This window comes from Artemia sp. Qi Xiang Cuo, chromosome 13 (assembly GCF_049724085.1).
Source record: "Artemia sp. Qi Xiang Cuo chromosome 13, ASM4972408v1, whole genome shotgun sequence".
Classification (NCBI taxonomy): Eukaryota; Metazoa; Arthropoda; class Branchiopoda; order Anostraca; family Artemiidae; genus Artemia; species Artemia sp. Qi Xiang Cuo.
In genome coordinates, this window is record NC_142806.1 from 58254316 (window position 1) to 58376544 (window position 122229).

A 122229-nucleotide genomic window follows, 5' to 3' on the forward strand; every position below is an offset into this window, starting at 1 on the left:
GGGTTCTCTTATACGCTGAATCCCAAGGTGCTATTTTTATTAAGATTCCTCGACCTTTGGGGGTGTTTCCCCCTTGCTGAAAATATTGTCAGGCTCGTAGATTGTGATAGGTAGTATTATGCTTAATGAGTTTTATATATTTGAAATCAGCATTCAAAGCTAATCCTTTTTATGTATATATTGTTATCAAAAAGAGCTTTGGTTGTTATTTTGCCGACTAGCTCCTTACTTACAGTTTGTTACCATTAACCATTTGATATTAATTCCTATAAGTAAGAATTTCGAATACCTAATCTAGAGCTTAAACTTAAGGAAACGGCCGTATCATGAAACGGTCATGGGACAATACGAGGAACAAGAAAACGGGTTGTACGTTCAGAATAACGATCTATCTTTACAATGGGTGATATTATCATAGGCAGCGCAATCGCACTGCCTAAGTAAAGAACGATGTTGGCACAATGTATTATTTATATTTTTTTTTTTTGTTTTTTTCCATACCAGGGCACTTCGTATCGAAGGAGTTGTCGTAGAAACTTCGAAAAGGGTTCATTCGATTATCAGAGGCAGCGCAATCGCGCTGCCTAAGTAAAGAACAATGTTGGCACAATGTATTATTTTTTTCCATACCAGGACACTTCGTATCGAAGGAGTTGTCGTGGAAACTTCGAAAAGAGCTCATTCGATTGGAAATTGGAGTGCCCTTTGCCCTTTTTAATAGTTGAAAGTGATTGGAAAGCAACTAGCACCCCTTCCACGCCCACCATTTCCCCAAACCCATCCAATCAAAATTTTGAGATAGATTAACGTAGTTAAAAGTTTTGGAAATTAGGTCTTAGAGGATGACAACTACCCTAACAGACTTTAGGGTAAGGGTTGTAATTTATGCCCTGGGGGCATATAAGGTGTCTTTAGAAAGCGTTTTCGTAGAAACTGAAAAAAGGGCTCATTCGATTGGAAATTGAAAGGCCTGGTGCCCTTTTTAATAGTCAAAAGGGATTGGAAGGCTTGACATTTTTATAGTAAAGATCGATGTATGTATAATGTATCTTTTTTTGTTGTTGTTGTTGTTTAGACCAGGGCACTTCGTAACGAAGGAGTTGTCGTAGGAATTTCGAAAAGGGCTCATTCGATTGATAATAGAAAGGGCTGATGCCCATTTTAATAGTCGAAAGTGATTGGAGGGCAACTAATCCCCCTCCCATGCCCACCTTTCCATTTGCACATTATGTTTAAAAACTAAATGTTGCCTTAAGATTAAATCAAAATGCATTGTGTTAATGTAAATTCCCAATAAGGTATCTCAGCAGTATCCCAAGAACGACTGAGAGTATTATGTTCAAACTTTCGGGGCTACTTCTGCTCTTAAAATTTAACCAAATCAAAATAGCGTAAGTGTATCTAAGCTATCACAGAAAGTTAACAGATTTTTTAGCGAATGGTATCAAGTTTTCCATTTCAGGTCAACTAGAGGAGGTATGAAGCTAAATTAAACACTACTATTTGTGTCCATATTTTTAAATGGTGTATATTGTTAAAAATTCCTGAAAATTTTTCTCCAGCATACAAATAGCAGGCCAAACTGTAAAGTCTTAAAAAAACGAAAAGATTTAAAGTATTATTTTCTTTTTCCCTGAAAAGACTATGTCAATATAAAACGAACAGAAATTAATTTAAAAAAAACTTTTTCCACAAAATAATTTTTTCAAAGAAAAGTAGAGAACTGCATTAAACAAAAAATGAGCAAAAATAAAATCAAATAATCTACCAAGCGTAAAACTACCACTAATCCGCATCGATAAATAAATGAAACCCAAAACGAACAGAAATTACAATAAATAACCGAGTCAAACTCAAAACGAGTGGAAATTAACAAAAGTTGGGCTCAAAGCCCAATTTTTGTTCGTTTTGGGTTTCATTTATTTATCGATGCTGATTTCTGGTAGTTTCACGCTTGGTAGATTATTTGATTTTATTTTTGCTCATTTTTTTCAATGCAGCTCTTTACTTTTCTTTGAAAAACGTATTTTGTGTAAAAAGTTTTTTTTTAATTAATTATTCTAAAAAACCTAAGGTTTTTGTAAAAGTTTCTAGTTCTAAGGTTTTAAGAAAAGTAGTACAAGTTTTCGTTGTTTTTTTTTCTGTGTGAGACAATGATGAACATGATAATGATGAAAATAGACATCGGAATTCCAATAATTTTCAATTTTAACCGAAAAAAAAGTAGCTCATGGAATTTTTTGTTTAAATAATGACGATGAAAGTGATAATTATGAATTGAAACTTTGGATTAATATATATTGCTAGATTACAATATACAAATTAATGTATTCCAACTCTGGGCGAAATTACAGTGAGAAACACGAAAAAAAGTGAAAATTTTGAGTGAGTATTTGGACTTTTTGTGGGGAAATTATTTCTAGAATTGCAATTTATTGTTTACAATAGAGGATGTGGTTATTCTATCGCTCTTATTTTATTCTAATGAGATTTATTCTTCTCCCAAAGAAAAGACGCATGGAGATCTCTGGAAATACTATTACTTGGGATCGATATTAAAATATTTGTTTGTAGCTATGAATATTGGATAATATAAGAAAACTAAAAACAATCCTTGGAAGAGCATCATCCAAAGCGAATAAGGCTATTTTATTGTATATTTTAACATTAAACCAAAATGTCAGCGAAAAATCGTGAAAATTTTGAGCTGAACTAAGCTTTTTCGTAAATATAGCCTTCAAAAATAGTTATTCTTTCTTTGACTGAATTATCATCAGCAATATAACTGACAAAGTAAAGAGGGTAGTGCCCTTTCAAAGAGCCAAAAGTGATTGGAGGGAGTCTACCCCCCTCCGACACTCATCAATTCCCCAAACACATACATTCAAAATTTAAGATAGCCATTTTGTTCAGTATAGTCAATAGGTCCATTAACTATTTTGGGGGGGATTTCAACCCCCCCCCTCCCACAGCCCTCGGGTCAAGGACTGAAGGTTACGCAATTCCTCCATTGCTTACATATAGTATTTGTTATTGCGAAAGGTGGGCGTGTTTGATCTTTATAGTGCACAAAAAGATGAAGGGCATCCAGGTGAACCTTTCAGAGAATGTTAAAGGGAATGCTGAACTAAGCAAAACACATTATGTGCATACAGGTTGTCAAAAGAACTTAACTTAAAAATGACTGAGTGTATTAATTTCAAACTAGCAGAAAATGATGAGCGGGATGATCCATTTACCAAAAAAACAATATTTACACGCTACTACTGCTACTACTACTACTTCCACTATTACTACTGCTAAAACTATCGCTACCACTCCTACTACTACTAGTACCACCACTACTACTACTACTATTACTTCAACTACAACTTCTGCTTCTGTATGGAGTGCTACCAAGGCTGAGGTTGTTGAGGCGAAAATTTTAAAATGTTGAGGGGAAAGTTGAGTTAATTAAAACACAATATGTGCATACATATTTTCAAAAGAGCGTATCAGCAATATCTATGGACTGGCTTACCGTTCCATATCAAGCTGAAACTTTCGGTCGATTAAGTTAAGGTTAAGACTAGATAAGGCTATAGTAAGGCTAAAATATTGGGGAATGTTAAGAATGGGTTAAACTAAACCGAAACTAACTATGCACATACGGAATGTCAAGAAGCGTATCAGCAATGCTTCAGGAATGATTTATGGTATTAAGTTGAAACTTTCAGGTTGTGTTGAGGAAGATCTTAAGCAGCGAAACAGTGCTGCTTATATAAAATGCAATAGCGCTGCATAAGTAGAGAGAAAAGAGAACAACGTATCATTTATTTTCTTCTTTTTTTACCAAGGCACTTCTCATAGAAGGAGTTGTCGTAGAAACTTCAGAAGGACGCCATTTGACTGCAAATCGAAAGCTCTAGTGCTGTTTTTTTTAAGTCAAAACTGATTAAAGGGCAATAAGCCTGATCATGAAAATGGCATTTCTTGACTGTGTAAAACCCTTCAGCAGAAAAAAAAAATTTAAATTGATTTTAGCTGTATCATTTCGTGATGAATGAAAGTGGCGCATAAATCTGTTTCATTTGTAATTGAACGATAGCTTTCAAGATTAAAACCAGGATTAAAAGAAGCAGAAACTTAAAAATGGTAATTTTTCCAAAGGCACATAAAAATTGACATTTGTACCAAAACAGCCAGAAATGGTGGTAGGCATTCCCAACCCACCTGAATATTCCTCCCCCATTGAAAAATTTCCCCCGTGGAAATTTACCTCCAAAAATACCCCTGGGGAAACCCCCACCCCCACATTATCCCCCCATATACCTCCTGAATAATTTCAGATGTTTATTAGAAACGGAACTGAAATTTCTACTCACCTGTGTAAGTCAGAGGCATGGACGTACGGAAGAAAGGCAGGGGAGAAGATGCCCCCCCCTCAGAACTTCAAATTTACACTAGATATGGCTGAAAAAGCAAATGGTTGAAAAAGCAGTTGAAAAAAGATAGATGGCTAAAAAAAAAGCTGTTGATAAAAGGTAGATGGTTGAAAAGGCTGGAAATAAACAGCTGGAATGACAGAATAAAAGTCAAACAAGAAGCAATTATCCATAATGTCTTAAAAAGATTTAGTTCTAATCCAAGAAGATTAATGCTGAAGTTCGTTCATGATTTATGATTTTTGGTGATTACTTATTAATAAAGATTTCATAGGTATGATAGAACTTGCTGGCAATGTAAGGTTTTGTAAACTGCCCCCTGCTTCAGCCCCCTGCTCTTCATCACATAATCGGCTGCCCCCTCCCCTAGAGAAGGAGCTACGTACGCCCATGTTCAGAGGCAATACTATAGGGTTGATAATAGTAAACAGCCATAAGGGTTCAATTTATTTAAATTCGTTTATATATTTTTTCTCAGAGGCACTTCATAAAAAGTAAATTGTAGGGATTCCACCCTGTCCCTCGCCGTTTTTTCCAAATACATCTGATCAAAATTTTGAAATACCCATTTTGTTCAAAATTGTTTAAAGGTCAAATGACTATGCCTGTGGGGATAGCATAACACTCCACAGCTTTGGAGAGGAATCTAAACACGATCAAAATATATTATGTGCATGCTAACTATCGAAAGGGTGAACCAGTAATATCTAACGAACAGGTGAGGATATTATGTTGAAACTTACAGGGTATGTTGAAAAGCGATTGGAGGGCTACAAGGCCCCCTTTACCTTTTAGATGCCCTTTCGCTCAACACCAATCAAAACTTTGAAAACTCATTTTATTCAAAACAGGCAAAAGGTCTAGTAGCCACGCCTCCGGGGACGCAATGCTCACCTAAGGCCCCAGAGCAGGAGTTGTAAATTATACAATATATCCTTTTTTTAATCACAGGATTTATCGTTAGGAAAAAGGAGAGTGTTTGATTAAGAGTATATTTGAACAGGCTATGTGTATTGAGGTGAAACTTGACAAATGTTGAGGGGTATATTTAACTAAATCAAAAGATGCTAAGCGCATCCTGTTTTTTTTCAAAAATGTGTATCTGCAATGTCTTAAAAAATCTGAGGGAATTAATTTTAAACTTTCACGGAATGTTGAAGGGATATTGAAAAATGCTCGGAGGACAACCAGTCCCCCTCCCATCTTCAATCTTCCCAAAGACGTTTGATCAAACTCTAGAATAGCCATCTTGTTGAATTCACTGGAAAAGCCAAATAACTGTGCCTCAAGGGATGACAAAACCCCCACAACTCCTGGGGCAAGTATTGAGCGTTGTATAAGATTCCCATTGTTTACATATAAGGTTGATTATTTGTAAAAGAGGCCATATTTAAACCTGAGTCTTAAAAATACTAAGGGTATGAAGATAAAACCTTTAGAAAATGTTGGGGGGAAGGTCAAAAAAATCAAAACACACTATATGGAGAAGGGCTGTCAAAAGGGTACGATTGCAATGTCTAAGGAATAGAACTTCAAAATCATGTTGAGAGTGAAGTTGAAAAAAGAACGGAAAGATTCACCCCCCCCCTCCCTTCTCAGTTCAACCCCCCTTCTCTTACCCTTTTTAGATGGTAACCCCTCTCAGTTCATTTTAGATGTCCTTATACTGATAAATATTTTTAAAAGCCATTTATTCAAAATATTTCCAAGGTCTAAAAGCCATTTCTCCGGAGAGGCCATGCCCCTACAGCCCCCGAGGAAGGATTGTAAATTATCCAATTTGTCCATTTTATCTAGCAAGATTTATCATTGGGTAAGGGTGATCATTTGACCCTCAGTATGTCCGAAAAGACTAATAGTATTGAGATGAATTGTCAGGGAATGCTGAGGGATATGTTGAACTAAATCGAAAGACGCTACCTGCATCTAAGCTATCAAAAAAGGCGTATCAGCAATTTCTTAGGAACGTTTAAGGGTCCAATTATTCAATCAAAAGATACTATGTACACCTTGGCTGTCAGTATGGTGTATTTGGCAGATAAATACCCCAGAAGCTGGTATTGACATTTTGTTAAAACTTTCAAGGATCAAAAATCACATCAAAAGCTGCTAATTAAAAGTATTAAATTAGAATCTGATATTTTATTTTTTACCCCAGGGACATGAAAAATGGAGAAATATTCATTATATGACAAACAAGCAAACAAAAATTGGCAAACGCTTTACTGAAAACGAAATATGTTACAAATATTTCCTTTTGTATTTGCAGCATTGAAAAATAAAAATAGATATTACAGTTAAATAAAATACATTAAATTGATTAGTGCTATGGTTAGCGACAGGAAATGAGGTTAGCATTTGGTTTTGTATTAAATCAGAAGTTAGTCAGGGTTCTGTTCTGTCCCCCTTTAGATGGATCATTTTGATGGACTTTGTCTTAAGGAGCACAGGAAAGGCAATGGGAGACCACGGAATCAAATGGGGAGGAAAAAGTCTCCTGGACTTGGATTATGCTAAAGATTTAAGCATCCTAGATGAAAGTGTGAGCAAAATAAATGAACTTTTAGAGGTTTTGCGAGTTCACGGTGCTAGAATAGGTTGGAAAATTAATGTTAAGAAGACTAAATCACTAAGGCTAGGAATAAGTGAAGATGAAAAGGTGACGTAGGGTAATAAAAACATTGATCAGGTGGGCAGCTTCACTTACCTTGGTAGTATTATCAGTAAAGATGATGGGAGCAGTGAAGATGTTAAAAGTAGAATAGCCAAGACTCAGGGTGTTTTTTCACAGTTAAAAAAAGCTTGGAAGAATAGGAAGATAAGTCTGCAAACCAAGATTAGAATATTAGAAGCTACAGTGGTGACAATAGTCAAATATGGCCCTGAAGCATGGGCATTCCGAAAAGCGGATGAAAATTTGCTAGATTTTTTCCGAAGAAATTGCTTAAGGATTGCTTTGGGTACCCCACTGACTGACCGTATTTCAAACAATAGGCTGTACGAAAAAAATGCTTCAATACCGCTCTCTAGGGCTTTAGTCAAAGAAAGATTGAGGTGGCTAGGGCATATTGTGTGGATGAAGGATGACAGATTGCTGAAGATTGTTCTTTCCGGCCAACCATCTTGGGCTAAACGGAAAGCAGGTCGTCCTCGTCTGGGGTGGGAAGACGTCATAAATAAATAGTTAAAGGAAATGGGAACTTCGTGGGAGGGTGTAAAAAGGGAGGCTTTGAATAGATTGGGATGGAGGAAGAGCGTGCGTGGTTTTGTTGGACTCAGGTGGCTTGGTGCTGCGGTGAGTTGTTAGTAGTAGTAGTAGTAGTAGTAGTAAAAATTTTGCATTTTTGAGTTTCTAGGAATATTCAATTTGCTGTTTGTCAAGAATACATAATTATATATTGAGCATTCAGTTTATTTTTATTTATTCTTTCTTTTGAAATATATTTTTGTTGGTATCTTACTCCCTCCCCCCTCCACACAAAGACCTACCACACTTCCCTGTTTAAATTGACAACTGAAAAGGCCCTTTTGGCACAAACAGAAGAATGTGGTAGGATAAGCATTTTTATCATGAAATTGACCCAAGAATGGGAAAATTTTGAGCTGAGTACTATTACATCGTTCTAGTAATTTAAACCAGAAATAAACCAGGTCAAAATCTGCATATTTCTTGAAGAAAAAATTGGTACAATTTTTTCGTTTTTGGTACATTTTCCGTGCAATTTGTGGTACATTTTGTTTCAAAGTTACGGCAACATTGTCAATTAGGCAAATTCTGATTTGGCAACTGTGCTTGACTGCAAATTATATTTTTAAAGCCTGAAAATGCTTACGAATTCCATAAGACTTATTGTGATTTCATCTATGAGAATTACTGGACAAAGATGTAAATCTACAGGTGGTACTCCATCAATTTCGAAAAAATTTTTCAAAAAATTAGGCTTCCTAACAGGGAAAACAGCAGTAAGTTGACTTTCATGGCTTAATTAAGAAAAATGAAATTACATAATGTGAAAACATTTGGCCTAATTAGCTCTGTTGGTAAGGCTCTCTTACTTGAATCATCTATATGATTTAAAGTAAAAATTTAATGCATAAGTATCACAAAAAAATGGATTTATAGTGGTGTTAAGATTGTGAACACTTTAAGGTAGCCTATTTTTTAGTTAAGGTCTAGTATAGGACAAAAAAAAAACAACAAAAACTTGAAGTAAATTTTGCTAATTGCATCTTGAGCCCTTAAAGGGGCCCTGAAGATATTTATGTGAATTATGAAAGAGCATAAAAAAGCATCAAATGATGTTTTCACTTTCAACATAGCTAAATTATATGAACACTGCAAACTCACCATGAACCTTACCCCCCCCCCTCTTAACCCCCCCTAATGTGCATATATATATATATATATATATATATATATATATATATATATATATATATATATATCCTGAATTGGAATGATTTGGATTATACCCTGAATTGTCAACAGCCAAGTTTTGAATTAGGCCTATAAAATTCATTGCTAATTTTGTTGACAGCATTTGAAAACTTAAAATGGTAGGAAAATTGTTTAAATTGGAGAGCTTACACTGCCTGAGACACCCACCCTTTTAGCCCTCAAAAACGCCCTGTTGGCAATACATCTAGTGACACCGAACATTGAAACCAAACTGTCTTGCATATATGTAAATAGTGATAATCCACTCATGAACTGTGACATGAATATTGAGTCAATGTTACCTGGCAACATCTACAGGTTCTTCAACCTTAGTCACTAGAAGATGCAATTTAGGGTATGTCAACAATATGGTGAAAAGAATAAAAAAACAGCATCACTATGCTGATGACTCTAAGCTGTCAGACTAATCAACAAAGCCTGCAGTGTGGCCTTCTTAAAATCCAGACATTGGCTGCCACCTAAGTTCCACATATCGAAATACAGTGTCCTTCACTTTGATAGCAATAACCCTCTTTGTCAGTACAACATGTCTGATCCCAATCCAATGTCAAACTCAGTGCTTAAGACAAGTCCCAAAGAAAGAGATCTTGGTGTACTAATAGAGGAACAACTAAAGTTCCATGGCCACCAGCAACTAGCAGTCTCAAGAGCAAATTCAAGCCTTGGTCTCCTCAAGTGCACTATTACTAGCTGCTCCTGCAAAGTCTTTCTAAGGCTGTAGTCTGGCCTGTATTGTATTTTGGTGCATGTCTCATATCCCTTTCCTATAAGAATGATGCTAGCCTAATTGAAGGAGTTCAGAGGCATGACACAAAGTATATAGCTGGCCTACACAATCTCCTAACAAAAAGAGACTAGAGCAACCTGCAGTTGCCAACACTCATTTTCAGACACCATTATGGTGGCATGATGCTGGCATACAAGTATAATGCTCAACCAAATAACCCCCTCTTTGCCAAACATTCAAGCCAGCAAAATACAAGAGGCCAATAATATGAGCTGTCAAAACATCAGATTAATATACAAATGCAGTAAGATTTCTTCTCTGACTATGCTGTCAATGATTAAAATTGTCTTCAAGCTGAAACAATGATTGCACCCACAGCTGTGTCCTTTAAGTCCAGGCTTGACAAGGAATGGAATCACAAGTCATGGAAATATGTGTAGGACTTCCCATCCCATTCAATTACCCGCTGATGCCAACCTCATCACAAGGGTACCTTGTTGGGCAACTGACGCTGCTTGTCATACCCAACCATCTTGCATACTCTATCTGAAGCTGATGCTATGTGATGTTGTCTACTTTAAACCACTGAAGAATGTTCATCACAGGCCATACCTACCCTGTGGTCACCATTACTGAGTGGCAGAGGTGGACTGGGCGTGAAAAACTAAGCAATCATTTGGGTTAGGTGGCTCTACCTATGGCCCTCCTTATAGAAGGAATTTGTTTTGTTTTTTTGTGTTTAATCAGACAGGGCCTTGAACAATGAGTGGAAATTCCACTCCATGTCATTTGCGCTGAAATTTGTATTGCCAAGCAAATTAGTACTACCCGCTAAGAAAGAAATAGGCTTACAGTAAGAAAAGGACAGATACTGCTAATCCTTTCTTGTGCAAGATCTCCCTGATGCTTGGTTGGACTTGGTGTTACTCAGGTTTTCACACAAAAGGAGATCAGCATCATATTTTCAGATGCATAAAATTTTCAGGTTTTGTCCTACATCATGGAAATCTGGGCCAGACATTTACTGTATTTGTCCTCTTCAGAAGGATTTTTAACACCACTGAGAGTTTTTTGACAACAAAACTTGAACACAAAATATACATTTTGAACAGATACAAAACAAAATAACCAGACTAAAAGAGGACAAAACTACTGCACTGACAAAAGTGAAGTTGAATCTCTTTTCACATCTTCTAAAGCATCTTCAAACTGCACTGAATCAAGCAGCTCCATCACGTGACATCAACATGAATGCTTTCCAAGAGATCATCTGATATTATAGCTTTTAATCTTGTGTTAATGAGCTTCAGTTTGCTGATCATTCACAGCTGACTTGAGAAAACGAAAGCGTCAGCAGATATTCATAGGCCAGAAAAACTGAAGTGTGTAAGCTTATGTGCATAGATTGAGCCTTAATAGCCGCCGATACGGACAAATTATGCAGTTGTTTCACAAACTGCAGGAACTTGAATATTGCACATCAGTCCCTCCTCATTCAGCTCCAAGTTTCAGTCCACCCTCACAGTCTGCACCAGGCATATCCTGGCTATTTTTATGATCCGTACTAACAATTTCAATGTTAACTGAGGCAAAGCTTTTCAGCTCTGACCTCAGCTCATCATGAGAAACTTTTGTCATCTCTGCAACGTTTTGAAGGGCTTACTCTAAAATTTCACCTTGACACACAAGGCTGAACACGGTGGGCTGCAAGAATTTTTACATCAGAGATAAGCTGTTTGTTGTCTGAAAATCTTTCTTTTAGGCTGGTTATTATTTGGTCAATTACTAACCTGAACACTTTGATTCGAATTTGCTGTTCTGGATATTCAGGACGAGAATCTTCTGCCGTGTCTCCTGGCATGCACCTTTTCTTGCCAACGCGACAAGCTTGTAGCTCTGAGCTAATTTCAAGGTCCCATGAAGTGGTCTCTAGAAGGCCCTGGATCTTTGCCGCGAAGTTGGAGGCGTTTTCTTTGATGCTTTTGAAGGAAATGCTCTCTAGATCCTTTCTTGCTTTATCAGTCATGTTTCAGGCCGTCAATCCTTTTGTCTGGAGATACCTTGAAATAGGGCCAATGACTTCAAATACAGCAAGAAAAAATTGAATGGTTAGTGTTTTTTTTACTCTGTAAGCCTACTCAGCAGTGAGTCAACTTCAGATGAAGTTTTTGAGTCGAAAGAACTGCTGTTTTCCACTGAGGAAAAAATATGCACTGCATCTAAGTACAGGCAATCATCATTGGAAAGCATCCAAACAAGTGACTTCTCTTTTGCCCACCAAGAAGTTTCACTGATTTTCTGTAACCTTTTCGACTTTGACTGTACTTCTTTTGTGTTCTCTACTTGTTGTTGCCACAGACTTATTTGTTCGTGCAACTCAGCAAAGAAACATAAAATTCTATTCATGGTGCCAAAGAGATTTCTCGCCTCTATTGCAGTGCAACAATCAACAATGCACATGTTTAGAATGTGACTGTAGCACTACCGATAAACTGAATCTGCAACGCGGTTTATATTATGAGAATAAAGTCCGTTAAATTCGCCCCTCATGTTAGAAACACCGTCAAACGATTCCCCAGCTGTCTTTTTGTACTGAAGTCCATGCTCTTTGATCTTGGCTTGTAGAAATTCGCTCATACCCTTGCCACTGGAATCTTGGACAGGTACGACAGCAAATAATCGTTTGTGAATTTCTTCATCTTTCACATATCTCAACACAATAGAAGCATGTCTACAACCCCACCGTCCTGAGTTGTGTTCATTTGGATGCTGTACCTTTTTTTACCGATTTCGTTCATTATAGCTCTCCACATGTGTTTCAAAATGCTCCTTATCCGTCGTCCTAGAAATAAAAGTGACGAGTGAGCCATGGCCCTTAGCTGCATCTCCAGATTTCCCACCCGCATCCATGTTCGATTTCCTTTTTCTAGTATCCTCTATTACTATTTCCAGATGTTCCTTAAGAGGTACGTCATATTTCGAGAGCAAAAGTATGACCTCCGGGAAGTTTCTGTGGTTTATGTCCGGCTTTTTTTGAAGCTCAAGCATCTCCTGGTTGTCATGTGCTCTAAAAGATAATCCTTGTCTCCCAAACAGCTTCACGACTTCGAAAACGGTGTTCAGTACTCTAATATTTTGCGACGTCTGTTCTTTCCGTTTACTGGCCAAAGCGTTGTTTATGTACCATCCAATGTCTCGGCAGTTTTCAGCTTAAGTGTATTCTTGAGCTGCAGCGATATGACCTTTCGACTTTTCATGTGCCTGGATTTGAACGTGGGAATGCCTAAAATTGATGAACCCAGGAACAAACTGCGGCTTTTCGTCGGAAATTGCGATGTATATGCTGCACGAATTGATCTTACTGTCATTTCTCTAGTTTAAAGAGTAACCCAGGATCATGAGACGGAACAAGTAATAAGTTTCCGGTAATAAATTGAAGCCAAGTTAAAACTAGGCTTTTCTATTTTAAGTGGTGTTGGCTGGAAAGGATTTGACCTCATGAAATGTAATTTCTGAGCTAGTGTCAAATTCGGCAGTACAGGGTAGAAAATAGACATACTTAATAGCAAAGGTGGTTCACCATCAGCTAGCTTTGTGGCCAAGTCACCACTTCCAGTTTGGCTCAGATATGGTGTAGATTCCTCTGCTACTGGCACCACTGGCCTGGAAATTGTCACAGTATTTGACGATTTTGTCTCACCCTCTGTTGAAACTGGGTTGATATTGTGTACTTCTTCAATGTGATTCTAAAAAATCCAACATAAGCATAAGAACACCTAGGCACACAAGCAGCCAAGGTGGAGTGACTTCTGTAAAATGTCGCAGGTATTGAAGCCAGGACACTCAATCTTGGTTCAAATTCACTTTTTGACCATCTGCAAACAAAACCAGGTTTTATAAAGTTTCAATGATTGGATATGATTTTCCTACAGTCCAAGGACTGTGAAAAAATCCGATGTGATCACTGAACTTTGGTTTTTTGAAACCAAAGCCTGAAAAAATGGCCAAAGAAAAAAAAGCTGTCGTTGTGTTGTATTTTAGGCGTTGTGTCACCAGACCTAATCTCCTGAGACTGGAAAAAAACAACTTCATAAAAACACAAAAGTTAAACCGAGGCAACAATAATTCATAGGATCGACTCAACGGATCTCGAATGGTTGGGGCTCTGTTCGAGCTGTGGTTGCCCTAACACCTAATTTGATCAATAATCGTGCCGATAGAAATGGTAAAATGGACGCAGCCTCAATAGACTGACAAGCTTTTCGATATCAAGATCTGCCCCTAAGTAATCACCAGTGACAGTCATGCAAAAAAATTAAACTTAGAATCCAAGACCAACTTAGAAAAAACTTCAAATCCTAGCCCATAAGTTGAGGAAAAGCAGTAAAAAGTTTTACTGACTGATCTTATTTCTCCATATAAATGATAACTTTCTCTGTTTTGGGTCTTTTTCATCCTTGGAAAGTTCTTTTTTTTTCGCTTCAGAGTCAGTTTTTTTGCACCTCCCTTAACTGTTCCATCAGTCACCTTGTCCATCTTCTCCCAAGTTTAAAACTGATGAATGCGATAGCCAAAATCTTACACTTTTTTAAGGCTAAAATCCTTTTACTGTGGAAAATGAGACAAATTTATCATTTAGCACTTCCAACAGAGCACCTTGACGCTCCAGTATGTACTCTACTGAATCACCTACTAGCTTGTAACAGAATCTGGCACACAATGACACACTAAAATCCAACCCCGGAGTCAAGTGGCAACCTCCGGGTGATATTTATCAAATTTCAAAGATTTTGCCCATAAAAGAACATGTTTGACTGCAGCATCCATCCCTTCCTAGGGCAGGATGCTGGTATCTATGCTAAATCTATACATAGGCCTAGAATAACACAGCCAAAAAATTGTCAAGCGTAATTTTTGTTGAACATTATGTCAACTGCACTTTTTTTACATAGAAAAAAAAATAAACAACTGGTCTGAACCAGCCCAGGGGGCAATTGCCCCCTGGCCCAATCTGCCTTTGCTGAGGGGGCTTAAATTGCAACCTCCAGCAGACCTCTCTTACCACATTTCATTGGGCCTTAAAACAGTGACAAAGTTTCACCATCCTCAACACGGAGCACAACAGGTCCAGTATAGGCCTTAATTTTTATCCAGAATTCAAGTTGAGGTAATCTTTCCAAACATGGACTTTCTAGAATCTAATTGAAATTAGTCATATAATTTTCTGATTACAGTGTGTCTTCCTAACAATATTGGCAATGGTATTTGGTTTGATGCCCAACCAAACCCTATGGTTTGATGCCCAACGAAACATTATTGGTATTTGGTTTGATGCCCTCAGTGATTAAAACCAGATCATCAAAAGTATTGCTTTATCAATTGAAAAGTCTGTTGGTGACTAAAATATTCTTTTCTAGTAACTCCTTTTGCTGAGTCCAAGAACATATAGAAAGCAGAGCAACCCTTTATTCATACTCTAAACAGTGATTGAATTCTTGACATGAGAAAAACCTTTTGGAGTCTACCATGTCATATATTATAAACTAAGTTTTGTTGCTCAGTGTTATCATGAATTGTTGGTAAAATCTAAAATCAGGCAGCAGCATGCATCACAAGTAATCCATTTCTGTTGCCACTCATGGAGTTTGTAATTTTTTTTTCTTTTATCCATTAAGGTAAACTATCAAATTTAGTTTTGTATGGTTCAGTCACTTAGTGTGATTTTGACTTAAAGCTCCACTTGCTATGAGGTATTTACCTGAGCTCAAACTCACTCAGAAAAGAAGATCTTGAGTTAGAGTGGCTGATGGTTAGTTGAGTGATTATGAAACTAATCACTTAAGTTCTTGATGGGCTTAATGAGTAGCAAGCTAGGTTAGGAATTGTAGCTGAGGGTAAAGGCTTATGGGATCGATTTTTTGTCATTTTTATATTGCTTGGTTGTGATAGGAAAAAATCGCTTCAGCATCATATGAGCTGTAGAATCTGAAGATTACTTCAAAGCTGCTTAATTGAGATAATTTTGCAGGACTGCAAAGTTGAAAAATTTGGGCTGATGTTTATCAGCCCAAAATGATGTTTATCAGCGTATTTAATAGGAATGCCATCCAAAGAAAACACCTCTGAGTTACCAAGGTGAGACAGGGCTTATCAAAGCCTTTATGGATTGATTTCTTCCATAGTAAGAAGAGGTATTGATGTTGGTATGTATATAATCAGTGAGACAAAGCTAATCTCTATTCTTCAGCTGTGGAGAATGTTTGGTCAGAAGAAAAATCTTAAAGTGACCGTTCTCCAAAACGAAAAGATATCTATGGTGATTGGCAATTTAACTTGGCAATTGAAGGAGTAATTTCAAATTGTTACAGTAATATATTTTGAATTAGACATTTAGCCTATTTATAACAAGGAACGTAAATATGATGCTACTAATCAAAGAGGAATAGCTATAATATTTTGGTTTGATGTTATAAAGTTTTTTTTCTGCATATTTTGACCCTTCTCTTAGAGAAGAAATTCTAAGGGCTTGAAGAGTTTGCTGCTATATCAAATGCTTGCGTGATTTTAATAGCAAATATTCCAAATTTTAGGCAGTCCGATTAAATGGCTTTGTCCTGTATGAATCAGTTGCAGACAAAGTTAATTATGCACCATTTCTAAAAGGTAGGTCTTTGATTTTACTTTTAGCTGGTTCTATCCTAACATGTAAGGTTTTTTTCCGTAAGATTTGGAACAAAAGAATATTGCTTTCTTATCATAAGCAATGATTATATACCTGTTTTTTTTTACTTCCAAGACCTTTTTTTGGCAAAAATTTAGGCTCCTGTCCCACATAAAAAAAAAAGAAAGCTATAACAAATTTCCATAGAAATTAGTAATAACTTCACATTTTGCAATAACAGCAGTAATGGTAATACTGGTTTTATCGTTTTAAAATCTGTATCAAATCACATCAATCATATCACATCTATAACCCATCTGAATGGGTCTAAGTAACCGGTATTGAAGGTACTAAATGAAGTATATTGCGTTTCATACAAAGTCTTCATGCAAGAATTATGCTATATATATATATATATATATATATATATATATATATATATATATATATATATATATATATATATATATATGTATATGTATATATATATATATATATATATATATATATATATATATATATATATATATATATATATATATATATATATATATATATATATATATATATATATATATATATATATATATATATATATATATATATATATATATATATATATATATATATATATATATATATCTTTAGCTGATATATAGACTAGACAAATATCCAACTAAAATTTATCGTAAATAAAATTTAGCTCAGCAAATATTAGTCTTACTTGAAAGTCTATCTGGTTTTTACTTACCTTTAAGGCTATTGTTTTCCTAAGAATTCTGCCGAATGTTTCTTTTTGTTGTTTCTTTTTGTTGTTTGTTGTTTTCTTTTTGTTGTTTCTTTTTGTTTGTTTTTTTCAGTTTCTTTTTGTTGTTTGTTTTTGTACTATTAAGAAAAAATGATGGACAAATACAGATGAGAAGTCCATTTATTTACCACAGTTCTCAATAATGAATCTCAAAAATTTAAATGTAGGCCTACTCTTTGCTACATGCTGCGTCAACAAAATTACATGGACTATACAGAATTATTGGACATACCCCCAACCTTGTCTCAATTCTACTGTGCTACAACTGAGCCAAACTTAGTCCATTTATAATTTAATTTCCTACCACACAGCTTTCCATCGAGTAATCTCAGTTTGTACGCCTTTCAGTTTGCTGAATATCAAAGCAACTAATTGACCTTGTTTTTCTGCAAAATTGTTGCAGTAATATATTTTAAATTAGATATTTAGCCTATTTATAACAAGCAACATAAATATGATGTTACTAATCAAAGAGGAATAACTGTAATATTTTGGCTTGATGGTATAAAAATTTTTTTTCTGCATATTTTGACCTCCCTTTTTAGAGAAGAAATTCTAAGGGCTTGAAGAGTTTGTTACATATTTATACAAAACGAAATAATTAACTTCTGGTTCATTCACTAGTTTTTTTTTTTCTTAGAGAGTTGGCAAAGTAGCATCGTAAGGCACACGCACTGGGGTGAGGGAGCTCCCATGCACAATCCCTTGAAAGCCTTACAAATTTGATGATTTTGTCCTAATTTTCTAATTGTCTTGATGAAGCTGGGTACCAGAGAATTGTTATATAGGCCGATGGGTAAGATACACCCAATACAATTTAAGATATCAGTTTTTCCTATTTTCTTGAAAGATCTAAGTAGGGAGGGGCCTCAAACGTGTGCAGGAGCCAGTGGCATAATTTTGTTAAAATCTGGGGGAGGGGCAAAATTGTTGCCAGCTTTCCTAAGTCAAGTGAAAATGACAGTGAAAAATGGAAAATGAGGCATATAGTGCCATAAAAGAAAGCTGATCTGTTCTTGTGGATGCTTGAATCTTATAGGCTTATCTTAGTTTTGGCAAGATTTTCAGAGACGCTAGATTTCAACTTAGGGAAATACTGGGATCTGGGGGGGGGGGGCATTTGCCCCCTGTCCTATAGCAAATTATATGTTCTCAAAACTAAACTTGAAGATAAAGTAATTTTCCTTTACTATTACTACTATCAACTCACTGCAGCCCCACCTGAGACCATCACAGCTGTGTATGCTTCTCCTCCATCCCAATCTATTAAAATGCTCCCTCTTTACACCATCCGAAGAAGTTCCCATTTCCCTTAAAACTTTTCTTACAGCATCCTCTCACCCCATGTTGGGACGACCTGCTTTTCGTTTGGCCCTAAACGGTCGACCGACAAGGACACTCTTTGGCAATAAGTCATCGCTAATCCATAGAACGTGCCCTAGCCATCTCATCCTTTCTCGCGTTATAGTCTTAAAAGCAGGGTTGAACTACATTTTTGGCACAACTGACTGCTTGAGATATAGTGAGTCAGTTGGGTACCCAAAACAATCTGTTGGTAATTTCTCTGGAAAACATCTAGCCAATCTTCCTCTGTTTTTGGGAGCACCCATTCTTCAGAACAATGCTTGGCTAATGTCATCACTGTAGCTTACAATGTTCTAATCTTGGTCTGTAGACTTATCTTCCTATTCTACTTTTAACAACTTTATTGCACCCTCTGCCTTTATTAATTATACTAGCTAGGTAAGTGAAGCTGTTCACTTGATTGATCAAATTTAGAATAAAATTCAAAATCCCTTCTTTCTGTTAAACAAAGAATAACTATCTATGTGTCCACAGTGTCAAGGCATTTATCTCAGAACATGTACTCAGGCACAAAGTATCAAGATTTTTTCATTTTGTCATGTATTTAAGACTTACTCCTTGAACAATAATTCATTTTTGGAGTAAAAGGTTTACTTTTTTTTTTTTTTTTAGTTAACAAGAAAATTTAGCGTCATCTGCCCAGACATTTATGTGGGGGCGATCCCTAGAAAAATCTCAAGATTGTTGCAATTTTACCTATGTTTTTTTTTATGTGATACATTTATTTTTGCCTTGGCCTACCCCAAATGAATATCAGTATACGTGTCTATATATGTTAGTCATGAAGGTTTTTTCTGCGTAAGGTCACTCTTTTGCTTTTGTTATTCTGTCAAAGGTAGTAACATTGGTAGAAATTTGAAATGCAAACTTACTTTTTTAAGTAAGTAAAAACAGAACACGTCAGGAGTAGAAAAACAAGAATGGTATCTTATTCAAGCAATGAAGTAAAACTATGCTATCTGAAAGGTGTTTAGCAAAAATCTAATTCTATTTTTCCTGCTCCGGGGATATGAATTTCTGAAATTCCTACCAAGTCCAGTTCAAATTCCTAACAAGTTTGTCTGAATTCGTCAGTAAAAATGTTAATATGATAGTTGTTTTTTAACCTTGTAAGGTTCCAAGTTGTACTTCCAAAGTTTTCTAGAAATACTGGGACTGAGATGCAATTTCAAAAGTGAGGTTGGGTGCTGGAGGTGCAAGGGCACAATAAAATAATCAATATTTAAGAAGCTAATGATACTGTTAAATTTGCATGCCAGGCTTTCTAGTGAAGTTATATGTTTTCATTTTTGAAGGATTTTAAATTTTTGTGAAAGAATTTTCATTCATTTTTAAGCAGAATCCAAACAAAAGAACTCTTTGGGGCAGATTTTTTATGTCATACCCCTCTGTTCCTGATGCAACCGTATGGTCACAGTTTCCCTACACTTGCTGTTCCACCTTTTATTTGAGATTTACTTTCTTATCGTTTCACGCTAGATGTCAGCTAAATAACATGCGCGCAGTCTGACGCCGTGCAGTTTTATTTAGTACTGACGCCGCGCAGCCATTTAGTACGACTGCGCAGGCGCGCAGTCGGATGCACGCCTCTGGGAAACACAACCACAAAGACCAAACGTAACCCTTTGGCTACGGTTTGAAAAATAGCCTTACTCTATATGGTTTTTTGAAATTCTTGGAGAAAACTTTTCTAAAACGCTAACTCAGTGTCACAAAAACACAGAGACAAAAATCTGTATTTTAAATATCACTCACCTGCTGCTATTCCACCCAGAATAGAGGACCTTTGCTTGACTTTTGGCATGTGGACTTTCACTTTGACAACCTCTTAGCATTTGACCACCAGTGACATCTACCGAACAGACAAAGATTTTATCAATTAGCCTGATCAGTGAGCTACGAGATGGTGTGCTTTACATACTGCTAAGAACAATCAAAGGGGTGAAAAAAAAAAATTCAGAACGAACCGTAACCATATGGTTACGTACGTTCTGAAATGGTTGAGCATCCAGGTCAAGATTTTTAATGTTTGTTTACTCTCGCAGAACTCCATAACTTTTTCCAAATTCATGAACTCCATATTTACTTTGCTGTTAAACGTCCATCATTTTGTGCTATAGGTTGCCAAATGCCAGATACCTTTTACTCTTGGTTCACTGTCACAGAGCTCCATGTCTGGATGCTACTAGTCAGAGCTATGGATATACCAGATGACGGCAGGTTCCTCAGAAATATGATTGTTGAGGCAATGTGGAATGATGTCCAAACGCGGAGTAAAAAACTGGTAAGTATTGAGCCAAAAAAGAGCCATAGAGCCAAAACTATTTTCAGCAAAAAAAACAACTTCATTGCTCAAACTATTATCACACTTAAAAAGGTCAAAAGAACTTTTTCAAATTATTGATTTTCTTTAAAGTTTCTGTTGTGGGATGAATTTTAGTGTTTAACTTTTGTTTTTCTAAGTTAAGTTTGCTGAGTTAAGCTAAGTTTCAGTTTTATTCGTTATCAAGTTCGAGTTTATATTCAGCTTTGATTAATCGGAGCCGGGAAGGCTAACTGTCCAATTCCATTTGGAACACCGTTTTTAGCTCAATAAAGTTAAAAACTACAGAATGCTTAAAATAACTTTTTCCATGAGGAGAATATCTTGTTTCTGTTTTTCCCCAAATTCTCATGATTTCATGGTTTTCTCCATATCTGCAGCAGTAATTCAAGTTTTGGGACGTGTTTTTTTTTCTTTTCTTTTTTTTGAAATTAGATTTTTGAATTCCAATTTCCCGAAATTCCTCTTGAAAAAGTTGACTTTTGAACTTCTGATTGATAGAATCCCTTTGACTACTTGAATTCTTTCAACTAGTTCAATTTATTTTCGCTGATCTTATTTGGTTTTTTAAGTATATAGAAGTTACATTTTATTCATTGCTTAGTCCCCTTTTCTTGTTTACAGAAATTCTTAGAAATGAACATTTTTTATAACAAAATTATTTTTATCTTGGGTGCCTAAAAAAAAAAACAATTTTTACACCGTTCTTAAATAAAAGCCAAAAAATTGAAACATAATTTTTCAGATTTTCTGCTTCTCTCTAAAAATTATGTTTAGTGACAAACTGTCTTTCAAATTACCACGCTCGATGTGTTTCGCTCAATTTACGTTTTCTAACTCAACAACCGGTAAGATTATTGTTGTATTACGCACCGTCCTTTGAGATATCACAGTGGACATGTTCGGGCAATTTGCGTTCCCTAACAACAACCTGTAAAACTTATGTTGTGCGACATATCGCCTTTTAAATTACCAAAACTGAATATATCTGCACAATTTGCGTTTTCTAACTCAACAACCTGTAAGATTTATGTTGTTTTATATACCGTCCTTTGAGATATCACAGTGGATATGTTCGTGCAATTGGCGTTCCCTAACAACAACCTGTAAAACTCATGTTGTGCAACATCGCCTTTTAAATTACCAAAACCGAATGTATTTGCACAATTTGTGTTTTCTAACTCAACAACCTGTAAGATTTGTGTTGTCTTATATACTACCATCCTTTGCGATATCACAGTGGATATGTTCGGCCAATTGGTGTTCCCTAACAAAACCTGTAAAACTTATGTTGTGCGACATATCGCCTTTTAAATTACCAAAACCGAACATATCTGCACAATTTGTGTTTTTTAAATCAACAACCTGTAAGATTTATGTTGTGTTATATACCTTCCTTTGAGATATCAAAGTGGATATGTTCGGGCAATCAGCGTTCCCTAATAACAACCTGTAAAACTTATGTTGTGCGACATATCACCTTTTAAATTACCAAAACCGAATATATCTGCACAATTTGCGTTTTCTATCTTAACAACCTGGATTTATGTTGTGTTATATATCTGTTCTTTGAGATATCACGGTGGATATTTTCGGGAAATCGGCGTTCCCTGACAACAACCTGTAAAACTTATGTTATGCGACATATCGCCTTTTAAATGTCCAAAACCGAATATGTCTGCACAATTTGTGTTTTCTAACTCAGTTAATTTACTGTCTAGAAAAATATTAACTCTTTTTAGAATTTATGTTAGGTAACATATCGCCTTTTGAGCCGTCCTAGTTGAGTGGTTCGCTCACTGGATTTGAAGTCCTTAGAACAGGGACTCGAGACTTAAAGTCGCTGGTTATATGGCTTGTAACAAGAGTCTGGTGTGACTCTCTAAGCTCAGTCAGAGTCGACCCAGCTCTAAATGGGTACCTGAAGAAATCTAAATGAAAACACGGGAAGCGTCGGATGATTTGCCCCCAACCACTCATTGCACTCCCGGCCGAAGGCATTGAATCAGGATATCGGTACCTGCACAACGCAGACAATTGGTCAGCATGTGAAAAAGTGTTTTTTATATGTTCTTGTACAATTACGACTTTTTGGTCAAGAAACTTACTATCAGAGACAATATTAACCTAACGTAATAAATTATCTGAATTTGGGCAGTGTAAAATATTTTTGGCGATTTTTGATCCATCAATATATTGGAAATGATACCGACGAATATTGGAAATTAAAAAGCTCTAAATAAATTTTTGCTTCTGGCACTAGTCGACGTAGCTATTTTTACTGCTAGGCAAGCAGGATCTCATTAAATCTATAATATGGACGAGTATATAGACGTTAATATGTAACATATAGACGGTTATTGACATAACCTGAAAAATATAAGCAAAATATATACATTTGATTATGCTCTTTAGGCTAATGTGTATTAAGTAAAGTGTTATATATTATGTGTTATAGTGAAGTAAAGTAATTTTGGGTGCTGTTACCGGAGCTCATAGCTCATAGCCAAAATCATGGTAACTAATCTAAAATCAATTGCTCTTGTTGAGTCATGGCACAGTGACGATATAGGGCCTTACTTTGAAGGATGTAAGTAAGTAAGTATGACGGCACTAGACCCTTAAGGTCCAAACCGGCGGTGCTGATCTCCGTTTCGTGGTCCTTCATCCAGCAAGTGCAAGGTGGGGCTGGGGTCCAGCCATCCTGTGGTTTCGCACACCCTTCCTGATTACCTTCCCCAGATTTCTCCAGGTACCCATTTAGAGCTGGATCGACTCTGGCTAAGCTTACAGAGTCACACCAGTGACCCGCGTCCCAAACCAAATAACTGGCCACGCCAGGGATCGAACCCGTGCCCCTTGGACAAGGAATTCTCAACCCAGTATGTAGACGGTTATTGACATAATAACCGTCGTATAGACGGTTACCCACATATAGACGGTTATTGACATAATAGACACGGGGCAAATATGTAGACATGGTACATAGAAGAGTTTACTGAGTCAACGGTTGCTGAGTATTACAAGAAAGAAATGAAGAAACTTTACGCACCATAAATAAAGTGAAATTCTCAAATTGAAATTCATAAACACGGTCAATGTTGACCAGAAAACATTATTTTTAGAGAAAAAATCCAACAAATGTTTTCTAGCATGACAATTATGTGAGCTCCTTTTTTCGTCTTTCATCAAAATACTAATGCTTAAAAAAAACACATTACTTTCTTATTTGGCTTTTGATTGTGTTTTTCTCTTCTTAGTGCTTTCTTATTTTCTCTTTTTGTTTACTAGAAATTCACTTCTCTGGATAGATCTGAGAATCAGAAGTTCTGTAAAAATGCCACCTGAAATATTTTTGGCTATAGGGTAATGAAACCTAATTTCTTATATGAATGATCTTCTAGGAATATTATATAATTTTTGCACCTTTTGTATTTCAGACAGTTCGTTACCACGAACTGTAAGTAAGGAACGATTCGGCTCAATAGTAACCGAAACTCTAAGAAACGGAAGTTTGATACCAGTAGATACATCAAAAGAATCGCATTTTTATGCTTATTTCAAATATTTAGATTTCATCAAGTTTAGTCTTACCCATCAAAACTGAAGGGCCTGAAAAAATTTGCGTTGTTTTAGAAAAAAGGGGAAAGCACCCCCTAAATGTAATAGAAACTTAATGAAAATCACACCCTCAGATTCAGTATCACAGAAAACCCATCAGTGGAAGTTTCAAGCTCCTATGTACAAAATTGCGGAATTTTGCATTTTTTGCCTGAAGAAAGATAGCGGATGCGTGTTTGTTTATTTATTGATTTTTTTTTATTTTCCAAGGGGTGATCGTATCGATCCAATAGTCCTAGAATATCATGAGAGGGCTCATTCGAACGAAAATTAAAGGTTCTAGTGCCCTTTTAAAGTGACTAAAAAACATTTGACGGCAACTTGGCTCCCTCCCACGCTCATTTTTTTCCCGAAGTCACCCGATCAAAATTTTGAGATAGCCATTTTCGGGGGAAGGGCTGCAAGTTATGAACTTTGCCCATCGTTTACATATAGTATTGGTTATTGGGAAGTATACAGACGTTTTCAGGAGGGATTTTTTTTCAGATTTCCCAGCATTATTTTAAAAACGATCAGAAATTAAATAAAAAAAAAAGTTTGCTCAACTGAAAGTAAGGAGCAACATTAAAACTTAAAACGAACAAAAACTATTAGGCTACGTATATGAGGGGGTTTGCCTCCTAGTGAATACCTCGCTCTTTACGCTAAAGCTTTTTTAGTACTTTCAATAGAGCTATCTATTCTAATTAAACGGCCTTTGTGATTCGAACAAAATTCGAACTTTAGCGTAAAGAGCCAAGTATTGACAAGGGGGTGAACCCCCTCATGTACATAATAATTTCTGTTCGTTTTGAGTTTTAATGTTGCTCCTTACTTTCAGTTGAAAAAACTTGCTTTTTTTTATTTAATATGCCAAAGAAATAAGTCCCGAATGCAAACAGAAGAAAATCGCCTTGTTTTCTAGTTACGGGGTCTTTACTCAAACAGCTCAGTTTTCATCCGGTGTTCGGCGTACAACTTGGAGAACAACTCAATTAATGGAAATTGGTTATCAGCTGATTTTAGGAGAATTTGTTTCCCATTGGCCAATTCATTTACCATTTTGTCAGTAATTTGCCAGATGAAATACGTTTTTTTTGTTTTTCTTATCAGAATTGTCTCATTCTCACCTTGGCTCGTGTCCAAGTTGCGGTTAAACCCGCAAAAAAAAGGAAAACGCGATTTTGCTGGCTTCAGTTTAATTGGTTTCTACATTGATTTCAGTTTCAAGGGCTATACTGACTGAAAGTTTAAGATTGCTAGGCCATGTTTCATAGATGAAGGAGGATAGATTGGCAAAGATTGTGCAGTTTGGTCTTTCAAGTGAGGCCAAGCCAAGCGGATGCAAGATTTTTTAGGGGAAGGGGTGCAAAATAGGTTGATCTGATAAACCTGCGTTAGGAGCAAATTTAGTTAATGCAAATTTGCGTTAATTAAGTAAATTACACTACTTTAGACTACGTTAGGGGGGCGCCCCTGGATCCACCACTGGGTCAAGCAAAAAGCAGGTTGTCTCCGAATGTGGTAGCAAGATCTTATAAGAAAGGACTAAGAGGAAAAAGAAACTTGATGGTGAGAGTAAAGAGTGAAGCTTTTAATAGATTAAGGTGGAGGAGAAGTGTACACAGCTATATTTTTCTCAGGTAGTTTGTTGATGCAGTGATGTATTAGTACTAGTACTAGTTCATATGAGACTCGAAAATCATTTTGACTTGTAAAATTGACCGCTTTGCCTCTTACAGCTAATTTATCCTCGATTTCTCAAATGGTATGAGCTATACCCTTTTGTGTCGTACATAGCTACAAGTGGAGGTAAGGATAGATATAAGTGGAGGTAAGGATTCCCTTTGCTAAGCCTGCTAAATCAGGGCTTTTATCAAGAAAATGTTGCAACCTGGGCATTACACTTTTTAAGGTTTGTTTTTCTTTATTCCCTTTCTACTTCTTTACTTTCTACTACTCTTACTCTCTACTTCCAAGGCTTCTTTGTGCTAATCTAAAATATGGTTCTACTCCTGTTGCAACTAATTAACTGTAAAATAAATTACCTTGCCTTTGTCAATGAACATAATTTAGAATGAGCCTAAATTTGATCGAATGTAGTCTGTTTTTTTTTTTATTCTCTTTGTTTATACGGTGACTTGTTGCAGGAAGGAACAGGCTCTGCCAGAAGAGAGCAAGTCAGCGAGCTTGGTGATCAATTTACCTCGGCATTGCTATCCTATGATGAAGGTCTTTTAGGAAGTGATATTGACCTAGCAAATGCTCTGTGGAGAACCCTTTTCCAGAAGAATGATGTGCATCCTCAAGCGCTAGAGGCTGCCGTGCACCTTGTTAGAAAACAGGTTAGATATTAGACAGTAATAGCTAGGATTTTTTTTTTAGCAAAAACAATTAAAGAGGCAAAAAAGATGCAAAGAAAAAAACGATGAATGGATAAATTAAAGTATAGCAGTCCAAAGACTCTCTTCTGAAATGTTGACAGTATTTTGAAAAATAAAGTGGCAGAAATAAAGAGTTTATAAGTTTGTCGGAGAACCCTATTTGAGATAGGGCAGCATATAATGGATGAAATCCGAATACAGTCGCGAAAACACAAACTACGATTAGCTCCGGAAAATACAAAAATAATACTTTTTACCAGAAAGAGAAAATGCCAAGTTCCTTTTGCTCTAAAAACACTTGGCCCTCCGAAAAAGACAGGTTTGGGATCATATCAGTTAAGCTGGAAAAATCACTGCAAAGGAAAGGGTCAGATGCCTCCCTAAACCACTGCCAACAGATGGTGTTTACGAAATGGGGCCTAGCTCCAAATAAGATTATGTGTCTATATGAGACTGTAATCAGACCGATTCTATCATATGGAGCAGTAGCATGGGTTGATTCGACTGAGATCAAAAGCCAAGTCTTCTAATAGAATTTCAAAGGCTAGCGTACCTAATGATCTCCTCAGAACACCATTGAACGGAGCAACCATGGAGCTAACACTAGGACTTCAACCCATAAAAAATTTGGAGCAACCATGGAGCTAACACTAGGACTTCGACCCATAAAAAATTTGGAGCTAACACTAGGACTTCAACCCATAAAAAATTTTCTACATGAAGAAGCAGTAAAAAGTACTTTCAGACTGTAAATTAATGGCAAATAGGCAGCAGATACGAAATGGGAAAGTTCAAAGCCACGTTAATATATAGAGGTCAATGGTATTTGAATGTGAGGAGTTGCAGATGTCTAAGGATGACAACATCGATCGAGTAATAAAAGCCAAAAGACAATTGCAGATTGCCATAAAGAATGGGAGAGAAAAGGAGCAGGAAATGGAGCAGGAAATGGAGCTGCTTTTCAAAAGTAACGAGACTATTTGTTTTATGAATGGTTCACGACGAAAGGAAATCGGGAAGTTGCGTTGTAATATACCAAAACACATCCGAAGTGGATAAAGAGATAATTAGTTATCACCAGGGTAGTTTTGCTTCGATGTTCCAAGCTGAAATGTTTAAAATAGAACAGGCAGCAAGAACACTGACGCAAAAGGACTGCATAAGCAGAAAAGGATGTATTTTAGCAGACAACTAAGCATGTCCTAAGGATATTCAGAATATATAGAGTTAGCAAAGAAGTAAATTGAATTGCTATGAAGCAATGAACAATCTAGCAACCAAAGGATACCAAATTAATCTGGTGTGGGTCCGAGGACATTCTGGGACTGAGGGTAAGGAGATAGCAGGTGAGGCAGCCAAGGCTGAGACATCACTGATAGAATATACTAGTACCTTTTGTTCCCATTTCTGAGGGCTACTGGAAAGCGGTGGCTAAGAGATGGAGCAATGGAAGTATGGAACAAAACTGGAATATTAAAGTAAGATTCAAAACAAAGGAAGTACTCCCAAAGTTTAATTCCATGCTGACTAAATATATACTACAGTTAAGAATGTTGGAGATAAGAGTAGTAACTACAGCCATAACAGGAATTGAGAATTTCGGGAAGTACTGTACCCGAATTAGGAGGGTTGGCTTGCCTTCATGCAAAAATTGCCAGATGGCCGTTGAAACAAGGAGACATCTGGTTGAAGATTGTCTGGATAGGAATAGACACTGGTTGGAGTTTGTCTATCTTTTGAACTTCAAGCTGGAGTATATGGGGAAAGGAAGGGTATGTCTGGGGGAATTGCCCCCAACCAATTTTTTAGGGGTGTGTAGTCAATGGACCGTTGAGGGGTGAGCCTTGACACCACATGGGTCCACTCAACAAAATATAAAATCAGTGTTTCTTCGTAAAACAACTTGAATCCTATTTTAAATTATGTTTATTCTAGTTAAAAGTGATAAAAGCCCAATGTTTTTTAGTCTACTGTCAAAACTTTAATTTTTCTTTCGCAATTAACGCGTTTTGAGTAATTGCAGCTTAGAATTTTGAGGTTGAATGTCATCAACGAAGCTGCAAGAGCAGCATTAAACTCAAAATATGTTTCTTTTTTTTAGGGTGTATACTTTGATTTTAAATGCCAAATTATGTTTAAAATAAAAATATGCTTGTATTTAAATCGTTGAGTTTACATTTGTAATCTTTCCAAGATGACGAAACAAAACAAACAACATCGTTAGTAATGGTTGGATTTAAGATATCCAACCATTTTTTACTTTTCCTCTAGGGTGTGGACTACACACAAAAATGCCCATGGCTGTATCCAAAAATTTTTTCTGCGGAAGAGGTGGAATTACCAAAATAATTTATTTCGGGTGGTCTACCTAAAGAATATTTGTTCGGATTTTTAAGATCTAAGGTTCTTTACCTGCCTTTTTAATAACGATTTACGGGTCTGAGAAATTTTGTTTGGTATCTTAGGAGAAAAGTATTTTTACTTGCATTCTTACGCCCAGTTTACCAGTCGAAGAACTATTTCAAAGGGGCTCAATCCCTGTACCCCTCGCCCTTGATACGGCCCTGAAAATTCCCTAATTTTAGTTCGCTTTCCAACCCACTGAGATAAAAATGTGGAAATTTTATTCCCAAACATATGTTGTATGAAACATGCATTTTTATAAAAAAGAAAGTTCCTATGGTGACATGAAGGATGTTTAGTCCGCATTTGATTGGTAACCGAAGTTAGAAATTAGAAACCCATTGTTAGGAATTCGCATTTGATTTCCGACCAACGCTCGGCTGTCCTCTGCCAAAACCAAGTATCTATATTTTTCAAGTTTCCGAGAAAATCGTAAAATAGTGATTTTTTTCATTTTCTAAGCTGGAATAGCTGATGACGATACACAACTTCGTCAATAGGTATTCCGGAGTCGGCTTAGTAGGGAGAAGCATTTTTTTCACATTATTTTTTTTTAACTTCAGTAAATGTAGATACTGGGTTTTGGCAGAGGTTTTCTTTGCTAATAAACTTAGTATTCCACCGCCAAAACCTAGTATCTACAACAAATTTTATTTTAAAAAAGATCTTCAAGTAACAATGAAGATAAACTGCTACTTCGAATAAAAATAAAGGAGAACTGAATCCATAGCTTATCAGAGAGGTTTATTCTTCGTATGGGTCGTCTTCATCCTTGATGAGATCTAGGCTTTCATCGGAAACCGGAAGATCCTTCCAAAATTTCCTTCAATTTGCCGGCATCATCAGACACAGTTTGTTAACAATCAAAACTTTTTTCTGGCTTTGAACACCCCTCGGAACAGAGTTGGGCTCGGGAAGCTGCTTGATATTGAATTTTTTCTGAAGAAACAAGCATTGCTTTTCCTCTCCGTCGAAATCTTGGAGGAATTTCATGCCGTCGATCCCCTTTTGAAAGGTAGTTGCAATAATTGACTTTAACTTTGGTAGGGGTGAATCCTTTTTACCAGGGGTTCTTTTCTTGGATTCCCAATCCCTAAAATCCATCAATTCTTTTGCAGAAACTTCCTTCCTGCAGTTTGCAACACGCTCAACAAAGTCATAAAAGTCATAGCATTTCCCCTTTTTTCTCATTTTTGTTTCAATGTTGCCGTGTATGCCGTCTGCTGCATTGTGCGTGTGCCCTTTTGTCACCTTCAACGTTATCCTCTTGGGCCCTTCTTCTCTGTTGACCATCATCACAAGAGAAGTATAAAGCACCCTGTTCTTGTTCTGACTGGAACAATTGTCCATCCAGAATATGAATTCATGGACATCCCTCTCTGCCGTAACTACAGTATAAACAGAATCCACTATGTTTTTGGTACCCCTGCCCCTCAAAGCTTCGTACCACAGCACAAAAAAAAAGAACGGCCTTTTCCTACAGACGCTGCATCATACTGGTCGACACGGTTGAATGTTTCATTGAAGACAACAAGACGACTAAGGAATATTGCTTCTTTGTTCCCTGACAAGTCGGAATAACAGAATCACTTTTTGCAAGTCAACTGCGAATACACATATTCCAGTTTCTCCACTTTTAGTTGCGTCACGTTGATAGGCATGTGTAGCCTTCCTTGCCTGTTCAATGTGTTCTTGCCAGTGTCGCCTGGAAACATCAACATCGTGAGTCTTATTTGCTGCAGCAGAAAAAGGTTCAAACTCTCCATTAACACCTTCATCGCTGCTGTTTTCTTTGCTGCTATCATCGGTCTCCATGAGATTGTACTTTTCACACTCTGGCATCTTTAGCGAAATGTTCATTTCTTTCAAATGACGTCTGTAAGTCTCGTGCGACACAACTGGTACTGGATTCTTAGTAACAAAGTCCTGATGCATCAGATCAACTGTCAAAGAAGATGGTAGTTATCTGATGTTTGGTGCATTTTTGCGACGATAATGTGGCATAGAGGGTCCAAAAGAAATGATATGATTTTTCACATTCTTAACTAATTCTGGTGTTAGCTTGTTGTGAGGACTCTGCCTACTCCTGAGATCCCTTTTGCGTTGGCCAACTAGCCCAGTTTCCATCTTCTTGCTCAATTCAGTTAGGTAAGAATCTGATATAAACCCAAAAGTATTCATGAACAGTTCCTTGTAAATCTCCATCTTCACTACCACATTGTTATCTTTCATCTGAAGATAGTAGTGTCTACTTTCATTTTTTTGGTAGATTTTAACCGATTGAGGGTCACTTTCTACCGTCCGTCTTCTTATGAACTCCAGCTTCACACACCCGGCCAGAGATTTGGTTCTTCATGCATAGCCTTCTTTCCAAAAACTTTCCCATATTTCTTTTCTGGTCCCAATGTCAAGCTTCTTACATTTCTTTTTACATGTAATATCACAGTAGTTTTCAATAAAAAGATGCTTGCACTTAGCATTTTTTTTTTTGCTTCTTCACTTCTCTTTCTTTTTCTTCTAGGGTGCTCCGTATTCGCATTTTCTTGTTTTTCAGTATCACTTATTTCATGATTTATTTTACCATTTACTGACACAATTCTTGCTTCCGTATTTCTTTGCTCCCGTATGTCTTGACTGTTTCCTTGCAGATGATCTCTACCAGTATAATAATCGGCTCTGTTTTCCTCAGAATAACTGGCGTTCCTCAAAACTTCACTATCACTGATCTGTCTATTAGCTACAAGAGTTTCAGTCACTGTACTGCAAGGTATGTCAAATGGCACAAATGGCTCTAGTTCAAAGACATCATCAGTGAATAATGGTTGCAATTCATGAAACCCTGGAAGTTCAGATTTTAACAGAAGGGTCTTTGTAAATCTGTGTATATTCGTAAGCTATCTTCAGCTCAGCTAAGCTTCTTACAGCAATAGGTTGTCCAACGACTGCATCACTGCCTGCAGCTGCTTGGCAAAACCTGAAATAGGAAATACATAATTTGTCTTTTCTAATGCAGATTTTTTTTTTGTTCTGAATTCTTAATTTTTTGCGAAAATTCCTATAGGCTGTAGTGAGTCAGCACCTCCAATTGTAAAAACTCAACATCATTGTTTTCTTGAGTTCTTAGCCTTTCCGAAACTGCCAAAAAACTTCGCCGACATGATTCAATCCTTTGCGGCTTGGGATACAAATTTTGCGCAGGAGGGCAAATATTGTGACAGATGGCGAGATTTATCAGAAATTCTTCAGCTAATGAAAAGAGTAAGACCTGACTGGAGCATAATACAGATGGAATATAAGATGATTTCAGCTTAGCGCAACAGCAACCCCGAATCGCTTAAACCAAAAAACGGAAGAAATCTCTGAGTAAAGCACAAAATTATAACAGAGAAACTGAATCTAGAGATGGACTGTGAACTAGTCGCTGTGTAGGATAAACTCGACAAAGTAGTTTTTACGGCTTAGGGATGAGATTGCAGTACCCACGACCCCACGAGATACCCAAGACCAAAAGTCTTTGTAACACTCCTCTTCCTATGTCTGAGCTGATGCAAGTTAGCAGAGTCTTTTTACCAAGGTCTGGTCTACTACAGGAGGGCTATGATGGCTCAATGTGCTTCACAGGTTCAATATCTTGAAATATCTCAAGAAATACTGGATGGAAGAAAGCCGTTTGGGTCTAGGGTTGTAGAGTAGATAATGATCTATAAGCCTGGTCCTCTACTTGAAATCTGCATTTCATTCTAACAGAGACTGTGTGTTATAAAAGTGGAACCTTTCAAAATAGATCTTCTGGTTAAATGAAGTGCAACAAAATTATTTTTAGCTTCACAACTTTGCTCAATCCCAATTTATAAGGTTTTAAGAATATACCACTACATTACCTAAGATTTTGAAAAAAAAACATCGATATGGCTTAAAATTCCACTGAAATAACAGGAATTGTATTTTCAGAATTCAAGCCAGAGAAAAAGAAACTGAGAACTGAAAATTAAGGTAAATATTGTTCTGTCAAAAATTCAATGGGTATAGACCTTTCATGTAGGTAAATTTCAGGACCCTCCAAAGAGAGAAGGAGTGGAGGTAGGTACTTCAAAATACCTTCCCGGGAAATACTTTAGCCTGCAGACCCATCTCTGAAAGTTTCATTTTCCTAACCTAACCCCTTTCCGGAGAAGGAGTGCAGGTAGGTACTTCAAAATACCTTCTTGAGAAATACTTTAGCCTGTAGACCCATCTCTGAAAGTTTCATTTTCCTAACCTAACCCCTTTCCAAGATAGCCAAAAAAAGCTAAAGTATAATTTTACCCAGACACAAAAATTCAAGTTCTACTTACTCTGCATTTCTGTTTTCAGCTCTTTGCTTTGCTATTTGCACCGCGAGTCTTGCAAGTAATTCTCCTCTACTATTAGTGAAACCCATCATTATTCTTCAGACTTCGTTGTTGTTCTTTCCAAAAATTAAAGAGAAGAAAGTGATGATAATGATGAAATTTTGCTGTTGATTCGTGAAATCCGTAGATGCTTGGTTTCGTCTGCTCGGTTTTCGCCACAGATACTAGGTTTTGCCACCCATTTTCCTGCTGGATGTAGATACTAGGTTTTAAAATTCTAGTATGTGCATAGTAGGTTTTGGCTGTGGAAAACCGGTAAAATACGTTTCTATCACTTTAGATACTAGGTGGTATCTCAGCAACTATAGCAGATAGAAAAATTCGGACTTCACCAGTGGATTCGCCGTGTTAAGATTAGGGGAGATCCATCCTTAACTCGAAATCGATTTTTTTTTTTTTTTAGATACTTGGTTTTGGCAGAGTACATCCGCGCTGCTCCGGCATGTCTCGAGGGATGCCACCAATGGCATTCAAAGTCTTAAAATAGAGTATGTCGCAAATGTAAAGTTGGAATATTTGGTATGTTCATGCTTCATATTTTCCAAAATACTTCCAAAGAGAGGAGCTGATTTGGTTAAAGATTAAAATTTTTCTTTTTCTAGGTACAACTGCTGGACGAGATAGACGATGAAACTTTTTTACTAAAAGGAGGAAAGTCAATAGCTTGGTGCGAACTGCCTTTGCCAAAAACACTTAGTTAATTCTTTTAATTTTAGCGCTTTAATTTTCGTTTTTTTAATTAAAGAACTTCCTTACATAATGCCTTCGATTTCTCTATGTATTTTTTTAGGGGAAGTGGGCCAGCGGCGCCAATTCAAAAATGTTTGGGGGAGGAGTAAAATGTATTTTTCAGTGAAAATACAGAAAAAGAATTTTTCGAAACCTAAGGGGTGTGCAGATGCCCCTCCAACCCTCCCAGTTGCTGCCATTGGGGGTAAGTCGTCACTAAAGATTGGTAACAGTAGTTGTTGTTCAACCTTGGATAAAGATTAGTAAAAAAAAAAAGTAAAAAGAAATGTGTATAGAGGATTGAAACGTTTTATTACTACTACTACTACTAACAACTCACCGCAGCCCCAAGCCGCATGAAGCCAACACAGCTACGCACGCTCCTCCTCCACCCCAGTCTATTCAAAGCCTCCCTTTTTACACCCGCCCACGAAGTCATCAAATTGTTCAAAGTCATCCAATACTTAATGATAAGTTGCGTTCGGAAGCGAATGAAATACCATTCAAAAGCCATTCCAGCTATTTATTCAATTTATATCTGATGGAAATTTTTTAAGGCTGAAATCCACCATATATCAGGCACAAGCCACATAAATCGCGTGGCTTTCAAAAACAGAAGGCAAAGAACAGTTTCGCTTATACGTGATAATGCGAAGCTCAATTCTGAAAAAAAAAATCAAAATTGCCTGCTTTTCTTCGGTGGAAGATTTGTGGTTTCTTATGTTTTTTTTACCTAGCCAAAAGTAGTTTTTATTTTTCACCCGCTTCAAAATCTCTTTAGGGAACGTTTTTCAAATGATGAAGTTACGGAAAACTTGAAAAGTAAACATTATATCGAATAAAATGCACAAACGTCCATGTCTTAATGTTAGAAAATATACCACCAGCGGTCCAGTCGAATTTTCAGAACTATTTTGGAAATCTTGTCTTAAAAAAATTGATAATAACAAAATAATTACATTTTGTAGTAATTGCAAAATAATATAAGACAATAATTACAAGTTAATCAAAAAATTAATAAGATAATAATAACTACTTTGCTGTGAGAAATGTGTAAAAATTAATGAAATGTGTATAGAGGATTGAAAAGTTTTATTACTACTACTACTACTAACAACTCACCGCAGCACCAAGCCGCATGAAGCCAACACAGCTACGCACGCTCCTCCTCCACCCCAGTCTATTCAAAGCCTCCCTTTTTACACCCGCCCACGAAGTTCCAATTTCCTTTAAATCTTTCTTTATGATGTCCTCTCACCCCAGACGAGGACGGCCGGTTTTCCGTTTAGCCCTAGAGGGTTGGCCGAAACGAACAATCTTCGGCAATCGTCATCCTTCATCCGCACAACGTGCCCTAGCCACCTCAACCTTTCTTTCATTATATCCCTAGAGAGCGTTATTGAACCACATTTTTCGTATAGCCTATTGTTTGAAATACAGTCAGTCAGCGGGGTACCCAGAACAATCCTTAAGCAATCTCTCTGGAAAACATCCAGCAAATCTTCATCCGCTTTTCGGGGCGTCCATGCTTCAGAGCCATATTTGACCACTGTCATCACTGTAGCTTCTAATATTCTAATCTTGGTTTGTAGAATTATCTTCCTATTCTTCCAAACTTTCTTTAACTGTGAAAAAACACTCTGAGCCTTGGCTGTTCTACTTTTAACATCTTCACTGCTCCCACCATCTTTACTAATAATACTACCAAGGTAAGTGAAGCTGCCCACCCGATCAATCTTTTCATTACCCAACGTCACCTTTTTCTCTTCGCTTATTCCTAGCCTTAGTGACTTAGTCTTCCTAACATTAATTTTCAAACCAATTCTAGCACCCCGAGTTCGCAAAACCTCTAAAACGTCATTCGTTTTGCTCACACTTTCATCTAGGATGCTTAAATCATCAGCAAAATCCAAGTCCAGGAGACTTCTTCCTCCCCATTTGATTCCGTGGTCTCCCATTGCCCTTCCTGTGCTCCTTAAAACAAAGTCCATCAAAATAATCCATATAAAGGGGGATAGAACACAACCCTGCTTAACTCCTGATTTAATACAAAACCAACTGCTAACCTCATTTCCTACCTTAACTGCTGCGGTGCTATTCTCGTACATAGCACTAATCACTTTAATGTATTTGTCTGGTATACCATACAAGGATAAAACCTTTAAACAAAGCTCTTCTATCAACAGAATCGAGCGCTTGCTCATAATCTATGAAACTGAGGACCAACGGTGTTTGAAAACTCAGGCACTTCTCAATTATTAGCCTAAGAGTGAAAATTTGGTCAACACATCTTCTACCTTTTCTAAAACCGCACTGTTCTTCTCTTAAAACTTGGTCTACGGCATCTCTCAGTCTAAAAAGTATCATATTACTAAGTAATTTACTACCTACAGAGACCAGACTAATGCCTCGATAATTAAGACACTCACTTTTATCACCTTTCTTATAAAGTGGCTGAATGAAAGTTTTCCTAAAATCGTTGGGTACTTCCCCTTTTTCAAAAATCATATTCATAATCTTCAGTAACTTATTTCTAACCTCAGAGTCACCATATTTCAGAAACTCATTTACCAGCCTATCAGTACCTGGAGCCTTATTAATTTTTAATCCTTTAGTACTGTTGCTAATTCCTCCTCACAAAACAAATCCTCTTTCACATACAAGGTATCACAAACTTTTTCATTTTCCTCTATATCTTTTCCTGCAATTCTATCTCGGTTAAGCAAATTCTCAAAATCTTCGGCCCATCTCTCTTTAGTGTTTTCCTTATCGCTAATTGTGGCCCCAATCCTATCTTTAACTGGGCCAAGTCCAGATTGACTATTCTCTCTCAATTTGTTAACATACCAGTACAATATTTTACTATTATGCCGTCTAACTGCATCTTCCAGATCCTCGGCAATTTTATCCATGGCCTCCACTTCACATCTCCTTAGTTAGACATTTGAGGATCGAAAAACTGGATCGCATTGCCAATTGCCCGAAGAAGTCTGGTGTGAAAGGAGCTACATCAGATTCAAACAGCAAGATTGCAAGCCACGACCAGACACACAACCGCAAGTCCGAGCTGGCAAAAGGATTCAGCGATCTAGCCCGAAGTCCGGAGAAGCAAAGTCCTCACAGTAAAGAAAACCGTAAAGTCAGAGGCAGACTGAGTGGTTATCCTGTCGAAATGATCATTGATTCTAGCAGCAAAGTAACCTTGGTTCGAGCCCATCAGCTTCCCACAGAAGCTTGTGCCCTCAGGAGTAGATGTCGTTTCGACCGTGCGTTTGGTGACAAGCATCAAGCCCCGACTGCATCTGTGGAAATCGAGCTCAAAGCTTAGGATGGTTCTACTATCACTCAAGTAATGGTTGCTGGTGTCGTGGAAAATATGCCAGTAGATGTCTTTCTTGGGTATGATTTCGAGGAGTTCGCCAAACTCATCCAGTTTAAAACAACCCAGAAAACATCTGATCCAGCATCCATGGCAGTTACTAGGTCTAAAGCCAAAGAGTCTGATGAGGAGAATACTTTAGTCAAGACTACAGCTCCAATTTCAGCGAGTGATGAGTCTTCAGTCCAAACTGATTATTCCGAACCTCACTTCGGAAACTTCGAAGACAGCCTCTTCCCTGTAGCTGATGTTCCGTCCCTTCAATCAAAATGAAAACTGAAACCTTTTGTGCGGCGTTTTGATGATTCAGCTACCGGTGACGATAAGTTTGAAAAATTTATGTGAAGTTTATCGATAAAATTGACGATAAACTTCACAAGCCCGCACAAACGGGGCCTCCAGCAGGAGTTTAGAAGAGTCAGCTGTAAATTATGATGCCTCCAGTATTTTTGGTGTCAAGTGTGAGGAGTTTTCTAAGCTACAGCAAGCCGATATGCCGCTTCGTCGGCTAATTGAAGATGAAGAAGAAGCACATGAAGTCAGCAAACCGCAGCAGATCTTACAACGAGATGGTTTATACTACAGGGCACGCAACTTGAAAGAACCTGTCTTCCAGCTCATGGTACCCCAGCAGTTTCGCTCATTGATCCTCGAGTTAGGGCAGTCCTCTCCATTGAGTGACCATCTGGGAGTGAATCGTGCTCGTGGCCGCATATCCCGGCGCTTCTTCGGTCCGCATAGCAATTCAGACATTGTTCAATTCTACAGATCATGTGAAGCTTGCCAACTTACCTCCAAACGCCGCACTTCCGACAAAGTCCCCACAATCAATATGCCAGTCATCAAGCAACCGTTCGAGCGCATCGCCATGGACGTAGTAGGGCCACTTGAAAAGTCTGATGCGGGACATTGTTTCATCTTCGTGATCGTTGACCACATTACACGTTACCCTGAGGCCAATCCCCTCCGTACCGTTATTACCAGAAATATTTCTGATGAATTGGTCAAGTATGTCAGCAGATATGTTTTGCCTCATGAGATCCTCACAGATTTGGGACAGAAGTTGAAGGAATTCGAATCTGAGCGGATAGCAGAGAACTTAACTCAATAACCAAAGATGAGGTTTATCCAATACCAAGAGCCAACAAGTTGACATAGAAGGTTGCAGGTTATTGCTACATTACGATATTCGACTGTAGGTGCGGATATTGACAAATCAAGTTAACTAAACAAGCAAGAGCGAATGATGCATTCATTACACCCTTTGGATTGTTTGAATGGACAGTCTTACCATTTGGGCTCAAAAATGCTCCGTTTTCGTTTAAAAAAAAACATGGATGAAATGTTCAAGGATATGTCCAAATTCGTGAGAGCGATTTCGACGATATTTGCATTTTCTCAATGTCACTTGAAGAGAATATGCATACTATATGAACTCTGAACACATGCATAATATGTTATATGCATATATGAACATATGCATAATAAACACAAGATAGAGCATCACCATTTATTCCCTGTTCAACAACACTTTCCTATGTATGATAGGTAGGCTACCACCATGAAAAATGCATCCCAGTCACCCCCTCCACCCGTTTTTTATTCCATGAAAGTTCCAACATTCCTATCACATTAGTTTAACATTCCCTGAAAGTTTCAACTTCAACTTGTAGTCATTCCTGAGATATTGCAGGTACATCATTTTCACAACCTGGATGCACATCATTTTTTTTTTATTTGGTGCAGCACATCCGTCATCATTCCCTGGAATATGGTTTAACATTGTTTTAACTTGGTATTGTCTCTTGACTTTTGCTGTCTGCGCTCTTTTTGTAAAGCAGATTCTGGCATTTTTCTGGAAAAAAATAATGTACCAAATAAATTTACTCACAAAATAGCTTCGAAAGGATTATTTAAAGTAATTAACGTCCAAAATTGTATATTTTATCATTTAAAATACTTAACTATAATATCAGTTAACTATAATTAATCTACTTAATTTCAGTTAAAACTATTTAATATTCAATTTTCATTAAAGTTATATTTATACTGTTTTCTACTCACAAAATTCATTAAATCAATTAATTTAAAAGTTTTCCTTCTATTCTTCAAAATACCTCTTAATTGAAACAGTTTATTATCTTTTATCTATTTATTAACCTTTGCACCACAATATTCACATACAAAAGAAATTTAATCACCAAATAGCTTCGAAAGAATGATTTAAAGCAATTAATGTCCAAAAAAATTACTTTTTTTCTCAAACCTCGCTTCCTGTTATGGAATTTCGTAGTTACATCCAGTGGCGAGATATAGAAATTTCATCGGTTTTATGATGAAATCTCGGTTTTCTCTGTCGTCTCTGCTGCTACGTGAAAAAAGCTTAAGTGCAAGAATGCTTGTCCAATGAATGCTGACAGTGTTGTCTATTAGAAACGCCCATATCCGCAGTGGCAAAGGTACGCTTGGGGTACATGAATGCTGACAGTGTTGTCTATTAGAAACGCCCATATCCGCAGTGGCAAAGGTACGCTTGGGGTACAATTTTCACAAATTTTGGAATTTTCAAATTGTAGGAAAATTAAGTATTTTTGAGATTCAAGTATATCAGAATATTACAATGATAGGTAAAGCCAAGACCGTATCCAGAGGAGGGGGGGTTGAACTCCCCCCCCTCTGAAATGTTTGTTTACTCGTAAAAACGTAACAAAAATGGAACTAAACAAATTTTGTATGCGTTTTTTGAGGGTTTTTTGTGTACCCCCCCCCCCCGAAAAAAATCTGAGTAAAACCCCCTCCGAAAAAAATCCTGGGCACGGCCTTGGGTAAAGCAAAGCGGCAGACAAATTATGAACCAAATCGGATGAAAGGAAGAGGTCGAAATAAGCATTTTAAATTTTGAATGAATGGCGACAGAGTCAGTAAGTTAAGTAAATGTGGAACATTTTTTGCTTTCTAATTCATATTTGAAAAAAAGTGCACGCAAGATAAACCCTTTCGTGTATGGGCGCAACGATATGATGCATAATATATTTGACTTGTGGCACTTGTAAGAAGAAAATTTATATAGTAAAAACAAATATATTTAGTTACAAAAATATATACTACGTAGACTCTTTCTTTTCATTTTTTCCTTCTTCAGTTTCAAAGTCAAAGGGGACATCTAACCTCATTATTCTTAAATATTGCTTCTTGGAATAAAATCCGTCTGGGGTAAGGAGAAGCGGTTTTTGGTTAACTTTGATTGTTGTAAACATACCAGGAACGTCCGGAACTTCTATGTCTTTTACAGTGAAAGTAACCTGAAACAAAAACGGAGAAAATTGTATCAGATGTCCGAAAGAAAGAATCTGATAGCTGTCATGGCAAGGGTGGGGCATTTACCATTGCCCACCCAGCCAATAATAATTTGTTTTGGAGGGGAGGGGGAGGTGGAGTGAAGGCAACGAGCCTCTAAGGATTGGATCTTGACCCAGAGTGTCTGGGCCCACTTGTTTAATTACTTACTTTTTCGTATGTTGACCAGTGGTCTGCGTTGCGTAGGTACCGATCTCCTGATTCACTGCCTCCAGACAGGAGTGCAACGCGTAGTTGGGGGCAAATCATCCGACGCTTCCCCTGTTTTCCCCCCAGATTTCTATTTTGAAAACCATGAAAGGTAAACGATCTCAAAACTTTTTCTTTAGACAAAAAATGCTTTTACATCCTCTCCTTGACTGGAGTAATTTTTTCGATATTAGCAGCGAAGTCCCCGTGTATGAAGGCTAACACATACTCGCATCAATTTCTTTAATAAAAAAAAAATAGTCAAGTACAAAAAGGAGATGAAAAAATATGAAGAAAGTGACAGACAGCGAAAAGTAGAGAAAAGAAAATATCTAGCTAAATTAACAATAAAAACAGTCTGAATAAAATAAATAAAAATCGATGTATAAATCGAATAATAAATGAATAATAAAAAAAATCGAAAGTAAAAAATCACTTTCCAGTACGTTTTCTACGTTTTCTTTTTGTAATACCAAGGTTTGTGGTATCAGCGAAAACTCATAGGTCCTAGTAAATTACCATATTAGTTTCAATCTACAATAAAGTCAGTTGAAACCCTCACAAAAATAGTTAAAGAGGGCTTTCTGACGATTTCTCATCCTAAGAGCTTGTTTCAGGCGATAGCTGATCGCCGGATAAAGCTCTCTGAGTATTCCGACATATTTTTTACCTGCAAGTTTCCTGAAATAGATTGTCACAGCGAGCGAGGTAACGATGGGTTACTCCCGCTACCTCAAAACTAGTAAAGGTTATATTGGGATCTCTTCAAAAGAAGCGTAAAAAATATAACGTAGTAAATTTCCATTAGTGAACCAAAACGAACACGAAAAGGAACGTTTCAGATCAAACATAGATAAGACAATGTCAAAAGATAAAAACAAAAATTCATTCGAAATATAAATAGGAAAAAAGTTGAAAAGCAAAAAACAAGGTAAAAAAGAAAAAAAACGGAACAATCACATTTAAAAAATACACAATAAAAACACAATAAACGAGGGATCTCGGAGGAAAAAACAAAAATAAAAAGACTATTGTAACGGGTTGTTAACATTTCAATTGTACAGAGGACCCGTTAATACCCCTCGGAAAATCCCCCCCCCGAAATATACCCCCCAGAAAAAACCGCGGAAAATACACTCCCGGTAAATACCCCCCCCCCCGTGGAAGGCTTTCCAAATTTGAAAATTTTATTTGAGTTTTATTTTTTCTATTTGCTTAGGGAGAAGGAATTTTGGTACTTGTGTATTATACGCCACTCACTCAAGTTTACACTGTGTAAAACTCGAGAACAAACCAGTTTCTTCGTTAGTTTCTTTCATCTTTTTCATCTTAGCATGAGACAAGACAAAGACAAGTGACAGAATACATGAGAAATACATAATTTGGGCTATATATTTGCACATAAGGAGGAAGGGGTAAAGTATTTGGACAGTTTGAAGTCAGAAAACAATTCCTTCTAGGCATGGCCACTAAACAACTACAGAAGATTAGCAAGGTATAAAGAAATTTTGTTAACTAAAAAAAAAAAAAAAAAAAAAAAAAAAAAAAAAAAAAATACCAGTAAAAAAGTAAATATAATGTTTCATTTAAGCGTTTTTTCCAAGTGTTAAGTGTTTTTATTTGCAATGACAGATTTTGCAAGCATTAAGTACTATTATTAGGTTAACGTAGTGTTTCATTTAAGTGTTTTATGATGATCGCTGATCAAAGTTTATGCTATTTGTGCCTTTCATTTATGTTATTTTACTATGTTCATGGCCGTATATTTGGCTTTAAAATACACTTCTCTATCTATCTATCTATCTAATATGCAGAACAATTGTACCAAACACATTTTGCATGAAGACCCGCTATACTTTACCCCGCCCCCCTAATATGCAAATCTATAACCCAAATCTATTTCTAAAGTAACGAAAAAACTGGCGTAGTCTCGAATTTTACACAGCATAAACTTGAGTGACTGGTGCATAATACACAAGTACCAAAATTTGTTCCCCCTACGGAAATAAAAAAAGAAAACTCACATAAATTCTCAAATTTGGAAAGCCTTAATTTCCACGGGGGGGGATATTTTCCGGGGGGGGGGGTATTTTCCGCGGGGGTATCTTCCGCGGGTAGTATTTTCCGGGGATATTTTCTGGGGGGTGTTTTCCGCGGGGGATATTTTTTTTGGGAGGGGGGGGGGTATTTTCCGGGGGGGGGGGGTAAACGCCTAGAACCCGTTTTTTCATACCTTTGGGTAACGAAACAGATAACATAGGTATGGGCTGAGGAACACTACAGGACGGCATGAGGAACAACTTGGAGGGAGGGGGGAGTCTTTTGAGGAAAACATTTTTGGTGCAAGGGTTGCGTACTGCGCTTTTCGCAAACGTGTTAACTTTTTCATTGTTGCTCTTTACTTTCACGACCTGTCTTTTTCTTTATGAATTTTAGTCAACCCTACTTTTAATTAATTTAAAAAAAAAACAAAATTTTTCGAAGGGAAGTAAGGAGCAAAGTTGAAACTTAAAATAAACAAAAATTATTACGTCACAGTCTATCTAACATATATGAATAAAACTAATGCAAATAAATCAACTGGTGATGTTTCCCTATGTTTGTAGGATTACAGAAAACTATTGCTTTACTGAAAACACAACAACAAACTAATTCATAACGCTTTTCATAATCCTACAGGAGCTGTGATATCAGTAACTTTCAGTATACAATTAAAATTATCTTAAAAACTTAGGTATGAAAATAATAAGTTTTAAGTCATTATATAGCATATAAAATAATGGATTGATTTGTCAGGTAATATCTTTGCCTCACCTAGTATTACTCGAAATGAAGAACATAACAACCATAACATGAACTCTGGAAATCCAGTTATTTCTCTCTATAAATTGGAGAATTTTAAGTTCTGATCAAACAGTTCGTGGTAACGAGCTGTAAGTAAGGAGCGACCCGGCTCAATAGAAACCGAAACTCTAGAAAACGGGATCTTGATACCAATAGATATATCAAAAGAATTAGATTTTAATGCTGATTTCAAAAATATAAGTTTAGTCCTCAAGTTTAGTCCTATCCATCAAAAGTTACGCGCCTGAGAAAATTTGGCTGTTTTTCGAAAAGGGCTGTTTTTCGAAAGACCCCCTAAAAGTTATAGAACCTTAATGAAAATCACACCATCAGATTCAGGGTATCAGAGAACCCTACTGTAGAGGTTTCAAGCTCCTATCTACAAAAATGTGGAATTTTGCATTTTTTGGCAGAAGAAAGAACACAGATGCGTGTTTTTTTTTCCAGGGGTGATAGTATCGACCCAGTGGTCCTAGAATATCGTGGGAGGGCTCATTGGAACGGAAATTAAAAGTTCTAGTGCCTTTTTAAGTGACCAAAAAATGGAGGGCAACTAGGCCCACTCCCACGTTTTTTTCCCAAAGTCACCCAATCAAAATTTTGAGATAGCTGTTTTGTTCAGCATGGTCGAAAATATGATAACTATGTCTTTCAGGATGACTTAGTCTCCCGAAGTCCCCGGCGGGAGGGCTGAAAGTTGTGAACTTTACCCAATGTTAACATTTAGTATTGGTTATTGGGAAGTATACAGACGTTTTCAGGGGGGATTTTTTCTGGTAGTGGGGGGGGGGGGGTACGGTGGTTATGTGGGAGGATCTTTCCATGAAGGAAGTTTTCATGGGGGAAGGGACATTGCTATGAAGGGGGCAACGGATTTCCCAGCATTATTTTAAAAAGAAAGATCAGAAATTAAATAAAAAAAAAGTTTCTCAACTGAAAGTAAGGAGCAACATCAAAACTTAAAACGCACAGAAAATATTACGTATATGATTGGGTTCACCCTCTAGTCAATACCTCGCTCTTTAAACCAAAGATTTTTAGTACTTTCATAATGGCTGTTTATACTAATTAAACAGCCTTTGGGATTAAGGGGTCATTTTTAAAGAATTGGAACAAAATTCGAACTTTAGCGTAAAGAGCGAGGTATTGACTAGGTAGTGAACCCCCTAATATACTCATTAAAAATAAATGAATAAAGAATTTCGTTACGTAAGTTAATTGATAAGTTACGTATATTTATTACTAATAAAAACATTCGTAAATAAAATTAAACAAGTTTCGAGAAAACCATTTAACCAAATAAAAGTAAAATTAATATGCAAATTTTGTTTTAATTATCCATGTACGGTGAGCCAAAATCAACAACTGCATTAATTCAAAAACGTTCAAAAATTAAACAAAAAAACAAGTATTTTTAACTGAAAGTAAGGAGCGACGTTAAAACTTGAAACGAACAGAAATTATTCCGTATGTGTATTTGACTTTCTCACAACTCTATTTTTTCAAACAATAAAAAACTTTAGCGTAAAGAGTGAGGCGTTGAGGAGGGGACAGCTCCTTTCATATACGGAATAATTTCTATTCGTTTTAAGTTTTAACGTCGCTCCTTACTTTCGGTTAAAAAAACTTGTTTTTTTTTTATTTAATACAAATTTTAAAGAGAGTCTGTAGTCCTAATACTAATAAGATTCCTTCACTTCGAACTTGTCTACAAAACAATCATGAAATGTCCTTTTCATATCCAAAACGACAGTCAATCATTGATCTGAGCTTATTACGCGGAAGTGATGTCAAATTAAACGGAAAAAAAAATAATAAAGCAACAATCGAAATATGCTTTACTTTTATGCTGTTAAAAGTGTGCTTCAAAGGTTTATTTTTACCGCACCAGAACTCCTATTTTGTTTTGTGTTTTCAGTAAAGCGCTAGTTTTCTGTAATCCTACAAACGTAGGGAAATATCACCAGTTGAGTTATTTGCATTAGTTTTATTGATATATGTTAGATAGGCTGTGAAGTAATAATTTTTGTTAGTTTTAAGTTTCAGCTTCGCTCTTTACTTCCCTCGGAATAACTTTGTTTTTTTTATTTTAATTTGTTTCCTGGTATTTTTTAATTAATCTATGCTCTTTTTTTTATTAAAATTTAATTTAGAAACAACAGTGCTATGACCTTTTTTATTTATCCGTATAAATTCTGTTCGTTCTAAGTTTTAAAGTTGTTCCTTAGTTTCAGTTGAAAACTTATTTTTTTGTATAATTTCTAATCATCTCCAATCTAGGGGAGATAAGAAACCTCAACTTTTATTAAGGATCTGAATTAAAAAGCCGTACCAGGATTGAATAAAAAAAAAAGTTTAGAGTGAAAAAAAAATCAAAACAGTGTCGTTTCTTTTTGTAAAAAAAAATTAAAAAAGAAAAAGATCTTTAATTCTATGTTTAAAAAAAATAAATTTAGTCACACTTAAGGTTATCTGAGCGGACAGGTTTGTATATCGAAATACTTGCGGAAAATTTTGCTAGCTCAACAGAAATGTGCCTTTACTCTTAGGGATTTATTTGAGCTGTCCCCAAATAAAAAGCCATTCATTACTCTGAAATGAATGGAAATTAAAAAAAAAATCATTTCTTGTGGAGATACGATAAATGGTATTACAAACTAAGTTTGTTTTCATTTCAAAAATTTTGGGAAGAATTAACTGAATTTTCCTACAGAACTGTTTTCATTTGTCTTTCTTCCTCTTTGGATGTACAATCTTACGTATGGAGAGAATATTACGGTGGACTTGTCAACTAAATAATTTGAGTAAGTAAGTATAACAAAAAGTAATTCTACTTTTAATATACAACTTTGAGTGGTTCCAGAACCACATGCCTACACTTCTCCAACCATTTAGTGGCAAGGGATTGGGATCAGGGGCGCAATTTGCTATGGGGAAGAGGGGGCAACTTCCCCTCCCAGACCTCAGTTTTCCTCCAGACCCCAGTTTACACCCTTCCCGTCCATCTGAAATTTAGTTTCTCCAAAAATGTTGTCAAAACTAAGATAAGTCTGCATAATTCAAGCATCCACTGAAACAGGTCAGTTTTCTGTAGTACATCTTTAGCTTTCTTGTTACTATACGACTAGTTACTCAGTTGTTTTTTTTCACTTGATTTGGGAAAATTCGCTTGAATTTCGTCATTTTCACTTGATTTGGGAAACTTGGCTCCAACTTCGACCCCCTTCTACAGGATTTTGACAAAATTACGGCATACGTTGGGGTATGGATTTAAAAATCTACTCAGAATGTCGTTGCGAACCATGAACTGGATGACCTCTATTCCCTTTTGAATCAAAATGTATGACCAAATACCTTCCTGGGACATGCTTTAAAAAATGAGTGCATCACATTACAAAAACAGTGAAATTATCTGAGAATGATCTTATAGAAGGGAGAAAACCACAATTGGAAAAAAAAAACATCATAACAGGAATCGAACGCAAGACATTCTATTTCAAAGTCGAATGCTTTACCAACAGAACCATGCCTCTAATAATGTGATTTGATATATTAGTGCTTGTACCTTAATTGCGTAGCTTATTAAGGGGGGCTTGGAGGAGGAACATACGAGAGGTGTTCTTGGAAACCTCCAGTTATGGGTTTTGGACCATAATTATTAAAATGATGATTTCGTTTTATACTTCCAATATTTTCTACTTAAGAAGTGACATGAAAAATATTGTTTTTAGTGCTAAATCACACTTATGGATGATAGAATTGATAAACATCACGTAGATATGTTTCTCAATTAAACATATTTATCAATATCAAAAAAACATATTTATCAATTAAACAATTAAACATATGATATGATATGTTTATCAATTAAATATGATATGTTTAATTATAATATGATATGTTATGTTTAAATATAATATGTTATGTTTGTATAATAATTTGTATATAATTTGTTATATAATTTGTATATAATTTATAGTTATGTTTGTATAATATGTAAATATAATAAATATAATAAATGTTATGTTTAAATATGATATGTTTAAATATAAATATCAATTTAAACATATGATATATTTATCAATTAAACAAAAGCTTAATGATCCATTAAACGTCACTCTAAAAAGTACTGGCAGCCGACTAACTCCAGATTTTCCACTTGAGACATGGCGCCAAAAGTGCCGTTTTCAGTGCTATTTGGCTCTTACGGATGGCAAAACTGATTAAAAGCACGTAAATATGAGCAATAGCTTTCAAATCAGCCGTTAAACTATTAAACATTAACTATTAAACAAAACTATTAAACATTCAACTCTAAGAAGTTCTGGCAGCCCATTAGCCCCTAGGTTTTCCACTTGAGACACGACATCAATAGTGTTATTTTTAATGCCATTTGGCACTTGCAGGTGGTGGAATTTATAAATAAAACGTAGATATGAGAAATAGCTTTTATGTGAGCTATTAAACATCTGTCTACGATGTTTTTGTAGCCCGCTAGCCCCACCCCGTAGAAATGGCACAAAAGAGCCATTTTTAGTGCCATATGGCACTTGTAGATGATGGAGTTTATAAAAAGCACTTAGATATGAAAAATAGCTTTTAAATGAGCCATTAAACATCTCTCTATGATTTTCTGGTAAACCGATAGCCCAGGAGAAAAAAAGGAAAAAAAAACGGGAGACAGATCAGTGCTAGTGGGGACTGTAATTTCCCTGTATAAGGTCTACGACTATGCTGATTCCAATGCTACACTTTTCATTTTAATCTGACGCCATTTTTGAGAAATTACCATAAATTTCTTATCGCAATAAACTTTTGTCTTTAATACAAACGGAAATAATAGTTACCATTACTGCACCAGTGTCAGATGGCAATTTTTTTCTAAACGTGTTTTTTTACTTTTGGTTACTATGGGCTGTTGTTCACTCTTTACTAGGTTGCAGCTACCGATGCAACCGTGATTAGAAATTTTTAGAGTTAAACCAGAAGTTGACGCGCATCTCAAGAGTCAACGGAACAGCACCAAAGCGTTGGAACAGCGTAAATCCCGATACTCAGGAATAGCAATCATTCACTGGTAACCAGCAAATAAGTTCCTGATACTTTTTGGGTATTAACAAGTGAAAAGATCAGGTTCTTCTAAAGATCATATCACTACAGAAATAAAAAGCGAAAACAGTAAAGTATTCAAACAACAAAGTAAGAACATTAAATGATGTAATATACCAGCTACTGACAGGAAAAATATAATTTTGACTTTATAAAATGTTTCAGATGACCCACCCTGGGTTCACACATATACAACTTTTTGCATCTGGTAATCATTATTTGGCCAGAGATGCAGTAATTGTAGCTGTGCACGATTTTCTAATAAAATATATTCAAATTTTATAAATAAAATAAAAGAATAAAATATATTCAACTTTCGTCCAAATACATATGACTCTCAACGCCGATAAATCAGACCTGTAAATCATACCTAGAAAATTGGTAAGCTAAATAAAAATCATGTTGAAAAATTTGTTGAAATTGAAAAATTGAGATTGAAATTGAAATCGAAAAATTGAAATTTTTTTTTTAATGTTGAAAAAAAAGCATGTTGAAAAAAATGGCCACAAGATACTAAGTAGATTACGCTTAAGACAGATCTACCTGTCTTAGTCTTGGTAAAAGGGAATTTTGTCCTTAATTCGTCGTTTACTGTCTTTGGCTATTGGTTTTGGAAATAAGTTTCCAATGACTTGAATTGGATTTTAAGCGTTTTTCTTCAGATTTGGAGCAACATTTCTATAAATTCTTTAAAGCGTTATAAATCAGGATCTTGGAACGACACAAAGCTGAACCGATCTTCTTGGCTCTCGTTTGTTTTGTAGATTCATTTGCGAAAGTTTCACTTCTGTAACGCATAGTTTGTTCAAGTTCATCAAAATCCCCTGGTGTTCCCCCTGGTGGAGCAAGAGGTGCAGATAGATTCTTCAAAGGACCTCCCAAGAGGTCACAATTGTAGACTCCCTTTCTTAAAAGTTTCATTCATAGTATGCTTTTTTTTTAAGAACTTAGAAACAGTGTTTTGCTGTTTTGAAACTTTTGCCCTTTAAAATCGAATACAAATAAAAGTCCAGTCTGACCCCTATACTAATTATCCCGTTAACGTACAATTTTTGAGCCCCATTTTAGATTGCAAAATTACGCAACAAAAAACTGTAAACACGTGAACCCTGTGTGACGTAAAATATTACGTCACACTTTTATTCTCCTCCGTATCAATTATTAGTAAAATAATGTATTTTCCTCTGACGCGAAACCTAACTTTTACAAATGATAAAGATGATTATACTGAAATCTCTGTTTCTCCATGTCCTATTAATTGTAGTAGATCTTCATCAAGTTACTTTTAATTCTTGGGTAATTATAAAGGTTAGTTTTTCTTTTACATGATTTTGTTTAGCACTGAAGACGGCGTCGAAATATCTTTTTTTTTTCAGCGCCGAAATATCAGCGTTCTCTTCTCATTCACTGGCATTAAAGTATTTTTATGGTTGTTTTTGTTCTTCTATTTCTTCATTTTTTCGTCTTCATTTTCGTTTCGTCGAGTATAGCCAGTGTGGTCTTAAAATCTACATTAATTTATTATCTAAAAACAAATCGTGGTTAATTTCTGCAAAATGCATTATAAATATCAAAAATGTTTTGACTAAAGCAATATTTATATTTAAAATTTATTTGAAGACAAAATTGGAATATGGCAGTTGTTTATAACTTGGGGGACGTTTTTCTTCAGTTACCCTGTATGTGTGTGTCGATTCAAAGACCAATCAGGCTGTTTTTTTAACATTCAACTATTTTATAAATTACACAAGACTACTTAAAAAATAGACTTAAGTTACCTCTAAAGAGGTGGTTATTTACCTCTTTTTTTCGCAAGAAGAATGAGATTGTTTTCGCCATATACGTGTCTGTTGTTGGGTCGTAGATCATTTCTGTAACATATCTCTTAGTGACTGTATGTATCAAATACGGAGTTACGAACGTGAAAAAGCCAACTATTCCCGCCATGCTCAAAGAAGCTCCAACACCAATTTCATGGAATTTCTGGAAAGAACCAAATAGCTAATGAAGTAACTATTTACTTTACTAAATAGCTATACATTAAAAAAAAATCGTTCGAAGCTATGAAGTTTTAGGGTGTTTTTGGGAACTATGAAATTTTTGGGCGCTATGAAAGCTCTGAAGTTTTAGGGCGTTTATGAAGTTTTTGGTAACGAAAAATTGCCTCATTTTCGTTAGTGTTGCCCTTAATAACTATAGTGGAAATAAACCGCTCAGTTAGCAAGATTTTATATTATAATGTGTTTTATTTAAAATCAGATACAGAGTTTTCTCTGTAAATTGTTTGTGAGGTGACAAACCTTCTAAGAAACTCAAGAAGCTCAAAGAAACCTACCATTAAAGAAAACATTTAAATGTCTTTATTTTGAAATTTCTCGCTACTGCCCCTTTGAGCGGAAAATGTGTCCTCTAAACATGACAATATAATTTTCTCCTGGGAGAGATGGAGATCAAACAGATTTGTTTTTATAATTTATTGCTTACTTTTTAATACTGACTTGTGATCCTTTACGCTAAACACCCTCCTTATAAAAGAATTCACTTTAAAATCAGTATTTTAATACTTTATAACGCTGTCCTAATAGCCAAAAGCAACATCAAAACAACAATTTTTCAATAAAGTAAAAGTAGATTTTACATAAAAGTAGATAAACCTGGGACCTATTTTTCCCTTTTCATTTACTTTTGGAATTTGGTCGGTTGACACTACAATTTGAATACATAAATGGGCAAATAGCTAAAATTAGTTATAATTTCTATTTTGGTAATATCAGCTCAAGGTCAAATCAAGGCAGTTTCCCATAGCACCATGGGCGTAGGGATGCTGGCACTTCCCACTTTCGCTCTATCTATTATTTCAATTTTCAGAGCTAGCTTCAGAAAGCAACTGTAGGCTGCAGTAATAACAAAGTTGGTGAGTGATATTTTTTGGAAAATTAATATAAATTAAATAGGGGTGGATATATTAATTAGGGGTGGGATTAACATATTAATCCCACCCCTTATAACAATGCAAGCTCAATCGACTGGTTCAGCTTAATTTATCTTCACGCATTTGGCTTCTATCATAGTTCCAGGTGTCTTCTTTTTCCAGAATGCAGTATATCTTCTGTTCTGAATAGTAATTTACAATTATTTCAATTATTGTAAATTATTTCTAATAATTTACATATAATGGCATTATGTGAAACATTTTTGGGTCATGATACCCTTCTCTCGTCCTTAAACTTTCCAGGTTATGAACTGATTGCTCGAAGTCGATCATCTATGGGACGTGGAGGCCTGGCTTTCATTGTCCGACAGGATTTGAATTGGAAAATTAGAAAGGATTTGGACATTTGGAAGGAGGGTAAGATAGAAACCTTTAGTATTGAAATTCAGTTTGAAAATCGAGCTTGTATTTTTACTGTTGTATAGAAGCCACCAAGTGCATCATTTGAAGAGTTTGCTGAAGGATTTGAATGTCTTGATGCAAAGGTAAATAGATCTAGTCAAGAGTTTATATGTATGGGAGACTTTAATTTTGATTTGTTAAATATGCGTGGACCAAATTTGGATTTTTTGAGCCTGATGATGTCAAATGATTTATACCCGGCCGTGAGCATTCCAACGATAATCACGGATCATTCGGAAACGCTCATCGATAATGTGTTTGTGTCTTCAGCGATACTAAGTAAAGCGTGCTGCTCTGTTGTTATAAGCCCAGAATTCTGAAGTCTGAAGTGATTCTGAAGAATTCTGAAGTGAAGAAAAATAACAGAAAGAATAAAATACCGATGCGTGAACTGAAGCCAGTTAATCTGAAAAGATTTGAAGAACAAATTAGTGTTATTAACTGGGAAACAGTACTGAATGAAGATCATCCGTCGGAAGCATTTGAAAAGTTTAACCAAATAGTGTCGAATATTTATGATAGCACGTGTCTACTTAAGGAAATAAACCCCAGAAAGAATAAGCCGAGAACGCCGTGGTGTGATGATGTGCTGCTTAATCTGTTTAATATGATAAATCAGGCGTGTGAGGAGAATCTGAATCATCCGCAGAATAATGAGCTCCATGTGATGTATAAAGAGCTAAGGAATAGGGCAAATGCCCTAAGAAGGAAAAAAAGAAGGCATATTTTACAAATGTATTTGAAGAAAGTAAAGGTAACCCCAAAGCAACATCGCAAGTTGTGAATGATCTTCTAAAAGGTTCTATGAAACCATCGGAGCCAAAAATTGTGCTAAATAATAGGACCTTGGAAGAAACTGAGGAAATTTGCAACGCATTTTGACAATATTTCTCTGAAATTGGCGGCAAGATTCAAGAAGAAGCAAGGAACTCCCATGTTTTCGAATCAAGCAGTTTTGTGGATGAGTGAGGAAGAGGTTTCGAAATGAATTTCCAGCCTGTACTGAGGAGGAGGTACGAAAAATTGTTAGCAAGATTAAGTCAAACAGTGCAGGAGTTGATGGAATGAGCCTTAGAACGCTCAAGTCGGTTCTGGTTTATTTGCTTCCTGTCCTCGTATACCTTATCAATATTTCTATGGAAAAGGGGATGTTTCCGAGTGCGCTTAAAATAGCTAAAGTTGTACCGTTGCACAAAGGTGGAGTCAAAACTGACATATTTAATTGGAGACAAATATCAATTCTCCCGATTTATTCAAAAATTTATGAAAAGATTGTTCATCACCGGCATTACGAGTATCTGATGAAAATTGGTGTTTTAAACGATGGTCAATTTGTCTTCTGGAAAGTACATTCGACGACACAGGCAGTCCAGTATCTTCTGGAAAATATTATCTCAGCACTTTAGAATGGCGAGCAGTGCATGGGCGTGTTTATTGATTTTGGAAAGGCTTTCGACACTGTTGATTTTAAGATTTTATTGGAAAGGCTGTATTATTTAGGCATAAAGGGTAGTGTTTTAAATTGGTTTGAATCGTACTTAAGTGAAAGGAAGCTGCGAGTGACTTTGAGTAACAAATCTTCTCAGCCGTTTCCCATAAAGTGCGGTGTTCCACAGGGCTCAGTTCTTGGTCCTCTCCTGTACCTGATATTCGTAGACACAATGAGATTCTACATTCCCGGAGCTTCAGTTACTTCGTTTGCTGACGACACGGCTTTAGTGATTGCAGCAAAGTCGCTGCAAGAGCTTTTGTTCAAGGCTAATAAGGCGCTTGATAGCCTACATGAATTTGTTTGTGCTAGCCTACTTAGCGTCAATGCATCAAAAACTAATTTTATGATTTTTACGAGGACTGGTTCTGCTCCCACTCTCCCTGGTGTCATTATTTACAATGGCCTACCCCTCTCACAGGTCGAAGAGATCCGATGTCTGGGATTCATCCTGGATCGAAACTTGAGGTTGAGAAAACACTGCGACATCATAGCATGCAAGCTGGCGCGAGGCCTTGGAGTTCTGAACCGTTTTCAAAATTTTTTGCCTTTGAAAATTCTGCTTTTATTGAATTTTTCACTAATAGCGCCTTATATAAATTATGGTTGTTTGATTTGGGCGAGTAATTTTAGTTGCAATTTTAGAAGAGTTCAAGTTCTGCAGAATAAGGCTATAAGGTTGATTGGAAGGTATGATCGTGGAATTGATAGCACTGAATCGCTTTTTAGAAAGTTTAAAATTTTAAAGGTTGGTGAAATAAGGGATTATCAAATTGGAGTATTTGTATTTCAGTGTCTGAATGGCCTTGCACCGGTTTTTTTATGAATATTTTTAAGCCTAATTCGTTTTATCACGATTATTCGACTAGGAGTGCGGATAGTCTTGCATCTGAGCCACGGAACACAACGAGAGCGAGTCAAGTGACCAGACACATGGGCCCGTCAGTTTGAAATTCGATCCCAGATTCTGTTTGTCAAGCTGAAAGTGTGCCGCAACTTAAAACCCGTATTAAAAATCATTTCTTTTCAGGAATTTGGTAGTGTTAAAGGTTCGAGAGAAGTTTTTTTTTTTTTTTTTTTTTTTTTTTTTTTTTTTTTTTTTTTTTGTAGATATTTTTTTTTTTTTTTTTTTATATTTTGTGCCATTATATATTTATCATTATTTTCAGTTATTATTATTGTTTTCCCCTTTTTTCATTTTATTTGGTGTGTTGAATTGGCATGCATGATATCCAACCGGTCGTTTTTTAAAACATAATCTTGGGTTAGTTCGACATGTTTTAAAATTGAGTTGTTTTTTTGTTTATAAAAATGTATGAACTTGAACCTAAAACCTAGAAATTGCATTAAATTGGAGCTTTTGATAGTCGAACGTTTTTCCTCTTGTCCTGGATATCTAAAAATATCTTTATATGAAAAAAATCCCTAAAATCGCTCAGCTAGAGGATATGCACTAAGTTTTCATTTCCATATGTGGAAATGAAAACTTAGTGTCTTCTTTTTCCAGAATGCAGTATATCTTCTTTTCTGAATAGTAGAAATTGCATTAAATTGGAGCTTTTGATAGTCGAATATTTTTCCTCTTGTCCTGGATATCTAAAAATATCTTTATATGAAAAAAAATCACTAAAATCACTCAGCTAGAGGATATGCACTAAGTTTTCATTTCCATATGAAAATTTACAGCTCGGAGGGATTTGTCACCGTCTAGGAACAGGCCTTTATTGTTGAACACGAAGGACACTAAACAACAGACTTATCACGGAGTCAAACTTAGAACCAGACCTGCTCCTCGGTGTGGTAGAGTAGCCTATGGCAGAGAGGCTCGATAAGGAACGACTTCGGGGCTTGGATCCTCTCCCCAACATCCAATTTTTTCTTATTTGAATTTTCAACTATATTTCTATTATTATTAGGCACCCAACAAAAAAACAATTCTACGTACGTGCCTGGTGTAATGATAAAAATAATTCAACTTACCTGAAATATTAAAGGTTGAATAGTGATTCCAGCAATACTTGTCGCAAAGGAAAATGCTTTTAGATTTTTAACTTGTATGGTAAGTCCACCCGTATACACCACTTCCTTTTCATTGGATCCTCCTTCTTGGTTCCTCGAAGGCAAGCTGGATGAAAACAATCTGGCAACTGACCTTGAACTATGTCGACCTACAGGACTCGCAATAAACAACAGAATTTTATTCACTTCCCTTTATTCTGAAAAAAAAGAGGCGTAATCAATGCTGTCCTCCGAGATATGTTCCCGTTAGCCTTTATGTTAATTTTTTAAATATTAAAATTTTTTACTTTATTTAGACAAGTTTCTGCTTATAATTTATTTTTATTAAAATACTGATCCAGTCATTATGTGTGTTTTTTTCTTAAAGATTTAGTAAAACAAATGTATTTATAAACTCGAAGATTATCAGCTTAGTGTTACAGCCAAACGGCTTTGAATAAAATTTCTTGTTTATGATCATTCAATCATAGATTTGTTAATCTCCCCAGTATACTGAAAAAAAGATGGGTTCATAATGCTGGCATCAAAGAGATTATCCCTGTAGCCATTTTTTGTATATTTAAAAATTAAAATTTTTGTTTTAATATGAACAAGATTATGATTCTTATTTATTAAGATAAAATTTAAAGTTGATTTGTTATTTTGTACTTATAGTTTAATTTATAGTAAAACAAATATGTGAATATAATCTAAGATTTGAAGAGAGTTATCACAGCAATGTTACATTGAATAAAATATCTTTTTAATGTTAATAAACAATACAATTTTCCTGTAAGCCTTTACTTGATATTTAAAAAAATGAAAATTTGTGTTTTTATTTGAACAGTTTTATGTTTACTATTTTTTTTGATTAAACTTATGAGTCATTATGGCTGTTGGTAAGTTTATGTAATTTATAGTAAAAACATATTTATTTACAGAAGATTCAATTATAAGAGTAGAGTTAAAGCTCAACTACATAGAATAAAATATCTAGTTAACTATAATTAACAATTAGATTTGATACATTCACTTTATACTGAAAAAAAAGAGTCGGACATCATTCTGGCAATAGTCAGATTGGCCATGTAGTCTTTTCGTTAAATTTTAAAAATTAAAATATTGGTTGTTAGTTGGTCTATTTTATATTTATAAAAAATTATATGAACTCTAATGATTCATGGTTTCTGTTAGAAATTTAAATTAATTAAACGTAAAACAAATTAGAGTATCTACTATAAACTGTGCCGAGTAGTGACACAGCAATGTTACATTGAACAAAATATCTTTTTAATGTTAATAAACAATACAATGTTCCAGTAAGTTGTTATGTGAAATTTTAAAAAATGCAAATTTTTTCTTTTGTTTAAAGAAGTTTATGCTTATACATTATTTGTTGGAAATTTAAATTCACTAAACGAAAAACAAATTTGAGTATCTACTATAAGATGTGCCGAGTAGTGTCACAGTAATACTACATTGAAAAAAATATCTTTCTAATGTAAATAAAAAATACGATTTTAATAACATCATTGTATTCTGAAAAAAAAAGAGGCGTAATCAATGCTGTCCTCCGAGATATGTTCCAGTAAGCCTTTATGTTAAATTTTAAAAAATTAAAATTTTGGTTTTTGTTTAAAGAATTATCTGCTTACACATTATTTTGATTAAACTTATGAGTCATTATGGCTCTTGTACAGTTATATTCAGTAAACTTAAAAAAAATTTGAGTACCTACTATAAACGGTGCCAAGGAGTGACACAGCAATGCTAAATTGAACAAAATATTTTTTTAATTTTAATAAAAAATACTATTTTATTCATTCCACCTTATTCTGAAAAAAAAAGGCATAATTAATTCTGTTCTTCGACATATGTTCTAGTAAGCCTTTACGTTAAATTTTAAAATGAAAATTTGGTTTTTTTTTAAAGAAGTATCTGCTTATAAATTATTTTAATTAAAATTATGAGACATTAGGGCTGTTGGTATTTTAAATTCATTAAACGTAAAAAAAATGTGAGTACATACTAGAAGATGTGCCGAGGAGTGTCACAGTAATACTAAATTGAAAAAATTTCTTTTTAATTATAATAAAAAATAAAATCTTATTAATTTCCCCTATTACTTAAAAAAAAAGTGTTAATAAATGCTGATATCATACAGATTTGCTATTAATACTGTATGTTAAATTTTAAAATTAAAATTTTGACTGTTGTTTTAATAAGTTTCTGATTATAAATTATTTTAATTAAAATAATGATACATTAGTGCTGTTAGAATTTTAAATTCATTAAACGTAAAAAAAAATTTGTGTATCTACTATAAGATGTGCCGAGTAGTGTCACTGTAATACTAAATTGAACAAAATATCTTGCTAGTGTTAATAAAAAAAAAGATTTTATTCACATCCTTTTAGTCCGAAAAAAAAAGATTGTTAATCATTACTGTCATTCGAGATATGTTATTGTTACCTTTTACTTGAAATTTTAAAAAATTAAAATTTGTTATATTGTTTCGAGAAGTTTCTATTTATACATTATTTGTTAAAAATTTAAATTCATTAAACGTATAAAATATTAGTGTATCTACTATAAACTGTGCCGAGTAGTGACACAGTAATACTATATTTAACAAAATATTTTTTTAATTTTAATTAACAATACAATTTTATTCATTCCCCTTTATTCTGAAAAAAGAAGCATAATTAATGTTGTCCTTCGACATATGTTCTAGTAAGCCTTTATGTGAAATTTTAAAAATTAAAAATTTGTTTTTTGTTTAAATAAGTATCTGCTTATACATTATTTTAATTAAAATAATGAGACATTAGGGCTTTTATAATTTTAATTTCATTAAACTTAAAACAAATTAGTGTATCTACTATAAACTGTGCCGAGTAGTGATACAGTAATGCTATATTGAATAAAATATCTTGTTAACGTTAATAAACAATACAATTTTATTCATTCCCTTTTATTCTGAAAAAAAGAAGGGTAATTAATGCTGTTCTTCGACATATTTTCTAGTAAGCCTTTACGTTAAATTTTAAAATGAAAATTTGGTTTTTGTTTTAAGAAGTATCTGCTTATACATTATTATAATTAAAATAATGAGACATTAGGTCTGTTAGAATTTTAATTTCAATAAACTTAAAAAAAAATTAGTGTATCTACTATAAACTGTGCCGAGTAGTGACACAGCAATACTACAATGAACAAAATATTTTGTTAATTATAATTAACAATAAGACTTTATTAACTTCACTTTATACTGATAAATGGAGGATTAATAAATTATGGCCTTCGAGATGTTTTCTTGTTAGTATCTTCTTGAAATTTAAGAAAATTAAACTTTTTTCTTTTGTTTTGACAATTTTCTGTTTATACATTATTTTTATTAAAATTATGATTCATTGGGGCTGTTAAAAATTTACTTTCATTAAAAGTAAAAAAAAATTAGTGTATCTACTATAAACTTTGCCGAGTAGTGACACAGCAATGCTACACTGAACAAAATATCTAGTTAACTTTAATTAACAATACGATTTTATTAATTCCCCTGTATTCTGATAAAAAGAGGCATAATAAATTATTGCCTTCGATATGTGGTATTGATACCCTTTACTTGAAATTTTTAAAAATTAAAATTTGTGTTTTTAGTTAATCAATTATCTGTTTATACATTATTTGTTAAAAATTTAAATTCATTAAACTTAAAAAAAATTAGTGTATCTACTATAAACTTTGCCGAGTAGTGATACAGCAATACTACACAGAACAAAATATCTTGTTAACGTTAATAAACAATACGATTTGATTCATTCCCCTTTATACTGAAAAAAAGAGGGGTAATAAATTCTGGTCTTCAAAATATGTTTCAGGTAGTTTTTATTTGAAATTTTTAAAAATGAAACTTTTTTCTTTTGTATAAATAAGTTTATTTTTTGTATGGATTTGAATTTCACTATATGTTGTGTGTTTATTATAATAATGTAATGAAATGTCAAGTAAAAACAAATTTTATTACATAAAATAAGAATTTAAGAGAAGTGTTAAATCAATACTGCTCTTAACAAAATATCTTTTTAATGTTAATAAACAAAACAATTTTATTCATTCCCCTTTATTCTGATAAAAGGGGCGTAATTAATGCTGGCCTCCGAAATATGTTCCTGTTATCCTTTATGTGAAATTTTAAAAAATAAAATTTTTGTTTTTTTTTAAACAAGTATCTTCTTATACATTATTTTGATTAAAATTATGAGTCATTAGGGCTGTTGGAAATTTAATTTCATTAAACATAAAAACAATTTGAGTACCTACTATAAGATGTGCCGATTGGTTTCACATTAATGCTACATTGAACAAAATTCTTGTGAGTGTTAATAAAAAAAACGATCTTATTAACTTCTCTTTATTCCGAAAAAAAAAGATGGTTAATAAATACTGTCCTCCGAGTTATGTTACAGTTAGCCTCTTTTTGAAATATATAAAAATGAACATTTTGGCTTTTGTTTGATTAAGTATCTGATTATACATTATTTTGATTACAATAATGAGACATTAGGGCTGATGGAATTTTAATGTCATTAAACGTAAAAACAAATTAGTGTATATACTATTAACTTTGCCGAGTAGAGATACAGCAATGCTACATTGAAAAAAATAGCTTGTTAACGTTAATTAACAAAAAAATTTGATTCATTCCCCTTTATACTGAAAAAAGAGGCGTAATAAATTCTGGCATCCAAAATATGTTTCAGGTAGACATTTTTTGAAATTTTAAAAATTAAAATTTTGGATTTTGTATGAGTATATATCTGAGTATACAGTATTTTTATTTATATAATAGTCGATTATTTCTTTTTTAAATTTAAATTAATTAATCAAAAAACATATGTATTTATCTAATATAAGATTAGAAGAGTAGTGTTAAAGTAATACTAAACTGAACAAAATATCTAGTTACCTTTAATTAACAATACGACGTGATTAACTTCCCTTTATACTGAAAAAAAGAGGAGTAATTAATTCTGGCCTTCGACAGGTGTTCTTGTAATTATTTACGTGAAATTTATGAATATTAAAATTTGTTCTTTTATTTAAATAGGTTTCTGTTTATACATTATTTTGATTAAAATTATGATTCATTGGTTCTGTTAAAAATTTACATTCATTAAAAGTAAAAAAAAATTAGTGTATATACTATTAACTGTGCCGAGTAGTGATACAGCAATGCTACATTGAACAAAATATCTTGTTAACTTTAATAAACAATAGAATATGATTAATTCCCCTTTATACTGAAAAAAGAGTGGTAATAAATGCTGGCATTCAAAATATGTTCCAGGTAACTTTTATGTGAAATTTTAAAAATGAAAATTTTGATTTTTGTTTGAAGAAGTATCTGCTTATACATTATTATAATTAAAATTATAAGAGATTAGGGCTTTTGGAATTTTAAATTCATTAAACGTAAAAACAAATTAATGTATCTACTATAAACTGTGCCGAGTAGTATCACAGTAATGCTACATTGAATAAAATTTATTTTTAATGTTCATAAACAATACGATTTGATTCATTTCACTTAATACTGAAAAAAAAAGATGGTTTATTAATTTTGTTATCCAAAATATGTTCCAGGTAACTATTATTTTAAATTTTAAAAATTAAAATTTTGACTTTTGTATGAAGATGTATCTGCTTATACATTATTTTGATTAAAATTATGAGTCATTATGGCTGCTGGAAATTTAAATTCATTAAACATAAAAACAATTAGAGTATCTACTATAAACTGTGCCGAGTAGTGACACAGCAATGCTACATTGAGCAAAATATCTTTTTAATGTTAATAAACAATACAATTTTATTCATTTCCCTTTATTCTGAAAAAAGAGGCGTAATAAATGCTGTCCTCCGAGATATGTTCTAGTAAGCCTCTATTTGAAAATTTAAAAAATTAAAATTTTTGATGTTTTATAAATAATTTTCTTTTTATTATTGATTGTAATTACCTTAAAGATGATTGGTTTCTTAGAAAATATTTCAGACTTTTAACGTAAAAAAAAATAATTTTATATAATATAAGAAGTTAAGATAATTTTCAAATTACAACAGCTCTTAGAAAAATTTTTAGTTAGATTTAAAAAAAACATCGTAATAATTATTTCCCCTGTATTCTGAAAAAAAAAGAGTGGTCATTATTACTATAATAAATGATATTTTACATGTAGATATTATTTTAAAATTTTAAAAATTAAACTTATTGATTTTTTATGATTATGTATATTATTATAAATTATTTTTATTAAAATAATAATCGATTATGGCTGCTGGAAATTTAAATTCATTAAACATAAAAACAATTAGTGTATCTACTATAAACTGTGCCGAGTATTGATACAGCAAAACTACATTTAGAAAAATTTCTTTTTAGTTTTAATAAACAATAAAATTTGATTCATTCCCCTTTATACTGAAAAAAAGAGGGGTAATAAATGTTATCCTCCAAAATAGGTTTTAGGTAACTATTATTTGAAATTTTAAAAATTAAAATTTTTGCTTTTTTATGTGTATATATATGATTATAAATTAGTTTGATTAACATAATAGTCGATTAATTATTCTGTAAATTTAAATTAAGGATAAATAAAACATATTTATGTATATAAAATAAGATTATAATAGTATAATTAAAGTAATAATAAATAGAACAAAATATATTGTTAACTTTCATTAAAAAAAAGATATGATTAACTCAAATTTATACTGAAAAAAAGAGGCGTAATAAATGCTGGCCTCCGAGATAGGTTCCTGGCAGTCTCTTTTTGAAATTTAAAAAAATTAAAATTTTTGATTTTTTATGAAGATTTATATGATTATACATTATTTTGATTACAATAATGGGTGATTAAGTCTTTTCTAATTTTAAAGTAAGTAATCATAAAACATATTTATGTATCTACTAAAAGATGTGCAGAGTGGTGTTACAGTAATAATAAATTGAACAAAATATCTTGCTAACTTTAATTAAAAAGACGAATTGATTAATTTCACTGTATACTGAAAAAAAGAGGCGTAATAAATGATGGCCTTCGAGATGTGTTCCAGTTAGTATGTTCGTGAAATAAATGTATAATAAAATTTTTTCTTTTATTTAGACATTTACATGATTTTACATTAATTTTTTTAAATTAATAATCCATTAATTAGGTTTTTTTTTTAAATTAAGTACAAGTATCACATATTTATGTATATAATATAAGATTTGCATAGTAGTATTACATTAAAAATACATAGAACAAAATATCTTGTTAACTTTAAATAAAAAAACGATATGATAATCTTCATTTTTGACTGAAAAAAAGAGGCGTATTAAATGATGGCCTTCGAGATATTGTCCAGGTATTTTGTTCGTGAAATTTATGTATATAAAAATTTTTTCTTTTATTTAGTCAATTACCTAAGTATAAATTATTTTTATTAAAATACTAAGTCATTAAGGATGTTGTAAATTTAAATTCATTAATAGTAAAACATATTTGAGTATATACTATAAAATTTGAAGAGTAGTGACACAGTAATGTCATTGAACAAAATATCTTTTTAATGTTAATAAACAATACAATTTTATTCATTTCCCTTTCTTCTGAAAAAAAAGGTGCGTAATAAATGCTGTTCTCCGATATATGTTCCAGTAAGCCACTACGTTAAATTTAAAAAAATGAAAATTTTTTATTTTGTTTGAAGACGTTTCTGCTTATAAATTATTTTTATTACAATTATGAGGCATTATGGCTGATGGAATTTTAAATTAATTAAACGTAAAAAAAATTATGGTATCTACTATAAACTGTGCCGAGTAGTTACACAGAAATGCTACATTTAAAAAAATATCTTTTTAATGTTAATAAACAATAAAATTTGATTCATTGCACTTTATAATGAAAAAAAGAGGGGTAATTAATGCTGGTATCCAAGATATGTTCCAGGTAATTTTTATGTTAAATTTTAAAAATTAAAATTTTGACTTTTGTATGAATAAGTATCTGCTTATACATTATTTTGATTAAAATTATGAGTCATTATGGCTGTTGGAAATTTAAATTCATTAAACGTAAAAAAAATTAGAGTATCTACTATAAACTGTGACAGAGTAATGTCACAGCAAAGCTAAATTGAACAAAAAATGTCTTTTTAATGTTAAACTGTCATATGAAGATATAATGATGTAACTTTAGAAAGCCCATATCCACTCTTCAGTTGGCACTAGCAGCTCAAAATCTAAAAGGGTAACCCCACTGAATGTTGCATAAAAACTTTACATTGAGTCAGCAAGAAAACAGAAATTCATATTGGTCTTCCCCCCCCAAATCATATTGTTGTCTATCCCACCGATTATGAGATCCCTTCCCTCAATCCCGGAAGTTGATTAAATTTTAAATTTCAACTCATTAAAAGTGAAAACGAAGAGAAATTGTTACCTATACGAAGGGGGATGCCCCCTCCACAGCACCTCGCTTTCCACAAAAAGATCCTCTAGACAATTCCATCCCGGAAAAAAAATTTACCCTGGACAATTACCCTTAACGATTCCACACGTAAAATTGAATCCGTAAACATAAAAATAAGAAAAATAAGAAGAGTTTCATATATGAAATTCCCCAGTGTAAGATATATTGTATAAAAAGCTCCTATAAAAATCGTGTATATATTAAAACTTTTGAGTGAATTATCACTAAAATATAAGAAAGGCAAAGTTTTAAAACAAAAAAAAACTCTCCCTAATTTTTCTCATTCTTCAGCTTTTAGGGATTATACATCACCCCATCAGAGACTGAATGGGTAACTTTGAAATTTCAAATTACATCCCTTATAAATCGTTGAATACTTTGGATCTATAAAGGAAAAAATTATACTCTGTTGAACACTTTTTAGGAAGCTTTACTTTTTCCCAAAGGACTAAATGCTTGGATTTTGACCCTTTTGGATTTTGTCACAGCTTTTATAGAAGCATTTTCTTTTTCAACCATTATTAGGGATCAAATATGCTTCCCTATGCAAACAACAACAACAACAACAAACAACAGAATATTCTATAAGGGATCCCATTTGACAACTCAAAATCACCCCTAGTTTCCCGCTAGAGGATCACTTAAGTTTTGAGTAAGTAACGAGAGCTTCTTAGCCCGTCAAAATTTGACTCAAAATTTGAGAAGCCATTTAATGTAAAATTTGACTCAAAATTTGAGAAGCCATTTAATGTAAACTAAACATTTTACATTCGTCAAATATCCGTGCTGGTACACCTGTCTATATTTTTATTATGATTGTTATTACTAATATCATTACCATAGGTAGCCTCGAAAATTTGAGCAGAGGTTCAGGCTACAACGGCCCATTGCCTACATGCTGAATACATAGATGCATTTACTGCCTATTTTAAAGGAAATGGGAACTTCATGGGAGGATGTAAAAAGGGAGGCTTTGAATAGAGGCTTCAGGATTGTGGGTGGAGGAGGAGCGTGCGTAGCTGTGTTGGTCTCAGGCGGCTTGGTGCTGCGGTGAGTTGTTAGTATTAGTACTGTCTATAACTTCTGGTAGAACCAGTTTATAAGACTTAGGCAAGCTTTTTTTTGACATTACAAGTGTATGGCATTTTGGGGGGTGCTACCACTTGAAATTTTGAAGTAGGTATCCTGTTCCCCCTGTAGGCTGGTGTGTACCCTCTGAAATGTCGTTATATTTAACCTATGTTAATTAGCAACTAAAATATAATCCTTTTTTTTGCCAAGGCAATGTTGCTGAGATATCAACTCTTCAAATTTTATTGTTGAAGCCCTGTGTATAAAAAAGAAAAGATGTCACAACATGTCACTTTAGTCTTCAGGATTGTTTACCGAGAGGTATTGCCAATCGATGTCGGATCGAGAGATCAAACCGGTAATGATGATGTATCGATTATTAGGCTAAAGCCTTTGAGACAGAGTGAATATGTTCGGTTCTCATATGATAACGATAATAAAAATAGTCTGCGACTATGTTATTACAAAGTCCATGTAACTACGGGTTACCTGGATATTTTGGAAATAATTGAACAATTTTCTTCGTGATTTGATATAATTGAACCGATCTCTATAACCGATATAATATAACCGATCTCTCTCTTTCTGTATTCATTTTCAGGTTATGATCTTCGTGTGAAGAACCTAGTGGTGATGGGTCGTGCTGGTGTTGGCTTCCTTGTAAAGAATAGATTGTTTTATGATGAATGAGATGATCTTAGATTCTTATTATATGGTTTGGGGATAAATTGAAGTTTTTTTTTCAATCGAAATTGAGTTTAGTAGAAAAATGAATATAATTAGTACGGTGAATAAGCTGCCCAGTGGTGACCAGGATGATTTTGTGGGAGGAATGGGTCAGCTAATTTCGAATGTACTATCTGGAGCTAGTAATATTGTTACGGGGATTTTAACCTGCTTAATTTGTCTAGTAAATAATGTTGATTTTTTAACTTCTATGATATCGAATTAACTATACTCGCTTGTGAGTGTGCCAATTGACCAATGAAAAAAACCCAACGAAAGCACTTGCTAATCGAGAGTCTGTTATTTTACCCATTAAATGATTAAGATATTGAAAGTGAAGAAACAGGAACTCCGTAAACCCCTGAAAACAATTGAAATGCTGAAAGAAAGAAAAAAAATTACCGTAACACCGAAAATCGTCGTGTAGCACGCAAATTTGGGCATTTTTTGCCGTTATTTAGAAAACAGAAGTGAAAATATTGATTAAAATTATATATCGTAATTCTTTCAAACCTCCTTTGAACTTGCTTTAGCTTCTTTCAACTTTCTTAGGCCCTTCTCGTGTTATTTACGCTATGTAAATTGTTTAGTCAATTTTGACCCTTTTTTGAGCTCCGACAATCTTAGATCCCAAAAAAATTAATTTAGTCCCATCGACTTGCTTCCGTTTCTTTCGATGTTCACATTTTTTGCCGACTTACTTCAGTTTCTTGCGACTTCCTTAAGACCTTTTCTGACTTTCTTAGTCTTTTATGTGAGGTTCTTGGTGCCCTTCCGCCTCGTTTAGTCCGCATCCGACTTCCTTTAGTCCTTTTCTGACTTTCTTAGTCTTTTATGTGAGGTTCTTGGTGTCCTTCAGCCTCGTTTAGTCCGCATCCGACTTCCTTTAGTCCTTTTCTGACTTTCTTAGTCTTTTATGTGAGGTTCTTGGTATCCTTCAGCCTCGTTCAGTCCGCATCCGACTTCCTTTAGTCCTTTTATGACTTTCTTAGTCTTTTATGTGAGGTTCTTGGTGTCCTTCAGCCTCGTTTAGTCCGCATCCGACTTCCTTTATTCATTTTCTGAATTTTTAGTATTTTATGTGAGGATCTTGGTGTCCTTCAGCCTCGTTTAGTCCGCATCCGACTTCCTTTAGTCCTTTTCTGACTTTCTTAGTCTTTTATGTGAGGTTCTTGGTTTCCTTCAGCCTCGTTCAGTCCGCATCCGACTTCCTTTAGTCCTTTTCTGACTTTCTTAGTCTTTTATGTGAGGTTCTTGGTGTCCTTCAGCCTCGTTCAGTCCGCAACTGACTTCCTTTAGTCCTTTTATGACTTTCTTAGTCTTTTATGTGAGGTTCTTGGTGTCCTTCAGCCTCGTTTAGTCCGCATCCGACTTCCTTTATTCCTTTTCTGACTTTTTAGTCTTTTATGTGTGGTTCTTGGTGTCCTTCAGCCTCGTTTAGTCCGCATCCGACTTCTTTTAGTCCTTTTCTGACTTTCTTAGTCTTTTATGTGAGGTTCTTGGTGTCCTTCAGCCTCGTTTAGTCCGCATCCGACTTCCTTTAGTCCTTTTCTGACTTTCTTAGTCTTTTATGTGAGGTTCTTGGTGTCCTTCAGCCTCGTTTAATCCGCATCCGACTTCATTTAGTTCTTTTCTGACTTTTTAATCTTTTATGTGAGGTTCTTGGTGTTCTTCAGCCTCGTTTAGTACGCATCCGACTTCATTTAGTTCTTTTCTGACTTTTTAGTCTTTTATGTGAGGTTCTTGGTGTCCTTCAGCCTCGTTTAGTCCGCATTCGACTTCCTTTAGTCCTTTTCTGAGTTTCTTAGTCTTTTATGTGAGGTTATTGGTGCCCTTCAGCCTCGTTTAGTCCGCATCACTCTAATATATTTGTCTGGTATACCATAGAAGGATAGGACCTTCACTAAAGCTCTTCTCTCCTCTGAATCAAACGATTGCTCCGAATCTATAAGGGGTCTAAGGGGTTTGAGTTTCATCACAATTATTAATCTAAGAGTGAAAATTTCGTCAACGCATCCTTCCCCCTTCCTAAAACCACACTGTTATTCTCCTAAAACTTTATCACAGAATCTTTAAGTCTAAAAAGTGTCATTATACTAAGTAATTTGCTTCTTTAAGAAATCAAGCTAATGCCATTATAATTACCGTACCCATTCTTATCATCTTTCTTATAGAGAGGCTTCCCTTCCTCTTATTTTCATATGATCTATCACTCACATAATTCTTGTTCAAACCCCTCTGCCTCTATTAAACTTAAAGCATCTCCACTAATATTCTTAGCTGCGTTTCTAAATTTCTTCCCAAAGACACCATCAGCGACTTCAAAAACAATTCTCCTAAAATTATTCTATCCATCTTCTAAATTGTCAAATTTTAAACTCCCCATTTTAGCATTCAACTGTTCCTAGAAAGTTTCTCTCAGATTCTCATCATGAAGTCTACCAACGTCATAGCTTCCCAAAAGGTAGTTACCCTTCTTAACTATCCTGGCAGCCTCCGTTTTACAGTAACATAATAAGGTTAGCTGTCTTACCATCATGTGAATAGCATGTTAACTTATTGGCCATTTTATGGGCAAATACTATGTTGATTATAACTATATTGTTATAAAAAAAATATTTTGGAAAAAAAGTTCATTCAAAAAAATTGCCATTTATTGCTGATTTAAGAATGAGTGAATTAAGAAACAGTGCTTGGAAAAGTGCACAACAATATGGTCGAGGGCCTTTACAACGGCAAATTATGCGAAGAACAAGGAAAACCACTTTTAAGCATGGGAAGCACTGATCCGTAAGGTCTCCTTTAAAAGCTAATTTTATATCTACGTGTTTTTATAAATTCATCGTGATAATGTCATCGTACAGTACCATATGGTACTTCTTGTTGGAGTGAAAGGGCTGGGAGGCATAAAAAAATGCCATCACAGTATGTATCCTTGAAAATCCAACGCCAATCTCATCACCTTTGTATACTCTCCTTCTCAGCCCCGTAGCAAGTCTCATAAATCATATACTGACTAGGAAAATCACTATTTGCAGTAGCAGGCTACTGCAAAATATTAGACATATTTAATGGTTCGTTTCATTGTCCTTGATCATATCTACGCTGTTTTGTAAATTCTTGTTGATAGCGCCATCATAAAGTGTCAAATGGTATTTTTTTATGCCATTTTGGGAGTTGAAAGACTGGAAGCATCAAGAAGGTACCATTATAATCTTCAGGGTTGAATACCCTTATCTGGAGGTTTACAACTCCCCCTTTTGTGCACTCTCTTCCAAGTCCTCTCAGTAAGTGACAACTTAAATAACACGTTCTAAAAAAAATTAGAACAAAACGAAAAATAATGCTACAAAAAATGCCGAATAAAAAATAAAAGTTAATCACAAAACCAATTTTTCAACAATTTCGAACAAGAGCTTGAAGCGCTGATGCGTCTCTTTTTTATAATTTCTCCCGGCACAAACGAGCACCGAAACATCGCTGAAAGCTGTATAAGAGCTCATTTGAAATTTAATTCTTACATCTATGTACGAATTTGTCTTGACCACGTCATCGTAAGGTTGCATATGGCCCCAAGAACAGTTTTTTTGTGTCATGTACCTTTGAAACCTCAATGGTCAAAAACCCTTAGTCAGAAGTTTGAAAAATCTTCAAGTACCCCCCTCTCCCCTCTTACTAAGTGAAAATAAAAAAACTACCTAGTGAAAAAAAATTTTACTCAAATTCAAAACTTTTCCGAAATAATATTAAGTAATATTTATGTTTATCCTACCAGTGAAATTAAATTACAAACAGACACATTCGGGAACTTTAATAAGGAAGTTGAAACCCCGATGTTCCTCTTTTTCAGGTCTAACGGGGCACTGGGACATCTGTTGAAATATATGACCAAGCGAAGTTTTCATAATTAGAGCTGTACCTACCCCACCTATCAAGGCATGCATAAAGGTCACATACAAGCCCTTCATGTGGGAACAGGGGGAAAGCATTGCACCCTCAATTTGAAGAATTGTCTTGTTTTAACCTTGTGCATTCATGATAATGTGGTTTTAATGATCAGTTCTCCTAAAATGTTAAGTCCAAGAAGCAAAAATAACGAAAGTATTTTTTATCATAACTTTAAAATTATTTGCAGCATTGTGACAGAAAAATTGCAATAATAAAAACACACGTGTATTTCCTATATATTTAGATTCTGTATATTTAATAAATATCAAAAATTATTATAATATCGTTCAGTTTTCTAAAATTTCTATAGGCTATGTTTCACATAATTATGACAAATATTTCATAAATATTGAACTTTGTTGCAACTCTTCAACCGAAGATATCTTTATATTATATATATATTTAAAGATGCTTTAAATCATTCATATTTAAAGATATCGAAGATAATATACCCCTTTGACTCTGTGTGACAAAATTGGTCATTTTTTTGCTAGACGTAGGCTACTTTAAGAGAGGTGCGAAGTAAAGCCTATATTTAATGCCCTATTTCAACAAAAACTCATGTCTATTGCGTAAAAACGTATGATTTATTATGTATATCTTCAATCTCCAAAAACAAGGACAAATGAGTTTCTAAATAAAAAGTCAAAAAATTTTAAGTTCTTAATTGAAAAATTCGTAGAAGTGCTAAGTCGAACTTAAAACGAACACAAATTATTGCTTTGCAGTTTACGCACCGTATATCTGAAATACCGTACACAGTATATTCGTATATTTGTACCGTATGTTTGAAAAATAAACTGACTCGTGATATTTTCCCGTATTTCCAGAATTGTAAGAAAAACTAGCGCTTTACTGAAAACAGAGCTTGTTCGAGTTTATTTTTAGACAATTAAAATCGAACCCTAAAATTGGTTGATTTTCCGGCCGGTTTCTGACTACTGAGAACCTTATACACTATGTTAGATTTTATTCTCTGCAGGCTGCTTAAGGACTTGACTGCTTCTCATCATATTTTGTGTTTTCAGTATAAGTGCCAGTTTTCCAGAATTCTACAAATATAGCGAAATATCACGAGATAATTTACTTGAACCAGTTTTGCAAATATAAGCTACATAGACTACCAAACAAAGTTTCAAGGTCACTATTTACTTTTATCAGAAACACTTTGTTTTTTTAATATTTGAAAGGAAATCACCATATCTAGTGCCCTTAAAAAACAAAAGAGATGTGTCACAGCAAAATGGCATTTCTGCAATTTCATGCCACCAAACATTACTTTTTGTCCAAGGAGGGTCGAAACAGGAGTTTTGAACACCCATTTTGAAAGCGACAGTAAGGTACCACGTCAATGCTGCAATGGGTTCTGTATTTATCCATAAATCTTAAGCTTATATTGACGTGAATGTTACAGTGATAACCAAGGTTTTGGTAAATAGTCAGCAGATGATGACGACCTTTTTAAACATCAAAAGGGGTCGTTCCACCAGAAAAGTGGCGTTTTCCTCAGCTTTGTGCCACAAAATTTAAATTTTTCTCAAAAAGGGTCAAGATACCAGGAAATATAAATTCCAATATAGGCAATCAATTTTTCATTGTATAAAAATGTAAACAGGAGGTTTTCAGCCCCCCTCCCCCTGGAAAAATGACTACAGCCTCCAGATGAAGCCTTATAATATGATGCAAATGCCGTAGTGAATTGTGTCTTCATTCATAAATCATCAGGTGATAATGACATGAATTTGGTGCTCCAGTGAGCACCAAGGTTCTTGATAAATTATCAGCAGATAATGACCTTTTTAACTAAGAAAAGAAATTTGTCACAGCAAACTGGCGTCTTTTGCCACTTTGTACCATAAAATATAAAGTTTTACACAAATGTCATTTCCAAATGTCATTTGCACAAATGTCATTTGTTCAAATTTTTGCACAAATGCACAAATGTCATTTCCTGATCAAAATGTCAGGAAATGCAAATTTCAAGATGCCAATCGATTTTATATGTTCTAAAACGAGAACATATAATTTTATATGTTCTTTCGGCTGAGGCTTTGAGCCTCACATCTTGAAGAGAGAAGATCACTTTTTTGCATGGTTAGCCTTTCATTATTTATTTCTAATTCTGTTTTCGATCAGGGCTAGCAGGTTACCGAAAGATCGCAATAAGATATTTAATGGTTCACATCCTCTGAATTAAATCTCGGAACTAGATTCTCTGTATCCTCTGAATTAATTTTTTCCCGATACTCAGCGACAAACTTGGAAACAAAAAATTGAAGGATCATATTCTCTCTGTTTCTTGCAAAAATGAACTGAAGTTTGAAAGTTTTTTTTTCAAGTCTGGAAAGGATAAAACTGGCTGTACTATACTGGGTAGTGGGGTTTACAGAGTACTTTGTTCTTGTGGAAAGTTTTACACTGGCAGGACCCGTCAACAGCTGGGGGGACGACTGCACAAACACAAGATCTCAATAGATAAATCTCTGTGCCGTCAAAATAAAAATGATAATTTTGATTCTGCTTTGGCCCACCATAATTTTGAAAATCTAATCATTTGATTCTTTTTGAAGAGGCAACTTCAATATCCACAGCAAAAATGACTTACCACAATCTTTTAGGGAGTCAATTAGAATTAAAGAATACATAAATACAAACCTTGCTTTAGGTAGAGATACTAGAGATATGCCTAGAAACCTAATTTACAATAACTTAATATTAAAAGATTTTTTTTTATCACTGAAGACGGCTTGGCGGAATCTGCCAAGCCGTGCCATCTACCGAAACATCTGCTTTTGTCCTTTTCACTTCTTTTCTGTCCAGTGGCTGATATTTTCCTTGTTTTTTCGGGTAATTAATTATATTATTTTTTCTTGTTTGTCAAGCTACAGCCTCTGTATGCCTGCCTCTTATAGTTTCGTCTCAATAATTCCATTTTAAAGCGTCATATGACAGCTTCCGTAGTGGTAAGCATAACAAGGGCGACATTACAATTGCAATAATAAAAAAATATCTATCAGAAGCTTACAATCCTCCTTCTTTATATGTCTCCTCGCAGCCCCCTTAGGAAGCGAAAACTAAAACAAATTATGAAGAAAAAAACTGCCAAGCGAAAAAAAAGAATCACTTATTCATTTTCATGAAGATAACTAAATTGTGTATGTGCAGATTCTCGAAGATGCCAATGACAAGACTTCGTTCAGCCCACCGCATCCAAGATTTTTTGCTTAGGAGGGGGGCGGGGATTCGGGGGTAAGCTTACCAAAAAAGTTAACGATTACCAAGATTTTCGTGTGCTTAGAGGGGGGGGGGTTCGGGGGTAGGCTTACAAAAAAGTTAACGATTACCAAGATTTTTGTGTGCTTAGGCGGGGGGGGGGGGGGGTCGGGGGTAGGCTTACAGAAAAAGTTAACGATTACCAAGATTTCTGTGTGCAAAATTTTTTTCCGTGTATTTTTATTACTTTTGCACCAGTCTGACATTTCTTTAGGGGAGGGTTCAAACCAGGTAAACTCTCCCTGGATACGCAAAATTTGTTTACGTGTATTTTTTTTTTTTTACTTTTACACGAGTCTGACATTTTTTTTGGGGGGGGGGGGATCCAAACCAGGTAGCCCCTTCCTGGACTCTTTAGTTATGTGACAAAGTTACAAATACCTTGTGGAAAAGTTTAAGGTACATCAGAAAGTAAAAACGATATTTAATGTCCTATTTTTAATATTTTAAAAACATTATTTGAACTTCTTTAGTTTCATTGTCTAAATTAAAAAAAGACATTTTTGTAATGTTTATTACGTATGATTACACAAAAAACAAAAGCGAGAAAAATTTTATTTAAAATAAAAAAAGTTTTTCTTAAAAAAGTAAAGAGAGAGGTTGCAACCTAAACGACCAAAAATTATTGCTTCACAGATTACGCAAGATATATCTAGAAAGAAACTAGCTTATATAAACTGACTCGTGATATTTTCCACTATCTGTAGAGTTATAAAAAAAAACGCTTCACTGGAAACTGAGATTGCTTGAGTCCTTTGGAGAATTAAATAAAAAGAACAAATTCTTTTAACTGAAAGTAAGGAACGACGTTAAAACTTAAAACGAACAGAAATTATTCCGTATATGAAAGGGGCTGTCCCCTCCTCAACGCCTCGCTCTTTACGCTAAAATTTTTTATTGTTTAAAAAAAATAAGAGTTGTGAGAAAGTCAAACTTTAGCGTAAAGAGCGAGGCGTTGAGGAGGGGACAGCCCCTTTCATATACGGAATAATTTCTGTTCGTTTTATGTTTTAACGTCGTTCCTTACTTTTAGTTAAAAGAAAATTGTTTTTTTTTTATTTAATTTTTGAACGTTATTGAATTAATGCAGGTTTTGATTTTGGCTCACCGTACATGAATAATTAAAATAAAATTTGCATATTAATTTTACTTTTATTTGGTTAAATGGTTTTCTCGAAACTTGTTTAATTTTATTTACGAACGTCTTTATTAGTAATAAATATACGTAACTTACGAATTAAATTACGTAACGAATTTCTATATTTATATATTTTTAATACGTATATTAGGGGGCTCGACCCCTAGTCAATACCTCGCTCTTTAAGGTAAAGTTCGAATTTCGTTCCATTTCTTTAAAAATGACCTCTTAATCACAAAGGCCGGTATTTAGAATAAATAGCTCTTACGAAAGCACTAAAAAATCTTTGGCTTAGAGAGCGAGGTAATGACTAGAGGGTGAACACAATCATACACGTAATATTTTCTGTTTGTTTTAAGTTTTGATTTTACTCTTGATTTTCAGTTGGAAAACTTGTTTTTTTATATATTTAATTTATGATCTTTTTTTTAAATAATGCAGAGAAATCCAGCGCCCCCTTCATAGCAAGGTCCCGTCTCCCAAGCAAAAGTCCGTCGTAGCCCGTTCTTCACCCATTCCCCCTGACCCATCCACCTCCCTACTACCACATAAAATCCCCCCTGAAAACGTCGGCATACTTCCTAATAACCAATACTATATGTTAACATTGGGTAAAGTTCATAACTTTCAGCCCTCCTCCCGGGGACTTCGGGGGATTAAGTCATCCTAAAAGACATAATTATCATATTTTCAACCATGCTGAACAAAATGGCTATCTCAAAATTTTGATCAGGTGACTTTGGGGAAAAAATGAGCGTGGGAGGGGGCCTAGTTGCCCTCCATTTTTTGGTCACTTAAAAAGGGCACTAAAACTTTTACTTTCCGTTCTAATGAGTCCTCACACCATATTCTAGAACCACTGGGTCGATACGATCACCCCTGAAAAAAAAAAAAAAAAAAAAAAAAAAAAAAAAAAAACACGCATCCGTGATCTTTCTTCTGGCAAAAAATACAAAATTGCACATTTTTTGCAGATAGGTGCTTGAAACCTCTACAGTAGAGTTCTCTGATACGCTAAATATATCTATTGGTATCTATTGGTATATCTATTGGTATCAAAAACCCGTTTTCTAGAGTTTCGGTTACCATTGAGCCGGGTCGCTCCTTACATACAGTTCGTTACCACGAACTGTTTGATTGTAATTTTATAATAAAAAGTCATTGATATCATGGACATTAACTATTGAGGGACTTATAAATTAGTCTTTGTTATGTACAGGCTAGTCAAGAATTTTCTGCTCCAAGCGGTATATCCTATTTTTTTCTGGAACGGGCTTTATGCTTACAGTAAGCCGATAGTATGTAGAATTCTACAGTTATTGGAAAATGTCATGAGCCAGTTTGTTTCAACCAATTTTGCAGATATAGCTTCCGTAATCTGTGAAGCAATAATTTTTGTTCGTTTTTTTTCAGCTCCGCTCTTTACTTCCGTAAGATTTTTTTTTTCAATTAATTCTTTTAAAGCTTTTTGCAGGCCTAAATTGTTACTCGGCTACAAAATGGCGGAACAACACCACACCCAAAAAATGCTTCAAGAAGAAGTACAGTTTAGAATGCCTGGAAAACTGAATAGTCCAGTTAACATTTCGATTGACACGGCTGTGAAAGATTAATGGAACGGAAAAGGAAAAAATTGATGCATAGAACAGTATTAGGAAATCAAGACCTTAAGAATTTTATTAGAAAAAAATTCTCAAATTGCCTCTGTTATAAAAAAAGACAGAAAAAGAAAAATGCACAAAATCAACATTATACAATAGCTCTGAGCCCGAAGTCAGAATTGATTGTTTATGATTCTACTCTTCTAGGAGCTCAATACAGCTATGAACTTCAGAGAACTTTGCTTCTTAATATACACAAGCATTTTTAAATTGGCGAAGAAGTCGACTGCACATTTAAAATTTAACTAAGAAAAATAAAACGAAGAAAAAACAGCCATTATTCAATATTAGCATTTTCCTCGTTTTTCACATCTTTTTTCTCCACTGTATGAGTCAACATTGCCATAACGGATTCAAGTTTTTGAATAAAATTCTTTCCGTCTACTTGGTCCAGATTAACTTCCTCAAAGTTTGTCTCTACTAGTGTCCAAAAACTGTCTTCAGAAAATGATGACTTATAATTATCATTCGATGGATATTTTGCAATGAATACCTGCGGCTGAGCAGATTGTGGTCCACACTTAACTGCTAGAACCCTATTTCCAAAAGGTGATTCTAGCAAACAAGCAGGTGGATTTGCCAACGGTTCTGGGGTTCCATGACCAACGTTCTGAGTAGAACCCAGAACTTGCCAACTTAAGAACCTTGCTAAGCACTGGGCTACTGTTAAATGGTGTTGGGCTACTTGTACCAAAATCAAATCACGTAGTTCTTGCGACTCATAAGATAGCATGTGAAGCTTGCCATCTCGAGTAATACATTTTATGGAAGTCTCACTCACATGAAGAACAAGGGTCGTCCGCCAAAGCGAGTCATAACCATGAGTAGCAATGCTAATTTTTACAGTAGACAAAATAGGGCTATTTATTATGTTCCAGTGGGATGAAATGCAAGGATCTTTCATATCTTTGGCAAGATTATCAATTAAAAAAGCTGTACGAGTTCGCATCACAATGTGCTGACCTTGTTTAACAATTTTCTCTAAAATAGCCTCTTCTTTAATCGTATCAAGCACTGATTGAATGTCAGCTCCGGCTGGTCCAGCTATTCTTCTCTTTTTCCCTGGTCCCATTGGTGCTGAACTCGGATGCGGCGCAGGAGGACCTAAATTCATTTGGTGAGCTTGCAGTAAAGCTTGATGCATACTATGCTCGAGAATAACATCATGTTCTCCGCGACCAATTGACGGGATCATGTTAGTTCTATCACCAGCAGATTCATCTGTATTGTGGACAAGAGAAATAACAAGATGAATACCAGGAAACAGAGATACAACAATCTTGTTTTCGACAACAAAAGGTGGGACTTGAGCTTGCAGAAAAACTGCTTCCCTGGCTAGCCGGGCAAATAGCTCTTTGCAAAATAAGACATTCTGTGCGGCTTCTAAAATTCTCTGCCAGGGGTGATCTGCTGTGGGTGGCAGGTTACTCATTCCAATTCTTCTACCACCTGAAGAGGTCAACTGAACTACATTCAAACTATCTTGGTCTTTCTGGATTGTGACTTGTACATAAGCATGTCCCCTTAATTCAACTGGGATAGTTATTCGAAGAGAGGATACTTCAAAAGTTCCGTTTTGAACGAAGTTGATAGATTCACCCCCTCCTTCCTCAGCTTTAGCAACTTCAAATGTTCCAATCTGCCGAACGCGAGATCCAACTGATTTATAGCTTAAATCTCCAAGGATAGAGGCTTTTGCGGCAGCCCCGATAGCACTTATGCTACTTAACTTTTTCAGCCTCCAGTGGAGACGCAGCTTTGCCAAATCAGCGTGAAATTGTTGTTGAGATCCTGTTTCTCGGACAGATTCACGAACTCTCAATCTTTCGGCTCCATTTATAAGCAATGTAGAGGCTGCAGTGAGGCCACGCTTCTTAGCTAAGAGCTGGGCATATGGTCTATTTTCTGTAGATTCCTGCTGCACAGGGTCAAATACCAAATATCTTTTTTGCTTAGCAATTTGCAGCACATCATGTAGAACTGAAATCTCGGCCAAAGACGCGTTTATTTTTGCCTTTACTGAGTCCCAATGATGAGATGGTAGTAGAGGAAGCGCTGGCTGACTATCTTCTTCATCCTCTGCTTTTTCAGCTGTTTCGGCAGCTACGGACCAGTCAACTTTTGACGCAAGTTTAGCTAGAGTCTCAGACAGACTTGGTGGGGCTTGATAGATTTCTTCACCAGCAAATGTGATCTCCTGAATCGTATACTCTGATGGAACTTCAACGTGAACATTGACGGACGAAACATTTTCATCCATTTGAAGCCGACTGAAATGAATATCCAGATTTTAGTTTTTGCAAAATAATAGAGGATATTATTGCTGAAAGCGAAGAAAAAATTAACCTACACAACATACCAAATAGATTTTGCTCAAACATCAAGTAGTACCACAACAGGTAAAGTTGCTCGTGTTTTTTTTTGGAACAATAACACAAATTGTTCATACACCTTGGGGTAACGAATTGCATGTAAGGTGCGACTCACGGTAACAGTAACCGAAACTCTAAAAAATTAAATTTTGCTCCTTTACATAAGAATTGGCTACTTTGTGTGATTCTAAATGAATAAAATGCACCCTTTTTAAAATCACTCGGTTGAAATTATGAGCCTGAAAAATTTGTCCTATATTTAGAAACCAGAGTGGAGCATTGCCAAAAAGGAGATTGGTCTTGATTAGAATTACACCATCAAATTCAGGATATCAGAGAGCCTTATTACAGATAATCCAAATCCCTATCTAAAAAGAAATCTTTCTTTTTTTTTGAGAAGGTTGCTTACAGACACGTTTTAATTTGTTGTTTTCGTGATTATTTTTTTTCAAAGGCAATTATATCGAACCAGTATAAGTTATAGTGCCCATTTTAAGCACCAAAAGAGATTGTGCAACAACAAAGTGGCATTTTCTACAAATTTGTGGCGAAGAACAATAATATTTGGCCCGTAGAAGACTAAAATTCAACAAGCGAAATTATCAGATAGCCAACTGATTAAGAATTATTGCAAAATTAGATATTCAGCTTCCCAGGTACAGAGGTCATAATTACACATGATGGCGCATTTGTTCCAAAAGCTACGTGCAGTCTATGCAAAATAAACGGTTAATATATCGACTTTTTATAGTGATTTTTAGCTTCATTCAGCTGAATTTATTCATTTGAGGCTTCATAAAGCTTACTTACGGTGTTGTATGGTAGTGTATCAGCTATTAGCGAGGAGGATTAACGTGAGTAGGGGGAAAGGTGCCTAAAATCCCAAAGACTTTATTTTTAGACCCAAAAGTTGTAAATTTTATTGAGCATTCGGAGCCGGAGGAGGGGTCATTAGCTTTGAAAATGTTTATTTTTAGGAATACTTTTGACTAAGCCTGTAGGATGGGTGCTGCGTGGTTACAGGTCTCCTTTTATTGCACAACTATTTTACGTCTAACATAAAACATAATTAAAAAAAAAATTCTTGACGAAAGAAAAGATCAAAGATGAAACTCAAAACTGACAACGATTACTGCTTCGGAATTTAAACAGCTTATTTTCGAAAAACTGTTACAAAATAAACTAGCTCCTGACATTTCCTTATATTTGTAGAATTTTGAAAAATTAACACTTTACTGAAAACAAAAAACTGGCACAATAAAACCCGATTAAAAGCGAAAAAACTGTTAGGTAGCCTGTGGAAAATAAAAAACTAATTTACAAGCCTTTCAATTGTCAAACCTACAATTTATAAACCTCTTTTACCGGTCATGAAATCAAAAGATTTTACCACACAACATTAATTCTCTTTAAAAAATCAAGGAAGGTTAGTTTTCAGTAAAGCACTAGTTTTTTTTTAATTCTAAAAGTAGAGGGAAATATCACGAGCCAGTTTATTTGAAACAGTTTTTCAAAAACATATTATACAAACTGCGAAGTAGTAATTTGTGTTCGCTTTAAGTTTCAACTTCGCTCTTTACTTTCAATGGAAAGATTTTTGTACAACCTGGGCAAAGAAAGTATACAAGTCAACAAGAGTTTTTTTTTTCTATAATAGGACATTAAATCCAGTTTTTACTTCACATCTCTCTTAAACTTTCCCTTACAAAAATCCGTAATTTTGCCACATAGGCAGTCCATGGGGCATCTATCCTTGGCATCTTTGAGGAGCTGCAGAAAATATATTTAACTATTTATGAAATATTATCCTATATAAAAAATATACAGATTTCAGAAACCTGTAGGGGATTAATAGAATTTAAGATGTGCAGTTGATATATAACTAACGGAAATTCGTATTATCATTGATGTAAATTATTTGCCGCAATGCTGCAAAGAATTTTGACCTCACAAAAACAATACTTTCATTAGTTTGCTTCTCGTACTTTAACATTTTAAGAGAAATGATCGTTAGAAACAAAAATTGCACCGTTCAAATTATCTTTGTTGATAACCCTATACAAAAGAAGTATACCCCCCCCTCAAACAACAAGGAAAATGCCATTTTACATGGAAGCACTGAAGCATTTTCTTTTTCTTCTTCGCCACTAATTGGGCGCAAGAAAGAGAACATCTATTTCAAAAAGTGTGTCTTATTCAAAGTTCCAACCCGAGGTACCACATCCTCAACGATGTGTCCTAACCAGTGAACTAACATGTCATGTTTGACAGAGTTCGTTCTATAATTTTGTTGTTCTCAATCACTTACCTACTAGAGCTTTATGACAATAAGATAAACTAGAACTCAAAGTTCTATTACCACTCGATGTGAATTTTTTAAGCTTTTTATAAATATACAAAATACAAAAAAAAGTTGATATAATCAAGAGCTTTGAATTGAGTTACCCGGTTTTAACCCCCCCCCCCCCGAAATTTTTGACTGAGTCGAAAATTAGTAAAACCTAGGTAAAAATCAGTATAATTAGTCGAAAACTGAGTCAAAAATTAGTAAAATCCCCCCCGAAAAAGTCAAAAATTAGTAACCTCCCCCCCCGAAAAAAAAATCCTGGATCCGCCCTTGATAGATAGTGGTATTTTTCTTGTTACACGTCAGAGGAGGAACTTTGCATACTGGATATAGAATTCTTATGAGGAATTGAGGAATTCCTGAATTGAGCCTGTAAACATGTTTCTATGATGTTACAGTTGCCTGCTAGTTCCAGTGGAGTCAGCGGGGAGGCAAGGGGGTCTGTGTTCCCTAATTTTTTTTTCTCCCGCCTAGACTTTGAAAAATACCGCTCTTGGAGATTCTCATTGAGAAACACCCCCTTTTGGTATTTCCATTGAAAACAAATACCCCCTCTATATAAATTTGAAACCCCCATAAATATTTGCTGATTGGCGCCACTAGTCTAGCCACTAGAATTAGCCTAGTTGTGTTAGTCAGCAGACAATTTAAGAAATTTATTAAGGGGACTAGGGGGGAGGCTATACAAAATGGGAGATTTCAAATCTAGCCTAAGGTTCAGGATTTATGACCATAAAGATTATGATGGTACCCTTTTCATGCTTTACAGTCTTTCCACTCCAGAAATGGCAACTAAAGTGCAATTCTGGGTGCCGTACCGAACTTTATGATGGCGCTATCAAGACAAAATAAAAAACACATGAATATAAAAAGAACACCTTTCAAATAAGTCCTTAAATGGCTCTCTATGAAGTTTCAGTGCCCCACTAGCGGCGAAAGTAAAAAAAGGCTTACTATGCAATCAGTACTTATTATGCAAAAACTTTCATTGTTGATTAAGGTGGGGGGGGGCTACAATTTTGCAGCTGGAGATTCTAATAGTGTACATTTCATTTCGATTCAATACCCTTTTAACGGGACTTAAGGCTCTTTTTCAAAATTCCTATAAATTTGTATTCGCAATAACATTTTACTATTAAAATTAATCAAAATAGTAGATGCTATTCCTGAAACAACCGCAAATGACAATTTTTCTCACTAGACAGTTTTTTTTCAAAGAGCCTTTTAAAAATAGTGTTCACTATGGGCCAGGGTTCGTTCTTTACTAGGTAGCAGCTATCACTGCAACCATGATGCTTACCTTCAAAGAAGGGGAAAGGATGGGGGGATCCCATATAAAAAAAATACCTGTTCAAAGTTAAAAATGATAGAACATTCTTTTTTATATTTCACAACAATTCCCCCTTAAATATTTTAAAGAGTGCAGTCTTTCAGGGATTTCCGAAACACTGTTATACGAATGTTAAACCTAAACTAAAAAACAGGGGTTATGCTTATATCAAGGGTAGAAAAGGTGCAGCCTCCCAAACATGTTAAGCCGAATCAAACACTGCGAAACAGCTACCTGTAATTAGTAAAAACCAACCCTTACCAATAAAAACCAAAAACTAAGTTTAGACATATATTTGTCTCAACACTATTTGGTTCAACACAACCTGTTATTTATATAAAAAAAAAAAGAGGATACGCCACTAAACCCTTAAAGTCCAAACCGGCAGTGCTGATATCCATTTCAAGGCTTTTCAACCAGGAAGTGCAATGAGGGGTTGGTGGTCAGCTATCCTGTGCTTTCGCACACCCTTCCTGCTTACCTTCTCCGATTTTTTCCTGGTACCTATTTAGAGCTGGGTCAACTCAGGCTGAGCTAATAGGGTCACGCCAGTGACCCCCGTCTCAAACCATAAAACCGACCACGCCAGTAATCGAACCCAAACCCTTCAAACTAAGGATTCCAAATCCAGGGCACCAACCATTTATACTTAAAAGCGCGCCTACTATTTATACTCCTACTAAATACACAATATGTATTAATTTTATGTTGCTCTTCAGAGGCTATTAGCATATGAACACTTGCATAATTTTTTACATAGCCATTTTGTTCAGCATAGTCCAAAGGGCCAATATGACCCTGAGGAAAGGACTGTATGTTAAAAAAAATTCCATTTTGTACATATGGTATTTGTTATTGGTAAGTATTCAGACATTTTTCGAGGGGGGAGGAGATTCTCCACGGAGATTATTCTCCGTGGGAGGAAAGTTTCCAGGGACGAACTTTCCAGGAGAAATTTCACAAGGGGAAGGGGGGATTTGCCAGAATTCCGGTACGAAATTCATTATCTTTATTTATCTTACTTTCTCTTTGGCGACTCAATTTTACATGTGGAGATGTTTCGGGGGAATTATCCGAGGAGAATTTTCAGCAGGGTTGGAATTTTCTGGTGATTTTTCCGTGGAGCAGGGGGGGGGAGACTTTTCCGCGACAAAAATTATTCATGAGGGGTTTTTTCACGGATGAAACTTTCCATTGGGGTGGGGGAGGATTTCCGGGAAAAAATTTCCACGGTCGGAGGGGGGGGGGAGTCCGGCATTATTTGAAAAACGATCATAAACTTAGTAAAAAACAAATTTTTTTCAAATGAAAATATGCTAAGGACAATTTTTCAGGTGGAATTGTCCGCAGGAAATTTTCCAGTGGAATATTCAGCGAGGATGGATTTGTCCAGGGGATTTACACGGGAGGACTTTCCATGGAGAATTTCTTCACGGTAGGTATTTTCCAAAAGGAAGGGGGGCAGTTTTTCAAAGTAGTTTTTGTAGTTTTCTGGTATTTTTCTCGAAAAACAAAGTAGTTTTTCCACTGAAATTAAGGAGCAACATTAAAACTTGAGCGTGAAGACCGACGAATTGAGGAAGGGGCAGCCTTCCTTATAAACGGAATAATTTCTGTTCGTTTTAAGTTTTAATGCTGCTCCTTACTTTCAGTTGAAAAAACTTTTTTTTAATATAATATAGGACGAAACGTATAGTACAGTTGCCGAGGGGATAAAACGAGATTTTTATCTCGCTTCATCATCATGCAAAAACTTAAAATCAAATATAGTCATCGTTCCAGATAAGGTTAGCCCCCTCGTATTTAGGATAACCTTGGATATGGTATTAAAACGAACAGAAATAACAACCAACAATTTTTCAGATGCAAATAAAGAGCGACATTGAAATCAGCTGAATGAGCTTTGAATACGAGTGAAAAGCTTTTTTCACCGGGCAGTTTTTTAAATACTTTTTTTTTTTTTTAGCTTACTGAAGGGAATGTGAGGAGGATTAAAGACGATGCTGCAAGTATCAGATTAAAAATTAATGTGCATTGAGGTTCCAATGGCACACTGCTGATACTTCCAAGTCTATCCATTCCAGAAACGATAAAATAAAGTCCTATTTTTGGTGCCATTTGCCACTGTACGATGGCGTTGTCAAGACAAATTTATATCAAGCACGTTTATGTAAGCATTAGCTATCTACAATGTTTGTTTGTGCCCCACTAGTACTGGAGAAAAAAAAGAAAAAAAAAAGAAATAAACACATCAGAGTTTCAAGTTCTTTCCCAAAATGCCCCAAAAATGTATTTTGTAACTAACTTTTTCTGTCAATATAAACATAAATAAGATTTTCCATTTCTGATTCAAACTTGATTTTTTCTTCTTTTATTGCATTGGGAAACTTTTTTTAGAGTGCGTTTTTAAGATTCGATTTACTAGGGCACTGAGATCAGGGGCGAATCTTCAGCATTTTTAATGGGGGGAGGGAAGAGGTGTTCATATCTGGATATTCAAAGGGCATGGGATGTATAATATTTTTTTCTCTCCACATTATTGGGGGGGGGGCAGCTGCCCCCCGTGCCACCCCCAAACGACGCCCCTGGCTGGCATGGGGATTATAAAAGAGGAAGAGGGGGATTGTAAGCCTCCCGGTAAGAGTTTTCAACTATGGATATTTTATCAGCGGCCTTGTTATGCTCCCCAGCCTTTCAGCCCAAGAAACGGTGCCAAAAAGTGCTATATGGCACTTTATGAATGCTTTATTAAGAAAAATTTTTTTAGAATTTTTTTTATGAAGAAAATTTTTTTTATTAATAGATATGATCACAGGCTTTCAAATAGCCCGCTAAACATCTTTCTAAATCTTACGGTAGTCTGCTAGCCCTAGCAAACACGTCACTGCTACCCATGCCAAAAAGTGATTTCCCATTTTTCAAAAAGAGGCTTGGAACCTCCAATTCAGAGTTGTCGACCAAAGTGATTCCGATGCTGCAATTTTCGAACGGACGCCGTTTTTGAAGAGTATCAAGTTTTTTTTGAAATTAAGAATATCTGTTTCTACAATAAACTCTTACTATTGAGATAAGCCTATATTACAGTTTTCATTCCAAAATCACCTTCAAATCAAAAATGTTGCCATATGTCTGGTATGATGTGTTCTTTGAGTTTATTATCATCCGTTATTTTGTTGTTCGTGTTATTAATATATATATATATATATATATATATATATATATATATATATATATATATATATATATATATATATATATATATATATATATATATATATATATATATATTATATATATATATATATATATATATATATATATATATATATATATATATATATATATTTATATATATATATATATATATATATTTATTATTGTTGCCATGTAGCCAATGAGCTTTTGGCAGATAAGTCATTATTATTGTCAGTATATTTCTAGTTAGTAATAACAGAATTAGAAACTATATTAAAAAGCACAGGCGCCAGAATTTTATTACGTTGATGATACTATCCTTAATGATCTGACAGAAGGAATAAGGAGAAGAAAAAAGAAGGTCTGAAGGAATAAGGAGAAGGAAAAGAAAAAGATCTGTCAAAATCGAAAGTGGGACTATTTTTACGACACTAAAAAAAAGGTCGTTATATGATGGATCAAAGAGTATAGGTAACTTATAAGGGTGGGAACTGGTGCCAGTATCGGCAAAAAAAAAAAAAACATCAACGCCATCTAGCATTGGGTGACACTTGGCACTTTTAAGTGTGATAATAAGAATTATGAATATTATAATTTTATTTGATAAAATTAGGGTAGTAATAAATATCTGATCTGAATTCCTGACTGAAAAATTATTACAGAGCATGAAAAATGTCAAGTGTCGCCATACGCTAGATGGTGCTGATAGTTTTTTTTTGAGGATACTAGCACCAGTTCCCATTGTTATAAGTTACCTATAATCTTTGGGATTGACGATCAATGTTTGGGCTGTACAGAAGCAACAAAATATTAAATAACCACATCTTATCAAAATGCAATGAGGAAATACTCCAATGACAGGTGAAAAAAACACACTGATTTCATGTTGTTAAATAGAGATTGGAAAGTGAATTTCTGACTTATTCAGAATGAATACAATTATCAAGCTTCATTAAAATACAACACGGAAATGATACTACTATGAGAGCTTCAAAAAGCCTACGGACGGGTTCGTTTCCAGAAACCGTTTTTGCATAAATTTAGACAATTACAAGTTGTTAATTACCTCTCAGAGAACATTACGTGCTTCATTTAAATATCTTGATTTCAACTTTTCTTTCTGGACAAGAATGTATAGGAAACAAACATTAGAGTGAATATATAAAGAAGTGATGCTGTGAATATACCTTCTTTTGAACTATGTTGAAATACATCTAAGGCTCGTCCACTGGTGATTACCAGGGATATCCGAGACCAGGGTTACCAATACATTTGGTACCACAGCGGCTACATCAGTGGTTCCCACCTGATTTTGGGTCATATCTCACCTAGGCATTTTAAAATCCTAATGCCCCCTCGTGATTTTAAATTTTGTTATCCAAAAATTTACGTATATTCCCCTGAAGGAAGCTTAAAAGGCCAACAACTAGGTATCTTTTTTTCGGGTCGTCCTCTAGGCATATTCTATACAAATAAAAAATATTGTCCGAATACAAAACGTTTTATACAATATATGACGTCATTGCAATATTATCAACTATGTGTTTTCCTCTTTAAATGCATATGATGTAACATCATTCACATGCAAAATGGGGGCCTGCACCCTACGTTGGGAATCTAATGGGGTCTAAATGAACAAAAAAGGGACACCTTTAGGGTCCCTACAGAGAACTGCTGGCTCGGCTTTATTCGAAATCAAGTCCAAGACCTCTCGTTCTAACTAATTGTCCAAGACCTCTCGTTCAAGTCCAAGGTCAAGTCCAAGACCTCTCGTTCTAACTAACATTTAGTCCCATGTTCCATCAAGTTTAAGTTTTTGGAAAGTTTGGCCGTTTTCAAGAAAGCAAAGAAAATGAACGTTCAATTGAAACGAGAGGAAAATCTTTATTAATAAGAAACTACAAACCAGAAAATCACAAGTATATTTTTTTGCAAGAAAAGAGCAGCCATGAGAATTAACCAGAATTTGGTTAGTAAAGAAAAGTAAAGAACTCCATTAAAACAAAAATTAGCAAAAATAAAATCAAATAATCTACCAAGCTTGAAACTACCACAAATTAGCATTGATAAATAAATGAAACCCAAAACGAACAGAAATTAACATAAATAACCGAGTCAAACTCAAAACGAGCAGAAATTAACATGAGTAGAGCTCAAAACCCCTATGCCTTCCCAAGGCCAGAGTATAATTTGCACTTTACTGAAAAAAATACAAATGAATGTGGATTGTCAGTTTAATATACATACATTGATTTTTAGTAATCAAAGTGTTAATATTATTAATAAGTGCAAATTTTGTTCTGGCCTTGGGAAGGCATAGGGGTTTTGCGCCCAACTTATGTTAATTTCTGCTCGTTTTGAGTTTGACTCGGTTATTTATTGTAATTTCTGTTCGTTTTGGGTTTCATTTATTCATCGATCTTGATTTGTGGTAGTTTCACGCTTGGTAGATTATTTGATTTTATTTTTGCTCATTTTTGGTTTTATAGAGTTCATAACTTTTCTTTGAAAAACTTATTTTGTGGAGAATTTTTTTCTAAGTAACTTCAAAAAATGGCCTTTTTAGACTGTAAAGTGTCCTGGGGTTAAAAGATTTTGAAGTACCAAAGTGAACCTTGGCATCCACGACTGAAACTCAATTCCCCCCAGCTACAAGTCCTGGTCAATAGAACAGCGTAGACATAGTAAAGAGCAATACATCTTTCGTATTTGTTTTGGGCTCATCATACAGAAAAGACGCTTACGGAAATTTAAGGGGAAGCTTACTCAAATGGAACTGTTTTTTCAATGGCCAAAACCAATCAGAAGGTAACCTCGAGCGCTTTTAAAGTATCAATCACATCCCTGTAACACCCAACGGCCTCGGGTCAACATTCAAACAGTCATTTTGGTCAGTGGAATCAAAAAAAATAATGCCCCTCCAAGTAAAACCCAATTCCCATTTGGCAATGACCCCAAATCATGTAAATAGCCTATATAAATCACATGCTACACATAAACATTTTAATAGAAAGTTGCCTTTGGACCCGTGTCCCCTAAATTTCCCCCGTCCGAGTTTTACAGATATATACATTTTGTGCGTTTTTTTAACTCGAGATTACTCGGGAATGAAATAGAGAATTATGTCAACTGATGAAATTTTGATCATTAAAACAATTATGATCAGCATATGCAATAGCGTAATTAAGGGGTACCAACATAGGTCGACCCCCTCTTCAGTAGAGTAGTACCTTATACTTCTATGGGACATATAGGTAAACATTTCTACGGGACGTATACACCTTTTCAAAGAGAGTGAGTAGCCCCATGCATATAGGTAATACTTCTACGGGACGTATACACCTTTTCAAAGAGAGTGAGTATCCCCATGCATATAGGTAATACTTATACGGGACGTATACACCTCTTCAAATAGAGTGAGTACTATCTCACACAGTTTGACGTTCAAGTTGCCAATAAAATTATGTTTTGAGGAGATTACGTTTCCTTGTCTTCTTTAGATGGGTTTTTGAAAGCACAGTGTGTACATGTGTGTAGGCTTTGTTATTTAAAAAATTGGACGCTCCAATCAGAATTCTTTGATTGACATTTGCAAAAAAAGGGTAATTAGTGATTGGATAATTTTTAACATGAAAAGTATTTAGTTTAAATAATTCTAGGAGGAATTGAGTTTTATGGATGGTATGGAAAAATGGTATATGTTAAATATTCGGGTAAACATACGACTATAAATAAGGTTATTGTGTCTTTCTGTGAGAGGGGGGGGTAAGTATTTAGTTTAAATAATACTAGGAGGAATTGAGTTTTATGGCTGGTGTGGAAAAATGGTACGTGTTGAATATTCGGGTAAACATACGACTAAGAAACGCTTCACTATAGATAAGGCTGTTGTGTTTTTCTGAACTTTCTGAGGGAGGCGGGGGTAACTATTTAGTTTAAATAGTTCTAGGAGGAATTGAGTTTTATGGATGGTATGGAAAAATGGTACATGTTAAAAATTCGGGTAAACATTCGACTATAAATAAGGCTATTGTGTCTTTCTGAACTTTCGGTGAGAGGCGGGGGTAAGTATTTAGTTTAAATAATTCTAGGAGGAATTGAGTTTTGTGGATGGTGTTGAAAAATGGTACATGTTAAATATTCGGGTAAACATACGACTAAGAAACGCTTCACTATAAATAAGGCTATTGTGTTTTTCTGAACTTTCTTGGGCGAAGGTAACTATTTAGTGTAAATAATTCTAGGAGGAATTGAGTTTTATGGATGGTATGGAAATATGGTACTTGTTAAATATTCGGGTAAACATACGACTAAGAAACGCTTCACTATAAATATGGCTATCGTGTTTTTCCGAACTTTCTAGGGCGGGGTAAGTATTAATTTTAAATAATTCTAGGAGGAATTGATTTTTGTGGGTGGTACGGAAAAATGGTGCGTGTTAAATATTCGGGTAAACATTCAACTATAAATAAGGCTATTGTTTGTTTCTGAACTTTCTGTGAGAGGTGGGGGTAAGTATTTAGTTTAAATAATTCTAGGAGGAATTGAGTTTCGTGGATGGAGTGGAAAAATGGTACGTGTTGAATATTTGGGTAAACATACGACTAAGAAACACTTCACTATACATAAGGCTATTGTGTTTTTCTGAACTTTCTAGGGCGGGCGAAAGTATTTAGTTTAAATAATTCTATGAGGAATTGATTTTTGTGGGTGGTACAGAAAAATGGTACATGTTAAATATTCGGGTAAACATTCGACTATAAATAAGGCTATTGTGTCCTTCTGAACTTTCTGTGAGAGGCGAGGGTAAGTATTTAGTTTAAATAAGTCGAGGAGCAATTGAGTTTTGTAGGTGCTGTGGAAAAATGGTACTTTTTGAGGATTCAGATAAAAATTCAAAAAAGAAAATAGTCACTACAACCAAGGCTATTGTGTTTTTCCGATCTTTCTAGGGCGGGGATAACGATGTAGTTTAATTAATTCTAGGAGGAATTAATTATTGTGGCTGATGTGGAAAAATGGTACTTGTTAAATATTTGGGTAAACATACGACTATAAATAAGGCTATTGTGTCTATCTGAACTTTCTGTGAGAGGCGGGGGTAAGTATTTAGTTTAAATAATTATAGGAGGACGTGATTTTCCAGGCTGGTCTGGAAAAATGGTACGTGTTAAATATTCAGGTACACATATGACTAAGAAACGCTTCACTATAAATAAGGCTATTGTGTTTTTCTGAACTTTCTAGGGCGGGGGTAAGTATTTATTTTAAATAATTCTAGGAGGAATTGAGTTTTATGGATGGTATGGAAAAATGGTACTTGTTAAATATTCGGGTAAACATACGACTAAGAAACGCTTCACTATAAATAGGGCTATCGTGTTTTTCCGAACTTTCTAGGGCGGGGTAAGTATTAATTTTAAATAATTCTAGGAGGAATTGATTTTTGTGGGTGGTACGGAAAAATGGTACGTGTTAAATATTCGCGTAAACATTCCACTATAAATAAGGCTATTGTTTCTTTCTGAACTTTCTGTGAGAGGCGGGGGTAAGTATTTAGTTTAAATAATTCTAGGAGGAATTGAGTTTCGTGGCTGGTGTGGAAAAATGGTACGTGTTGAATATTCGGGTAAACATACGACTAAGAAACACTTCACTATACATAAGGCTATTGTGTTTTTCTGAACTTTCGAGGGCGGGGGTAAGTATTTAGTTTAAATAATTCTAGGAGGAATTGATTTTTGTGGGTGGTACGGAAAAATGGTACATGTTAAAAATTCGGGTAAACATTCGACTATAAATAAGGCTATTGTGTCTTTCGGAACTTTCTGTGAGAGGCGAGGGTAAGTATTTAGTTTAAATAATTCTAGGAGGAATTGAGTTTTGTGGCTGGTGTGGAAAAATGGGACGTGTTGAATATTTGGGTAAACTTACGACTAAGAAACTCTTCACTATAAATAAGGCCATTGTGTTTTTCTGAATTTTCTAGGGCGGGGTAACTATTTAGTTTAAATAATTCTAGGACGAATTGAGTTTTATGGATGGTATGGAAAAATGGTACATGTTAAATATTCGGGTAAACATACGACTATAAATAAGGCTATTGTGTCTTTCTGAACTTTCTGTGAGAGGCGGGAGTAAGTGTTTAGTTTAAATAATTCTAGGAGGAATTGAGTTTTGTGGCTGGTGTGGAAAAATGGTACGTGTTGAATATTCAGGTAAACATACGACTAAGAAACGCTTCACTATAAATAAGGTTATTGTGTTTTTCTGAACTTTCTAGGTCGGGGGTAACTATTTAGTTTAAATAATTCTAGGAGGAATTGAGTTTTATTGATGGTATGGAAAAATGGTACTTGTTAAATATTCGGTTAAACATACTACTAAGAAACACTTCACTATAAATAAGGCTATCGTGTTTTTCCAAACTTTCTAGGGTAGGGGTAACTATTTAGTTTAAATAATTCTAGGAGGAATTGAGTTTTGTGGGTGGTACGGAAAAATGGTACGTGTTAAATATTCGGGTAAACATTCGACTATAAATAAGGCTATTGGGTCTTTCTGAACTTTCTGTGAGAGGCGGGGGTAAGTATTTAGTTTAAATAATTCTAGGAGGAATTGAGTTTTGTGGCTGGTGTGGAAAAATGGTACGTGTCGAATATTCCTGCTAATCCCAACACAGCTCCAGAGTTCAAATCTGAAGGAAGCAAAGGAAAGTCAATCTTGAGGGCCTGAAGGATATTGGACAATGTCCTATAAGAGTATCAGCGGTGTCAGCTGCAACCTAGTAAAGAGTGAACCACAGCCACAACCCTAGCAAGAGTGAACCCATACCAACTACCAGTTTAAAAAAGCGTTTTGAAAGAAAAGTGTCTACTGAGGATGAATTGCATACTGAAGCTAATTCAGCAATGGTCACTTTAATTTCAGATTAAATAAAAATAACAAGTTTTTTAAACTGCGAGTAAGGAGCGACATTAAAATTTGAAACGAACAGAAATTATTCCGTATATGAAAGGGGCTGTCCCCTCCTCAACGCCTCGCTCTTTACGCTAAAGTTTTTTATTGTTTTAAAAAATAAAGTTGTGAGACAGTCAAACTTTAGCGTAAAGAGCGAGGCTTTGAGGAGGGGACAGCCCCTTCCATATGCAGAATAATTTCTGTTCGCTTTATGTTTTGATGTCGCTCCTTCCTTTCAGATTAAAAAACTTGTTTTTTTTATTTAATTTCTGATCGTTTTTTAGTTAATACATTTTTTATTTTGACTCACCGTCATTGAATAAGTAAACAAAATTTGCAAAAAAAATTTCTCTTCTTTTGCTAAATGACTGTCTCTAAATTTGGTTCTGACGTAATTTACAAATTAACTTGCGCAACGAACTTCTATATTCGTATATTTTTCTTCTGGCAAAAAATACGTTGCAGATATAGTTGCAGATTTTTGCAGATATGAGCTTGAAAGCCTATGTAACAGGGTTTTGTGATACGCTGAATCTGACGGTGGGATTTTCATTAAAATTCTTTCACTTTTAGGGGATGTTTTCTCCCTCTTTAAAAAATCAGGTAAGTTTTCTCAGGCTTTTAGATCTTGATAAGTAATACTAAACCTTAAAACATCTATATATTTAGAATCAGCATTGTAAGGCTCTTCCTTTGATATATTTATTTAAATCGAAATTCTGGTTTTTAAAGTTCCGATTAGTATTGAGCCGTATCGCTTGTTGTTGTTTTTTATTACGTATGTTATTACGTATATGAGGGGGTTCTCCCCTTAGTCAATACCACGCTCTTTACGTTAAAAGTTAAAAAAATTTTAATTCACAAACCCTAGAATCACAAAGGCCGTTTAATTAGAATAGATAGCTCTTTTGAAAGCACTAAAAAAAACTGTAGCGTAAAGAGCGAGGCATTGACTTGGGGGAGAACCCCCTCATATACGTAATAATTTCTGTTCTTTTTAAGTTCTAATGTTGCTTCTTACTTTCAGTTGAAAAAAAACTTATTTTGTATAATGTAATTTCTGATCGTTTTTTAAATAATGCTTGGAAATCTGGCGCACCCTTCATAGAAATGTCCCTTACCCCAAAGAAACATCCTCCATGGAAACACTCTCCCGAGTAACCCCTTCCTCCAGCCCCCCCCCCACCTGAAAAAAATCCTTCCTGAAAATGTCTGTATACTTCGCAATAACCAATAAAATATGTAAGCAATGGACAAAGTTCATATCTTGCAGCCCTTCCCCTGGGAACTGCGGGGGATCAAGTCATCCTAAAAGACATGTTTATTAGATTTTCGACTATGTTAAACAAAATGGCTATCTCAAAATTTTAATTGGGTGACTTTGAGAAAAAAATGAGCGTGGGAGGGGGCCTAGTTGCCCTCCATTTTTTGGAGGGCACGCATCGTGATCTTTCTTCGAGCAAAAAATGCAAATTTCCACCTTTTTGCAGATAGGAGCGTTAAACATCTTTAATAGGGTTCTCTGATAAGCTGAATGAGATGCTTTAATTTTCGTTAAAGTTAATTAACAGTGCAAAATTCCACATTTTTGTAGATAGGAGTTTGAAGCTTCTTTAATAATGTTCGTTGATAAGCTGAATCTGATGGTGTGAATTTCGTTAAAGTTAATTAAAAAAGTTGCAATAAAAACAAAATTTTATTGTTTAAAAAAAATTGAGTTTTGAGAAAGTCAAACTTTAGCGTAAAGAGCGAGGCGTTCAGCAAGGGACAGCCCCTTTCAAATACGGAATAATTTCTGTTCATTTTAAGTCTTAACGTCGTTCCTTACTTTCAGTTAAAAAATTTTTTTTTTTTTTATTTCATTTGTGAACGTTTTTTATTTAATGCAGGTTTTGATTTTGGCTCACCGTACATGAATAATTAAAACGAAATTTGCATATTAATTTTACTTTTATTTGGTTAAATGGCTTTCTGGAAACTTGTTGAATTTTATTTACGAACGTTTTTATTAGTAATAAATATACGTAACTTACGAACGAACTTCTATATTCATATATTTTTAATACGTATATTAAGGGGTTTGTCCCCTAGTCAATACCTTGCTCTTTAAGCTAAAGTTCGAATTTTGTTCCAATTCTTTAAAAATGACCCCTTAATCACAAAGGCCGTTAATTAGAAAAAATAGCTCTTACGAAAGTACTAAAAAATCTTTGGCTTAAAGAGCGAGGCATTGACTAGAAGGTGGACCCAATCATATAGCTAATATTTTTTTGTTTGTTTTAAGTTTTAATGTTGCTCCTTACTTTCAGTTGAAAAACTTGCTTTTTTATATTTAATTTCTGATTTTTTTTTTTTTAATACTGATGGGAAATCCGGCGCCCCCTTCATAGCAATGTCTCTTTCCCCAGTACAACTTCCTTCATGAAAAGATCCTCCCATATAACCCCCGCCCCACCCCCATCCCCCACTAACAGAAAAAATTCCTCCTGAAAACTTCTGTATAGTTCCCAATAACCAATACTATATGTTAACATTGGGTAAATTTCATAACTTTCAGCCCTCCCCCTGGGGACTTCGATGGTTTAAGTCATCCTAAAAGACATAGTTATAATATTTTCGACCATGCTGAACAAAATGGCTATCTCAAAATTTTGATCGGGTGACTTTGGGGAAAAAAATGAGCGTGGGAGGGGGCCTAGTTACCCTCCATTTTTTTGGTCACTTAAAAAGGCAAATAGAAATTTTAATTTCCATTCCAATGAGCCCTCCCACGATATTCTAGGACCACTGGGTCTATACGATCATCCCTGGGAAAAAAAACAAACAAACAAACAAATAAACACGCATCTGTGATCTTTCTTCTGGCAAAAAAAATGGAAAATTCCACATTTTTGTAGATAGGAGCTTGAAACCTCTACAGTAGGGTTCTCTGATACGCTGAATATGATGATGTGATTTTCATTAAGGTTCTATAGCTTTTAGGGGGTCTTTCCCGCTTTTTTCAAAAATCAGCCAAATTTTCTCAGGCGCGTAACTTTTGATAAGTAAGATTAAACTTGATGAAACTTATATATTTAAAATCAGAATTAAAATCTGATTCTTTTGATGTATCTATTGGTATCAAAATTCCGTTTTTTAGAGTTTCGGTTACCATTGAGCCGGGTCGCTCCTTACTTACAGTTCGTTACCACGAACTGTTTGATACTCTTAATAGTAAAAGCTTATTGTGAAAACTTCAAAAATATCCGGAAACCTCTCAAAAATAGAGTCAGTTCGAAATGAAAGTTGCACCATTAGAATCAACATGGTCAAAATTCCGTATAAGAGAATTACAATTACCCACTTAGAACAACAAGGAAAATCACCTTTTTTCATGGGAAGCACAAAATATCACTTTTTTTGCTTTTTTCAAGGGGGTCATCATAAAGAAGCACTAAGTTGGAAATCATGAACGATTTTTTTTTTCTGGGAAGGGAGACGCCGATTGTAAAAAAAAGTCTAGATAATTTGATCAGGGAGCGTCCAGAAATTCAAAGAAGTTTCAAGTATCAGGGGATTCCTAAATTAGCCCCTGCCTTCAACCCTAGGCAAATCAAAGCCTATTTATAATAAACAAATAAAATGGGTATTAATCAAATTTAAGTACTCTAAACTAAATAGTGTTTTAACAAAACTTGAATTAATTTATGTTTAGAAATTTTCTATCTATTAGTTTTAAAAATAATAGTATTACTTATTTTTAACCCTAGAAAAATTATATATTTTTTTTTTTAATTGTCTTTAAAAGCTGAAAAGAAGATAGACAGAAAAAAATGCTCCACTGGTCTTCTACCTAAACGGCTATTTTAATTCTAATTCTAAAACAGCAATTTTACCCTCTATTTCCTAGGGAATACCTTATTTTACGAATTTTACCTTATTTTACCAATTTTACTGACCGGGTTTCTGTTTTATGGTAATTTTACAACATTACAGGGGTGCGATTACTCATTAGACTCAGAAAGGGGCGGCACTTTTAGAGTCTGCCCAGGCGGTACCCATGTTAGTGACGCAACTGAGATTTTGACTATCCAGAATCAAAACACATTATATTAGACGTCCGGAATCAAACTACATTATATCTATCATTTCACAATTATAAATTTTTTATTTAACAATATATATCTATTCATTAAAAAATTCATCAAACATATCTAGGAAAATATTAATCTTGAAGATAGTAAACTGAAAATACTGAAAATAGTAAAACTAAGAATGAAAACTGAGAATAGTCAAAACAGTAATCTTGCAATAGTAAACCAACATGAGGTCAAACTGAAAAGGAAGAACAAAACATGGGATGAAAATTATGTGGAGTCTCACAAAGTTAGGTTATTTGCTGCAATCTTCGCATTTAATCTTGAAGATAGTAAACTGAAAATACGAAAATATTGAAAATATTGTTGATTTCAAAACTAAGAATAAATGCAATGGAGAATTACAAAATCAAACAGCATTAAATATTATTCACAAGTAGTATTTAGTTTCCATTTAATTTGTAAGTTAAGGACAAATAAGAGCGTTGGTTACAGATCTAAGTCTAATACATATATAATACAGATATAGAATGATATAAGGCTAATACATTGAATACATAATTAACAAACAGTGTTTGATTTGCAACAGAGTTGGTGTTTAAGGATTTAGAATATTGTTGACAACAAACCTAATGCTAACATTGAAATATTGAAGTTACAGCATCACAGTTTGATTATATGCTCCACAAACAGTTATTTTGGTTCCACCACAGTAGACACTTTAGCAAGATTTTTATTACAAATCTGGGGCTATCATTGCTACATAGAAGAAAACGAAATACATATTCGTATATGCTTAAAAAATAATGTATGTTTGAGGATGTATGATATTGCTGATTTCAAATCTGAGGCTAATGCTCCCATATTGAAGTCCAAAATCATAACACTTAAACTATATATTTTGCAAGTAGAGTTTTCAACCCATTTGTCATTTCAAGATCGATGATATTGTTGATTACAAAGCTTAGGCTTGAATTGCACAAATAAAAAAGTCTCAATTAAAAAAATATAGAATCCGAAAACAGTGTCAAAGTTGGTGTTTCAGGATTTGTGCTGTCGTTCATTACTAATATTGTAATCTATAAGTCAAAAATAAAAACACATCGGTGTATACTTCACAAACGGTACTGGTAAGTGAGTTTACTCAAGGTTCTTATTTTAAGAATGACTCTCCAAATTTTTTATTCAAAAGTTTAGGACATTATTGATCACAAGTCTGAAGCCAATATTACAGCTGACAATCAACACTTGAAAAAAAATTAAGTATATATCATAAGCTATATTTCCCTTTCCTGGATGTTTCAGGTTCTTTCCCCAGCTATGGGGGGGGGGGAAATAAGAGGTAAGAGGCTCCAGGAGTGATGTTTATTTGTTAAATGAATCATCCCTTGAAACAGGCTGACATGATACCATGAAAATTCAATTTTGGCGTTCCAACCTCCTCCCGCCTCCTTAAACCATGAAAATCTCAAGATTTCCCTGGGAGCCGGCGTTTATTCCCATCCCCCCACCCCCTTTTGTTGGGGGAGGGGGTCTTCGAAAGAGAAATTGTCACCTGAATCAGAATCTAAGTCTATAGGAGAGGAGCTAGATTTGTAAGCAAATCAGGTTAAAACAGTCTTAATGACTGTGAATGTGACTGAATGTTCTGCTATTATGATGCACTGCTTAGGTAATCAAAGTCATCAAAGTGTTACAAACTTCTTTTTTACTTCTATTCGGTACTTTTATAAATAAATGCAAAATAACATGTTTATGATATGAAGAATATGGCTGAATGCAGCTATTTAAATATACCAGGCTGTTACGGTGACATTTCTTAGATTCAAATTTAGAAAAAAAGACATATGATTTTACTCCCAAATAATGGTAATTTTTGTCACAAAATGGATGTCCGAAAATTAGGCACTGTCCAGTTGCTAAGAAAATCTCAAGAGATTTTTGAAGAACTGTTGAACAAAAGATAGAGTTTAGCTTAAGGATTGGAAGGCTGAGGGGAGAGAGCAGCTTTCTTCAACCTAAAGATACTCCTCAGCATATTAAAAGAAAAAAAAATTAAAAACAAAATATCACAAATGATCCAAGTAAAGATATACGTTTGAACTAATAACAAAAATACGTTATTATATACAAAGGGGGAGGGGCTGCTGTGCCTCCAAACGCTCCACTTTTATGCCAAAGTTTAATTTATGATATAATGAGAACAAAATTAGTATCTGTAACATTTTGAAGCTTTAGTGTGAGCGCCCTTCTGCCCCCTCATTTCTAGGATGAAGAACAATTACTATCAACAACAGAAACTGTAAATAACAAACTTTTTCCGACAAAATTTCCAACAAAAGCATTTTTTACTATACACTGATTTCAAAAAGGCCTGTTTAAAATTTGCTAATTTAAATTTTAACTATAGAGAGCTATTAGCCTAAAAAGCTTTATTTGTCATAGACAGCACAGTAGCACTGCCTTAAAGTAAAGAGTGAAGTGGCTTCCATGAATGATCTTTTTTCTACTCTATATGGAAGGAATTGTCACAGAAACCCCAGAGGGAGCTCACTTGATTGTAAATTGAAAGTTTCAGCACCTTTTTTAGAGTCAAAACATATGGAAGACAACCATTCACCCTCCCAAGACCTTCTTAGTTGCTTTTCCCCTCAACCCTGATCAAAATTTTGAGGTAGCTATGTGGATCAAGATAGTTGAAAGATTTAATGATCATGCCTTGACATGATCCCCTATAGCCCCAAAGATGAGGGCTATAAATTATGCAAGTTGCCCATTGTTTACATATAGGTCTTATTATTGGGAAAGAGAGCATGTTGGATCCAATATCTCCAAAAGAGCTAGGGGTATTAAAGTGAAACTTCCAAGAAATGTTGAGGGATACATTGAACTAAATTAAAAGTCAATATTTGTATCTAGGATGCCAAAAGGGTGTGTCTGCAATATCTCGGGAATGGCTAAGGATATTTAGTTGAAACTTCAAGGAATGTTTATGGGGCTGTTGAAACACATCAAAAGATACTATAGGCTATACAGACAGGTGGTCAAAAAAGCATATCTGTAATATCTCAGGAACAGCTAAGGATATTAAGTTGAAACTTTTAAGAAAATATTGAGTGGAGTGTTGAACTACATGAAAGATTCAGGCTGTTGCACTGTAAGAGGATGTTGAACCAAATCAAAAGACACTGTGAAAAACCATGTTGTCAAAGGGGCATTAGGTTGCACCTTTCAGGAGATGTTTAGAAGGATATTGAACTCAAATCCAAAGACACCTATGTGCATCCAGGTTTCAAAAGAGTATACCTGCAATATCTCAGGAACAGCTAAAGGTATTAGGTTGAAACGTTCAGGAAATGTTGTGAGGAATGATGAAACAAATCAAATTGTACTACAGGCATCCAGGATGCCAAAAGGGAGTATCTGCAGTAAATCAGGATTATTTAAGGGTATTTAGTTGAAACTTTCAGGGAATGTTGAGGGGGTGTTAAACTAAACCAAAAGAAGTGCATCAATGTTGTCAAAAGAGTTAATTTGCAATATCTCATGAACAGCCAAGGGTATTAGTTCGAAACTTTTTGGGAATGTTGAGGGGATATAGAACTAAATCAAAAGGCACTGTATGTATCAAGGTTGTCAAAAGGCCATATATGCATATCTCACAAACAGCAAAGGGTATCAAGTTGAAAGTCTCATGGAATATTTGACAGGGTCAAAGGACAAAAAGACAATGTGTGCATCCAGGCTCCAATAGGTTGTATCTTTGATATTTCAGAAACAGCTAATGGCATCAACTTGAAACTTTCAGGGAATATGGAGGGTCATATTGAACTAAATGAAGAGACACTATGTTCACCACATGTGAATAGGGTGTATCAATAAAAAATCAGAAATGGCTAAGGGTATTTAGCGAAAACTTTCAGGAAATGTTGGAGGGGGTGTTGAACTAAACATAATATATTATTAGCCTCCAGGTTGTCAAAACAGCAAATCTGCACTATCTCAGGAATAGCTAAGGGTAGTAAGTTGAAACTTTCAGGGAATGTTAAGGGTCATATAGAACTAAATCAAAAGACACTGTCTGCATCCAAGATATTGAAAGAGCAAATTGGTAATGAATCAGAAATGACTAAGGGTATTTACCAAATATTTTCAGGTAATGCTGGGGGGTTGGCATATTACTACTATTAACTGCTAACAACTCACTGCAGCCCCAAGCCGCACAAGGCAAACACAGCTATGCACTCGCCTCCCTGGTCTCAATCTATTCAAAGCCTATGTCTTCACACCCTCCCAAGAAGTTCAAATTTCCTTAAATCCTTCTTTATAATCACTTTTCACTCTGTTCAGGGATGACATGTTGTTCATTTGGCCTTAGATGTTTGACCAAATAGGACAATCTGTCATCCTTCATCTGCAACACATTTCCTAGCCATGTCAACCTTCTTTTTTTTGTTATACCCATCTCATTCTTTTCTCATTATAACCAAATTCAAGAACGAAGTAAATTGGAAAAATAGCCAAAAAAGGCAAGCTGCTTTTGAGAATCAAATAGGAGATGGCAGGAAAGATTCTATTAGGGCAAATGATTGTTGTCAGGAAATTTCATTAATCATTTAAAGATAAGTAGTTGAGCTAGGTTAATGAAATGATGACATCAGACTTGATGTCCTGTTCTGAATTAGATACAATAAAAACGAATTCTTACTTCACTAAATTTAAAAAAAAATCTGTATTCAATGAATTTGTAGAGTTGTTTACAGTTTATCTACATCCTAGCCCCCTAAACCTAATGCCTGGATATAGCCCTAGGCTATATACAAAAGATGCAGGTTTAGTTGTTTTCTTTTTAACTGGCATTATTTGCGATTAAGAAGCATTGTAAATGAGAAATAAGTAAAAAAATGATACAAGCCAACAAATCGGCAAGCTTTTGATATAGACCTGGACAGCAGTTAAGGTTAGTAGGTTCAGCGTGGAATCAGGAGTTAAGCAGGTTTGTGTCTTATCTCTGTTTATCTGGATTATTTTGACCGAATTTGTACAAAGGAACACAGCAAAGCCTAAGGGACAACATAGTAACAAACAGGATGGTGAAACTCTCAGGGACTTAGACTATGCTAATTACTTGACTGTTCTAATATGAAAATGTTGATAAAATGCAAATGCAAAAATTTATGGAGCTTTTGAAAGTTCTGGGCACAAGAATTGCTAATTACTTGACTATGCACAAGACTATGCTAATTACTTGATTGTCCTAATATGAAAATGTTGATAAAATGTGAAAATTTATGGAGCTTTTGAAAGTTCTGGGCACAAGAAAGTTTAGAAATCAATGCTAAGAAGTCTGTTATTTAGACAAAAAATAAATGAAGGTGAAGACGTGATCTTAAGTAATGAGAAAATTGATGAAGATGACAGCTTCACCTACCAGGATAATGGTAAAGTAAAGATTTTGGATCTATTGAAGATATAGAATTGAGATTAGCAAAGACCAGGATTTAAAAGAAATTATCAAGAATAGGAAGTAATTTGCAAGCTAAGATTTGGATATAGGAAGCCTAAAATAAGGTATCTGATGATACTACTTAAATTAACTTAAATTACCTTAAATCGCAGCTTGGAGCGAATTTAAGGATTTTCCATCCTTGTAATGCTCCGTGATGACATCTAATGGTTGTTTTTTTTGTCGTGATTCGCTTGCTACATTCGGGTTGTAGACTCAGCAGCTTCCCAGTTGTAGAGGAACTCCTGCTGTTGCCAATCTTCGTCAAGTCTTCGCTTGAAGGCAATCGTTGAGTCTGCAGACACCGTATCTTCAGAGAGCTGATTCCACAAGTTGGTTATTTGTTGGCTGAAGAAATGGCTTCTCTCTTGGATAGAAGAGTGCTTCTTGAAAATTTTCATTGAATGTCCTCTTGTCACAAGGCGTTCTGGGGAAGCAAGGAGACCAGGAAGAGTATTTTTTGAAATGACTTTGTGGGTTAGAATCATGTCGCCTTGCTTCCTCCGGTATGTGAGAGAAGGGAGCTTCAGATGACGCAAACGCTCTTTGTATGGCACTTGTTTGAGGCCATCAACCATCTTAGTTGCTCTTCTCTGTACTTTTTCTAGTATTTCTCTGTCCTTCTTAAAATAGGGGGACACCAGGGACATTCCAATCTCAAGGCGTGGCCGAACCAGTGCCTTGTAGAGCTTCATAAATACTTTAGGACGCCGGCTAGAGATAGTTCTTTTAATAAGTCCAACTACACTACTTTAATTTTATTATGAAGTTTTCTTCTGAGCAGGGCCTAACCTAGAATGTTACCAATAGTATAAAATAATGAATCTATTGGCACTGTTTTTAAACATGTTTTCTTCAGAAAAGCTTACCAAGGTGCAGACTAAGAATTCCTTACTCTTATTTGTTAACATGTTTTCTTTAGAAGTGACCAGCCACGAAACTGATACCCTAAATAGCCTAATGGCTGCTACCATTAAAACTGCAATACTGCTCTTCACCTTCAGCCTGTAATACTGTATGAATAGAATTTACAGTTTTATTATAATGTTTCCTTCAGACAAAATGTCCAATTGTAAACTTAGCCTACCCTACTCTTATTTTGTTAGCATGATTCTTTTAGAAGCAGTCATCCACAAAACTGATACCTTATATAGCCTATAATGGTTGCTACCATTAAAATTGCAATCCTCCTCTTCACCCCTGTCCAGTAATACTGCATTTATCCCTAGGGTATATATAGAATTTAGTGTTTTTATGAGTATGTTTTCTTCAAAAAAGATGCCGACTGCAGACTTAGCTTACTCTACTTTTATTTTGTTACCAGATTTTTTTTAGAGGTGATCAGCCATAAAACTGATACCCATCTAAGAGTAAAAATTGGTCAACTTGTTCCTTCTCACTAATTATAGCCTCGCTCTTATCTTTAACTGGGAGAAGTCAAAATTAACTATTCCCTCTCAATTTACTAGCATGCTAGTACAAAATTTTACTATTGTGCCATCAGGCTGCATCTTAAAGGTATTCAGCAATTTTATCCATGACATCCACTTTACACCATCTCAATCCACACTTTCTTGCTTTCTCTACTTTCTTTACGTTCCTCTTATTTTCATACGATCTATCTCTCAAATAATTCTTGCACAAGCCCCTCCTCCTTTCTATTAAACATAAAGCATTTTCAATAATATTCCTAGCTGCATTTCCAGCTTTCTTTCCTAAGATACCATCAAAAACTTCACAAACTATTAGTCCCCTTTTATGATGGGACAATTTTAGATACAACACTAACAACTTTGGATGCAGTGATAGGCAGCAGTGGAGCCGACTCATATACACCCACATTCAGCTTGAGTCTAAATTTGTAAAATGCTCCCTGATCCAGGAAAAAGGATTGTGAAGAATACATAGGCTAGAACAATGTATCAAATTCATATACAGGCTTAATCATAGAAATTTCTACTGATAAACCAAATTGTAAAATCAAAATCTGAATTGCAAACTTGCTGTTCTGCTGATAATCCAGATTATGACAATTCTGTTCCACTGACAATCTGGATTTTAAGTTCAAAATCTAGATTGTGAATTTTACAACAATGCTCAAAAGAAATATTGTTGATTTTGCCCATTCATCAATTGAGTTTACAACTTTTGCTGTTCTACAGGTTGTGATTTGACAATCCAGTTTTATAAACTGGTTTCGTGAATTCAGTTTCTAGAATTCAGTTTGTTGGTGAAAAAGGCCTCATAGTTATGCTAGACTAAATCTAAGACAAGTAATGTGTAGCAGAGGAATTTAATTAGGATAGAATGTAAAATTAGCTTTGTTTAAACTTAAATGTCAAAATATATTCCTACATGGTAGACAGCCAATCCTAACCATCAGCTAATCCCAACTATCTAGGCTGGATAATATCAAACATTAGGAACCTACTACTATGTTTATGAAAGATGCATTTTGTTGAACTACTTGTCAAGATTACACACAGACTAAGTGGCCTATTGGGGCTATTAACCTACTATGAAACAGCATGGAATGGGGAACTGAATGGTTCTACCCTGGTAAATTTCTAATGGGCCTTATAATATAGCTAAAATGAAAGTGAAGACGTCATTTGATGCCTGTTTTTGATAAAAAAAAATCTATCATAATTCAATATTTGCTTCTGGGGCTAATTGCATCTTGAGCAAAGTTCAAATGCCACTGACAAAAATAGCACTGAATTTTGTGATTCAAAACTTTGATGTTGACAACTCAGGGTATATATTTCCACATTAGGGAGGTGGGGTGGGTAAATTTGCAGTGGGTCATATAATTTAGCTAGGATAAAAGTGAAAACATCATTTGATGCTTTTTATGCTTTCATTATTCATTTAAAATACCTTCAGGGCCCCTTTAAGGGCTCAAGATACACTTAGCCCCAGAAGCATTTATTGAATTACAAAAGAACATATAAAAAGGCATCAAATGACATTTTCACTTTCATCTTAGCTAAATTATAAGGCCTACAAGAAATTTACCACTACTCTTGTGTCATTATAGTGTTCAGGGTAAATAGTTACCAGTTCACATAAATGACCTACAAATAAAGTGAAGGTACCACTCAAGGCCTTTTTTAAAATTCTACTTTAGCTACTTTTAGCTATCTTGGAAAGGGTTAGGTTAGGAAAATGAAACTCAGGGATGGGTCAACAGGCTAAAGTATGTCCTGGGAAGGTATTTTGAAGTACCTACCTCTGCTCCTTCTCCTGCTGGAGGGTCCTGACCTTTAAAAATCCTTGTGTTATAAAAGTGAAACCTTGCAAAATAGATCTCCTGCTTAAATGAAGTACAACAAAACTGTTTTCAGCTTCACAACTTTTCTCAATCCCAATTTATGAGGTTTTAAAGATCTGCAAATTTTGAAAAAAAAAACATTGGTATGGGTTAAAATTCAGGAATTGTATTTTCAGAACTAAAACCAGTGAAAAAGAAACTGATAACTGAAAATTAAGGTAAAATATTGTTTTGTCAAAGTTTCAATTAGTGTAGACCTGTCATGTAGGCAAATTTCAGGACCCTCTAGAGGGAGAAAGAGTGGAGGTGGGTAATTGAAAATACCTTCTTGAGACATACTTTGGTAAATTTTTCATTGTTCATATTCTTGACTTACAAATAAAGTAAACATACCACCCTGAATTGGTATATATACATAGGGATGGGATAAAATTCATTTGTGGAAAAAGTGATTATATTTGGAGAGAGCATAAAAAAGGCAGGTAAGGTTTACATTAACAGACTAAATCAGCTAGATAAAAAGACATACCACTAGCATCAGAATTTCATCCTGAGTCCAAATATAACACTCATTTCTGTCGCAAATTATTTTCAAAATTACTTCTAAGCTTCTTTAAGTTTCTTCAATTTTCCTGGTTTTTTTTTCAAAGAAATGTCATGGCGGTGATTCAATTTGAAAAATACAAAATTTTGCTGAAAGCTGTTATTTAACTGAAATATACTAAATCTTGTTGAGCAGTGATTTGATATGAAAAATACTAAATCTTGTTGAGCAGTGATTTGATTTGAGAAATACTAAACAGTTTGAATTATTCATTTTTTTGGGAAAAAACTTACCACTAGCTTCAGAATTTCCTCCTGAATTCAAACATAACATTCATTTCTGTTGCAAATTACTTTCAAAATTGCTTTTCAGCTTCTTTAAAAACAGCAAAACTTCTTTCATCCAAACAAACACTTTATGGCAGCTACATATAGTTTTATAAATATCAGATAAATAGCACTTAATGTAAACAAACTAATCACTCATATCTAACTTTTCATCATCACTTTCTGATGCACTAGGGGTGTCACTAACTGGTGCTCTAGGTGCCCTATCAATTCCAGGGGGATAGTGCTTTGCAGCTTCAATCAAAAAATTATGAAGTCAGTCTTTTTGCTTAAAATTTTGCAGAAATAAGAAGCACAATACATACTGCTCTATGTATGCTGTTTGCATCCCTGGTCTCTTAGAGTGCTTTTTGAAGCATCTCCACAGACTGTCTATATTTTGAGTATGAATGGAACAGTCCTGTGAATCAACAATATTGGCTGAATGATTGATTAGTAATGAGTATATTAATGGCTGGACAAAGTACAATAAGCTCCCCATTTATCACTGTAAATAACACTTCCAGGCTTAATATATTTTTTTATAATAGGAATTAAATTTTTCCTTGTTTCTTTGGAGGCCTTCTTGGCCATCAGTCATGGCTACAATAATTTTTCTTTTGCTCTCTCTCTCTCTCTCTCTCTATTCCACCAAAAACCCAAACTTGCTGTGAAATCCTTTCCCTGTTGTACTTTTTTCTTGCCATTAAAGTTTCATCAATTTCAACCTCAACACCCTGCCCTCCTATAGGCTCTTGGTTTCCTTTCCAAGCCATCAGAACTTCTGAGCAGAAAGACCTCCAGTCAATGTTTGTTTTTTTACTTATCTGGAGTTCCTCAATAACCATTTGATGGTCCCAATCATCCAACAGAAAGTGATTTATAAATATCAGGATTTGATGAGGCTTAATCTTGGCCTGATGCAAGAAACTCCCTTTTCTATTGGATACTGAATAGCTGCAAAATCTTCTCTTTTTGGTCTTTGGGATGACATAGCTCTTGCTGCATTTCCACATATTTTCAGATGTGTAATATCCTGAAAAAGTTGTTGCTTGCTTCATCATTATTTATAAATCTGTTTATTGCAGTATAGTATGACATTTCACATGACTGGCACATAGACATTTTCTAATAACTGGCAATATACAAATCAGAACAATTGAAAATGATATTTTTCTATTTGAGTAATCTGAATTTTTTTCTAGCTTTCAGCCTAAATATAACCAAATTCCAAATTCTAAACTGAATCTTAGTTCTGAATCAAGAAAAAACTAAACAGGGAAGACCTATTTTGTACAGCTTCACCCAAAACTATGTTAAGTTATGAAACTAGGTCACTTTAAAGTGACCTAATTTATTTAGTGGTATGCATTTGTATTAGACCCTGGCGCCACGCCAGCACATTGAAAGAACACCACCAATAAAAGTCTGGTTGTCTGCCACCAAAGTGTTGCAATGCTGCCAGCCTGAAAAAAATTTGGTTCCCCAAATCCCCAAAAATCAATCAATCATGGTGCTGCCACCAAAGTGTTGCAACGCTGCCGGCATGCCACACATGCAGTGTGTGTGGCACTAAGAGCATTCAGTTTCAAACAGTTTGTGGTAGCAAACTTTAAGTAAGGAGCAACCCAGCTCAATAGTAATCAAAACTAAAAAAACTGAAATTTGATACCAATGGAACATCAACAGAATTGGATTTTTATCCAAGTGACCTAGTCATAACTTAACCTAGTTTTGGGTGAAGCTGTACAAAATAGGTCTTCCCTGCTTCCCTGTTTAGTTTGTTCTTGATTCAGAACTAAGATACAGTGACTGAGATGCCATAAAGTGTTTGTTTGGATGGAAGAAGTTTTGCTGTTTTTAAGGAAGCTTAGAAGCAATTTTGAAAATAATTTGCAAAAGAAATGGATGTCATATTTGAATTCAGGATGAAATTCTGATGCTAGTGGTAAGTTTTTTCCAAAAAAAATTAATAATCCAAACTGTTTAGTATTTCTCAAATCGAATTACTGCTCAACAAGATTTAGTATTTTTCATATCAAATCAAAAGTATTATACTTTTTCAAAAGTATTTTTCATATCAAGGGGGGGGGCTCCAGCCCCCCCCCCTGGCTGAATGATGCTGCCTTATTTTTGTATTTTTGTTGTGATATTTCTATTATATAGCATTAAAAGTGCCAATTAGACAAGGTTTGCCCCCCCCCCTGGAATTCAGCTTATGGGCACCCATGCTTAGAAGTAATTTTGAAAATAATTTGTAACAGAAATGAGTGTTCTATTTGGACTCAGGATGAAATTCTGATACTAGAGGTATGTTTTATTTTTTTATTTAGCTGATTAGTCTGCTAATATAAACCTTATCCAAAAAGGCATCAAGTGGTATGTTTACTTTATTTGTAAGTCAATAATATGAACAACAAAAATTTATCTATACTTTAGCCTCTAGATGTAAAAGTAGCTAAATTAGAATTGGCACTGCTCTATTAGCTGCAACCTATGCAATATATTGTACAGGGAAGATGCTAAGGAAACTAGTCAAACTGGTTCTTTCAATAGTGATTTCCTATGCTTAAGATTACAAATACTGATTTAGGCCTAGGCTATCATTGCATCTATAATATTGAAATTTTGTTTTTTTGGGGTTTAGGGGGAATATAGGTACTGAGGTTAGGATACATATTGAATATGTGCTATGTTTTACGCGGTTTTGTGCTATGTTAAAGGCATCAAATGGTAGCCTATATTCACTTTATTCCTAGGTCATTTATGTGAAATGCTCAATATTTACTGTACTCAGTTCAGAAGAGTCCCTGGACAAGAGTGCTACTTATCAAGGTTTACCCAAGTTCAGTGCCTTTTGGAAGGGGGGAAGGCAATGTCCATTAAAACCATAAATCTTGCAGTAAATACATCATACCAACCTTTAATCTAAAAGGTATTTAACTTCCATAGCCTTAAGTCATCATAAGCTAATTTGAGCCCTGAAATGGAAAAATTTTACTCACTATAAGCTGAGGATGCCCTGATTTTTCCAATATTTAAAATACTTGCTACTTTTCTTATAGTTGTCGACGATAACAATTTACTGGAAATTGGTTGATAGAAAACAAAACTAAAAGGCCCAAAGCCTGAAAAAATTATCACTTCTCGTAAAATTGGCGGCACAACCCTGTGCCTGCAGTGCATTATATAATCTATAAGGGACTGGAAGGACTTGATATGTTAATATCACCTTTCTCTTAGGCTGTTCCTTAGCAGGAAGAGCCTCCGATACGTAAATGTGATTGCCCGGATCTCCTTTATTTATTTATTTTTATTTATTTTATAACCCATTGAAAATATAAAGCATGACAATGGAGTATAACAAAAAGAAAGAAAATCAAACAAAAAAAGCACATACAAAAGCAGGAGCAAATACGTGCAAATTAAAACTCTATAAACCAAACAATTCAGAAAATTAAGCCACTCCAAAGGTTGTAAACCTCTTTAAATGTATCATACAAATAAATAATACAATATAAAAAAATAATAGTAACCCAGCAAAAAAAAATAATAAATAGGTAAATAAAAAGGAAACTAGAATTAAAACGAAAAATCCAAGGGTGATTCGACGGATAACCCGTAAGCTTGGGAAAAATCTCATCTGCACCATCAAGAGGATCAGGCAAGCTGTATCTCTCCCGCAGTCTAACATTCTTAGTCCAAGGAGGAACCCAGATAAAGAACTTTAAACATTTTAAATAAGCCCTCCTGATTTCTATTATATCCGATTGGTTAAAAATGTCATAGGAAGGAACCTGGTATAGAACATGAGGGAGAGAAACAGCATTATAAACTTTCACAAGGTGGCGCTTACCAAGATTCTTCTGTGAACCAACTGCACCAGCATACGCATTACGGATCCTACGTACGGTTCGGGCAATTAGTAATTTCCTTTACAGCCTGAACGCCAATCTCATCGTTTTCTCTAATGCCGGACGCATATTGCCTTAAGTAGCATAAGTTACGGGATTTCATTTGAGTCTCTTCAAATTGAGATTTTTCACTCATATGAAACACAAGTAATAGTTTTGTTATTCCTAAAATAACGTTTAGGCTTAAGCAAAGATTTTGAATTTTTATTTAATCAATTCAATGAAAGAAAAAAATGTCTCTGCTAGATTTTGAAAATGTATGTTGCTTAGTTCCAGTGTTGGGTCGGTACTTAAATACGTATTTAAGTACAGTTCCAAGTACTTAAATACATGTACTTAAATACGTATTTAAGTACAGTTCCAAGTAATTAAATACATGCTTAGACATTTTTTGAAGAGTACTTTAAGTACGTAAATAATATATTTTTCGTGTACTTATCGGTACTTAAGTACCAATTACATTTTTGTCTTGAACTTCTCTAAAGTCATCTAGAAAGTAGAACAAATCTCAAATGTTGAGCTTATTATAAATGAAAAACATTTATAATAAATATAAATGTGATATTATTTGAAATATTACTATTTTTTAGGTAAATTTAAAGATAATATTGTTTATTTATAATAAAAAATGAAAAAGAAAAATTTTTCATGAAATTTCTTGAGTCACAATATTTATTACAAGTGCAATATCTGTTTCTCTTTCTTATTTACTTGCTTCTCTGAAATCACAAGACAAGTCATTTGTTACTAAAGAGAGTAAGGATCCCAGGAAACCGGGAGATGAGCTCTAGAAATCAGGGTGTCGAGATGAATTTTAAAAGGACTGAATCAGCTATAGTATAAAGTTTTAACATATGTTATGTAGATTAAGAAACTATGTTAAAGAATTATGTTAAAAAGGGGATATAAAGACTCCGTCAACGACTAGGGTGGGAAGGGAATGTCACTCTTACAAAAGTAGTATTGTTATTTTTCGCTGTTCTGTGAGGCTTGAAAGCACTAAAGCACAAAAGTGACAAGAAAGTTATGCGCCAGAGGCAAAGTGCGTAATAAAAGGAGAGACAAAGTCCGTGAGTAAATAGAAGTGTGCGAACGATTTCCACATTTCTTCCCAAATTGACAGTTAAACTTGAAATATCATACGGCAGATTATAATCGAGAACGGAAGACTCCACAATTTTTTGTCCGTCTGATAACTGTTGTTCTTTGAAAAATCTCCTTTATCCGATAGTATTACGAATATTTTCCCCCTTCTTCGCTGTCATTCCTAAAAGACATATCTCATATTTTTACACTTTTGAGATAATTGCCAGAACCGTCAATTCTTCGCAATCTACCTCGGAACAGCAGGCCCAGAACCCTGGGGTTCAGGGGAATCCAAATTGAGCCAGAACTATCTCATGGCAATCTTCCAAGTCATGAATGGGTCCATCCGATTGCGAAATTTCTGTTGATCTCTTTGTTCCTAGCGCACAATCATTAGAAATTTCAAAACGACATTCAGTAAATAAAACGATTAATACAATTAAATCAACACTTAAACAAACTCATTCATGAGAAAAATGTTGGTAGAATAATAGGCTACTGCTTCGAAATTTAGCCAATCAAAGGAGTACGTAATTCTCCTATGATAGTTTTAGTCTGTTTAAGGTTATTTCTTATTGTTTTAACTACGCTTATCCAAGCTAAAAAAGATCTGGTCAACTTGACTGAAAGTATCACTTTTATATTTAAAAATAAAACTTTCCTAATGGATAAAAGAACGATATAACGGACTATTTTGGCTGTACTTTCTCATACTTTCCTTTCGTAAGTTTTGAATCTATTGCAGTTAGTCTTGCAAAAGTTCGACTTTGGCCATGTGCTAGAGGCGAACGCTGTACTACTTAGTACTGAATGCTTTGGCAACACTTTTTTTTCTGCAGCAATAACCAATTCCAGAAATTCTCATTTTAGCCGGTATTTTTCAGAAAAATAAAAAAAATAAAATCGAATATTAGAGTGAAACTAAGCAAATACTTCTTGGTTTTTTTTTATTATCTTAGTATTCTTCGAGAAATTTTGCGAATACAAACGTCCTTCTTGGCAAAATGTTCCATTTTTTATTCTATTTATTTCCATTTTTCAAATAATTCAATTATCATCTGCTTCCTTTTGAAGGTCACAGTCATTTTTCATTATAAATTTAAATTTACGTGAAGGCCTAATTCTGGCACCTAGAAATCTTGGCTGCAGCTCCTGCTGAGGGAGCTTTGGCCGAGAGGAGTTTCCACTCAGATTAGTACTAACATTCAGCAATAATTTGTGCTAAAATTGAACAAGAAGTTTGATCTAAACAAGGTTTTATAAAATTAGATCAACTACCACTCCTACTCTTCATAAGTTTCTGCAACTTGCTTGATGCAACTTGTTGCAAGCTGCACGTGGCCAACTTATCTGTGAAAACTTTGCTTCCGCCCCATCCCGTTCAGACATTTCCTTCTCGCTACCTCCTTCGACGTTCCTACTTACCTTGAAATTTTTCTTGTAATCTCTTCCAGAGTATTTTCGAAGACCACACTGCCTTTCCATGCCATACAAGCAACATTTAAAATAGGGATAAATCCTTTTATTAGACAGTGAAAACAATGACAAAATCTCTGGATATTTCGATCACATACGCAGTGATCAAAATATCCAGAGATTTTTCATTGTTTTTGATCTCTAATAAAAGGATTTATCCCTATTTAAACTAATATTTGTATCTCTTCCAGACCCCATGCAGTGTTTTTCGTTTGACCCCAAGAATATTTGTAAAAGAAACATTTGTATCTGCAGATATTTACAAAGAAAGAATATTGCAAAGCACGGTTTTTGACAGTCCCTCATCTAATATAAAAAAAACGTGTAACCCTTTTGAATTTTTTGCACCTAAAAATTGCCCTCAAAATTAAAACCAGGAAAATTTTCTGAATCTTATTATTTGGTTTAGTCAATGCCAATTTTTGAAAATTCGATCTAACCAAACCAGGAAACTTGGGTCAATCAAAATAACTAACTTACGTATTTATTAACAATAAAATTGTTCAATGATCTTTTATCATCAATTATATTCCCTTGAATCGTGAATTTAGTCAGTCATTTATTATATATACTCATTATCACTCGTCACGTCAACAAACTTCACAAATTTGAGATCCCTTCTGGCTGAAATCCAATTTCTGGTTTGGGATAGTCATGTACATCACTTTCATTTAACTCACCCTCCGGTGACTGATTTTGAACTTCATTATAAATACTTAATGTAGCTTCATTACTGCTTATTAGAGAATTAGTTGCTTCAGTATCTTCGGGTTGGCTAATTTCTAAGCTGTTAAGCCTACCTGGCCGAACTGATTCAGGAAGTTGAATTTCAGCACTGAGACTATAGTTATCATGAACACTTTGTATATTATGACCAATGTCTACATTATCGGAACCCCCCATTCCTCTATGATCCTCAATTTGAGAGTAGATTTCATGGTGATAAGTGTCAATATCAATAGTATATGCAAGTCCAATATCTTCCTTGGTTTTGTCAGTGGCAACTATGTCATCTGACTGTTTTACTTGTGCGTATCCACTAGCTTGACATTGTGCTGATTCATGATAGTGACTGTGATGATGGCTATGGCTGTGATCATGGCCAGCACAGCTGTGAGCATTAGAATGAGTATGACTTTCTGTGTTTTCACTGTTTTGCCCACAGCATTGCATATTTGAGCAATCTTTGCTTCTACATCTTAAGTAGCATTCAGAAATGATTTCTTCTTTTGTATTCGCAACAAGCTAGAAACAGAACAATCAAAAATACGAAAACAAAACAGAAACATAAGAATTAAGAATTAAAACTATTAGTACCACATGCATAGCATTTTGCTATGCATTTTGCTTTTGCTTTTTGCATTTTGCTTTTTTTATTTTCGTCCAAGATGATTAAATTATTGTGAAGCAATTGAAATTATTTCTTCACATATTTCAAAATAAGTTTTTCACCTATATCTCTGCAAAAGAAATGTAAAAGTGATGTTAAAAAAAAAAAAAATCAATCACAGAATCCTTGAGGCGCTCGAGCCGGAATGAATTTTAGAACGCTTGCGCATTAAAACACTAAAATTTTAAGATTATAAAAACTTGTGTTCTAGCACAAGTCTTTACTAGTTGGGCATTGACGGCAATGAAACATTTTATATTGACAACCGTAGAAAGTTATATCAATTGTAGATAGTTATAACGTTTTAAATTTTAGTAACCTAAGTCTTAGTGACATGCTATATCATAGGCAGCGCGATAGCGCTGCCTGAGTAAAGAACGATATGGGCACAGAGTATTCTTTCTTTTTCTCCATACCCAGGGATTTTGTATCAAAACAGTTTTCGTAGGAACTTCAAAAAAGACTCGTTTGATTAGAAATTGGATTGACTAGTGCCCTTTTTAATAGTTGAAAGGGATTGGAGGACCCCTAGGCCCCCCCCACGTCGATCATTCCCCCCACCACATCCAATCAAAACTTTGAGATAGCCATTTTGTTCAGCGTAGTTGATTTTCAGATAGAAAATATCTTTTTGAGGAGGACACTCCCCCAAAACCCTCGGGGCAAGGGTTTTAAGTTATGCCCTGGGGGCATATAAAGTTTTTTTATAGAAGGTATTGTCGTAGAAACTTCAAAAAAGGCTCGTTCGATTGGAAACTTAAAGGGCTACTGCCCTTTCTAATGGTAGAAAGTTATTGGAGGGCAACTAGCCCCCCCCCCACGCCTATCATTCCCCCAACACACATCCAAAAATTTTTTGAGATAGCCATTTTTTCAGTGTAGTTGATTTCCAGATGGAAAATATCTTTTTGAGGAGGACACTACCCCACAAGCCTCGGGGCAAGGGTTTTAAGTTAAGCCCTGGGGGCATATAAGGTTTTTATAGTACGTATTGTCGTAGAAACTTCAAAAAAGGCTCATTCGATTGGAAATTCAAAGGGCTACTGTCCCTTTTTAATAGTCGAAAGTGATTGGACGGCAACTATCCCCCCCCACGCCCATCATTCCCCCAGACACATCCAATCAAAATTTTGAGATAGCCATTTGTTCAGCATAGCTGATTTCCAGACAGAAAATATGTTTTTGAGGAGGACACTCCCCTACAACCCTCGGGGCAAGCGTTTTAAGTTATGCCCTGGGGACATGTAAGGTTTTTATAGAAGGCGTGTCGTAGAAACTTGAAAAAAGGTTCATTCGATCGGAAATTCCAAGGGCTAGTGCAGTTTCTAATAGTCGGAAGTGATTGAAGGGCAACAAGCCCCCCCCCCCCACGCCCATCATTCCCCCAAACACATCCAATCAAAATTTTGAGATAACCATTTGTTCAGCATAGCTGATTTCCAGACAGAAAATAAGTTTTTGAGGAGGACACTCCCCTACAACCCTCGGGGCAAGGGTTTTAAGTTATGCCCTGGGAGCATATAAGGTTTTTATAGAAGGCGTGTCGTAGAAACTTCAAAAAAGGTTCATTCGATCGGAAATTCCAAGGGCTAGTGCAGTTTCTAATAGTCGAAAGTGATTGAAGGGCAACAAGCCCCCCCCCCCCCACGCCCATCATTCCCCCAAACACATCCAATCAAAATTTTGAGATAGCCATTTTGTTCGCCGTAGTTGATTTCCCGATAGAAAAAATGTTTTTGGGGAGGACACTCCCCCACAACCCTCGGGGCAAGGGTTGTAAGTTATTCCCTGAGGGCATATAAGGTTTTTATAGAAGGTGTTGTCGTAGAAACTTGAAAAAGGGCTCACTCGATTGGAAATTCAAAGGTATACTGCCCTTTTTAATGGTCGAAAGTGATTTGAGAGCAACTAGCCGCCCTCTCTGGCCCACCTTTTCCCCAAACACATCCATCAAAATTTGTAGATAGCCATTTTATTCAATGTTTTGGATTTCCAGATAGAAATTATGTTTTTGAGGAGGAAACTCCCCCACAGTCCTCAGAGCAAGGGTTATAAGTTATGCCCTGGGGGCATATAAGGTTTTATAGAAAACGTTGTCTTAGAAACTTCAAAAAGAGCTCATTTGATTGGAAATTAAAATGGTTAATACCGTTTTTAATAGTCGAAAGTGATTGGAAGGCAACTAACACCCCTTCCACGGCGAACACCCCTTCCACGCCCACCATTTTCCCAAACATGTCCAATCAAAATTTTGAGATAGCAGTTTTGTTCCACGCAGTTTAAAGTTCAGGAAATTATACCTTTGAGCAGGACACTTCCCCCACAGTCTTCAGGGCAAGGGTTATAAGTTATGCCCTGGGGGCATATAAGGTTTGCATTGAAATCTTTGTCATCGAAAGTTGGAAAAAGGCTTATTCTATTAGAAATTCAAATGGCTAGTGCTCGTCTTAATAGTCGAAACTGAATTGAGGGAAACTAACCCCCCTCTCACTTCTACATTTTCCCCAAAAACACCGAATCAAGAATTTTAGATAGCAATTTTGTTCAACGTAGTTGAAAGTTCTGAAAATTACGTCCTTGAGGATGACAACCCCCTCCCCATAACCCTCAGGGCAAGGGTTGTAAGTTATGCCCTTTTTAATAGTCGAAAGTGATTGGAAGGCAACTAACCCCCTCTTACGCCCACCATTTCCCCAAACACATCCAATCAAAATTTTGAGATATCCATTTTGTTGAACAAAGTCGAAAGTTCTGAAAATTAGGTCTTTTAGGATGATAACCCCATCAGAGCCCTAAGTGCAAGGGTTGTAAGTTATGCCCTGGGGGCATAAAAGGTTTATATGGAAAGTTCTTGTAGAAATTTCAAAAGGGGCTCATTTGATTGGAGATTGAAATTGCCCTTTTTATAGTCGAAAGTGAGTGGAGAATAATTAACCCCCTCTCACGCCCACCTTTTCCCCTAACACATTCAATCAAAGTTTAGAGATATCCATTTTGTTCAACGTAGTTGAAAGTTCTGGAAATTATATATTTAAGGATGACATACCTCCAGAGTCCCCAGGGTAAAGGTTGTAAGTTATGCCCGGGGGGCATATAAGGTTTTTAATGATAGAGTTGTCCTAAAAACATCAAAATGGGCTCATTCAATTGGAAATTGAGAGGGCCAGTGCCCTATTTAATAGTTGAAAGTGATTGGAGGGTAACTAACCCACCTCTCACGCCCACCATTCCCGCAAACACATCCAATCAAAATTTACAGATAGCCGTTTTGTTAAACGTAGTAGAAAGTTCTGGAAATTAGGTCTGTGAGGATGACAACCCCCTCACAGCTCTCATGACAAGGGTTGTTAGTTATTCCCTGGGGGCATATAAAGTTTTTATAGAACACGTTGTCGTAGAAACTTCAAAAAGGGCTCACTCGATTAGACATTGAAATTGCGTGTACCCTTTTTAATTCAACGTAGGTGAAAGTTTTGGAAATTAGGTCTTTGAGGATGACATCCCCCCAATAACCCTCAGGGCAAGGGTTGTAAGTTATGCCTTTTTTAATAGTCGAAAGTGATTGGAAGGCAACTAACCCCCCTCTCACACCCACCATTTCCCTAAACACATCCAATCAAAATTTTGAGACATCCATTTTGTTCAACAAAGTCGAAAGTTCTGAAAATTAGGTCTTTTAGGATGATAACCCCATCAGAGCCCTAAGTGCAAGGGTTGTAATTTATGCCCTGGGGCATATAAGGTGTTTATAGGAAGTGTTGTCGTAAAAACTCAAAAAGGGCTCATTCGATTGGAAATCAAAAATCCTAGTGCCCTTTTCAATAGTCGAAAGTGAGTGGAAGGCTTGACATTTTTATAGTAAAGATCGATGTGGGCATAATGTATTATTTTTTTGTTGTTGTTGTTGTTTAGACCAGGGCTTTATATCAAACGAGCTGTCGTAGGAACTTCGAAAGGGGCTCATTCAATTGAAAATAGAAAGGGTTAATGCCTTTTTTAGTGTTCGAAAGAGGTTGGAGGAAAACTAATCCCCCTTCCACGCCCCCCCCCTCCCATTTGACTTTATGTTTAAAAAATGAATGTTGCCATAAGATTAAATCAAAATGCACTGTGTTAATGCTAATTCCCAATAAGGCATCTCAGCAGTATCCCAAGAACGACTGAGGGTATTATGTTCAAACTTTCGGGGCTGCTTCTGCTCTTAAAATTTAACCTAATCAAAATAGGGTAAGTGTATCCAAGCTATCAAAGAAAGTAAACAGATTTTTTTCCGAATGGTGTAAAGTTCTCCATTTCAGGTCGACTAGAGGAGGTATTAAACTAAATTAAACACTACTATTTTTGTCCAGATTTTTAAGAGGGTGTATGTTGTTAAGAATGGCTGAAAATTTTTCTCCAGCATACAAATAGCAGGCCAAACTATAAATTCTTAAAAAAAAAGAAAAGATTTTAAGTATTACTTTCTTTTTCTCTGAAATAGCTATGTCAATATAAAACGAACAGAAATTAATTAAAAAAAACTTCTTCCACAAAATAAGTTTTCAAAGATAAGTAAAGAACTCCATTAAACCAAAAACGAGCAAAAATAAAATCAAATAATCTACCAAGCGTGAAACTACCACAAATCAGCACCGATAAATAAATGAAACCCAAAACGAACAGAAATTACAATAAATAACCGAGTCAAACTCAAAACGAGCAGAAATTAACATAAGTTGGGCTCAAAACCCCAATGCCTTCCCAAGGCCAGAACATAATTTGCACTTCACTGAAAAAAATACAAATGAATATGCATTGTTAGTTTAATATACATATACTGATATTTAGTAATCAAAATATGAATATTATTTGATTTATTAAAGTTATAAAAGTAAAAACATTTATATTTTTCAGTAAAGTGCAAATTATGTTCTGGCCTTGGGAAGGCATAGGAGTTTTAAGCCCTACTTATGTTAATTTGTAAAACATATAACATTTGTAAATTTGTAAAAAATACAAATTAATGTGTATTGTCAGTTTAATATACATATACTGATATTTAGTAATCAAAATGTTAATATTATTTAATTTATGAAAGTTATAAAAGTAATTACTTTATATTTTTGTCAGTAAAGTGCAAATTCTGTTCTGGCCATGGGAAGGCATAGGGGTTTTGAGCCCTACTTATGTTAATTTCTGTTCGTTTTGGGTTTCATTTATTTATCGATGCTGATTTGTGGTAGTTTCGAGCTTGGTAGATTATTTGATTTTATATTTGCTCAGTTTTTGTTTAATGGAGTTCTTTACTTTTCTTTGAAAAACTTATTTTGTGGAAAAAGGTTTTTTTAATTAGTAGTAAAAAAAAGTTTTTTAAAAGTTGTAGAAAGTTATATCAATTGTAGATAGTTAAAACGTTTTAAATTTTAGTAATCTAAGTCTTAGTGACATGCAATATGACTACAAAGCATCTTCTGTGTCCTAAAATTTTCGTATTTTTTCAACAACTAAGACGCCGCAACCAGCATCGGTTGCAAGACTAAAAATACTTTGGAGCAAAGAAAATGGGTCAAAAACCTAAATTTAGGTCACAAAAACCTAAATAAAAATATTAGATGCCTTTTCTTTTCTTTAAAATTTTGCTTTACATTGAGTAAAAAATTAAAAGAACTACTTTTGCAAAAGCACTGGCTTTGTTTATTTTTTTTCAATCAAGAAAAATTGTTGAGAAACAAATAATCTAAGTAGTCTTAGAACAAAATTTAGGTTTCAAATAAGCCTAGGATTTCCATTGTAATCTCAACATGTTAAAGCTAAACCTATTTGAACTGTTTAGTACTGATGAGAAGCGAGTTCTCACTCAAATCGCTCCAGGTCGATATTTCTTTGGATCCTAACTCGGGATAATACGTAACTTGCTAATTTTAGCACCTAAGAATTTCTATTTTCGGGATAACAGATATTTAATTCCAGTACCAGTTTGAAATCGACAAAAAAGATAGATGACAATACTGTCTTATGGTACATTGGTTGGAGCAGCCATTGATACATTCCAAAGAAAATAAATGTTTATTTCTAATGGCTTTGCGTCTTGGGCGAGGGGGTTCTCTGTATGAGCTCATTTTCATGTCAAATCCAATGATTTAATTGAAAAATACGTGAAAATAAAAGACGATGAAAATATGAAAACGAATGAAACCATGAAAACAAATTTACATCAAGTGAAGGCGGAAGGGACTAATGGACTTAAACAAAAATTAGCGAAAGTGTACCCTTTTCATCAATACTTTCCGTTTCTCTTTTTATTTAAACAACCCGAGAAGGGGATTTGCGCCTTTGTGCCTTTAAGTACAGCATAAAAGGACTAAAAAAAAAAAATTATTTAACAGGAGTTCCACAAAGAAGACAGTCCTACGGAGAAACAATAGCCTAGTCCCCTTCGTAAATAGCGACGAAGACCACACTGCTTTTCCATAACAAACAACAAAAGCACGAAGAACAATGGGGGAAATCTTTTTGCAAGACAGTGAAATGTTCATTCAAATTATCTCCAGTGTCTTGCAAAAAGATTTCCCCATTGTTTTTCGTGCTTTTGTTGTTAGTCCCCTTCGTTTTGGCTTAAAACGTCAAGTGTTTGAACTGAAAAAAAAAATACCAAAGAGGAAAATAGATTACCCAAAAGAAAACTACCAAAAACTTACCAGAAAATTTATTTAAAATTACCAAAGAGAAAAACAAATTACCAAATAGGGAATTACTAAAAATTACCGGTAATTTCCAAAAAGAAAAAGAAATTACCAAAAAGGAAATTACCCAAACATTGCCTGGAAAACTTATCTAAGAGAAAAGGAAAAAATACTGTCCTATACTTTCGTATTAAAAATTGTTCTTTAAGTGCATTGAAAAATGTTTGGTGACGTCAATCGTCACATCTTTTTAGCTTTATCAAATCATAATATTCCCTAAGGGTATGGGTATATCTATCTATCTATCTATCTATTCCCTAAGGGTATGTGAGAAATGGAAGCGAAATAATATCGCCTTTTTATTTGTTTTTGTTTTTGTTTTTTCACCTGTGGTTGCTATACCAAATTCTGATCGATGAAAATCAACACAAAACCTGATTATATTTTTTGTACAGAATTTTAAGCACGTGAACAGAACAAAAATTTGTTGAGTCACAATATTCATTACATGTACACTCTCTGTCCCACTTTGCTATTTACTTGCTTCTCTGAAATGCAGGTAAAAACGTAGAATTTAAAAGCAAAGTTGTTTTCCGAGAAAGTGGCAAAAGAAAGTCTAGCCTTATCCTATCATGAGGAGAAACGCTTTCGTTTTCTCTTACATAAACGCTTTCCTTTTTAAAATGTCTCTAAAAATAAAATAAAAATGTAAAAAAAATGTAAAATGTTGGCGAAGATACTAGTAGAAAAAGGAACCGATCTTTTACAGTATTTACTCGCGTAGAAAACTTATATCAGTGATAACAGGGGCAGTCAAAAGTAAAATTTAAATACAAGAAACAGGTAAATTACATAAGAAACATAGAAAATTAAGAGAGAAACCGTTAAATATTAAAATTTGGAAGAGGGAGGGGGAATGCTGCTACATATAAGCCAGATGCAAAGAAAAAAAAAAGAAAGCGAATGTAATAAAAGAACTGACTATCTGTGCCAAACATCCTTTTTTTGAAAAGTGCAACTAAAAATGGCTTTCTGCCCATAGTGGCACAGGGAATTCCTCTCTACTAGGCAATATCGGGTTCCATTGTCAATTCAAGCTGTCAAAGGGTCAACGCAAGGACCATTGTAGTCAAGAAGTGACGTTAATCCATTGATAGGCTAATGGTTTTATTAATTGTAACAGTGGGCTACATTTTAGAGCAATCTTTTGTAGTTTGGTTGATTTAATTTCAGTTAGGAAATAAAAATGACACTGAAAAATGACATACTACAAAGATCTTTCTAATAGTTAAACTGTGCAAACCAAGCTGATTGTTCTTGAAAAACATAGCTTTCAGGTAGCTTCGAAAATCCGCGTACGCGTTCATTGAAAGTATTCTTGTTTCAATCAGGGTCTTCAATA

The 122229-nt window shown here is 34.9% G+C and overlaps 5 protein-coding genes across 7 annotated transcripts; 1 reads left to right on the top strand and 4 right to left on the bottom strand.

Moving 5' to 3' along the window:
- The first annotated feature begins 8237 nt into the window (after window positions 1-8237).
- On the top strand, window positions 8238-34299 carry Uqcc1 (Ubiquinol-cytochrome c reductase complex assembly factor 1). Its single transcript, XM_089098853.1, has 5 exons — window positions 8238-8387; window positions 16201-16273; window positions 20565-20728; window positions 26518-26712; window positions 34148-34299. Exons 1-5 carry the CDS (start codon window positions 8250-8252, stop codon window positions 34244-34246), a joined length of 669 nt encoding a protein of 222 aa, XP_088954979.1. The 5' UTR covers window positions 8238-8249; the 3' UTR covers window positions 34247-34299.
- A 6398-nt stretch (window positions 34300-40697) lies between these two features.
- LOC148945472 (transmembrane protein 70 homolog, mitochondrial) lies at window positions 40698-109340 on the bottom strand. 2 transcript variants are annotated; one of them, XM_089098824.1, is made up of 4 exons: window positions 109305-109340; window positions 56016-56251; window positions 50953-51135; window positions 40698-40955 (listed from the first exon to the last, which is right to left on the bottom strand). In XM_089098824.1, exons 3-4 carry the CDS (start codon window positions 51097-51099, stop codon window positions 40758-40760), a joined length of 345 nt encoding a protein of 114 aa, XP_088954950.1. In that variant the 5' UTR covers window positions 51100-51135; window positions 56016-56251; window positions 109305-109340; the 3' UTR covers window positions 40698-40757. The 2 variants fall into 2 exon arrangements, with proteins under 2 accessions (XP_088954950.1, XP_088954951.1); XM_089098825.1 differs by lacking the exon at window positions 109305-109340 and adding an exon at window positions 106267-106283.
- Window positions 76368-109331, bottom strand: LOC148945473 (mediator of RNA polymerase II transcription subunit 17-like). Of its 2 annotated transcripts, none has more exons than XM_089098823.1 (2): window positions 109221-109331; window positions 76368-78639 (listed from the first exon to the last, which is right to left on the bottom strand). In XM_089098823.1, exon 2 carries the CDS (start codon window positions 78627-78629, stop codon window positions 76647-76649), a length of 1983 nt encoding a protein of 660 aa, XP_088954949.1. In that variant the 5' UTR covers window positions 78630-78639; window positions 109221-109331; the 3' UTR covers window positions 76368-76646. The 2 variants fall into 2 exon arrangements, with proteins under 2 accessions (XP_088954949.1, XP_088954948.1); XM_089098822.1 differs by having other exon boundaries at window positions 109305-109325.
- On the bottom strand, window positions 102353-102733 carry LOC148945474 (uncharacterized). Its single transcript, XM_089099055.1, has one exon. The coding sequence runs from the start codon at window positions 102731-102733 to the stop codon at window positions 102353-102355; it is 381 nt and encodes a 126-aa protein (XP_088955181.1).
- A 3814-nt stretch (window positions 109341-113154) lies between the features above and the next one.
- Window positions 113155-114047, bottom strand: LOC148945475 (uncharacterized). The gene has a single exon (XM_089098596.1). The coding sequence runs from the start codon at window positions 113946-113948 to the stop codon at window positions 113376-113378; it is 573 nt and encodes a 190-aa protein (XP_088954722.1). The 5' UTR covers window positions 113949-114047; the 3' UTR covers window positions 113155-113375.
- Window positions 114048-122229: the final 8182 nt, after the last annotated feature.

Bases quoted from the DNA above. Each gene is read 5' to 3' on its own strand.
- Uqcc1 (XM_089098853.1), top strand. From the start codon at position 8,250: ATGCTTACGAATTCCATAAGACTTATTGTGATTTCATCTATGAGAATT. The intron at 16,274-20,564 runs GTAGGTCTTTGA...TTTGTGCTATAG, and splicing joins TTATGCACCATTTCTAAAAG to GTTGCCAAATGCCAGATACC. The intron at 26,713-34,147 runs GTTAGATATTAG...TTCTTTTTCTAG, and splicing joins TGCACCTTGTTAGAAAACAG to GTACAACTGCTGGACGAGAT.
- LOC148945472 (XM_089098824.1), bottom strand. From the start codon at position 51,099: ATGGCGGGAATAGTTGGCTTTTTCACGTTCGTAACTCCGTATTTGATA. The intron at 40,956-50,952 runs GTAAATAACCAC...TTTTTGTTTCAG, and splicing joins TCTTCTTGCGAAAAAAAGAG to GTTACTTTCACTGTAAAAGA.
- LOC148945473 (XM_089098823.1), bottom strand. From the start codon at position 78,629: ATGGATGAAAATGTTTCGTCCGTCAATGTTCACGTTGAAGTTCCATCA.
- LOC148945474 (XM_089099055.1), bottom strand. From the start codon at position 102,733: ATGGTTGATGGCCTCAAACAAGTGCCATACAAAGAGCGTTTGCGTCAT.
- LOC148945475 (XM_089098596.1), bottom strand. From the start codon at position 113,948: ATGCAATGCTGTGGGCAAAACAGTGAAAACACAGAAAGTCATACTCAT.